General features: G+C 46.2%; 5 protein-coding genes across 9 annotated transcripts in view; 2 read left to right on the top strand and 3 right to left on the bottom strand.

The window, feature by feature from the left end:
• Positions 1-677: 677 nt before the first annotated feature.
• On the bottom strand, positions 678-83,392 carry LOC135400637 (proto-oncogene tyrosine-protein kinase ROS-like). 2 transcript variants are annotated; one of them, XM_064632466.1, is made up of 45 exons: positions 83,205-83,392; positions 52,825-52,881; positions 39,138-39,197; positions 38,379-38,405; positions 35,652-35,712; positions 33,371-33,591; positions 33,177-33,261; positions 32,920-33,071; positions 32,690-32,843; positions 31,938-32,063; positions 30,811-30,992; positions 30,640-30,734; positions 29,598-30,028; positions 27,110-27,202; positions 26,196-26,405; positions 25,384-25,509; positions 25,131-25,303; positions 24,176-24,365; positions 23,570-23,726; positions 22,957-23,123; positions 22,616-22,794; positions 22,360-22,498; positions 21,447-21,703; positions 19,653-19,922; positions 18,640-18,833; positions 17,361-17,692; positions 16,664-16,888; positions 16,123-16,337; positions 15,900-16,038; positions 14,559-14,794; positions 14,299-14,475; positions 12,917-13,227; positions 10,112-10,332; positions 9,574-9,675; positions 8,656-8,797; positions 8,401-8,563; positions 8,217-8,281; positions 7,967-8,096; positions 7,707-7,804; positions 7,430-7,627; positions 7,212-7,346; positions 6,331-6,491; positions 6,113-6,178; positions 2,198-2,301; positions 678-1,642 (listed from the first exon to the last, which is right to left on the bottom strand). In XM_064632466.1, the coding sequence occupies exons 1-45, from the start codon at positions 83,349-83,351 to the stop codon at positions 1,013-1,015; spliced, it is 7,803 nt and encodes a 2,600-aa protein (XP_064488536.1). In that variant the 5' UTR covers positions 83,352-83,392; the 3' UTR covers positions 678-1,012. The 2 variants fall into 2 exon arrangements, with proteins under 2 accessions (XP_064488536.1, XP_064488538.1); XM_064632468.1 differs by lacking the exon at positions 6,113-6,178.
• Positions 83,393-97,888: 14,496 nt separating this feature from the next.
• LOC135399707 (uncharacterized) lies at positions 97,889-104,415 on the bottom strand. 3 transcript variants are annotated; one of them, XM_064631445.1, is made up of 7 exons: positions 103,758-104,415; positions 101,817-101,912; positions 101,658-101,744; positions 101,491-101,587; positions 101,189-101,414; positions 99,664-99,727; positions 97,889-99,601 (listed from the first exon to the last, which is right to left on the bottom strand). In XM_064631445.1, the coding sequence occupies exons 1-5, from the start codon at positions 104,106-104,108 to the stop codon at positions 101,314-101,316; spliced, it is 732 nt and encodes a 243-aa protein (XP_064487515.1). In that variant the 5' UTR covers positions 104,109-104,415; the 3' UTR covers positions 97,889-99,601; positions 99,664-99,727; positions 101,189-101,313. The 3 variants fall into 3 exon arrangements, with proteins under 3 accessions (XP_064487515.1, XP_064487514.1, XP_064487513.1); XM_064631444.1 differs by lacking the exon at positions 99,664-99,727; XM_064631443.1 differs by having other exon boundaries at positions 97,889-99,727.
• Positions 104,416-107,336: 2,921 nt separating this feature from the next.
• Positions 107,337-122,844, bottom strand: LOC135400673 (procathepsin L-like). The gene is made up of 8 exons (XM_064632505.1): positions 122,703-122,844; positions 118,533-118,650; positions 116,543-116,685; positions 114,282-114,479; positions 113,243-113,434; positions 112,178-112,343; positions 110,605-110,710; positions 107,337-108,275 (listed from the first exon to the last, which is right to left on the bottom strand). The coding sequence occupies exons 2-8, from the start codon at positions 118,633-118,635 to the stop codon at positions 108,176-108,178; spliced, it is 1,008 nt and encodes a 335-aa protein (XP_064488575.1). The 5' UTR covers positions 118,636-118,650; positions 122,703-122,844; the 3' UTR covers positions 107,337-108,175.
• A 1,041-nt stretch (positions 122,845-123,885) lies between these two features.
• Positions 123,886-129,749, top strand: LOC135400672 (uncharacterized). 2 transcript variants are annotated; one of them, XM_064632501.1, is made up of 2 exons: positions 123,886-124,162; positions 127,277-129,749. In XM_064632501.1, exons 1-2 carry the CDS (start codon positions 124,004-124,006, stop codon positions 129,245-129,247), a joined length of 2,130 nt encoding a protein of 709 aa, XP_064488571.1. In that variant the 5' UTR covers positions 123,886-124,003; the 3' UTR covers positions 129,248-129,749. The 2 variants fall into 2 exon arrangements, with proteins under 2 accessions (XP_064488571.1, XP_064488572.1); XM_064632502.1 differs by lacking the exon at positions 123,886-124,162 and adding an exon at positions 124,306-124,630.
• An 8,396-nt stretch (positions 129,750-138,145) lies between these two features.
• The window catches only part of LOC135399709 (neprilysin-like), an 11,148-nt gene continuing 5,114 nt past the window's right edge, over positions 138,146-144,179 (top strand). The window contains exons 1-2 of the mRNA XM_064631447.1: positions 138,146-138,342; positions 141,154-142,234. Coding sequence (XP_064487517.1) covers positions 138,222-138,342; positions 141,154-142,234 — 1,202 coding nt within the window. The 5' untranslated portion in view covers positions 138,146-138,221. The remainder of the gene's footprint in view (positions 138,343-141,153; positions 142,235-144,179) is intronic.

Here is a 144,179-nt window from a genome sequence, read left to right on the forward strand (position 1 = left end):
CAACGCGTATGCGGGGCAGCAAATTATTGCCGCGGTGCGGGAGAAGACGCCTCCGCCTTCCGCTTTTCCTTGATCGCGACCAACCAGGCCGCTGCTGCAATTCGCGTCGGCCAATCAGGTGGTCAACAGAGATTGCGTCACACGCTTGCTTTCGTCCGGCCTCCCACGCAGTTTGGTGCACGTCGTCAGCGTCGATATTAGTGAGTTTTAGTATAACGCCTTTGCGTACGTGAGGGATAGCACAGAACCGACACGAACCGACGCGCAGAAGGCGACATGTCGCGCACCGTCGGTCAACTTCGGTCAACGTCGGTCCACTCTTATTTTCTTCTGGCTTCGCACGCAGGAATATAGCGTGGTTGTTCGGCGCAATGAGCAAAGCTCTGCTTGTGCGCGTGCGCAGAACTACCTACACTGTCCCTTACGTACGCAAAGGCGATAGCGTACGATATACTAAAACTGACTAGCGTCGTCAGCGTCGACATCTTTAGTGAGCAGAACTCGCCATACATGCCGCGCATACTCGACCAATCAGGATGTACTTCGCGGCAAGAGCCCACCGCGCCGCGTTCGTGTTTCCGCGCACGCTCTCCCCATGCGGGTACGCGACCCAATTCTGCCAAGCATGGGCAAGCAGACGACTTGTCCTCTGAAAGCTTGTGTGCTGAAACCCTCAGTAAGTTTTAAAAAAAATTCTATAGATTTTATTATTTCTTAACACAATACGATAAAAAATATTTACCATAAATACAGCTCAAAGGCACCTTGGCAAGTTCATCAGGCAAGATATCTCTCCTATACAGTGCACACTGTATTCTGTGCTTGTACACTGCCGTTTAAGGCACGCGCGGTACCACCATTTCAGAATGATGGCACACAAGTTTTGGCATTGTGCAACGCTCACTCAACTTTCCAAGAGTCCCGCACACTTTCTAGAACTGTCAGAGACAATTTACATTTCACACACACACACACTCCTGTACACTTTTGCGCAATAAGCGTTCCGCTCCTCTCAACACCACGACACCTTGGGCGCACAATCCAAGTCCGTCCCCGACACGGCAGAAAGCGAGGAAATCCCGCTATTTCGATGACTGCTCGGGTCTGAGTCTTCGCCACTGGTACACGGCGTACAGGGAGCTGTGGATGAGGTAGACATAGACCACCCGTCCACGGGTTTACCCTTGTGGCCACCGCGAGAAAATATCTCCTTTAGAGTCTGTATGGGATCGTACTTGTCCACTATCTCAAGCACAGGCTGTGACTTGAGCAACGCGGACGTCACCGTAGGAGACAGCCTCCCGTCGTTCGCCGCGTCCAGCTTGGCAGACCCGATCAAGTCCGAGCGGCGATCCGCGCCGTCGGAGTCAGGGTGATAGGTCTCTCTCGAGGATTCGTTTGTTGGTTCGGGGTAAAGTAAGGAATGTTGCTGTTGAATGTGAGGTGGTGGAAGAGGTAGTGGCACTTCGTAGCCGTCGGCGTCGACTGCTGCCTCGCCGTCGCACAAGAGTTGGAGGTATCTGGATGAGTTGTTGGTGTTCTGAGGGCTCCTGGTATTACGGCCCTGATAAGACGGTAAGAGAGGTCGCTGGATTATGGCGGATAAGGCTTGGTTTCGCGTGTTGCGAAGCGGGTCACAAAGCTGTAACAAAGATAAGACATTGCGTGATGTATAAATGATTACCGAGGGCTAGATATTTCGAGAAACGTATGTCTGTGGAGAGTGGTACTTCTATGTACAGGCTGTGTGCATATAAAGCATACCCACAGAAGGACGGCACAGCCGTTTCTCTCAACTAACGCACCTCATTTCTAACACATTGTATCAATGCAGTTACAGGAATAGAAAAATTTTCGCGGCAAAGAAAAAACAAAAAAATGCGACCAAAAATTCATTTATAAGATACCAAATCTGGGACTCGTTGAATCACATGACATAATTTCAAAATATCCAGTGCAACTATCAGAAAAAGGCCAACATCCGGTGTCATCGATTGATTGTATGTGTGTGATTGTAAATATTCATTATTGATGACAATTGATCTTTTTTCGGATAGCTGCCATATCTGAAGTTATGCCATACATGTTCTTTACAAATCTCTGGGCGGCTTTACACGCGCTTTATATAGTGTGGGGAGGACATGACAAGCGCCAGGTTTATTATCTTATAAATGCATCTTTCGTTTGGGTTTCGTACCTGGTCCGCCGTAGTCGTAGAGCCGGTGCAGCTCCGTAAGCTATCGCCCTCTTGCGATGACAGCAAGGAGTTCTGTTCAGGTGCGTTGCAATCCTTGCTAGTGCCTGTAAGAGAAAACGCGCGCGTTACTTCTACATGCGCTGTACTTCAAAAATCTGCCAAGCAGAACCATCTGTCTGCTTTAATAAATATTTTATGCAACGACAGAGTTTTGACAATGATCCACGCGGACAGGCACACTGGCACAGAGCCTGGAACGCGCCTCGTTGGAGCTATATAGATGTCGCATCTGGGGAACTTGGACCACGTTGGACGCGTCCTCGGCCAGGTTCAGAGCCGGTGAAAGATCGGTTAGAAAATTAATATATGAATACGTTTCCCTAATTCTGCGCTGAGCCGACTACCCCAGGGCCCAGATCCTAAACTTGCCGTCATCCGCGCGCTAAATGCATCACTTCGCCCGTGATTCGCCACGAGTTGTCAACGTTTATTTGAAATACCGGCCTACAGAAACAGTTTTCGCGTGCTGCCTTGTGTCAACTTGTGTATGAACTTGTTGTTATCCCATAAGGTGCGTTAAAGGAGCATGGAAGTGACATTTAACGTGTCTCGAAACCTGGCTTCATCTGTGCATCTATCCACCAGGAGTTAGCATGCAAAATATTTTCGCTCTGCGGTGTATTGTCAGTGGGCAATAAAACTCACAAAAGACAGTCGGAGAAAGCAGTCGCGGACCAGAGACACGAGCCTCGCGTGACGTAGGAACTGCTCAGTGCCTTTTTCTTTGTTTTTGCTTCTCGGCTCACGAGCCGCTTCTACATGCTTGAGCTGTGCCGTTGGACGTGACTGGTTACGTGCCGGAGCCCGTGATACGTCACGACGTCTTCTCGTTCGTCGATGCGCTCTTTGCATGTGGGGAAGGTTTTTAAAGGTGTGCGGAACAGAGTCTTGCGCGTGCTCTCTAGGTCACGTGCGCTCATTGTTCTTTCGCAGGAGCTCAATTTATTCGTTGCAGAAGACGCCGCAGCGAAAAACAAAACATATTTTTGGGGTGACTTCCATGCTCCCTCCATGCATCACTTTAGGTCGTGATTCGCCACAAGCACTTCCGCGAGCCAACGAAGCGGCATGCATATTTCTTCCTAAAGCTTTTTGGACTTGCGCGGTCCTGGGAGCTTTTATATTTGCTGTCATGCAAAATACGAGAAACGAACAAAGACGATAAATAAAGAATGATGTGGTGGCCGAGGTTGAAAAAAAAAAAAAAAAAAATGTCAGAAAGAATATTGCCGACTTTTTGAGTTGCGGGCCACAGATTTGCAAAGTCATTTTGAGCAACCCCCATTCAGAGAAACTGCAATTTTACACTCAAACTGCCAAAATTCCATACCAATTTCAAAAACATAATATCTCCATAAAATATCAATGTGCGGTCCAAGGTGCGCCCCAGCGGATATAAATCGGACGCACCACGGAGCCACTTTCGAGTTCAATTTGGACTTCTTCCAATAAATTCTACGGATCAAAACCCTGTCCCTGGGATATCCTAATATCCATCTGTGGATATCCACTGTACATTACCTGGACCGCGATGTGTAGTTGGTGTAACGCGCGTTATGGGATGACGACAAGTTGAAGATCGGGCTCTAGGTCTTTTAGGGTGACAAGATGGCGCTGCTTGATTTCTAGAAAGTCGAGTGCTCCAGAAGAGTCTTGAGGAGTAGGAACACATCTTGCCAATAGATGGCTTGTAGGTTTTTGAGAACCCTCACAATATGGAGGGGCTGTCGTGGAACGTGCCCATGGCTTATCCGGAGCACTTCTCTACTTGCTCTGAAGCGGTCGAAGTTCAGCATTACATGTTGTATGTTCTCTGGCACCCTACATGGTGTGCAGCCTGGTGAGGGAGCTATCCTGATACGGTGCAGAAACACCTTGCCAGAAGGACAGTTCAGCAGGAACCGATGACGCTGTGGCTCCAGTGGTTCGGGTGTCCGCAAAGGCGAACTTCGTCTATCGAGTAACAGTCTACCATATACTAAGCAGCCACTTTACTAGGGACATTGTTTCTAATATCTAGCAGGGCATCCTGTTGCTGCCAGGAGCGTCTGGCATCGAGGCATAAACTCCACGAGATGTCTGCAGCGCACCCGATGTAGCGCCTTGCCGCACGTCCTTCTGGTTTGACACTAACGGACTCGAGGCACGAGCAGCATGCTGTGCTTCGTAAGGCGCTAATTGGTTTAAATTCCTGATAGCCTGGAAGTTATTTAATGTCACGCACATTGGCTTTGCCTATTGCGACCGATTTGTATGGTAGAACGTGTTGTGCACTCGCAGATTTCCTGGGGATAGCAAAATGACATCTGTAAATTTTTTCTCGCAGCCATGGGTGTAGGTAGCCATGGCACGCGTGGATCAAAAGTACACCGTTCCCCACAACTGCCATAGCTTCCCCAGTTCTATACGAGCCTGAAGATGCGCCATAGTGTAACACATTTTATTATCCTGTTTCACGAACAGCCAAACACAACAAATCAAACCGGCTCACCATCAACAGACCTGCAATCAAGCACACTTTACCGCCACCACCACTGTTCATCCACCTCTTCCATATGCAAGCAAGTTAAGTGCAGAAAGAACACAGGAGCAACAGACATGTAAAGCAGAGGGTAGTTGTCGAAAATTCGAGCTGGGCACGTCATTTTCTACATTGTGCATTGTACAACTTCACCCCTTTTGCATCCTCATCATCCTTTCATATTGCTATATATAACGCCAGATATAAGGAGTTTATGCGGAATAATTCGAAATTCTGGGGCTGAAAACGTTGAAACATACGGGCATTTGTGCAGGATCTTGTGCGAAAATTTTCTATGCGTTCAATGCGTTATCCTTGAACATTGCTACAGTACAGCAATCCGTACAATATCTGGTATTCCCACTATGATCACATCGGCCTCGGTATAGCTTAGTCGATAACGCGTAGGCTTTCTAAGCTCAAGATCGCTACTATACTAAAGCGGAGGCGACACCACACGTGCTGTCGCAGAAGCATCCGACATACCCTGTACTTCGATTGAATGATCATTCAATTGAAGTATGCAACTGGGCGTTATGAGAGTTGCGTTGTGTTTGTCCTTCTATGTTTAATTGCCTCATCCACTACAGCGTACCATGTACGTTTATCCTATATAGTACACGACGTGGTCGCGCTGCGCAAGCAGTCAACGACGCCGTCTGCACCAGGGGTAACTGAACGTCCTCCCCTGCAGTCAGCATGTTGACCAGACATCGACAGAGAAAAAACGTTCACTATGCTGAAGCTGGAGAGCTCTGCACAGAATGTGAAGGCTCATAAGAGGGCTCCCCACATGTCTTCCTTATCGAGGTAGTATTGGGGCGTCAAGTTAGGGTATTGCGGAACTAGCCCCACTGTCGGCATAGTATGTACTTAGATAATGGTCGCGAACTATAGGCACTGTGTGGTAACGTTGTTTGCAACGTGCAGTTGTTTCCTCTACTGTATCGGAACAGTCGGGGTATCAGTGCACCGTCATATGGCTCTGCTTCCATAAGGACTTGGATCCACTTAAAATTTTTATTATAAATCTATATACCAGGGCCCATTCATGAGGCTTCAGGCGACTAGGCCTTCTATAAGACCGTATAACCGGCAGAAAGTTCTTCGATGGGTGCTATATGGTGAACACCCTTAGTCGGCATTGAGAAATTGGAGGTAAAACCTGCGCAAGCATTGCAAGCCGTATTAGATGCAGTCTAAATACGTTATTTCATACATTGTAACACGCAGCGCCCAATGTTGTGTCATGACAGTGAAATGTGCAGGAAACAGAGGTTCAAGACCACGCATGCAGTGCAAAAGTGCAGGAGGTTTCGAAAGCAAGCAGCTACCTGGCCGTGGTGATGGCAAGGGTCGCGGATAATGCTCTCCTTGGTAACCTAAATTGTCAATTCCACCTAGACCGAAAGAAGCCACGAGGAAAAAGATACGTAACGTTGCATTATGAACACACACTAATTCCTAAAGCCATTCCCTGTCTAAGATATTGCAGCAACAGTTACTATTTTCTAGCAAATATTTCTCAAACCATCGCAGACCAGGTACTGACCTGTGAATGTGTGTCCGATGTAGTTGTGATTGTGAACAGCAGTCATGAGATTCGTGAGCGAAATATACTTCTGCCGCAAATTCTGCAGCGTATCTAAGCAGAAGGCGAAGTCTGGTCGCTCCTCTGGATTGTACGCCCAACATCTGAGCATGAGGTCGTGCCTGCAAGGCAGAAATAAATAGTGCCTTCAGAGTAATCGATGGCTTTCATTGACTAACGAGGTTTCACAATTTCGTTGTTGGAGATACATTTTTCTATGCATTACCGAAAGTCTTAAGCTTTCTGATGCATACATTCTACGACATGAAATACGAAAACTACACTACGAAATACGAAAACTACTCTAAATACGAAAATGCTTTTTGTTTATAGCCAGGGTGTGCAAAATTAAATTGTAGCAAACTGCAATCAGGTAAACAATCCCATAGGCTTAGACCACACATGTTTAATGCTGTAAACATTTAATTATGAATGATTAAAATGATATGTTATGTTATCAGTCAAGCATCAACGCGACATACTTCCCAAAGGTAAACTTTATTCTAGTGAGATAAGAATTCTTATGCTAGCATGTTGGTTATGGCTCTTATAACCCATAGCGTAAATTCGACAGTACCAGGTATACCAGCGTTTCGGTTAGTGTTTGCCCTGATGCCGTCCGATTTGTACCATGTATCAAATGGGTAGAGAAATAATATTTTATAACAATAAAATGACATAGATGTATATCTCAACAGCATAAATTGAGTAGGCATCTGAAGATACAACAGATAGTCCAGAGCTGGAAGCATTAGCGCGCTGCTCTGTACTGCTTCTCCTCCTTTGGTTTATTCGTACAGGAGTTCCAATTACCCAAAGACAACGGTATTAACGTAACTTACAGGTCATCTGGGCAGCACTCCGGGTTGTCCAAACGGCCACCCTCCCGCACGTAATGCAGGACTTCGAGGTTCGTTCTAGCAGGATACGGCTGCTGCCCTAAGGTCATCACTTCCCACAGCAGAACTCCAAACGCCCTGTACGATAATTATCGGCCTTCTTACAACTGATAATACGCACTATGGAAACATGTTTCGTAGAAAGGTGATTAGATCTCTACCAGACGTCGGAGTGATTTGTGAAGACACCGTCCACCAGGGACTCTGGAGCCATCCATCGCACTGGAAGCAGTCCTTCTCCTTCCTTGCGATAGTAATCGTGCTTATAAATGTCCCTAGCCAAACCGAAATCGCCGATCTTCACAATACGAGTTGCCGGATCGGTACTCGACACCAAACAGTTCCTGGCTGCCAGGTCTCTGCAGAACAGTAAGGGCCAGTGTGACACCAGCATACGTGTCTCTGTACATGTACAAACAAAATGCACTAAGGCATTACCTGTGTACAAAATGCATGTCCTCGAGATATCTGCATCCCGTTGCGACATCAACACAAATACTGAGTAGGTCGCCAAGTGTCAATGAGCTGGGTTCGGTCTACAGGGAGAAACAAGAGCAACATTGAACAGTCACACTAGGGCTGTGCTTTCAACAGAGGGCATTGATAAGGGCCCTTAGCATTCTTTCAGTTACAGCTCGCTTGACCAGCATACTTGATAGGTACCCTTATCGAGGGCTGCATCTGTGAAGCTAACTTACCATTGTAGGCCTGTTGTTGCGTAGATAGGACAATAGGTCACCACCTTCCATCAGCTCTAAGATGATAAAGTGAAGACTGGTGTCCAAGGAAATTCCGAGTAGTCTCAAGATGTGCTCGTGCTTGAAGTTACTGCAGTACGAAACATATACTATGCATCAGCTCAATAATGCAGCTTGAGACATGCTCAGACACGAAGGCAACCTTCACGTTACGGGGACCGTGCGGGGATAACCCAGAAACTCGGCTCACCTCATGAGTTTGGCTTCCTTAAGAAACTCTGCCTTCTCCTGGTCTGTCGCACCTTTACGAAGGGTCTGGCAAAGTTCCGTGAACAGTGTGAGTAAAGTACGGGAACAACGGTGGTGCGTTGCTCTGATGTTGAGCGGATGCGACTCCTTCTAGCAATAATAAATAAGTTCAAAGGGACACTTACCTTGACAGCCACTTTTGTTGGAGGTTGTCCCTCCCCTCCCAAGTCATGCGCGATTCCCTCAAACACTTCTCCAAACGCACCACTTCCGAGAAACTTCGTTAGAATAATCTGGTCCCTTTCGATCAACGGCAGCGACGCGAGGATCTCGTCGGAAGGTATGTCCCTGCATGACAGTGCAGCACTCGTTACGCATCTTGCAGGTAACGCAACTTCAATCCCCGGGTACTATCCCGAACGCTGTCCACTTAAACTTACCCAAGAGCATACAGAGCATTGTTCTGCTGTATGAAGTTTCCGTGGTGGGGTAGTTCACTCAACGTTGCTAGTTCCAGGTCGGCTCGGATGTCCTGGACGTTTGCCTGCAGGCTTTTCTTGTCGTTTTCTCTCCTCTTGTGAACTACGTGTTCATGAAATATGTCAAAAAGAGAGCAGCTTAAGGGGAAGCCATCATAAAAGCTTGAGATCCATCTTATTCTCGCAATGCTAAGCTAGAGTACCCACTGTACAGTGCCTGACTGTATGTAAGCGTTTAAAGCCTAATGGAATTAAAACATTCTACTGCAAGGCCGTGCTCCAACTTCTGTAACTAACGGAAAAAATGCGATGGGGGGGATACATGGTATTCAGTCGCGACCTCCGCGTAAAAGACAGCATGTGCAATATCTATACCGTTTATGTTTATAAGTCCCAAACGTCGCCACACCAGCATTGGACAGCTGTTTCGACCTTATTAGGCCTTCATCGGCAATGCGTAGGTGGGCGACGTTTAGAAAGTTACAGGCGCTCAAGACCAACTACTGCACAGAGTGATGACATTATCAATCCTACTTTGAGGAGAGAGCCGGGCGTACGCGTTTTCGTGACGGCGGTCTTCACCACCGTCACCACCACCACCATCGTGATGTAACCAATGCGAGGTATCCCAAAAAGGCGTACGTCTTCCATTTTCAACAAATCAGGAGAGAGAACGTCATTCTGATTGACGGTTAGCAAGGATTATTTTATATGGTCAACTTTTTCAATACGCCTAGAATGCAAGCATAACGCGAAAGTCATATTTTTTCAATGCAGACATGTACAGTGAAAAGAATCTGGCACATCCTGTTCTTAATCTGAATACTGAATTGTCCATAGAGTACGGTACTCAAAAACATGTCCACAAGCTGCTCTTACCCAAGTAAAGTGAAATCAGGGCTACGCTGACAAAGAGCAGGATGCCAAGTACAATGAACATGATCACGCCACGCACTGGATCGCGCTCGGCATCTATGATAGCTGGAAATAAATTTTAAAAAATATGGTTAAAGGGGCAGTTAAAGTGCAAAAATTTCTAGTCGCGGAATGAAAGGTGAAGTTACCTTGACACTAACACAAAAGGAACGGGCTTCCGCGGAGAGACCGCAATTTGCGCTTTCCCTTTCCTTCTCAAGAAGCGCGGCAATGCGGAGAGACCTCGGATTGGTTTGAGGAGACCAATGAGAGCCCGCTCCGCATCGTCGGCCTCCTCTGGAAGGAGAGGGAAGGGGAAAGCGCAAATTGCGGTCTCTTTCGGTTGTAGATCACGAACGACGCAACCGGTGAATTCAGTTTCTTTTGAGTTACTGTTAAGGTACCAGCATCTTTCATTTCGCAAGGACAAACTTTCAGATTTTAGTGTGCCTTTAACAACAATGCAGCTGGAGACATGTAAAATCTTCTGATTGTCACATACCTCCTGGATCGGGAAGTACAAAGAGTTCACTAGGGTCGCTGAAGTTTCCTGCACCGTACTCATTCATGGCTTGCACCCGAAAGATATACTGGCTATGAGGCTCCAGGTTGCGGATGATCCAGTAGTTGTTGGTGCTGTTGTACGCTGTGAGCCAATCTGACTCTTTCCGCACGCTTTGAGCCTTGCCGTCCTCTGAGTTGTCGGATACGGTGTTGACCGTTCTTGAAGAAAAAGGAGAAATGAGTGTCTCGTTGAAACGAATTATTGTGGTGTCGTCGCCGAATGTTAGTAATGCACACGTCAGTTTGTCTCTGCGCAGAGAAAATATAGAGCAGGTCCGCCCACAAGGCAGCAACAAGGGGGCTTTCGTATAGATCGGTGGGGGTCCACCATAGAAATCATAAGGCTAGAAGAAAAGCTGGGAGAGGGAGTAAAAGAGGGAAAGCAAAGGACTTGTATGGAGGCGATACTTCTTCCCAGCGCCGAAGCCTGGGAGCCGCCATGATCTATATGGACACGGCCTTTCAACGCATGAACGCCAGTCCGCTTCGGCATCCCTGTTATCCAATCCAGTATCCAATCAAGGTCGTGTTTTTTTCGTTTACGAAATGTGTTTCTTTGTCTGCTTTCACCATGTGTGCTCTCTATTCCGTAAGGAACGGGTATTGCACTACTTAAACCTTATGCTGCGACATGCGAGAACGGCGCACGGGGCTTGTAGGGGATACCGTTCGTAACATGTTAGGCCTTTTCTACCATGGCGGCTCGCTTGTTGAGAATCTAGTTGGATTCCAGTTACTATGAGAGTTCTATGGCGTCCACAGAGGAAACGAACGTGCGCTTCAACCTTGAAACGTTACCCCCTTATTGGGAGGAGGTACCAATCAGGTCGCTCATTGGGCAATAGGAAAGAGGGGGAAATCGGGGAGCTGCGCAGCCTGCTGCCCTACTTGTATAGCGCATTGCCATCACAGCATGAGTACCATGCTGTGAAGGCATACCAGCACCGGCTAGAGGGCTGCAGATTTGCCCCAGATCCTCCGTTTTCCATAGCTGACACGATGTTAGATTCAGGATTACTTTGTGTATTTTGTGTTGGTATGCTGTGTACATTACACAGGGTTTTACAGTATATCGTTGTAGGTGTTGCATGGCCCGAGCGCGTTATGCGATGAAGTTCTGTTTTTGCAGCATACGATCAACTGGATCTGATTAAAATATAATATGGAGACCGAATATGCTCTGGTTTGCTACACTTTCAATGCGCACACCTGCACAGGCATCACTATCGAACGTATCGTAACGCACGTTAAATGCGTCACCGCTCGTGATTCGCCACGAGCTCTCGTGCGCGTGCCAATCACAACGCTCATTTTCGCCACTCCAGCTGACTGCTCGCCACCTAGCGCGCCCCAGCACAAGCACTCAGTGAATGATAGTAACAGCAAACGACAGGTATATTTCGCGCTACACTCTTAAAAATGAACTTCACCACATAGCACGCTCCTAGCCAACAATAATCCCGAATGACAACGTTCTCGATCCTGATTTGTTGAAAACGGGAGGCGCCAAAATGACGGTGTGCTAACGCATTGTCACTCTTATCAGCCGAAATGGAATATCTTGGAACGTGCCCGGATCGCAACCATCATGTGTTGAGAAGCTAGTTTGCTGTTTCTGCTATTGTGATAAGGTGTTGTCACATTCCTTGTGTCTTGTGTTTTTGTATTTAAATGTGTGTTGCAAGTAAACTTCTGTTAGTTGGAGTCAGCAGTTCGTTTGTGCACTTCCTCGTCCGTGTCCCTGGCTGCGTTCTGTTTATCATTATGTACATTTACCAACTACTCCGCATTTCTACGCTCGTTCTTATGTCACTGTAAAATAAAAAAAAACACGACAAATTTCTGTATATAACAAAATTCTGTAGTCGAGCCCGTTTATTACGATATTCGATATAACGATAACTCCGATATTACAATCACATTGCTGGTTCCCGTCAACTCACCCACTGAAGTACATGTGAACAAGACATCGATATAACGATCGCCGCGAAAGCGCTTGCTCGCGTACTCCGGGCGGCCAGTAACACGCGTGAAAATCGAAAAGCAAGATTCCACCTTTTAATTGAAAACAAATTACGGTGGCATTCTCAAGAGTATTAGCCTCCATAAGCATTAAAGTGAGAAGGCCGTGCCTTTATCCGCGCATGACTGCTGGGGACTAGATTTGACGAGGAAAGTCACGAGGCTCGACCCGAAGTTGCACGTGCTCGACGGATTTTGTAGTGGTGCAAAACTTTCTTGCAAGGTACCGTGGCTTCCAAAATGTGAGTTGGCAGACAGTCGCCTGTCGCCACCCAAACACGCGTCGACGAATCATCCGTGGGCGATGCGCGTTCCGATGGACAATACACATCCGATAATGAGAATGATGATGACCTCGGCCCTACATGAAGCAATGGACGAACTCGTCGATCTCAAAAGGTACGGACCCTCACGTGGTATCGGCGGGGATGTTGTCATTGGAAAAGCTTTCGACACACATCTGTGTCAATTTAGAGCTAGATAAAAGCTTTTGCGCCCGCATCAAACGCGCGCATGTTCAACGGCGTTGTACTTGTGCCGTTCTACTTCGTTGATGTGATCCCGACCGACGATTTCGCAAAATCTCGTTTTTAACGATACTCTGATATAACGATCGGATTTTGCGTTCCCGTCAATATCGTTTTAAACGGGCTAGACTGCATCTACACGCATATCACAACGCAAATTCTAATCTCGAAACCAGTCGGCGGGCTCCACCTACTTCACTTGTAGCATGTAGACCAAGTACTCGCCGCCATTTCGTTGTACTTCTTCCCACTCCACTTGGTAGATATCCCGCCCTAGGTTGATGATACTCGGACTTTTCGTTTTGTCTGGCCTGTCTCCCAGCGTATGAAACGTGAAGTGTCCCACTTGCGGCCAAGCGAAGGTCTTGTTGACGGAACTTCTGTACGTAAGCCTCATCCGTAAGTTGTAGTCGGTCTTGGGAAGGAGCTTGCGAAGAGGAAATATGTAGGTCCGGTTGGGGACCGTGGGCTCGGTGGTCAGCTGTTGCCACAAGGAATCTCCAGCCTGAGAGGTAAAATTTCGTGTCATTTTTACTGTCCCTTTCCCGCAGAGTACTCAGAATTCGGGAAAATCATTTCATGATTCCTTTAATTGAATTTAACAGTTTCATTGCTCCAAATGAAAGCAACTATCGTTTAGTTACTGCACTCTGATAGAAAAAAAAAAAGAGTAAATTCCAGATGCTATGTAGTAGGTCGAGTCTCTTTTCCCGCGTGCTAGGGGACTGGCCTCTGGCCCTTCTTCAAAGTAACGGGAGACTCACAGTAACTGAGACTCACATGTGTCTGAAAGCGTCTGAAAGTGTCTGAAAGCACAGTTCCCTTAGAAGCATCTGAAAGCGGCTAAATCTGAGACTCACATATGTCTGAAAGCGTCTGAAAGTGTCTGAAAGCACAGTTCCCTTAGAAGTCGGCCCAGGACGTGCATTCTCCCAGGGCGTCAGTCGTGACGTTGCCCACCTCTGTGAGGACGACAACGGCGAGCCCTTTCATTCACCACCACCACCACTACCACCATCTGAGTCCCACGCAGCCTTTCCTGTGAAGGACCTCTTAGAGGCATGCAAGCACCTCCTTATTGCTGCCCGGTGAGCGGGCAGAAGCCTTGTCACAAAAGGGGACACGCTTTGTCTTTTGTCACGTGGTTTCTCCACGCTCTACCTCCTCTCATGCGAAGAGACACACTGTCATAGCGTATTGCCGTTTATCTAGTCGCCCAGACTGAAATTACTTCGACGTTTTAGTCCTCTGAACTTGAGATGTACTCCTCGGCAAGAGCAATAGTCCCTAAGTTTGGAATAAGGTGTGCGCACTCAGTCTCCAAATTAACTAATCGAGAACTAAAATTCCTGCTGTTTTTACAATGTAGGGGAAGCAAGTATATGCCAAGCTGGTTTAGGAGACACTTTCACACAAAATATTCGGATTGAAGATGTTACAGGTATCAAGAACCACAAATTGGACACATATTCTAATTTAATCTAGTCTAGAGACATATGAAACAAGAAAGGTGGTACCTGATAAAGGACACACGGTAAAAATGATTGCACTGTGGTTCCTATAAATGCCGACTCACTTTTTGATGCTCCAGGCAATGGCTTACAACGCTTGGAGTTCCTGGAGCAGTCCACGTGACGTCCATGTCGTGGGACGTAACCCTGGACATGGTCAAGTTTGCTGGCAGATTGTGCATGGCCACTGTCACGGGTTCACTGTCACTGTGCTTATCGCCGCCCTTGGAATATGCTCTCACCTGAAACGTGTCATTCATTGCTTTTAGGCAAACACCGATGGATAATCGAACAGTAACATAACGAGCCACCAAGGTTTCCTTACCAAGACCTGGTACTCTGTGCCTGGTGTCATGTGTCGGAGAGACAAAAGGTATTCATCCGTGTGCTCCTCGCGTGGTGTGTGCGACATGGAATGCCAGCTGGTCCAGAAACCGTGTTGACACCAACGGACCTCGTAAGAAATAGGGTGTCCGTTTGGTGTTTCTGGAGGGCCCCATTGGACGTAAATCGTTGTCGGGGAGACCACCTCAACAGCGACGTTTGTCGGTTGACTTGGAACTATATGGCATGTAACAGAAGGGCCATAAGTTATTGAACTATGTAGGCATCTCTGCGTTATGCGTAGGTGTGGGTTCTACCAGAACACCATATTGCAGTCCAGTAGACGATACATATCCCAAGGACGTCCATGGAATATTGGAAAATGGATATTCCGATATTCCTGGGACCTTCTGAGAGAGCCAAGGAATAACCATGGGACGTCCGGGTGATTATGCTTTTACCCAACAACGATGTCCCACGAACATCCATGGAACATCAATGGTAAGATTTGGGACATAAATAGGACATTGCCTAAACCATGCATATTTTACTTTAACATAAGCAAAATTTTCTTACATAAAAAAAAAAGCACGACAAATATTGAGCCTGAGACATGTTTATATGTTGTACTACTATGCTACCCAGTGGGATACCCACATTCGATGCCAGCAGGTACAGATAATGCAGATAATTCGATGCCAGCAGGTACAGAAGCAGATACAGATTGGGATGCCAGCAGGTACAGATATGAAAAGTAGCACGTTCTAGAATATGCTACTTCTCTTATCTGTACCTGCTGGTTCCGTTACAAGAAGTGATCTCAACTGAACTGAAGTTGTGAACTATTATCCAGGCTTACATACACTACAGGTCACATACATATGCGTAAATCGAACGACGATATACAGTAAATTCTCGATATATGAGCGGACAAAATCTCGTCTCGTCTTGAAGTCGTTCAGAAATCCAGATATTCACAAATCGAGAGTTTGAGTGACTATATGGACTAAAGTGATACAACGACAGAGCCGGCACTGCGAACCGTTGTAGCGCAGACGAAACACGTTGAACACAGTATTTGTTTTTGAAAATACTCAGTAATAATGCTTTACCTCATCGGTATCGTGCTTGCTCAGAAAAGACATTGACATGTTAACGTATCACTCGTAACTTTTTTTAATTTTGACCCAGCGGCCGTTGTGGCACACGGTCCTTGGTTTACGGTACGTTTGAGCAGAATACAGCGGCGTTCGGTAGTGTAATCACGGTAGCCGGTAAAACATTATTCTCATAATACATTGTGTGAGCCAGCATTCTAGATACGAGAGCTTAAACCTCGTACCTCCTTCGTGGGTCATGAAGACAGCAGGCTGTCCAGGTGGAGACATTCCAATACTGTAGAAATTGCTCATGGCGACCATCACGCTGTAGTTGGTAAACGGCTGAAGGTTCCGAAGTGCTACCGTCGTGTTGTAAGTTACCTAAGCACAAGAAGACACGCCGTGCATTCTACATATAGCTGACATTTCGATATAATTCCAAAGCTTATTGGCGCTGATGCTCACCAGAGTACTGCAGCCGCTCATATCCACTTTGCACTGCCACGTGTTTCCTGGGGAGATCGGTCCGTAGAAAAGGGTATACCTAATCGAAGCCCTGGATATTTTGCTGCAGACTGCAGGCCGTTTCGGTTCCGCAAGTTGTATGACAAGTTCTCGGGAAGAAGCACGTTTTAAACTTGGCAGTTCCACCGCCTCTGGTGGTAGTAGGCAAACAGCATCTGCAGGTTGAAAGACAGTTCGTCGAAAGTCGTCCCAGTGTACATCCGCGTTTGAGTTCATTTGTATCGGAAATTTTCAAGATACAATATTTGCAGCAGGGCCGCAGCGAAGGCCTGTGAAGAGCTTGTGGTATATGCAACCAGCGAGGACACAAGACCTTGGCACACAAAACGCGGGTAAAGTCTTCAGCCGTGACTTCAGCATAGAGTGGGACATGTGAGGCACACAGCATGTGTACCTCTACTGACAAATATAGCTTGTTTATGCTTTACCGCAAAAATGGTATAGAACTCCTGAAAACGCTGAAAGACTTCGAAATACTGACCGGGGTATGGCTGCAGATGTTCTCCGATGGCCCGTATGCCTCGTATGCCATGGACATCTTCCGACGTTACCCGACGTTTGTGGTGGGCCGCTACGAGAGGTCTCCCAGAGGAAACGTCCGTTATAATCCCGTACGTAGCCTTGTCTACGCTGTAAATCTTTCCAGTGGAAAAGTTGGACCAGTAGACGTGGGAAGTGTCGGCTGTTAACGATGCCGGAGGGAGCCCTGGAGATTGGAGAGTAATGCAGTATGCAGCTATAGAACTGAGACTAAAGGACCCGTCTGTTTCCTGTCATGTGGCATTTGTTTCACAATGCCTATTGCTTATTATCAGCAAATAAGTTTTGATGTCGACTGCAATTAGCTTGCATTTAACCAACACACAGATATACATTAGATGATGATGAGGTGGGCGATTCCCCGCAAGAGCACATAGATGTCACCACGTCTTCAAATTTTCGCCATCATTTCGAATGCTTCCATTATCCCTCCTGTTTTGTTGAACATGGGACGCCTACGTTTTTCATGGCACTTTGCATTTACGTGAATGGTCGGAAGGGCGTACGCCCTGCTCTCCCCTTCAAATCAGAAGTATTAACTGTATCATCCTGTGCTGTGGTACGCGGCGAAGTTCTGATGTTAAAGTGCAGTGATGTCTTCAAGGCACGTTTTCGAGAAAACCGCGTAATATACGCACCTGCATTTTGCGTATCTGTCGCGTTGACGATGAGCGAGCAGTAACAGCCGTCCAAGTCCGCTGACCAGATGTGACCGAACTCCCCGTCCACCCACAACACACGGGGACGGGCCTTATCGGAGCGATCCAAAGTGACCGTATTACCGACAGTTGCGTGTGGATCGCAGTCACACGGTTGACTTCGTTGATGGTCCCTTCTGTTGCGTCTGTGGTACGACACCCCACCAGAAGGTGAGCGGCGAGCGAAGAACGCCCTGGGGTAGGACCCGTCCGTGCCGGAAGTCATCAACGTCACGAAGCCGTGGGACGTCGTGTACGTGTACAGAAGTGAGCTGCGACGTGGAGAAGTAGCTTTGTTAAAACAACTAGAAAATGTAGAACAAATGTCCTTGCACATATATCCTTTAGACCAGTGGGTTTCAATATTTTTTGTTCTCTGCACCCGTTTTGCCCTTCATTAAAGCGTCATCTCCCCCAAAATGAACTCAAAAGTAACACTACGTATGCAAATGTAAAGTATTTTATCGCTTCATCCGAGTGTTTGAAGTGAATAATAACGTAATGATAAGACATCGACACTGAAAACATAGATCAGGTCCCAAGGGTTACTAGATTTATAGGAGAAACATGAATCCTGTAGCACTGAATTCAACAGGAATTCAACAAATTAATAGCTGACAAACAAACCGGACGCCTGGTTTGGGCACTGTATAAGGGTCCAGTGGTATAAAGTCTCTATTGCACCATACAAAATACATTTGTTGTGCGGTGTATTGTCGCTGCGCAAAAGAATTTACAAAACAGAAATTCTCAGAAACTAGATTCAGCCGACCGGCACGGTCCCCATGCCCGTTTCTTCTTTCGTCCTTCTCAGCTCGCGCGCTTATACCCGCTTTCACTGCGCCGGCCTCCGTCATGAGTCACGTGGTCACTCTGCCAGGGGTAATGTTGACGTCACGAAATACCCTCCTCCTCCTCCCGTTCTCTTACACGTTCTTTCAAGGCGTAGATGATTTTTGAAAGGCGTGCACAACAGCGGCCTCTCTCTCGTGCGCTGAAGGTCACTTACACTCGTCGCTTTCTCGCAAGAGAACATTTTATTTGTTGCAGAACACGTCGCTGCCCGAAAGAATAGAATTATGGGGGCACGTCAGTGCACCTTCTATATAACCACAGTGGAAGTGAAAGAGACACATTTGTGTGCTAACTATATCACTCAGGAAACAATGGCGATCTCCGGGACACAAATGGTGCGGAGACATTAAAGAGGCATACGTACCTAGAAAACGGATCCACCTCCACTGACGTAATGGGAGAGCTACTGTTGAGTACGCTGCTCAATCTGTAGCCTTGATTAAGGTCCATCCTTACGATGGAGCTTTGCTTTGTTGACCGGTCAGTTTCCGTCCAATAGAGGTATCGACCGACCCAATCGACTGAGAGACTGGTTCCACTAAACGGGAGGCTGTGAATCTAGATGGTTGGGTTAAGAAGGTTCTGTTTTTTTAAATCAGATTTACTTATTTCGTTTCAATGTTCATATAAAGCAAAATACAGAGAACGCAGTCAGAATGAACAGCTCAAGTTCACTAAGCTTCAGTATTAAGTATACTGACAGATCCCAACAGAACGTAGAATATGACTTTTTCTGTAGGCTTGTTCTGCATTGCGTTAAAGACTTGCTTTATACTGCGTTAACGTTGCTCGCCGTTTGCGAAGAATATAGTAGTTGAGAAATCGTTATGTAGCAGACCTAGAAGAACTACTAGAAATTGACTGCTAAGATGCGCTCTGCACTGCGATCACCCACGTCAAACCAAATGCGGTGTACACGGCAGATATACGTATATGCGCCGTTTGGACAAGCGGAATGCAGCATTGCGAGATAATATACAGTAGAACTCATGTGCATGCGCCGTCGCACGCGAGTTGTCCAGTCACAAAGCATGACAACATCGCCAACAGGAACGAGCAGGTTATGCTGCACACTCTGCAATCGTTGAAGGGACATACGTACAACCTCTTTCCGTAACTGCGTGTAACGTGGACGATGAAAACTGGTATTGCGGGCCCGAGAAAACACTGTCCGTCAAAATTATGCCCCCCAGGGGCAGGAGAATCCAGGGCCGAGCAAGCACATGCCCGAGGATACGCCAGCATTTTACCGTGTACGCATACACAAAAGAAAAGCAAGATCGAGGAGGGGCTAGACGTTGACTGTTTCGCGAATTGCTTGAATGTCTTGTATGCTACCTTAACAACGGGAAAGACAGTATAAAACCCAGTTCGTACCACGGTGATGTTGGAGCCGTCCAGTCCAGAGGAAACGAGCAGACCTTTTTCTTCGAGCCAGAAAACACGCTCGTCTTGTGCCAGGTATGCGACCGCTACGGGATGACTGGCCTTGCTGGAAAGCAACATCTCCTCGTGGCAGTCAACGTCCGAAAGTTTCACGGCGTCCGTCTTGGCGAGAAGCAGTCGTGGGACCGGACGCTCTTCCGAAGTGCTCAAGTGGACCACGTCGCTCATTGGTCCTTCTCCCGTTTCAGTTGCAGCACCGACCTGTGAGGGAAACCACATGTATCAAAAGTAAAACGTGCATAATTCATTTCGAGCATGAGGCCTGTATCCCTTAAAACATACTAAGGAACGTTATGTCTGTGTTTCGTGTCTGCTATCTCGTGTCTTCAGAGTCATACAGAATTCATGTTATTGCACACTACTTGTTTCACATTGTATTCCCATACATTTTACAGCGATAATCTTAACGGCTCAATTTCCTGAAGATCCTGCCCTATACGTACGTCGCATCGCCGAAAACCCAGCGCGCGCCGCAGGTTTCTCTTTTGGCGCGAGACGAAGCGAAGAAAAGTGATACGTGAAAAAGGCGCGAAGTGCAGATTGGTCATTTCGTAGAGTCACGTTGAACGTGACGTTGGCGTCACGTCCCTCAAAGGAACAGTGAACACTGAACAGTGGCAGCGGCGGCGCGGCGGTAGACGGTTTACATGCTTCACATGTCAGGCAGGGCGGCAGGGCATGGGAGGAGTTGCACAGCGCGCGTGCAGGCTCCTCGTCGCCAGCAGCAGAGACGGTATTGCGCGTGTGCGGGGTATTGCGCGTCCTAGGAAATGTCGTACGGAAGATCTTGCTGCGGACCACAATCGACAGAGCGAACCATGTAGCGACAGGCGAGATAAAGAGACAAATAAACAGCTCTGTCGCTGTCCTGTCGTTGATTTGACGCCATTGTAACTTGCATCATACCTGACAGTTTTTCTTTTACTTCTTTATGCGACGCAGACATATCATGAAATAAATTATAGTTCAGGGGCGTATGATGTCACAGAGTGCGCAAGCTACCACCCGTCTGGCAAGATTGCTCCTCAGGGGTGGCGCATTCCGTCGTCCAACTTGGGACACGGACCGAGGAGGTGCCTTGGCTGTTGCTGGGAGATAAACGCTAGAGCACGTCATGACGTCACCTATTCTTGGAGAAACCAAAGCTATCAAGTTTTGCGGGTTCTTGCGAACATTAATAGAAATGCGTAATGTTCACTGACGGCATTGATATTTAGCGTGCTGTGTCTTTGAACGAGGTTGATTTATGATACGAAGTAAAATAAACGTGTAGTCCGTTATGACACTTTAATACGTCTTCAATGATCATTGAAACCAATGGATATTTGAACACGCGCGTAGCGCCACCAAGCGTGTAATGCGTCAACCTGTCACGGAGCATTGGATCCAATGCCCTTTGCGAAGTCGACACGTTATAAGCTAGGTGGCGCTACAGGCATGGTTCAATGTCCATTGGTTTCAATCATCATTGATAACTATCCGTGCAACAGGGGTATAAATGCATAGAACAAGGGCGACATCGTGTCACTGACAGGACTGACAGGAGCGGCCTACACACCTCGAGGCACAGGCCATCCTGTATCAAATTGTGCAGAAGAATTGAAATAAATTATCATTGCTGTGTGAAATCAATGGGTTTCCGATGTGCTTCAGAAGGATGCTATGAACTGTTCTCGGAACTACTTTGGTTTGGCAACAAGCATTCCGCATGACATCAGTTCTCACTTGGAAGTAGTATGTTGTATTCGGGAGAAGCTCCTTGAAGTGGTACGACAGGCTGCTTCCTCCAACTTTGACGTTCCTGTAAGGCACGACCTTCTGTTGTCCCCTGAAGTACCAGCAGTCGATGCGATAGCCACTTATGATTCCGTTGGGGTGCTTTGGTGGAGCCCATCGGAACTCGGCTCTCACAACTATCTCTGACTCGAAAGGCGATGTTCTGTGGCTTGAGAACACTCTGGGCTGGAGTGGAGCTGTGGGAACTGAAAGCGAGGCAAGAAAACGCGATAACTGTATAGGCATCAGGATGTGAATGCCTGCACTATATCAATCCACTGAAGATCGGACTATAGATCTATACATCTATTACAAATAAATGTACAAGGTAATGTACCTTTAAATGTTTGCGGCTTATAGTGTTTACAGTACAGCACGACGGGTCTTCGGGGACCCAATCCAGTATCGATATACAAGTCCGTTACAGCTTCCTTGGGCATGGCATGTAATTACCTACTGCGTCTAAGCTTACGCTGCTCGATGATTCATGGATTACCGAACCATCGGTATAGTTGTAGTGCCATAACTCCGATACGTAATAACGTGGTGGTGGTGGTGGTGGTGATAGGGCTTGCCGTTGTCGGCCTCACGTATGTGGGCAACGTCACGACTGACGCCCTGGGGGAATGTGCGTCCTGGGCCGACTTCTAAGGGAACTGTGCCGACATAACGTCGCTTTTGAGAGCCAACAGCCAACCAGGCCAACAGGTAACCCGCTTGTGGCGCGCGCCTCTTTTTCGTCTATGTTATTCTGTATGTTCTGCATTTCTCTTTCTGCTGGTTTCATGTTGCGTCCTTTCAGAAAGGACACGCGTAAAAGAGGTATCTTATCTTGGGAAACAGCAGGGTCCCAGGCTCTTACCGGACATTGGCGAGAAGATTATCGCTGTGGTCGGCCGCGAAGATGCCCAGTATGTGTAGGCGCGTACGGCCACTTCCAGTAGAGTGTATGGTTGTAAATGATGAGTCAGTGGGTAAACGAATACATTCTCATTCGTCACCTGCACATAGAACATGTATCCGTTGTCCATGGAACCATCGTGTGCTAACTAAAGCAACGACCATTTCCAACTTCACACAACGCAAAGTTCGAGTACAAAAGAAATGTTATAGCTTGCCTTTGTGTATGTTCCTCCTTTGCCGTCGGTGATCTTCAGTTCGTAAAACACTTTTCCGTAATTGACCTGGCTCTCCATCGGCCACGTTATGTTGAAATTCTCCCATGTGCCGAGGACTTTTATTCCACCAGCAGGAATCAAGCCTGGTACGACATTTATGGAGGACGGTTCCAATCCACCTGCTCGTGACAGAAAAGTATATTATGCAGACGACTCCGCCACCATTATACATACTTTTATTACCATCACCAGACAACCATCATCATCGTCACTCATATCGCAACGTTGCTAATTCTGTGTACTGAGCTACAGTTACAAGAGGACACTAATAAAAGACCGACCTGGATAGGGATGCAAAGAAGGATCCACAATAGCTAGTGCTCTGAGGCCGTGTAACCCACTGCCTTTCAACGTGGCTACATTTTGTCCCAACATGTTAGAGATGCTGGCTTCTTTCTGCTGATGAATCCAGTACAGTCGGTTGCTGAAGTACCATATAGGACCCTTCCTGAAAATTTCGGTATATAAGCATATGCAGAGATTCCATTCCAATGTGAAAAGGTGTCATTGTTTCGTGTGTTCGAACAGGACGAAGAAAAAACAAATCGTTGACAAGCTAGTGGTACCTGAAGAAGGTAAAACCCTGAGGCACAGAAACGGAGGCAAGAGGTTGCTGATTGTGTTTCATGACATTAAGAGAGGAGAGACCCTTCCATTCCTGTCACCTCCTCGCTCTCTCTTAATGGTTTAAGCACTTAAAACTAGAACCTTAAAACGTCCTGGATGGGAAGGAACTTTAGGTGCTTCTGAGGTTTTGCTGGTCTTAGTTTCTCTGTCTCGGGTTTCCTTCCTACCGCAGGTCTGTGTTCCTGCCTACTGCGAGTCAGGTCATCGATGCCTACTAGCCGGATACCTCTTACGAACTGCTGTTATATCAAGTGCTAAGCGACGTACATATCTGATTCCGGAAGAGGCCCGATGAGCTCCTCGGTAGGACTGTTGATATAGTTTCCATGGGTTCTTAGTGAAGCTTTGAAAAGGTTGGACCCTTGGTAACTTCGCACCATCCAGTAGACCTTCTTGTGCGTCAGATCCAGTGTTAGTCCCATCACTGTCAGATTGGTAAAACAGAAGCAAATGTCATGTTTTCTTGCATGCACTCGTAGACACACTGCCAGCACTGTTATCGTTACGAAAACCAGGTTGTGTACGGTCTCTGGAGCCTTCAGTTCCGCTTTGCTTACCTATTGCTGCCTAAAAAATAGGGATGGCGCGACAGGGCTGCTAGCCGAGGGAACATAAAATTATTCTGGGGCATGTATTCAAAATAATATGCGACCGCTGGAACCAGACGCGCAACCATAGAAACAGGGACTCGATATAGCCCTACAAAGATAGCACCGACACCAGCGTACAGGAAGCTTACCATTGAGGCATGCTGGCGTCTGAAATGCGTGTACCAAAAAGAAAGGAAAAATCAATCCAAGTCAGCTCTTTACTTTCGTTGTACTTGTTACACTGGGGTTTACTTCTGCATAAGAGATGTGTATGCAACTGTACCTTGCTTTCCAGAGAAGAGTCCAGCTTGGAAAAATGCCTGCCTATCTTCGCCGTTTAGTCTGGCGCACTCCACGCTGTGAGTGGTTGCCCAATACAGGAATCCTGCTGGGGCGTCGACAGCGATCTCTTGCGCCAGCGTCAGCAAAGGTAGTGATTCAGGATACGTTCCGTTCAGGTTGGAACGCAAGATCTACACGTAAAATATGCTGCGATGATGGATCAACAGAAACACAAACGCTGATATCTCGTTTTGTGATTGTGATAAGCGTCTATGCTCTCGTAAAGAGGGTTTACATAGCGATAGATTGATAGGGTCAACCACCGTTCGCAGTAGTATAGGTCCGTCCGTGGCAGAGAGAGTGTGCGTGGAGATAGAGCGCGGGAGGAGAGGGAGGCGTGTGAAGGGCACGGAAAGTGTAGACGGGAGGAGCGGAAGAGCAGATGCGTGTCAGCTGTGCCACGAGATGCGCCGCCAGCAGATATTTGCGCAGCGGCGTCGGAGAGGGAGTGCGTGATGTCAGATGCTTACATTGAAAAGCGCATATAAACTTTCCGCGTGCGTCCGTATGTAGTACTGAGCCTTTACAATGCCACCAAAACGAGTGCGGGCGCCCGAATGATCAGGCTGTCGCCAAGCACGAGTAACAGTGGCGCAGAGAAGCACGTAAACGACGTACTCGTCTGGGTGATTCGGGTCGTGCGGCAATGGCAGAGGCCAAGCGACAGCACCTTGCCCGACGGCTACAGGAAGCGCGTCGAGCTCGAGAACCATGCTCGATTTATTTTCACACAATGAGTGTGGGAGAGGCTTGAGGCAAACCAATAACGCAATATCGCAAAGGCACCCTGCAGGTTCCTGACCTTGATCCAACCGCAACCTCTAGGTCAATGACAGGGACCAGAAGGGTGTCTTTCCACGACTATTCTAACATATCGTCCTGATCGGCATACCTACCATTTGTCTGATGGGACTTGACCAATATAGCTTAGGAGCTAACCAGTCGACAGCAACGGCTGTAGCATGACTGACGTTATGCAAGCACTGTGAGGTACGAGAAGATACGTTGTAGGTATACACTACGGAAATGTTCGTGTTTAGGAACAGTTGCCCTTGGTACCACGTGATGTCTGAAACAGAAACAAACACTTAGGATAAGTATGCGTCGTCGGTCGCTTGTTGTCGAAGAAAAACAAAGCGGGATCCGTACCTGTGACGTGGGCATTCTCAAAAGTGCTCCAGTGAATAAGAGGCTGCACGTTGTCTCCAACAATGTCTGACCTTAGAAGAGCTTCATTGGCGCTCCAGAGCATGTAAGGATAACCGGGCGTTTTCGCTGCAATTTAGAGGAAAATACAAAGCATACTTCAAACGACGACCGACCACACGAAGAAACATTGGGCGCGTTAAGTAGCGGCTCCAGAGCGCAGGAGCGATCTCCTTTTTACTGAACGGTGTCACTCCTTTTCCGGAACGTGGCGCTCTTGATGAACTCTCACGCTTCAACTTACAGGTCGGAGCGAGTAAGTGCTGCTCTTGCTGCGTGACAATCGAGGAAGGGGAGGCCGGAAAAACCAATGAGCCGCCTTGGAAACTTCGCCTGCGCGCGTATCGTGCTCCTCATGTCTCTGCAAGACCGTTTAGTAGAGGTACCGGAGTACGAGGGACAGAGTACACCGAGCGCGTTGGATAGAGCCGCTGTTTAGCGCGCCCTGGACAGCAAGGTAGCACTCACGTCACGCACAGCTATCGCGGCGAGGAACACGGAACGTAACGGCACGCCGAATACGTTCTCGGGCTCATGACGTCATTTTCGGTTACAGAAGTATAAGAGAACGGGAAAACGAGGGAACTTGATAGGTATTCCTGAGCCTATAAGGTTCTCGCTATGTGAGCTTTCTGTATAGGTCAACACGGAAAAACATATATGACAGAGATACGCGTAAATGGTATAAGACAGCGTGCCGTGTTGCTAATGCTTTTAACGAAGCGGTTAAGGTAAAAGTCGGAGATCCGTCATACTTGTTTGGAGAGTTCTCCCGATGAAGTCTGAAGACCATGGTCCTTTTCCGCCGCGGCTGTAAGCACGGACTTTGACAGAGTACACCGTATTTGGTCGCAGGTTGCCGACAGTGGCGGAAGTCTCCGTGATATTCAAGCGGAAAATGATGTTTCTCGTGGAATGGTCTTGAACTTGCAACTCGTACAGCCATTTTTGCCAGGCTCCTTTCCCTGATAAAGGCAAAAGGGGACGTAGAGTTACATCGCGTACGCTGCTGCTCGGACAACACGTCCGCCACACATATATGTATGTTCCACAAAATGCACTTGTAGACCTTCTCCCAAATTGCCTATGTGGGACGCCTGCGCGGAGGTACGTTCCTGTGCTGTTAAAAAAGAACTGCACCACACAACACGCGGGAACCATCTCTCCCATTGACGTCGTCCGCTCTTGAGAGACTGGGATGCATACGGCTTTCTGGGACACTATTTGTATTTTCCATTGACTGTCAAGAAAAAAGAAAAGCGAGAGAGAAATGTGCATTTCCATTTGGTTCTTATTGCGAATCACCCTAAAGTGTTGCCGAAGAGGACCAAGAACGGTAGAGGATGCAGGGATGTTCTCAGGACTTTAATCTCACGCGTGTGTGTGTGTGAGGTCCCGTAGAGGGGTGTGTGACGTTCATATCTGCTGCTTTCGTGGCGTTTTTGGCGTTTCTGGTCAGGATTTAGGGTGGGTGGGAGTGTAACAAGATTTTTAGGCGGCGTTATGGGGTGGGGGGTTCTGGGAACATCTCTGAGAGGATCAACTATCGGTCCATTGTCGCCATCATCCCGTCATCTTAGAAAAGTAATGTGCGCTGTACCGTTCATCGTTAGCCTTGTCCTCATCACTGTCGTTCGTGTCTACCAACAAATAATCTACAAAAACTCACCAAGGCCTCCAAGTAGTCTTGGACTCTTCCACGCAATTTTCGCCAGGTCATCCTTGAATATCGCTTCAACTGCACGCACAGGATTTACAGGTACTGCAACCCCACCAAGAACAACCAGTCAGCATTAAAGACTACAAGAACGTTAACGGGTAAACAAGCGCGTGTCTTAGCGTGCGATGTTCACATGAGGATGGATTTCGATTACTACGCATGGCACTTCAGTATGTAAACCGATTGCTCATCGACATGCTTCTCCGTATAGCCTCGTCTGAGAAGGTTGTGGCTTTACTAGTTCAGTTGCGGAAGTTTGCCTGTGCAGGGATGCTCTGTCTAGAGAGTCACTTTTCTTTATCACAACCAAAAGCCCTGCTTCATTCATATAGAAGAATTTTCTCTTTATCTAGCTTGTCATATGAGGCATCCTTTATCGTGACTTCTCCGGTCCAGTGGCAGTTGCCTGTCTGCAAGGAAGATATATATATATATCTTTCTCTGTTCAGGCATTCATCCATACGCTGTCCTCGCTTTTTGGGGTTTATGGTTTCGATTGCGAAGGTCGTCTTTCCTCCACAGCCCAAAATATTTTTCTTTTAGAGAAGCGTAAAAGAAGTGATGGAAAATGATGTTCTGAGGCTGGAAAACGGGAACTTTTATCTCAAAAGAAGTGTTTCGTGTCTCAAGCCCCATGGCGACATAGTGGACGTTGTTGCTGTCAACGCAGTTTATGCCAAGCTATGTATCTCTTACCAGTTTTTTTACTCAACAACCATGGCCCGTTGGAGCGGGAGAATTCACGCTGCTGCATTATTTATTTATTTATTTATCAACGGAGGAAAATTTAATGGTACGCGTTCTGAGTACGTTACACTATACGAAACCGTCAGTAGAATGAAAGACACTTGGAACTCTTTTATTTTATTTTTTTATTTTTTACTGCGTCATAAGAGCATTCTACCTTCAGGAACCGTCACGCAAAATACTTTCTTTGGGAAGTGCGAATTTACGGAGACAGTTGCTTTGGAAGAGATCGCCCAGCCGCTCACCGCGTCTCGTGACGTCAAGTGGCAGAGGATTCTTAATTGGCCAACGAGAATCATCTGCTAGCGAGAGCGACCAGTCAAGACGCGGGAAGGGCGGGGCGAAATGCGACTGTGGAAAGAAAGAAAGAAAAAAAAAGAAGGCACTCCCATCAGTAATGGCGAGGCACATGACGTTACAGGATGGCAGCCGAGGGAAGCGCGTTTTCTGACCCTCGAGATTGAAAGCTATCTTGCTCTCCAGGACGACGCGCTGCACTCGTAGTTTGTGTGCGAATGTGTGTTGCAGGGCTTGTTATCCTAATTTCTAGTTATCCCGACATATTTGTTCTCGAGTCCTTTCATGCTCCTTTAACGTACCGTATTTTCCGGTGTATAACGGGCACTCGTGTATAACGCGCACCCCTAAAAACGGGCCGGATATGAAAAAAAAAAAAAGTTCGATGTATAACGCGCACCGCAATGGTGCTACAAGCTTCTGTACTGCTACCAGTATACACAATAAACCAAAGCGGTGCATCATGTGTGCATATGCTATATTTGAAAGACATTTAGTCAAATCCATAAAACTCCGATGCAGCAGCGTCGCTGTCGTAGTATAGTACGTCAGTGTCATCTCTGCTTTCCGTTTCGCGTCCATTCTCAATCACGCCATTCTTCTGAAATGAATTCAAGATTATTGACCGTTTATGAAGTCCAGTGTCCTTTCGCGGTTTTTCCAACTGACCCTAAGAGATATGGGAGAAAGCCACAGCACACCCTGAAAGTGGCTAGAATTTGTACGTCACTGGCCTGAAAAGGAACTCCGCGGGAAAATATTTCCGTGTATAACGCGCAGGACCTCTTCAGAGCACTTTTTTACTGAATAACGCGCTCGTCATACACCGGAAACTACTGTACACGAAATTAAATGGAACTAAATGAAATTCAAGATCACGTAACCTGCGGTTACCTTCGGTAGTTAAAGGGTACTTACAGGTTAATTGAAAGTATTGTTGTTGTTGAAAGTATTGTTATATCGCGTTATTGTATAACGCGCGCGTTATACACCGAAAAATATGGTGATACCAACCGCATAGTCAATTTCTACCAAAAAATGTTCTATTTATCCACGGGGCCGAAAGGCCACGACACCGATACCGACTTAATTCTGTTGCAACAACAAATAAATCGTGACTATGACATGGGGTGATTCACTGCTGGAGAGCAGTACACTATACCTCATTAGACGCGAAACATTAGATGTGAGATATGAAAAATGAAGTTAAAGTTACGTACAAGCACAACAATTAAATTATCCTCCACTGGCTGCGCTATGCCACAAAAAGGAAGATGAAGAAGAGAAGAAAAAAAACTGATGAAAGAAGCACCAATGGTCATTGTAACCGCGTGCAGTGCAGTGCATTCACTGGCTTCTGCAGCTTCCCAAAAAAAATGAAAGAAAGGCTTACCAGGACAAAGCTGCGACGAGGCGTGAAATACCCCGATGTAAGTGCACCGTTCTTCGTTGGGGTAAGCAGTGTGGTAGAACTTGTCACCTTCTCTGTGATACTCTTCTCGGACGACCTCAGAGGAAGTAGTCCAGAAGAGACTGTTCATGTAGTAAGCCATCCTCCTAACGTCTGTAAACTTCCGATTCTGCGAATTGCTCCGTATGTCACTTTCGTCGGTACCGGACAGGGACACCGACACTATCGTGTTCAGCTTCTTTCTTGGTAGTAGTAACCGGTAGTTTCTGTAGTCGACCGTAAACGCGTGAAGGTCCTCGTCCTTCACAATCAACTGAGCTTCATGCCGGGCTACCGTCTCTTTTCCGAACTTGCCGAGGTCGATACGATACAGTCCTCCACCTGTAGCATTTTGCAGCACCCAGTATATGTACCTGAAAGAGATGTGAGATCCATGAAGCCGAAGCTTCGTTTCACGAACGTGCAAGTGTCGTGCGGGGCATGCCCCTTTACCCCTGGGGCCATACTCCCGTCAAAGTAATCGACGTTGTATTGCAATTGTACTGCACCAGTGTACTCTGACTCATTAAATATCCTGAACAGTAATCGACATCGATTACTTTGTGTCTCTCCAGTCACTGGTCGTTACGTGAAGGTGGCGTGAAGAACAGAAATGAATGTCACGCGCCCTTAACCAATAGTCGAGCTCCTGAGTGCAGGATCAAGTGCTCGACTATTGGTTGAGGGCGCGTGACATGCATCGCTGTTCTTCACGCCTTCTTCACGTAACGACCAATGGCAGGGGAGGCACAAACTAATCAAGGTCGATTACTTTGACGAGAATAGGGCCCTAGGTGATCCTCATCGGTTGAACTTCTCTCCTTTCCATTCCTTTTCATCTTTTTTCCCATTGGCTACCTCTAGATTAGCATCTAGAGGTAGCCATACAGCCCGGCACTCTGGCGACCTGCGTCCCTTTCTTCTTCTCTCTTTGTTCCCGTCGACATCGGCTTCGTCGCGGACAATGGAGAGTGGAGACACTTACCCGTTATACGGATCGACTTGCATGTCGGTGGGTCTCTCCTCAAAACCCGAAACGACGACTTCGTAGTTCTTTCCGGAAAAGTCGCATAAACTTATCTGAAACAGCAAAAAGGGATATCGGTTATCTTGTGCCGAACTTGATCCTTGCATTCATGGAAGGAATGTCTCTCACCTGATTGTCCTCCACCATGTACAGCTTTTGATTCAGCCAGTCTGCGGAGAGAAGGCCAGGTCGGTGGGGACTGCCGTCGATAAGAGTTGTCATGTTTCTCGTATTTCGGAACTGGATGCTCCGGACTGATCCTTTGGAGTCCGCTATGAAGATCATGCCTTCAGAAATGTGCATCGCCACGCCTGCGCAAGATGGACAATGATTAGAACAGGACACAGCAAAACATAAAGCGTCTTGAGACTCTTCTCATGTCACTGTTAGGACTTGCATAATGATGAAGCGGTTGATGGTGTAAGGCTAACTTTCCTTGGTGAAAGATGAAAGTCACTGAAAAGGTTAGCCAGCTGTAGGGATCGAACCCACATCTTCTGGATTGCCGGTCCAGGGCTCTACCATTTGGCTAACCTTTTCAGTGACTTTCATCTTTCATCGTTGATTTCTTAGGCAATTTGAGGCTTTGTGTGTATCTGTCCCCTCTATGTTGTTCCAGCCTCAGAACATCAGTTTATCTCTTGTTAACTTTCCTTGTTACTTTCAGTTGCCAAAAGAGTCAAGATCTAGTTCGCATATGGGACAGCAATGAGCAGCTCAACAAGTTGTTTGTTACATTTCCTTGAGTCTGGAGAGATTTGGGCGAAGAACAGACACAAACGGACAAGACGAGACTCGTATCGTCTGTTTCTGTCTGTCTTTCGTGCATATCTGCCTTGGCTCAGGGAAACGTTAGTAACAACTCGAGTTCAGTTAATCGATGTTTATAAGGGAACTGGTGTTCGCTTCGTATTTCATTCGAAACGAAGGTCCACTGTTCGCACATATCTATACTCAGTTTGCTCCGTAACAACGACAACAAAAAATAAAAATACTAAATAAATAAGTGAAGATGATGTAGTGGGACGTTTTGCACTGTAACTGAACGTTTCATGTGCCTGAATGCAGCTGCTGCACGTGTAATCACATTGTAACATTGTACCTCATCATAAGTGTGAAATACAGAAGAAATCATTCAATATTTTCGCACACGTATGAACATACCGGATGTGTGCAGATAAACTCCAGTGGCTCCCAGGTGCTTGTGCAAATGCCACTGGAGTTTATCTGCACCCTGTATATTAGAGGTGCTGTACCTGTTATCTCCGTTGAATCCGGTACAGTGCTGAATATCACAGCCGGGACATCCATGATGCTGATGTCTTGCTTCAATACCTGAGATTTTGTGGCGATAATCAAGCTGGGCTCTGGAGTTGGCGACACTGCAAACGTAAAGATCAGGAAACGTGTAAGACACAGGGGAGCTTTTTTTTTTTACTCTAACAAATTGAAGGGAAAAGGCTCGTCAGCTGATTGTGTCACGGTGGTGCGGACGTCATGACGGCCTGAAGCTTTAAAAGAACAGGTCAGGAGGAGTAGGAAGTAGGATTACAAGCCTTGGAGTACATATTCGTACAAAGGGTACAAGTGCAGCACGCAATCCAGGTGCTCAAGAGAACTCTCAATCTCACGGGTCAGGAAAGCTCCTTGCCTTGGATGAAAATCTGCGACGTCACGTCACCCACCCAATAGTAACGCGCGCGACCTCTTTTCTCTTTCTTTCTTTTTGCGGTTGTGTTTGGCGCTGCCAGTCACGCGTCCGATACAGTTGACCGGTAGCCTTGCTCCCTTGCTGTAGCAGACGACGGACAATAAGCCAATAAAAGCGCTCGTATGATCTGACGTCACAACACGCCTGGAGGAGCTGGGAGACATCGCCGCTTGTGCGCGCAAGTCTTGTTCGAGGTGCGTTTCATGCTCCTTTTAAAGAACCTTAACACGTACAATGGTCAAGGTCAATGTAGAGACCCTGGATGGGGACAGCAAACAGAAAGACACTATCGTTCACCTGTACTGTTGACATCAGCGGGTGTGGTGACGTTCCTCGTAGTGTTCGGTCCAAGACCCATGTTGTTGTTCGTCGCCAAAGAAACCGTATAGAGTGTGTCAGCACGAAGACCGCTGAACATGAAGTACAAGCCCATAGACACATCAGAGATATCCTAGAAACAGAACAAAGCATGAAAGGGTTAACGGTTTCAGAGTACTTCATTCCGAGCTGTACAGTAGTCGTCCTACCTTAACCATAGTGAAGCCACTGGGATGCTCGACGAGGTACAAAAGATAGGACGAAATGGGTCCGTTTGGGAAGGACGGCGGATCCCAACTAACAGCGATACTGTTAGGGCTAATGGCCGTCAAGCTTGTGATGCGAGGTGCAGTGGAGGGCACTGCAAAGATCGTAACATTTTACCGCTTGATCAGCACATTGAGCTAACCATTTCCAAACTCAAACAAGACTTGTAGCACGAGGGATAATAACACATTTCACTCACCACCATGAGGAAGAGTAGAAATCACAACGCTTGGCTTGGAGAAGAGAGGACTATGGTTCGGCAAGAGTATCCAAGCTATTCTGAACTGTTCAAAGCACCAGAGAATGGAATCAGTCATGACACCGATGGTGTGGCCTCGGGGAACATTGCCCAAAGACCATGGCTTTGTCGTAGCCATTCAGGATGGCACTTACCCTGTACTTTGTGTAAGGATGCAGTCCGTCTACCCGTACTGTATTTGTTTGAAGAGGTAATTGAGGCTTGTAGTATTCCCAATCCCCAGGTAATGAGTCGTACCTCCATTGGACTAGATATGAAACATTCCTCCACGGCGACGGTACCCAGCGGATCGTCACCGTGTGGTAAGTAGCCGAGTCGGCCACAAGGGACGGTTCCGTTGGCTCACCAACTTGTGCTGCAGATTGACACGAGCAAGTTAGGAAAGCAGCCAGTCTTCTCATTCAATAATGGGTAGAGGAGCTCTATAGGAGAACATCACTCGACAGGATGGAATGTCGTGGAGGACACGAAAAAAAAAATGGAACGGTGTAACGGTTTTTCTTTTACCGTAGAATACGTATTTGTGGCGTTCGTCCCGCGAGCTCCTAAGCGTTACCACACCGTTACCGCCACTGCTATCCTCCTCACGAACATCTCCTTGTACAGACAAACCGCGGGAATACCCCCTCCTGGGCGAACATGTGATGCTCAGACGCTCAGATCTCTTCGTAATGGGCGAGGTGGTGGTGGTGCTGGTGAAAGGTCTCGCCGTTGCCAACCTCACAGAGGTGGGCAACGTCACGACTGACGCCCTGGGGAATGTGCGTCCTGAGCCGACTTCTAAAGGAACCGTGTGCTGAGGAAAACCCAGGAAAAACCCCAGACAGCACAGCCGGCACCGGGATTCGAGCCCGGGTACCTCCGAGTCTCGACGTGACATGGCCAGCACGCTAACCATTGAGCCACGCATCCCGAATGGCATTGTTCTGCCACCTAATTGGTCAAAAACCGTACGCCTTTTTGGAATACTTATGCAGCTCCAGAGAAGGGGTATACGCCTCGCGCTTTCCACAAATCGGGAGTGATAAAGGTATCATTCTGTGCAATTGTTGGCCTTCACCGTGCACGGTAAGGCGCACTCGAGCCCGCAGTGCACACTAAAACTGCGGGGTCGAGTGCGCTATCCAATTTCCGGCTGAAGGTCAACCATTGCACAAAATTATACTTGCATCACTCCTGCATTGTCGAAGACGTGGGGCGCACGCATTTTTGTGGTGTCATTCCTTCACTCCTTTCTGGCGTGACGATGCCCACTGGAGGCGTGTGGCCAACAACGGCGTAACCCCCCTCCCTCCCTCACGCTTCAACTGCACAACAATTCTAATTTATTTATTTCTTATAATACTTTTTTTAGTTTGAAGCATGGTGATATGAACACGGGGATGTACACCTCGATACAAACTCTGCTGATCGGTGACCTGCATTCGGAAAATTCAGAAAGTGTTCTTGTGCCAGAAGCGTGTCGAATTCAGTACCCTTCCAAACAAAAACGCCATGCTTTTTGCTTTCACTTGGCATGTCACACGGGCATTCTCGAGAAACCAATGGCTATTGAAGTAAAAAATTTATATTGAAGATGCGTGTAGCGCCAGCTAGTGTGTAACGTGTCAACTTGTCAAAGAGCATTGGATCTAATGCTCTTTGAGAAGTTGACACGTTACACTCTAGGTGACGCTACGCGAGTGTTCAGCGGCCATTGGCACAATGCTACATCAGAATATGTAGGTAATTAAAAGGAACAAGGGAAATAACACTTAACATTCCTCGAAAACCGTTAGTTCAAACCCTGCTATCAGGAGCCACCATGCACAATGCTTCCATGCGATGTTTTGCGTCAGATCGTCATGTCGCGTCATGTAAAATTTGATTTACAAAAAAAATAAAAAGAGAAGAAAGTTCCGAAAAAGCAGTGGTGCAGCGTGACCTTGAAGGCCCGGCCCGATCTCTTGGCGTGGTGTAATCAGTTCCATGTGACGTAGCGTCGCCGCAGCTAGCAGCCGCGAGGGCCATTTCCCATCGGAAATTGTGTGCTTGCGCAATGCCACCTAGATAACAGAAGGCCTGTCCACTCTTTCAATTGACGTCACGCACCTTTCCCCGCTGTCGCTGTTGGTGATAGATAGATGTGACGTCACCGAAAGAGCGAAGAAGAGAAAAGCTGCCCGATTGAAAATGTAATGCAGCCAGTTCGAGGACATTATCGAAAGAGCGCTCATGCCTTCTGTTGTCTAGGTGGCATTGGCTTGCGACGGACTCTCCACGTCACCGAGTGACGACAGCGTACTTGTCACGAGTTATCTAGAGGACGAGAGAAGTTTCCAGTGTGCGCAGATACTCGTTCTTGCGCAAGAGCGCATGGTACTTGTTACACAATACGCCTTAGCCAAATATCACTGGTCCCTCTTTTGCACTCACCTTTAATACTTTCGAGGTAGGCACTGATCGCGAGGTTGCAACCCATGAGACAGAAGACGTCCTGCAGATGAACAAAATAGAGAGCCGTATACAACATCTGCAACACTCCTTCGGAATATTTCGATGTCTTCTTCTCTATCGTGTGAGGCACAAATATCGCATGCTCGAAAAGCCGCTATCTTACAGTTTATTCAACTTTTACGCACGGAGCAAAGGACTTATACGACGAAATGAAAGAGAAAAAAGAAAGACCAGTACGGTTTCTGCTTTCGTGCATGATGCCGAGTCCTAACTGCATGTGAGTGACGCAAAAGTGACACGGGGTTAAATTTCTCCCCGCTTATACGTATCAAGTTTAACGCCTCTTTATAACCAACATGACTGCCCTCTTCTGTCGTCACATATCGCTAAAGATAGTGCGGTCTATCGAAAACGCGTCCCTTCCATCCTAGACGTTGGGGGAAGAGGCGAGAGTTTTCGTATAGCCTTGCGCCCCTCCGTGGACGTTCGTTTTTTGTAAGCGTGGCCGTTATTACGTGATCATTGCGGAACTCCGCAGTGCATTTCTCTTCTAATGTCCTACGGAGTCTTCCTCGTCGAACACAGGACACGGATACAGGTTGAAAGCCATCAGCCGATGACAAGCAAAATAGCGACAGCCTTGCAAAAGGAAAATGAAAAGCTTACACTCTTAAAAATGAACTTCACCGCATAGCACGGTCTTATCCAACCATCATCACTAATGATATCGTTATCTGCAATGATTCGTTGAAAACGGGAGGCCTACGCCTTTTTTGTGACACTTATGCTGTTCATAATTGTCACAAAAAAGGCGTACGCCTCCCGTTTTCAACAAATCAGGGCAGATAACGATATCATTTGAGATTATGGTTGGCTAGGAGCGTGCTATGCGGTGAAGTTCATTTCTAAGAGTGTAGGGCTGAGTGGAGGCTCGGAACTTTCGATATATACCAAATATATTCGAATATAGTTCCAAAGCTGCACGCGTATGGCCCGTATCCGGAAAACGCCACACGGTACGCAACAAAGTGAAACAGATAAAGTCGCGCAGATACAGGTAAACTGGGGAACAAGAGGAACTCCCGTAGTGAGTGATACAAAGAGCAGTTACAACGCGTATATCACGTATGTACATACTACATACGTACACATGTATGCAGTTCGGCTACATCGCCGTTTGTTTCTTATTCCCCACATGCCATAGGGGTATTCCCATCATGTCATGTATACAGGGCATTTTCTATATCCGCGACAGATTAACAAAAAGCTACAACAATAACACCAACTTTATTTAGTGATGGTGAATAGGGCGCTCCATCGCGAGGGGCAATACTCTACCCCATTGCTGGCCATGATGTGGGGAAAAAAATCAATGAGAGCAGCATGCATGCGGTTTTGCAGTGTGTCACACGGCCAGCTGGACATCCTCTCGAGGAGAGTCTACTAGATGAATAATTCCTTAATTAACTCTTTAATTAGGGGTTTTTGGGCACAAGTGAGATAACAGAACGAGAGACAATCATCGTTGTAAGTCATCCTATTTCTTAATAACTCCTGAAATGAGCACGTACGTTGCAATATCCATCGCCGAACGAGCCAAAATTAACTCAAATGAGTGACACGGCGTGGCGCCACATGTAGGCGCTGGCGCAGGAAACCCTAGACAACTTCCGGTTGTGCCTGCTGTTTGTAAACAGTGAAAGGGTGATATTCACGCTATTCCAATGTGCACCTACTCCAATCATCTCCATCGCTCCAAAGCACGTGACCCTCCGACGTCGAATGAGCGCTGTCCTCCCTGCGCTCCCTGGTTTCGGTTTCGGCTCATACGCGTAGCAAAATTAGAAAAATTGGGCGGTGGACATCTTCAACGCACGTGGTCGTATCACGTTTTTTTTTTCCTTTCAAATAGAATAGCTTACAACAGGCACTGCCGCCCATTCTGCCACCCCACTTCTGCTCGAAAGCCCCCTACATAAAAGGTTCATTAATTAATTTTAGGTAATTAGTCATCTAGAGTATATAGTTACATGCTCTCTTCCAGCGGATGTCCGCCTGGCCGTATAACTCAACTGGAAAAATGGAGGATGATGGAAAAATGGCATCCATGCTGCTCTCATAGCCTTTTTAAACAAAATCGCCTGCGGATTAAAAAAAAACACCCTGTATACTGTAGTTGTTGCTTCGTACTCGCTTTGGTTACTCTACTATTCGCTTCGTGTTTGCTTCCGTTTTACACGTATTCCTTTCCGGGTTCAAAATAACCTTTCGCACAGCCTCGGAAAAAGGGAGACTTGCAAAAGAAAACAGCCAAGAAGCTAGTTGACCTCTTCCAACTTTTAAGAACTGGCGCTCTTTATACATTGCTTTACAATTGTACTTATTTACAACTATTATAGATGCACACAGGCGAAATTACTCTGCGGGATATCACAGTTTGCTGTTGCCTGTGTGGTCCAAATATTCTGGGGTAAAAAAGAACGGCACGAGACATAGCATAATGTGATTGATTTGATTTGATTTTAAGAACAAATAAAATAGCGATTTTGGCTTCACTAGTGTGAGGCACGTAACTCCACATCACTTGCACCAGCTACCCCTTATACACTTTTTAGACTTTTTACCCTGGGAAAATGATGCCTCAGCAGGTTGGAACTGAGACTGATCAAGAAAACTTTACGCAAAACGTAATGAGAGATCACTCACCTTCCCTTGGAAAGAAACTGTCCCGTTCTGGAACACAAATATTGGGAAATACATGTTTACCTAAAGTTGATAATGGCTTGAGGATAATGCCCCCCCCCCCCCCCCCACGCTGTACCGACCAAATACAGGATCGCCTGTTACACATTGATTTTATACATTACACATTTTTTTTCTTTTTAGGTGTACTGGGGTGGCCAGTCCGATTCCGTCGCGGTTCACCTCCCCCCCCCCCCCCCCCCGCCATTTCTTCCTTCTGTCCGTTATCATACTCATCATGCTAAATGCCTCCAATTTACGACAAATCAGGAGTGAACAGAGACAATATTCAGAGTGATGGTTCCACACTGTCCACAAGTCAGGACCGCTAACGCGGTATATCATTCTGTGCGGTGATTGGCCTTCAGCGTGTTGTTATTGATTGATTGAGAAATAAAAATTATGTGCAACCCGACAAAATCGTGTCAGGCTATGCTTTAGAACTCGTGAATAGGAAATAAAGTAGGAACGCCAACCTCAAGATGACCAAGAGGAATTTAAAAAGAGGAAGATGAATAAAAAAGAGCAAATGTTGTTATCATTCCCATGAATGATGTTTGCCTAAATTTCGATTGTTAGCTTCCACCATGTTGCATCTTGTTTAAATAGTTCATCAACAAATAAATGGTTCTTTAGTGGTGTTTTCTGCTACTTCTGTTCGTACCCGACTTATTTCGTAAATGCATCAGATTCCTTGGAATTGCCACATCATTGCACACTTACGCATATTTCTTGACACGAAGAAGACATGGAGGCGTGCCACCTGTCACAACCATCACGACACTGAAAAGAGAAACAAAAATCAAAATCAAACTTCGACATAAACAGATAATGCAGAGCACAGAGCCATAACACTGATAATACGAGTACGTGAGCTTCCATACGTTATTTTAACGCATACATTAATACAGGCAACAACGACATTCAGTTCTGCCACTCCTACATTTCCTTACGAATGCCGTTTGTTTGTTTTTATTCCGTGTTAGCGCCGCGAAGTAACTGTGGCTATGAGCGGAGACGTGGACAGATGGAGAGAGGACAGCGGGAAGAAGTAGGGGTTAGTGTGCGTCCTGGTGCTCACATTTGTCTGGAAATTATGCCATAAAACCAAGAGAAAACCTCAGACAGGAGACAGGTACACTCTTAAAAATGAACTTCACCGCATAGCACGCTCCTAGCCAACCATAATCTCGAATGATATTGTTATCTGCCCTGATTTGTTGAAAACGGGAGGCGTACGCCTTTTCTGTGATACTTATGCTGTTCATAATTGTCACAAAAAAGGCGTACGCCTACCGTTTTTCAACAAATCAGGGCAGATAACGATATCATTCGAGATTATGGTTGGCTAGGAGCGTGCTATGCGGTAAAGTTCATTTTTAAGAGTGTAGGATTCGAACCCATTACCTCCCAGCCTTCAGCACGACCTTGCTGGCCCGACCCACATCAACAACAACAACAACAACAAAAATAAATCGTGACTATAACCTGGGGTGATTTTCCGACCCACATCGGCAATGCTGCCAGTGCAGGTTACCGTACCAACGGCACACTCTTAAAAATGAACTTCACCGCATAGCACGCTCCTAGCCAACCATCATCTTGAATGATATCGCTATCTGCCCTGATTCGTTGAAAACGGGAGGCGTACGCCATTTCTGTGACACTTATGCTGTTCATAATTGTCACAGAAAAGGCGTACGCCCCCCGTTTTCAACAAATCAGGGCAGATAACAATATCATTCGAGATAATGGTTGGCTAGGAGCGTGCTATGCGGTGAAGTTCATTTTTAAGAGTGCAGGTACCGTTTTTGATAACAGGAAGCTCAGAATAGGTATAGTTTTAGTACATCTGAAGCGCACCATACCATACCATACCATACCATACCATAGGACTTCGATCCTAATTGTGAAGGGGCTCATTATTTGTTTCTCCGCATCACCACCAGCGCAATGAGGTAGATGGGGACCCTGGCGATGAAACTCCCCATTCACCATCTCACAATATAGTTGTTATTGTTGTTGAAACGCACGAAGAAAACGAACGATACGGTAGAGGCTGTCCAATCCAAGATCAGCAACGTGATGACAGGTAGTCGAAAGAAATAACACGATTGGCTCATCGCGTTGTCTGAACACCTGTCCTGAACAGCTTCCGAACTCCTTAAACTCGTAACAGTCTGAATGATCTGTAACAGCGCGAAAGCACCTCTTAGTTGACATGCACTCTTAAAATTGAACTTCACCACATAGCGCGCTCCTAGCCAACCATCATCTCGAATGATATCGTTATCTGCCCTGATTTGTCGAGAACTGGAGGCGTACGCCTTTTTTGTGACACCTATGCTGTTCTTAATTGTCACAAAAAAAAGCGTACGCCTCCCGGTTTCAACAAATCGGGCCAGATAACGATATCATTCCAAATGATGGTTGGCTGGGAGCATGCTATGCGGTGAAGTTCATTTTTAAGAGAGTGGAATCACCCGAAATGCGGAAGTACATAAGCGCGCGACGATCAGCGACATGGCTTCATGTTACCACATATACCTCATGTTTTCGCGACTGCATTACTCCGCCGCGAGTTACATGTAGGAGATTACTGAAAAACGATAGCACGTCCTTTCGGTACGTGGAGGATCACTTCTCCCATCAGCAATACATCCATTGCAAAACACACCTCCACTTCTGTAGCAGCGCCTGGCGTTTTCATTGGTCGACCACGGAACAGGCGAGGTCTTGTTATGACTACGCCCGCCGCACAGTCTCCTCTTACAATGCACTAGCGGCGTCGAATAAAAGAATCGCTATTGCTTTGAGATTCCAATCATTACGTCAGTCTCTGCAGTTTAGCTGTTTATAACGTTCGGTTCCATTGTATGGACCCATACACTGTAAAAACGTAACTTCATCACATATAGCATGCAGCCATCTCTTGCGCAGCGATAATTCCGAATGATATCTATTTATCTCCCGATCTCATCGAAAATTAGATGTAGACATGGGTTGAGACTTGTTCCTTGGATAGCGATGCACTCTTAAACCAGAACTTCATCATCACGTTCCTATAGCCAAACAGAATTCCAAATAAAACAGAGAAAAAAAAACAGCCAATCCCGAATGACACAGCACTCTCTCTTGATCTGTTGGAAACGGGAGGCGTACGCCCTTTTGTGACACTCATGCAGTTGCGTTAATTGCGCTTTCCACAAACCAGGAGTGATAATGTGTCAGGTGTCACTCGGTGCAATGGTTGGCCTTCCGCGTGTTTTGTGGTGAAGTTCTGCTTTAAAAAGAGTGATGGTCACAAAAGGGCGTACGCCCGTCTTTCTTCCAAATCAGAGATGAGGAGGCTTTCATCCTGTGCATCAGCCTTGACCCTGTTCATTGACGTTACTCATTCAGCAGTCTGCCGTTTGTGTATATTATATGTGTATCGTACGTTCATCACAATTGTGTATTGTGGGCTTTATCTTCCCAATATCAAATCATATCATCGTCCCATATATGGACATAGCCTCCTCGAGCGTGGTCATTCACACAATGACCACGGTCGTGCATCGTCATGTACATGTAGATTATTCGTCACTGGATGACTGTCAGGCCTTTTACCTGCCGTGGCCACTCAACCGTTCCATTTGGTGGAACGCCATTTTTGGTGAATTTTCTTGTTTGTTTCCGGCGTTCCAAAAGCATCCGGCCGCTCTGATGGCCGGACGTACCTATCATATACAGACGTTCCCAATAAATTCTTGCCTTTGAGAAGGAAAAATGCGGAATGTCAAACGCAAGCGCGTGTAGTTATCATTATCTGTTCATTGCATCGGTATTTTAAAGGTCCGGAGGGGCCGGCTTCGGTAAAAAAAAGGTATTGGTGGCAGATGTTAATAGAACATCACGCGCATTGAAGGTGAACACTTGCAACAACAGACATCGTTTTTTGGGAGAACAGCATGTTAGCTCTTATATTTACACCAACAAACGCTGGTGTTTTAAATTGTTTTGCACATATCAAACTATGGCTTTCAGCAAAACATTGTGAAGGAACGCCGCCAGGCCGGCGCGAAAGTGATTTATTCTTCATTCCTTCAATCTTGCAAAAGGTATATTCACTTGGCGAAAGCCGTGCTACACTAATATTTACAGACGTTGTATTTTATTTTCATGTTCATTACTAAGCGTTCTCACTTGAGCTAAATATTTCTCTTTCTATGTGTTTCGTATGAGTGTTAGATGAAAGGGAAGAGGGACATGGCTCTCACCTGTCCTCCCAGACCCTTTGATGGACTAGGCACGTCGCTCACCTTCAACACGTTAGCTAGCGGTTGCAGCACAACCTTGATGTCTTTCAGTGTCAGACAAGAACGAACACGAAAGCTTGCCCGAACGCTGAGAAAATTCCTCAGTGGTATCCTCAGTAGCTTCTGTGGCGCCTCGAGCGCACTCTCCAGTCCTCAACGAGGCCTCGCTGCTATACGCTACTGAGAAAGGCACTGAGGAATTTCTTCAACGTTCGTGCGAGCGAGCCGTGGCTCTCACCGGAGCTGGTGGCCCTATGACACTCAGAAAGGCTATGGCAAGTCAGTTAACCTCAACTGAAACACTACGCGTCGCCTATACACTATCCTCCTCGTTTGGTATTTGTCTTCTTTTCTTTCCTTTTATTTTTTTCTTAGAAGTCCCTATGCACTTGAAACGTTCCGAGAAGCTGGTATGGCGGAGAGAAGCTATCCCAACCAGTGGAGGGTCTGGGCCGAAGCCTTCAAGGATCCCGAAATCCTTATGTCCACAGTTCTATAGCAATGGAACATAATAGTGCGCTCCTTTTAAAAAAAATGTATTAGCGCCGCGAAGCAACTGTGACTATGGGCGGTGTACAGACGGAGACAGATGGAGAATTGACAGCATGAACGAGTCGGAGTTGTTAGTATGCATCCTGGGACTAGTTCAGGAGGAACTGCGCCGAAATCTGCATGAATTTTCCGCCGGAAAACACAGGGGAAACCTCACGCAGCCGGTAGAAGGTTTCCAACCCGCTATACACCTGAGTCTTCAGCATGGCCTTGCACTATCAAAAGAGAACTTCACCGCATAACACGCTATCTGTTACGTCGTCGACGACGACTGGGACGACGGACAGCCACGCTATACAGCTGCACTCTTAAAAATGAACTTCACCGCACAGCACGCTCCTAGCCAACTATCATCCCGAATGACTACGTTCTCGCCCCTGATTTGTTGAAAACGAGAGGCGGAGCCTATTTTGTGCCGTACATAATGGCCACAAGATAGGCTCAGCCTCTCGTTTTCAACAAATCGGGGGCGAAAACGTTGTCGTTCGGGATGATGGTTGGCTAGGAGCGTGCTGTGCGGTGAAGTTCATTTTTAAGAGTGTGGAGCTCGAAGGAGCATCATTAAAGAATTACTGAATTTTCCTGGTTGTTCCGCCTCTGATTGTCTGCAGGGCAAACTTGACTGTATCCAACCATCACCCAGAACGACATCGTCTCTTCCCTGATTTGATGGAAATGGGCGGCGTACGCCTTTTAATGACGCATGTGCAGTTATTTTACTTGTCACAAAAGGAGCGTACACTCTAAAAACAGAACTTCACCGCACAGCACGCTGAAGGCCAACCATTGCACAATTACTAATACCTTTATCACTTTTGATTTGTGGAAAGCGCGGGGCCTACGCCTTTTAGTGACACTTAACATGACTACGCAAGTGTCCCCCACAAAAGTATACGTCTCCCGTTTTCAACAAATCGACAGTGATAAAGGTATCATTCTTTACAGTGGTTGGCCTTCAGCATGCTATCTGGTGAAATGAGTGTCCACTTTTCCATGCAGTAAGTACACTCTTAAAAATGAACTTCACAGCATAGCACGCTCCTAGCCAACCATCATCGCGAATGATATCGTTATCTGCCCTGATCTGTTGAAAACAGGGGGCGTACGCCTTTTTTGTGACAATTATGAACAGCATAAGTGTCACAAAAAAGGCGTACGCATCCCGTTTTCAACAAATCAGGGCAGATAACAATATCATTCGAGATTATGGTTGGCTAGGAGCGTGCTATGCGGTGAAGTTCATTTTTAAGAGTGTATACGCTCCTATAGCCAACCATCATCCCAAGTGCCGTCGTTCTTTCCCCGATTTGCTGAAAACGGAAGACGTACGCCACTTTTGTGGCATCATGCAGTTCACAATTCCCACAAAAATGGCGTTCGCCCCCTTTTTAATCGAATCAAGCGAGATAACGTTGTGATTCGGAATGATGCATGGTTGGCTATAGGCGCGTGCTATGCGGTGAAGCTCTGTTTTTCGCGTGTAGGGAGCACACAAATGAGAGCGGTCATAATCTCCACCATTGCTGCAATAATGCATGCCTCGTTGCCCCAAGGCAGCAACAATTCCACTCGGAGCCTGACGTTTCAAACCACACCTAAGAAATATATTTTTCTAGAGACACTCCATTTCCTAAAACATTTGTTTGTGCAGTACACAACTATTTTCATTTATAGTGTTGTTCCAAAAAGGCTCGGAATGTGGCTCGACTGTGCAAGACTTGTGCTATAAGCAGAAGAGTGCTGACGGCTCCCCGGACGGCCTTGCACAGGCCTCGTCCGATTACCACTTTATCAGCGCTGTCTGCCCGGGGTCCAGCTATCCGAACACGCATCACTTTCTTATAGGCGAGGCCCGGGAGAACGCTTTCATATTTCTTAGTGTTCTTCTACATACCACGGTCTTGTATCATGCGCTCGGGAGATATGTGCTATGGTCTATAATGGGGTGCATAGATTGCGAAGCTCCACGCACACGTACATAATGTGAGAACGAGTTAAAGGTCTCTGGCACGTGTTTGAGGATTTCTTTCTTTTCTGCTCCCTCTCTTGCTTACAATGCAAACTAGGCAACGCCTTATCCCCAGTATACTATCTGTAACGTTACTAGCGTTACTGTTGAGAAAAGATGCAGCCAGCGACTTTGGACACACTCTTAGAACTGAACTTTACCGCATAGCACGCTCGTAGCCAACCATCATCTCGAATGATATCGTTATCTCCCCTGGTTTGTTGTAAACGGGAGGCGTACGCCTTTTTTGTAACAATTATGAACAGCATAAGTGTCACAACGTTTTCAACAAATCAGGGCAGATAACGATATCATTAGAGGTGATGGTTGGCTAGGAGCGTCGTTTTCTTCTTCTTCTTCTTCGCCCAATCAAAAGACGGTCGTAACCCCTGTTTTTATTCACACTCAACGTCGTTATCGTCGTCTTTGCGACACTATCGAGAGTCTTGTACCAAATGACTGGAAACTGAAGAAAAGCAAACGTGCCTCAGAAAAACACGCCAAATGGAAACAACGCGATGAGGTATATCTGTACATCTGCGAGATAGCAAAAAAAAAAAAAAAAAAAAAAAAAAAGCTTATGTCATAATTACTTCATTTGTAACTAGATTGCAATGTGTTGTATTTACTGTGCTGGGAAGAATAAAGAAGGCGTACACTAGGCTAGAGTGCTATTAAACAACGTCTGGTATAATCCTTCTTGTACATGTTAGTGTCTTTATTCTTTTCCCTTGAATTAACTTGGCTCTAGCTTGCGCTCACTTCCTTTCTACACTCTTAAAAAATATGTGTACAGTAACTCTTTTTTGGGGAGTACACCCTTGCCACATATATCACAGTGTACAATTACTCTCCAGTAGGGAGTTAAAGGGTCTCCTCACTCCCTGAAGGGAGTGAGGACACCCCTTTTTGAGACCAATTGTACTCTCCAAAAGGCAGTGATATATGTGGCAAGGAAAATGAGTTAAAGTACACCTTTTTTTCTAAAGAGTGCAGTAGCGCACATACGTTGCTCCGATGCACGTCGGACAACCTAATCTTCACGTCTTTGTCTCGCTTTATTTTTACGCTCCTTGCCCCGTTGCCGTCGCCGCACAACAACCACACACACACACACACACAAGTGCAGGGGCCACCAAACTACACCGTTATCCCAACTATTTTGCCCACATGTACCACTCCCAATCTCGAGACCACGTGTCGCCTCGCACTTCATCGGCCTCCGATCACTCCCAGATGCAGCCTCATTCCCCATCGGATAGCCACCCGGCGACCAGCGCACGCGACCCACCAAGATGCATCTCGTAACGAAGGCTGAGGTGAAAGGCCTCGTTAGATTCCCCCCATATTCCTTCACTCAACGACTAACACGGTCCAACAAGAGACTCCGTTATGTGAGTCCTTCGCACAAACACGTGATCTGCACGACGAGGCGCGAATCCTCGATCAACGGAACGGCGTCTGCATCAACGGCACTGAGTCGTCCGCGCGATCCATCACGTGAGAACCATTCACGTGCATCTATGATATAGTGCGTGGTATATGGTAGTGGATGAGAATGAAAATAGATGCACGCTGAGGACTCGTTGCTCCGCGTGGATTCCCGTCGTATATTGTTGACGTAGAGGGGGAACCCTCGAGTGTTTCATGCAGTCATGGCCGTGAACGCGACTGAATGATGTCTTCTGCGGGACGATGTGATCATTGATCTCGTATATAGTGCAGGATGATACAGGAAACACACTGAGGCTTCTATTTTTGGGACGTGTTTCGGTAGTGACGTAATCCGATGTCACCATATTCGGGAGAAATACGGGACGTTCGCTCATAGCTCCGCATAGCACGCTCTTAGCCAATCACCATCCCGAACGACATATCGTAATAACATATGGTTAATAACCAGAACACTCATGCAGTTCAAAAAAAGAGGCGTAAGTCCCGCGCTTTCCCCAAATTCGGAGTGATAAAGGTATCATTCTGTGCAGTGGCTGGCCTTCACCGTGCTATGTGGTGTGGCATGTATCCGTATATGTGAGAGCTCAAGTTTGCGGGCCGGTCGAGTGCGTTAAGCTACTTGCTCACCTCAATACGTAGTCGCCTCTCTAACTCCATGGCTACGCGACGTCATGCAGCACTCGCTCCCCACGCGAACGCTGCAAGCTCGACCACAACTGCACCCACTGCCTCCCATCTAAGATGCAACGGTCGTTGGAGTCTATTACCAGCGACTCAACGTCCCGTTTACAGTGGCATTCCTTCATAAGGTAGGTGTCGTTAGCTCGCTGAACTGCTCAACTTGCGGAACCCCAAGAGGACACGAAGCACGTGCTCGTCACCTGCCGTCGTCGCTTCGACTCTTGTCGGCAAACACTGAAGAACGCCCTCGATAAATTAGATCATCGACCTTTTGGCGTTGAGAAGGTGCTGGGGAGCTGGCTAAAGCAGCACCGACAACCCGCGCTACGTGCCCTGGCGAAATACCTCAAGACTATAGACAGCCATGACGATGCACACTCGCATGTGCGCAACAACGGCGTGCAAATATCGCAATCGCCCCACACTCCTCTGTGTTTAGGGGACCTCGACATAAAATCCGAATATTTCACCCTTGTATCGACCTATATGCAAGGTCAAAGTGCGGTACGGTTGATGCCCCGGGACGCCTCCGTAACAGGGAAGAAGATTAAGCGGGCCCCGTTGACGGCTGTATTGATAATCTGGGCGAATCTCAAACCGCCCCAGTAAGCGAGCTCCGAGACGGTATCACAGAGGGTATCCTCTTGATATCTCGCCTAGCCAGATTAGGCGTTGGGGGGCTCAAATTACTCGAGGTCCCACGGTTGGATGCCGACGAGACAAATCTGAGTGCCCTCGCGCCCTGCGCGGCACGGGCGGGTGACGGGACAGTACAATCGTGCTGTTCTTGCTCAGAGGCCTGAAGTCACGCAGAGTCGACCTTTGATTACACGTTACACGTGCTGCAGAGTTGCATGTCATTAACGTTCGACACACACGGCGATGGCGCTATTTTTTTTTTTTTTTGGCTCCCAAAACGCTGAAGCCCTGTTCCAGAGCTTTCTTGTTGAAGGAAACCATGACAACGAAATACCGATCTGTGTCTTCTCTTCCAAGAGACTGCACTAGACCTTTTTGTGTAATATATTTAGCGGTATGATGTAAGTTTAATAGCATCGTTATTTTTCTGTTAGCACAGACGCTTTCGTCGCCGCAACTTGGCCCGTGCCCAAGCGATACAGACAGGCATTTTACATGTTCTTCAGGCGCAAATAGGAAGAATTAAATCTCGGGGAGTTGACAACGAGTTTTGTGGACTGCACTAACGTTTACCAGGAAACGTTGCGCAACAAACAGATACAGTCACGATAGGGTTCTTGACTCGAGACTGATGACCGAAGGATAGAGTTGCACGGCTGTAATTACTCAACAGAGATCCTGATGATTTCGAGCGAATCAAGGACCTCTATTGTTAGATGTACTACGTGGAAGCAGCGGAGGTCTGCGACCCAATTGCACCTAATGAGGAAGTGCCCATTAACGAAAGCCAGGAGCCTGGGACGGCTGATGACGTTGACGCAGTCTATATTTTGTGACGTAGCCACGGTGACGTATAATTCTGTTATGTACACTGTGCAGAGCTCTCTCTCTCTCTCTCTCTCTCGATGTCAATGCACGTTCTAAATCAAGACCACTTCATTATCAAATCGTCTGTGCGTTCTTTCAGCGATTACGTTGTGCTCCTCTTGCGGCCGATAACAGAAACGAGGCAATACCAAGCAACATCGTATACAGGGTGTTTCAGTTAAATCCCCTGGCTAAATGATTCGCGAACGGGTGCACCAATCGAAGAACTTTCTTTTTTACGCGTATCTGTCCGATAAGCTGCGCACCGTGTGAATGAGTGGAGTGCTGAAGTGAACGGGTATAGTGCTGAAGAAAAAGTGGAAAGCATGTGATATCAAGGTATACTACGTGACATACCTGGGTAGTAATGCCATTACTGTAATGAATTACTTTTGATATTATGTAATTTGTAATGTAATTTAATTACATTTTGGCAGTAATTTTAATGACATTACCACGGTCCCTTGACATTACTCATTACTTTTTTACAAAAGAATCGACTGTGTCTTCTGTGTTGGCACTTGGCAGAAAGAGTGTAAGAACGGTGACCCACGCTACCGGCACAGAATAAAATGTGTCGTTTTTACAACGTAGTGTTGTCTGGCAATGAATTTCCACATCCACAATATCATTACGATTAAACTCGCAGTAATGACTTTGTTACTTTTTCGTAGTAATTGTAATGTAATTTAATTACATTTCAATCGCAGTAATGAGTAATCTAATTTAATTAAATTCTAACTGGAGTAATGAGTAATGTAATTTAATTACATTTTAGAAGTAATTTACCCAGGTATGCTACGTGATGAATAGAGAGCGAATTTTTAGGCACTATACACTCTACAAGTAGAACTTCACCGCATGGCACGCCTGTGCGTCAACCATTGCCACGAGTGATAGGGTTATCGATTCTGATTCCGATTCGATCGCTCCCTTTTTGTGTCAATTTGAATGTATGATAATTAACACAAAAAGGCGTACGCCATCCTCTCTCTTCGAATCAGAAGCGATAGCACTATCATTCATGGCAATGGTTGGCGCACAGCGTGCTATGCGGTGAAGTTATGTTTTTAGAGTGTAACAGAGGGCGCTCTTGACCGCATAGCACGCAATATGCCAGTCATAATCGCGGATGATATCGCTCTCTCTCCTGATAAGCTGAGAAAGGGGGTGCACACCTTTTTATGTATCAGCTCTCTTTCCAATCAGAAGATAAAACGATACAACTCTGGAGGTTGGTTGGCCTACAGTCTAAAAACAGAGCTTCACCGCATAGCGCGCTGTGCTCCAACCATTGCCAAGAATGATAGGGTTATCGCTTCCGATTGGAAGAGAGAGGGGGGCGTACGCCTTTTTGTCGCAATTTTCATATATCCAAATTTCCACAAAAAGGCGTACGCCCCCATCTCTCTTCGAATCAGAAGCGATAACCATATCATTCGCGACAATGGTTGGCGCACAGCGTGCTATGCCGTGAAGTTCTGTTTTTAGAGTGTAGAACGACTTATGCCACGAAGAGCGCTAAAGACCCGTTCTCTAGACTGATTAAATGTGTTTCGTCCGTGCGATCCTAATAGAGAGATGGCGCATATCAGTCAGACAAGCGGGGTGGGGGACTTGCGAAGCCTGTCTGACGCCGTTTTTCTTCGGCACTCCCCGTTGCGAAGTAAGCTCAAGAACGCGTAATTCATTGGTCGATAAGGGGGTGGAAGAGCGTCCTTTTGCGCTTCACCGCGACCAGCCGCGAAAACAAAATATGTAAACCGAAACCAATTAATTACTGCAACAAACGACCCGCTTCGGCGGCAGATTTTCCTCTAAAAGGTGTCCGAAGGCTTTAGAAGCTATGTTTTTCATTGGAATTTTTATTTAAATAATGAGAGCCTCCTACTGATTCACATGGTGCGCAGCTTGTAAGTGGTATCGGGCAGATACTTGTAAAAAAGAAAGTTCTTCGATTGGTGCACCCGTTCGCGAATTATTTAGCTCAGGGATTTAGCTGAAACACACTGTATGCACTCTAAAAACAGAACTTCACCGCATAGAACACTGTGCGCCAACCATTGCTACGAGTGATAGGGTTATCGTCTGTGATTGGAAGACAGAGGGAGGCGTACGCCTTTTTGTGTCAATTTTCATATATCCAAAATGCCACAAAAAGGCGCACGCCCCTCTCTCTCTTCGAATCAAAAGCGATAACCCTATCATTCATGGCAACGGTTACGCACAGCGTGCTATGCGGTGAAGTTCTGTTTTTAGAGTGTAACGGTTACGTTAATTGTCACAAAAAGGCGTATACGCCCCGCGCTTTCCAGAAATTATAAGCACGTTAACTAACAGTACCATTCTTTGCAATGTTTGGCTTTCGGCGTACTCTGTGGTGAAGTTCTGTTTTAAGAGTTCACGTGAGGCGTACAACGGAAGCATACATCACCAAACGAGCATGAAAGCAAATGAGCTCCTGGCAAGTCGGTGGCATATGATGATGGAACCGCTTGCCGTATATAGAGTCGGCCATGCTCAGGCGAGCAACATCACGACTATCGCGGGGACGGATCGTGCGTCCAGGGCTGACTTCACAGGGAACCGTGCCGACATTTCCCTCACGGGCTCACAGTGCCTGAGGAGAACCCCCAATCACATCTTGGCCCAATATTGTACCAAGATTGGGCCAATATCGCCAAGATTGGGCCAATATTGGGACAATATATTGTGCTGCTGCCAGGGGAAACACCCAGATAGCACATCCGCTGGCCGTATTCGAACACGAATAACCTGCCAGTCTCAGCATGACATGCCATTATCGTAGCCCAGTTTGCCACGGGAACTGGTGGGGGATGCCACGATATTCCACCGTTAAGAATCCACAATTTAAAATCCCAGATGTTCAAAATCCCTGATTTAAAGCTTTAATATGAAGAATGGCTGAATGATAGTGTTGAATAATACATATTACTGACACACCTCGCAGTATTGCGTCATTTTGACGCCAGTTGAAGTGATTGTCGTTAATAAAAACCAGGTTTTTGGCGACCGCAAGGCTTAGCAAGGCGGTCACATCGGAGCAGCAAAAATTATTAGAATGTGGTTAGGTTAGGTTAGTTTTCAGAGGTTAAGTTAGCTTAGGTGTTTTTTGACAGCTCGCCACGCTGTTTGGGGGGGGAGGGGGCTCCCCAAAGTTGGGCACGCACGCAACGCTACGATAGCGCCGTTTGGGATTTTGAGCATATGGGATTCTAAACGGTTGATTCTTAACAGTGGCATTTCGGGATACCCCCAACTGGTGTGGCAAACCGGAGGCATGCGATGCAAAATGCATCTCATACCTATTTGCATGCGGGGCGGGCTTTCATTGGTCCGCACAAACAATTTGTCCAATTATCATGGGAGAGCGTGTGAGGGGATCAATGAGAAGCCTCTTCCCTTTTGAGAAGGAAGGAAAGGGAAAGCGTATATTGCGGCTTTTCAATTAAATCACCAACCAGTCAACCGATGAATGTCGTTCTTTTTGCGTTGGTCAAGTTAAGTGCATCTTTCATTCGGAGGGGAGGAATTTCTGTACTTTAGTGCCCTTTTAATTTCACAATTTTCGATTAATTGCTATCGAATTCCAAATATGTTGCATTCAAATGCATTTCTTGTGACCGCTGTCCCGTCGCTTCGTAAGAATCAATGTTATGTAAACTGCGACAAGTACTATATCCTGACAGCAAATGTGAACGGATGTTTGCTCGTGGCTGAATAGCTGAGTCTAAAGACGCCATGGGATATTCTTGCGCGGCATCACACCCATATTTGACGTGGGGGCGTGACAGTAGTTCGCTGGCGGTTGTTTTTCCGCATTTTGCGACGCCTTTCGTTCTATGAAAAACCTCGGGTGAATGTCATTTGTAAAAAAGGAGGAGCCTACCTTTTCTAGCCTGCAATCCTCGCTGCAAATAATGTTGAAATCCTCTTGCTCCAGAACCTGCAACAATAAACGAAAATGTGTAAGTGTTTACATTCTGCAATATATTATAAGAATAAAGACGGGGCATTATGGGAGCGACCACGAAAAACACGCTCCACAACTGCGCACATTTCGAAGGTATGACGTGCGACGGTGGCAGCTTCGTTGATTTTTGCGAAATTGTATCATGATATGATGAAGCTACCATGCAGAGTTGTGCCTAACTCGTTGCAAGTAACTGGTTACTTGGTAACGGTTACTTTTTTTGGTAACGAAGTAACGATTCAGTTACTTTTTAAAAAATGGTAATAGTAACGGAATCAGTTACAAAAATTGGTAACTCGTTACTGACGTTACTCGTTCCTTTTGTTCAGCGCGGGGGAGCACATTTCGGCACTCCATGTGGCGCAATGCGTGGACCTGCGTGACACCCACGACCACGTGTGACTCAAAGTATTATTGCAGTCCCTCGTTGGATGTGTTGACGTGCTGAATCGTCTTAAACGAAGGCCCTTGTCTTTTCTCTTGTTTCCGTAATCTCCGACCATCACTCCTTCCCAAGGATGGGTACCAATTGTGCTATGGCTACAAAAAACGCGTTTCGACTTCTAGCCTTTTCTTGTCTTTGCTAAGCTTCTGAGAGCCCTAAATTATGACGCAGCCCCTCGTCTGTTTTTGGGAACCGTTGGTGATCGGTGGCACGAAAGCCGGTGTCTTTTCTTGTGTTTTCATAAACCTCCGATCACCCCCACTTCGGCAGCAGACGTCATCACACGAAAGAGAACGAAGATCACTTATGTAAATTTCGAGTATCAGGTTCTTGTGAAGTGCAATTTCTCATTAATAATGAGTTGAAGGCAAGTGACGGCATGTTTGTTGGCTCCTTTAACTATGCGGCGGTAACGAAAAAGTAACTCATTACTTTTGTATGTTGGTAACGAGTAACGTATTTAGTTACTTTTTTCTGAAGTAACGGGTAACGGTATTTAGTTCCTATTTTTTGGTAACGGGCACAAGTCTGCTACCATGTGGCATGAATTAGCTCTCAATCGCTCTCGCTTCTCCATTTTTTTATTTCTCAACTCAACTCAACTCAACTCTCAATCGCAAAACCGCGGTCGCCACACACAACGCCAACGTTACAAGTTCCAATGATTGTACAACATGCGTGGTCGTGGACACTGCAGCGACTCAAGCTACAAGTTGAGGGGGGAGGGGCATATGTTTAATGCTGTTTGAAAAGAAGGGAAGGGAATATTACAAAAAGCATGCCAAAGGAGCACACGTGATAGTGACCCGACCTAACCTAAACTAATCACAAACATGACTTCGTCGTATTACGCTATCAGAACCAACCTCCATTCAGAATGATAGTTTGTTGGAAGTGGTAGGCGTAAGCCTTTTTGTGACAGGGGAGGAGGGTTGCAAGAAATTGGGAGAAAGATCGCTATTACAGTTACGTTAAAGTTGTAGCTGCCTTACGTATCATCACGGATATGTGTCTATAAGGCTGTAATGAGGGAGTCCCTCGTATAGGAGATGCACCGGAAAGAAAGGGGGGTCTCAAGACATTTAAAGGGTGTAGTGGGGTCTTCATAAATCATTGTGTAACACTCGCGTGTACTATACGAGATATTCATATTTTATACGGCCCCCTGCACACGAAATGCGAGGAGCCTAAGAGTAGCATTTCATTGGCCATTATAACACGCTTCAAATCAGGCGCCAGAGAAAGGACCACCTTCAATGCCAACACAGAACAGAGACATAACACAACAACGAAGAAAACGAGGAAACAAAAGCGAAAAGCGCAACGGAGAAAAAGAAAATGCGAGTGGGGGAAAATTCCCAACGAGTCCGACAAAGTAAATAAGGGCGCCTGGTACCCCGCACAAAAAACAAGGGTCGCTTGTTTCTGGTCTAACCATTTCTTTGGGGCACTCGAGGGGGGAACTCGACACTGATGTTTCCAATGAGCCGAGACACAGACATGCGCCAGTCACTTGCGCATGAACTGGAGGGGGGAGGAGACAAAGCAATAAAAATAAAAATAAAAACGAGAATAACGGCCTTTGCTGCATCGTTGCCACCGAGAAGTTAAAACAGAAACGTAAGAAATATGAAACTTAAGAAACGGGTTTCTTCTCCGAATGTGAGAGGATTCTATTTTCGCGTACGTCCACGAGGAAGTATCACTGCACACAAGACACTGTCGTGGTAAACAAGCCCGAGCTGGGGCGAAGCTCCTGTTTGTTTACCACCGTCCCCGCCCCCTCCCCCGTGTTTGTTTACTGCGAAGTTTGTCTACCAGTTGCCTCCATTTACGCCGTTTTATCTGTCGTGGTTTTGCTCATTTTCTCTGCAGTGTGCACATTCTTAAAACACAACTTCACCACGTAACGGGCTCCAAGGCCAACCATTATACGGAAAGCGCCGAGCGGCATACGCCTTTTTATGACAAGTAACTCAACTGCATAAGCCAACCATTGCCACAAATGTTGCTTAAATCCGAAGAGATAAGAGGCGTACGCCTTTTGTGGCTGTGAGGCACAAACGACAGGACGTTACTATCACCACCGTGGCAATTTATACGTATATACGACAATTGCCACAAAGAGGCGTACGCCCCCTCTCGCTTCGATTCGGAAGCGATAAGTAGAGAGCGGATTTTTAGGCACTGACAGGTAGCGCTGTTCGTCGCGTAGATCATTCTGGGCCAACCAAGCTTCAGAATTGTATCACTTTATCTTCCCATTGGAAGGAAAGTTTATATATAAAAGGACGCGCCCCCACCCCCCTTCTCAGCTTATCGAGAGACAGGGCGATATCATCAGTGATGATGATTGGCATACACGACGTGGTCAAGAGCGTCCCATGTTACTGCCTAAAAAACCGCCCTCTAGCGGCGGCCCATAAATGGTTGGCGCACAGCGTGGTGTATGCTGTGAAAGTCCGTTTTTAGAGTTTTTATTTTTTATTCTGTGTTAGCGCCGCGAAGCAACTGTGCTTATGAGCGGCGTACACCTGGACAGATGGAGAGAGGACAGCAGGAAAGAGTGGGGCACAGGGGGGTTAGTATGCGTCCTGGGCCGACTTCACGGGGAACTGTGCCGACATTCATCTGGAAAGACTTCGGAAAACCCAAGGACAAACACAAACCTCAGACAAACCTCAGACGGCATAGCCGGTGACAGGATTCGGACCCATGCCACCTCGCAGTCTCGGCGTGGAAAAGCGGTCATCCTAACCACTATGCCACGGGAGCTGTTTTCTTTTTTTTTTTTTCCTTCTTCTTCTTTTTTAATTGTGTAGTGGTTCGTGAAACAAATGCAGAGTTCATTTACATCTAATGCAAGTCCCTGGATACGTTGTGTACCGCCATAGTATACGCTGGCAGAGGCACTTAGCGAATAACAACCTCTGGGGGTCATGGACATCAGGACATCCCGGGAGATCGCGTTGCGGTCGGCGCGAGCAGTCAAACAGGCGTCGGCCAAGGAGGAGACTCCACTGGCCGACGCCGACACTGCTCTGGAGATCATCTCTCCACCCTGCCCTCCCCCACCTGTTCTTCGTCTAAAGCGCCCATGTACACTACGTAGCTAACGTCTCGGCCTCTGGTCGTCTGAGGAGGAGGAGGGGAGGGGGGATATCTGTTTATTTACAAAAAATTGAGCTCGGGGCGACATCGTTTTCTGAAACGTCGTAGATTCACTGAATCGGTAGGACTCTGTGTGTAGGCTACAGGAAAGCTACAATTCTGTAGAATACATGAAACAGACTCTAGCGGCACTGGACAACAGGCCTTTCTCCTTTTGCAAGATTACCGGAAGATGGCCCACAAGGCACCAACAATCCAAAGCACTGAAAGCGCTCTGCGTTTTCTTAAAAGACAGCGGTATAAAAGACCGCTTCTAAATTCCATCACTCCCAATTATTATATTTTAACGCGTAAGAACTGGAGCTGCAGGCGCCCTTACGGCAGCCACCTAGCTCCAATACACCACAATCCAGTTAAACTTATCTATCTATCTACATGAAACCACAATTCTGACTATGCGAAAGCTACAGTTCTGTAGACTACAAGAACAACAATAACTTCAATGATGACCAGTGGGTATTTTCATCGCCAGGGGGCGACACTCTGCCCCACTGCAGGCGGTATTGTGGTGAAATGGAATAACGAGTCGTCTGACAGTGAGGACCGAAGTCGTACGATGCCACAAAAAAGGGTTAGAAGCGGTTTTAGGGCAGAGCATTGGTGGGCTGGATTTTGTAGTGGACCAAGTAATTCTGACATAAAGTGAGAGGGCGAGAGTCCAGTTGATCGAGAGACACTGTAGCCTACAAGAAAGCAACAATTGGGGCTACAAGAAAGTTACAGTTCTGACTACAAGAAAGCGAAACAAAGACGAGGTAAGCCACAGAAGGTTGAGCCACCTCTAGTAGGATTTAATAAACGAAATTTAGAAGTACTTATCAACTCTTGGAGCTCTATAGCTCTGCTTTTGTGTTTTTACGCATCGAGACAACTGTGACTATATGAGCGACGTCTGCGATCCTGTGAGGATTAATTTTTGCACTCCCGAGAATTCTTTAACGTGCGTCCAAGTCCCAGCAGCATACGGCACACCGTATTTAACGTCATTTAACGTCAAAAACAAATACATATGGAGGAGATAGAGGGTGAACGGTGGAAATGCGTAGAGGGTGCGTGGGTTCGTCGAGGAGTGCAAAGTGTTAGAGGGGCCATTGAGCAAGACCCTCCTCCTGCAAGGAACTTGAGAATGATCTTCACAGCATAGCACTCTCCTAGACAACCATCATCCCGAATGGCATCGTTCTGTCCCGGAATTTGTAGAAAACGAGAGGCGTACGCCTTTTTGTGTGACTGTTATGCACTGCATAAGTGTCACAAAAAAGGGTGCGCCTCCCGTTTTCAACAAATAAGGGGCGAGAACGATGTCATTCGAGATAATGGTTACCTATGGAGGTGCTAGCCGGTGAAGTGAAGAGTGTGGTTGATGCACGCAGCGTGCATGCGGTGAAGTTCTGCTGTTAGAGTGCATCATCCCGAATAAAAAGGTTATAGACAGGCCGATTTATTGAAAGCGTACGCCAACCATTGCCACGAATGATAGCGTTATCGCTTCTGATTCGAAGAGAGAGGGGGCGTACGCCTTTTTGTGGCAATTTGGATATATGAAAATTGCCACAAAAAGGCGTACACCCCCCCCCCCCCACTTTCTTCGAATCAGAAGCGATAACGCTATCATTCGTGGCAATGTTTGGCTCACAGCGTGCTATGCTGCGAAGTTCTGTTTTTAGAGTGTGTATCATTCGTGGGAATGGTTGGCGCACAGCGTGATTTGCAGCGAAGCTCTGCTTTTAGAGTGTTCTGTGCAGTAGCTGACCTTCGGCGCGTTATGTGGTGAAGTTCGTTTTCAAGGAGTGTAGAGTGTAGTTTACGAGAACACGCCAGTACTCGGAAGTGACGCCGTAGCAACAAAGTTTCTCGAAGGGTTCGCTATATACGCTGAACGGAGTAAATATTGCTGATATATACGACCTTTTTTTAGCTCCGTCTTTCGAAGAGACACAACCATAATGGGCATAACTCCCATCTGGCTTGCCGACGGGGAGATGAAGGTCATCGGAAAAAGCAACAATTCATTGAGGCCCGCTCAAAAGCAAGCCTGCGCTTTAGCGCAATTACGTTCAATTGAAAGACCGCGTTGCTTCGCACAACGGTCGCTACGGACTATAGATGTGCCAACTGAAGATGCACCACCCCTGCGGGAGTCCGCAGCGTGGCGCTGTGTTTCTTTTTGTCAAACCTTAGTTGATGTGAGCTGCTCTTGTGAGCTCGTATCAGTTCGCTACGCATGTTATACCGTCGTCGCGCACGGGAAATTGGATGTCTTTTCGGGCAACATTCATTCTCTGCCATATAGAAGGCACTTACACAATAAAAATACAGAACTTCACCACATAGCACGCACGGGCGAAGGCCTGCCATATTGCACAGAACGATACCGTTATCATTTACGATTTGTGGAAAGTGTGGGGCGTACGCCTTTTTGTGTCAATTGACATAACGGCATAAGCGTAGTGAGCCAACATGTGTTTGGTGAACTCATTATATTCACTATATTATTCATTCACTTATTATATTCACTATAGCAAAAAAAAAGAAAAGAAAGAAAACAAAAGACGGATGGAGGATGAAGGGTGGAGGTGCGTAGAGGGTGCGTGAGTTAAAAATGAACTTCACCACATAGCACGCTCCTAGCCAACCGTCATCCCGGATGGCATTGTTCTCGCCCCTGATTTGTTGAAAACTGTAGGCATACGCCTTTTATTTTTATTTTTTTTGTAGAACTTATACATGCAGCACATAATTGGAACAAAAAAGGCGTACGCCTGCAGCCGTTTTAACAAACCAGGGGGCGAGAATCTTGTAATTCGGGATTATGGTTGGCTGGAACGTGCTATGCGGTGAAGTTCATTTTTGAGCAAGTTACGGCAAGCTATTGCGGCATCACCCCCCCCCCCCCCCCCCTCAACAACAACAATAGATGATGACTATGAGACGGGGTGTTAAAAACAGCAACGTCAAATGATAATAAGCAAAAAGGGTAAGTTAAAAGTTGTTAACCGATATATTTTTCGCAAGTTTTATTTTCACATTGAAGAAAAAAAAGATGACTACCCCGGACAATTTACGAATCATAACTACCCTCGTTCCCCGTCAACCTAAGGGCACGAGTTTCATGCCGGCCATACTTATTTGTTGAGTGTGCTTTTAACCTGTTTTGCCCATAGATATGGTTCATGTTCGGTGAGGCTTGGCCATGTTATGAACATTTCGTTAACAATTGAAATATTCTATTCATAGAATCACAAGCAGTTATGACTGAAAATTCGGATGCGGGGATGTTTTTAAAAAAGCCAGCAAAAAAAGGCAAAACAATAATAAGTCGACGCACCTAGCCTAGAATAATGGTGTCGTAACACTTTATTGATGTTCAATGTATTTTGTATACTGATACGCCGTCTTGGGAAGAAATATCGTTACAAGTAATCACTTGCTGAGCGAATAACCTGTAACCGGTAACTGGAATTAACTGCACCGTAACTGTAACCAGTAACTGTAATTTCTCAGTGAGCGACTTTCGTGATGAATACCAGTCGGTGACAGGTATAGTGGACACAAATACGACAACTCCGCAAAACTAGAGAGATAAGCACTAAATTATAAAGTAACTGTAACTATGTTGCTGTCTAGTTACAGTTACATTGAGTTAACTGGTCAAGTTCTTGGTTATGTTCTGGCGATACCTTAGATCCGTCCTGCCTAAAGCGGATTAGATTTCCAATCGCAATCATTGAAACGAACTCGCACCAGTAGTTACGTATAAATATAATAAATGCAAAATAACGCTAAGACGGGATGCTTCGAGCCTGTCGATTTTGCAGACACACTATTCTAAAAAATACAACCACGCGCGTGAAATTATTTCCTTCACTGGGTCCAATTTCTCGTTGTGCAGCTGCAGCCCAAGGGTCAATCGCTAAAAGTTCTCAGGCCTTTCAGCGTTCAATGAGGATGAGTTTCTCCTCCTCCCCCCCCCCCCCTCCTCTCCCTACTTCCCGCAGCATTGCTCCATCGTGGTTAATGGCTTGCGAGTCAATAAGGGCGTCCTTTGCCGGAGGAAGTCCGTTGATGCGGGGGCGCTGCGGACACTTAGTTAGAAGCTATATGGCCCAAGGTGGTCCAAACCGGATGGACAGCGGGGAATAATGAAGAAATTCCCAGGCCTGTCCGATGACGGCCGTCGTTTTCGTCCCCAAGTAACTTCACAATGATTGAGTCCCGGGGTTTCCGCCCTGGAGTTTCCGCTCGTTACGAGTATAGGTTCTCCGCGTGCGACAGATTGTCTTGATGTTGAAAGATGAAAGTCACTGAAAAGGTTAGCTAGCTGTAGGGCTCGAACCCACATCCCTGGACTGGCAATCCAGAAGATGTGGGTTCGAGTCCTACAGCTATAGCTAACCTTTTCAGTGGCTTTCATCTTTCATCGTTAATTTCTTAGGCAAATTGAGGCGTTGTATGTATTTGTCCCTTCTGTGTTGTTCCAGCCTCAGAACATCAGTTCTTTCATGTCTTTATGTTCCCAGACTTGACGTGCTCGGCCGGAGCAGCCTTCTCGGGCGCGAGTGGCATTCAGTTGAGGTATATGTGTATGCCTGCGCTCTTAAAAATGAACTTCACAGCATAGCACGCTCCTGGCCAACTGTCATCTCGAACGATATCGTTATTTGCCCTGATTTGTTGAAAACTGGAGCCGTATGTTTTTTTTTTTGTGACACTTAGCCGGCATCAGCCCCATCTCATCATCGTATCTCTATTTGTGTGTGTGTGTGTGTGTGTGTGTGTGTGTGTGACACTTATGATGTTCGTAACTGTCGCAAAAAAGGCGTACGCCTCCCGTTTTCAACAAATATATCATTTTCAACCAACAAATTTATATCGTTTTCAACAAACAAACGATATCATTCGAGATGATGGTTGGCTAGGAGCGTGCTATGCGGTGAAGTTCATTTCTAAGAGTGTGCCTTACGCGCTTCGGGTGTCGAACATTGAAGCCAGAGATTGCCTCAATGTGTTAAGCATGCGCGAAAATGGCACGACATGAATAGTTTAGTAGCTTACTATTTTCGTGACAGTAAGCGTTTCATCCATCATGAGAGAATATATTTGTGAAACCATTATGTACCAGAGCATACGCTGCACACACTCTCAAAACAGAGCTTCATGACATAACACGCTGGAGGCCAACGATTGCACATAATGATACCGTTATCACTCCTGATTTGTGAAAAGAGAGGAGCGTATGCCTTTTTGTGACAATTAACCTCTTCAAAAACCATTGGGTTAAGCGTTAGATCCCCCATCCCCAAGCGCATCCGCCTATTTGTGTTCTTTTGGGTTCGTTGAGGTAACAATAGTTATGTATAGGGTTCGTGTTATTCGGCATTTTCCGAAAAATGCCGGAAAACACCCCCCGAATGATTTTTTCAGATTCGGAATATTCCGAAAAAATACGAATTTCTCGTATCCTGACATGCTGCCATCCCTGGAACCGCAAAGGGAAATCCCCTTGGAATCTCCCTTTGTCGACTGGAGCGTGGCATTATCTTCGGGCTGTGCCCTTGTTTCGTTGTGCGTAAGCACTTATAGGAGGATGACCTCAGCTCTGTTGATGAATCTCGTATGGATGATATAAAGCGCGAGTTTTTCGAATATGCTGCATGCCCTGCCCCTCAGGTGGATATATCTCCTATTCAGTTTTGGACGACCCGTTCGAGCACATGGCCTTTGTTATCGCAATGCGCCTTAAGCATACTGGCTATTCCTGTTTCTAGCGCTAATGTTGAGCGCGCGTTCTCTTAACTGCGTGTTATTAATCGCAAGGAGCGAGCCGCTATGACAGAGCGAGCATGATGATGCACGCTTGCATCTATTACAACAAGAGGTAGTCTCATTGTTTGCTGGTTTGGCACAGGCAATAAAAGACATGTTTATGAAACCATGAATCAATTCACTTCTTTTCGGTTCGTTGTTACTTCGCCCGCAAAACAGGCTCTCCTTCATGCGAAATAAATAGATGCCCGTATTCGGGCATTTATTTTTTGGGCGGAATATAGATGCCGAAAAAATCCCATTTATAGTCCCCAATATAAATGCCGATAAACACCTCCCGAATTGGGTTGAAAATAAATGCCGAAAACCACAAACCCTAGTTATGTAGAAGATGCTACGCACTGGACACTATAATGGCATGGAATACAAAGCTCTGGATAAGCTTGCATGTGTAAAGCTGAACGCAGTTGTGAACGACGTTGCGTTAGTGAAATCTTTACCTGTGCTTGCTTCTCTGTTCTGTTTCTGCCGTGAAACACCTCATCCCATCGTCATACATGTAGTAGTGTTGTTGTTGTTGTTATTCTGCTCTGAGGAAATCATTTCTGCTAACGTACCAAAGCTACTGTGCATGCTCAGCAGGCCTGCTGCTATGGGCCAACCTCTCCTCAATCCCCTAAACAAACAAGCAAACAAACGTCACTCGAACGAGATTTTTTCCCCTTTTTTCTTCTGATTTGTGAAAAATAGCAAGTGCACGCCTTTTGGTATCAGTTTCGATGGATCTTAAGTGATACAAAAAAGATATACCGATTTTCAACAAAACGGGGAAGATAACGATATCATTCTGAACGGATTATGCAGCGCATAAAGCTCTAGCAATAGATGACCCTCCGTTTACAAACATGTGAGGTCACGAGAGGACTGGTTCCATGTTATGTTTTGCTGTGGCGGGCAAGAAGCGCGAAGAACGCGTTGCCTGATAGGCTGATAAAGTTGATAGTGTCTAATGCACCAGCATGCTTTGCGCGGCGGCGTTACGTAATCGATGACGTAGGGGCGTCTATATCAAATCGGACGAAAGACAAAACTGAGTGCTTCCTAACGCGATTCAAATTTTCGCAAAACGAAAAAAAAAAAAAATGCCGGGAAGTGGTTCAGCCTTATCTGTTACGATTAACGGATGAGCGTGTAAAGCGGATTAAATAACAAACACTTTTTTTTCCCTTTCACTTCCGCTGAGCATGCTTTCCATCCCATGCAGGTAATACGGGGATGCGGTGTACTATTAGCCCATTGTAGTGGTCACGTGGACGGAAGTAGAGGCTGTACGCACTTCCTCCCTCGTCGACCGGATGTTGCTGCATAAAACCGCGTGCGCGTTACGGCCACAGAGGCCTGCGGAACCGTTTCCGCTGGCCGCTTTGTTCCTAATTCTAAAGGAAGAAGTGTACGCACGGGAATTGCTGTCAAAACTACGCATCGCTCATTGGGTACAAGGGGTCGGCCACAGGGGTTCGCTTTTACTGGCATGGGTATGTAGCGTCCACAAATACTATTTTATCTATTTATTTATTTATTAGTGCCCACCAACGGAAATAATCCTTATGAGTGGTGCACTTTAAACGAGAGAAAGAAAGAAAATAAACGTAATAAGTAAAGACAGATAGCACCCTGAGTCAAAAAACCGATGCTAAGCATCGGATAAGCACCTAAGTACATCTCCTTTCAACATCAGCGTCACGAGCAAAATCATTGAGCTCACGTTGTACACTACTCAATGGACAATGTCGGTACAATGTGTACTATATATATGTGGTGCGAATATTCGAATTTTTCGAATACTGAAGCAAATAATTCTGTTCTTCGATTCGATTCATTTCCGACGGGATTATCCATTCGAATTTCGAATCGAATCGGTGTTACTTCCAAAACGAATAAATACGAACGATTTCGAAACTGCACACGTAAGGCCGAAAAGGGCACAAGAGAGGGTATGAAACAAAGTAAGCGCTACTTCATCTTCTGATCCGTATGAAAAAAAAAACGTGTATACGTGCTGTATACATGTTTATATCCGTACATGTGTTGCATGTGTTTTGAAACGGTTTGAAAATAATTATTCGCAACGCCTAACTAATACTAAGGACGTTTTACCCTCTCCGGGATCATCAATTAAGCAATGTAGGTAGTTACTCCCATAAGGTCCTGGTAAGGGCGTCACTTCACATGCGCAAATGGTGCCTTCAGTTTTCCTCTATTGTCGTGAGTCCGTCAACTATATACGCCATAGGAGGTAAGGAGGCACAATAGCGCGTCAGGAAAAATACTGCAGCGCCACCATGCGCCATCAGTAGGGGAGCGCACTTTCTCTCGCAGCGTAGTGTCGTGCCGCTAGTAGCGAAGCACAGCGAGTGTGATGGGTTACATTATCTCGTGTAGGAGGGAGCGTGACCTCTCTGTGTCCATTCCACCTATCTGCGGCGCAGTAATACTTTGAGAGCTGACGGTCTATTGCGTGATTCTAAAAATATCGTTCCTCGATATGTGACGGGAAAGCATCATAAAATCAATTTTGTCTCGTCCCTTTGTGTCTACCCTTCGTGCATCTGACCCCAGATTCAGGGAAATGTTGCCAACAATTAATGAATTATGGGAGCGTAATTCTACGCGTCAGGCGACATTGTACCTCCAAGGTTCAATTTCCATTTCCTCACCACAGCTGCTGGCAATCTTCCAACGTGAGGTGGACAGCACTGTTGCTAGGAGACAGACGAAAGAGGTCCCGATGACGTCACCTACTTTTGGAGAATCCGAATCTATAAAGTTTCGCGGGTCCTTTCAAAAACAGACCTCTACCCGAGAAACGTCATCATGACGTTGGTAGGCAGACTGAAACCGAAACAAATCGAAAGGGGAGGGATGGGTTCCACGAATAGGCACTTGTTCGGCGCCTCCTATTGAAAGAAAAGTAGGACCGAAAGTCGCGTCCCTTTCAGGAACCATCGTAATCCCCTCAAGACCGTGACTTTCGGGCCCGACATTGTTCGTCCATAGCTTCGAGCGTAGTTCAACTCTACCAAATTGGTGGCGCTGTCGAACACTATGACGTCATTTGTTTACAAACAGGGAGAGGTGTATTCGTTGAAGTTCGTTTAGTTGGGGGGGGGGGTATGTTTATTAGGACAAAAAGAAAGGAAAGGTTAGCCAGGCAAAAAGCCGGCTTGCTATTCCAAAAAAAGGGAAAAGAAAAAACAACGGAAAATAAAAGAAGAAAAACACGGCGTTCATGAGATACGTACTGACTATTTGAGTGAGGTTGATTTCTGATACGAAATGAAATAAATACCATTTTTAGTAATATCACTTTAAACTGCGCATTCGCGTAATCACTTCGTACGCTTTCGATTAATGTTTTCAGGTCCCGAAGAAGATGGCGCTTTCAGCGAAACATCGCCTATGTTCCATGTATTGCTTTTTGTCAGTAGTGGGCAAAGTACCTGGAGATACCTGATAACTTAAAGTAAGTACTTGTCACCTGACATCACTGATACAGTGCAAAGCGCAGTACAAAGTACAACACTGCGAATGAACATCAAGCCATGCAGTTAAAAGCACTTGGCAAAGTAATTCAAAGTACGCTTCAAGTACGTTGCAGATTTGTTGGTATCACAGCACGTTTCACAGTTTGCTCGTGACCAGCAGTGTGAAAATAATTATGTTTTGATTGAGATTCACGCACAATTTTTAGCAAACATTCTTCACTCGTGCTATAGCTACGACGTTCTAGTTATGCTAATTTACTGCTTCATGAGTAGGTACCGAAACGGATGCCTTTAATTTACATACAATCAGCTATATGTTTGTGTAAAGTTATGGTTGAGCCAAGAAGCCGTACTTGCACACAAAAAGAAACGACAGAAAACGAAAGAAACTATGGACATCAGTACTCGCAGCTGCATAATGACATAAGTCACACACAAATTATCATTATAAATATTACTTACAAAATAATAAGAAGCATAGTGAAAAACCTCCAGCGAGCCGGTAAGGACGACCCCGTGACGAGAACAGTCCATATTTCGAACGGAGACTGTTCTCCTCTGTTCGAAGTATCGGCAGCTCCCGTTAACATATCCTTTTCCTACAGATATGTAGAAACATAAACAAAGCATTGCGATACAACAACAACAACAACAAATAAGTTAATGATAATGAATGGGGAATTCGCCACGTAAGGTGCGGCCCACTATAGTAGGCCGCACCTTATCCTGCCCCATTGTGCCTGCCGCTCATCCTGCCCCATTGTGCCTTGGGGTATACCCCAAGGCACAATGGGATGTCTTACTGAGATGTCTTACTGACTCCACTGATTATCGACCCTCTAGCCTCGTTCATCACCTCATCTTCAGGACACGTTGCGATAGACAGAAATCAGTATGATTATTGCATATAACGACTGGTAATGGACGAACAATGTGTTTAATCGTTTATTGATATTTTTTTAATTCTGTGTTCTCATGACCAGTTGGATAGTTGAGTACTAGATCTCAGATTACTTACAGTACAAGGTATAGACAATCTGAAAGGCGCCGTAAAGTTCAGTACAAGTTCTGAGAAACGTACCTAACGTATACGTATTTGGTACCTCAAATACTCTATATCACTACTTTGTCGCGCCCTTAGAATTATGCACTTCCCATTAAGTTATTTCCACAAGTTTATAGCGCACACAACATTCCTCCGAGCATCCGCCATGTGTCCCATTCGATCATCTGTTTCTGTTACTTCGTGGCCGTCTCATCTCCTTTTCTTTGTTTCCCTTCTAACTCAGTATAAATAGCCATCGAATGCCAACGCATGGATGGGAGACAGGGCGGATACTTCGCTCCCAATACAACCTATATTCGTACTGATTCGCACAATGTACTGATTCGTACGACCAGTACATTGTGTACTGGTCGCACAAAAATGTACTCGACCGAGTCTTCCAAACGCGCGACACCCGCATAGCATATACGGTAGCGTGGTCCATACTTTCCAAAGCTCCGGAAACACCTTAACGTACGCGGTCACGAGTAAAGTGATGCTGAAGGAAAGATGACTGAGCGCAAATGTGGATACGGCCCCTCCATGACGACACTCCTGTCATCAATGAAAGAAAACTTTTTTTTTTTCAATTTTACTTTCTTCCTTCGTTCAGTGACGCAATCCCATTGAGTAGTGTTATCCATTTATATTTTTCCCCCGCTCCAAAGAAACTGCGTACACGCTACGTTTCTTGCGTGTACGCTCGTAGTGCCACTTCCCTCCTTTCCTTCTCGCATTACGCACCAAGGTCGTACGTACCGTACCTCTATTTACCTTCTATGTCCGCCAGGTGAAGGGGAGAGTTCGTTTTTCTTTTCTTTTTTCGTCAAGGAAGGGAGCGCCCAGCTCTTTGGAGTGGGGAGATGTTCGCATGCGAGCGCCAGCTGGTGCACTTGCTTCCGCATGGTGTGTGCATATACGGAGTGTTGTACGTCGGTCGTTTGCAGTGATTTAAAGGGACGGTTGGCAATATCGCGTTTTCACGCGTAACTGAAAACGAATTTGGAAAGTCCAATTTTTATATATATATATATATATATACTTTTTTTTTTTTTTTCTGGGTACGTGTGACGTCGTATTTTCCGACTGCGACGCACCGCGTAGCAGGAGTCAATGAGGATCGGCCGGGGAGAATCAGCGTGACCCGGAACTGCCGAAAACATTGACAACAACAACAACAAAATTGCTCTGTCTTGCAATACAAATTATTTTTTCTACTTCCGACGCAATGTTTACAAACGGCGAGTTCTTTTTTTTTGTTTTTTTTTGTTGATGTTGTCGAAAAAATAATAGTCTTTTTTTGCGGTTTCTTTGTCTTTTGTAAGTCTTTGATTAGTCGTAGCTGCGCTATTAGCGAGGAACGCAACAACAACAATAGATGATGACGATGAGATGGGGTGTTTCACCGCGGTGGTGCGGTACCCTACCCCATTGCACGAGGAACGCAAGCGCACTGCTTTGCGTTGTGAAAAACCGTATTTCAAAAGCCTGCACGAGGAGAGGCTGCCGCGTGCACCGTAGCGCTCGCGTTTGGGGCCTCTACTCTCACGCACCCTATATGCTCAAAAACTCTAGAATGCCAGGAACTGCCCCGCCGGAGAAATAGAGGCTGCAGCGAAAACACGCCATCGTTCCCTTTAGTTCCTCGCTTTTTTGCATGCGTCTTTCTCGCCCACTATACACGATAGCTCACGTCGAACAATTCTATCATTTCTCAGGCGAAAACAATTCAATGTCTACGAAGCATATCCGCGAAGTATCTTCGTATTGCTTCTATATACTTTCATAACTCCACGAATTATCCGATACACGCTGTTCCAGCATCCCGTTCGGCCAGTTTTGTGTTCAAAATAAGTTTCCGGTAACAGAGGTCAAAAGAGGAAGACCAGCGATGCCGTAAATTTGGAGGTCTGTGGTTCATAAAGTATACGTCGCACACCTGGCGTCATTCATGGCTTGCACACTACCAGAACAGAGCCGCGTCTACATAAATAAGATGAGAAATACATTGTTGTTATATCTATCAGAAACGGAAATAAGATATCTGGAATGAGAAGGGGGACAAGCACCACGATATAGCCAGCCTTCTATTCTGTAACCACTTTCCGCAATATTCGGCAAGTCAAGATTTAGAGTAATGGGACGAGGATGTCTAATTGATATATTGACAGGAAACGCGAGGGTAAATGTATAAGGCACCGCACCTGTGCGAGTGTTTTATTAAATTAATTATCCGTTTATTCCTCGATGGCACACTTTATAAAAACCCTATAAAAACACGCAGTTTTTCCGGTTAACTTTTTTTCTTTTTTTGCTGTGTATTTCTTTAACTTCTACAAGCACTGAGGGTACTGTGGTCCAAACGATGACACCCCATGTAAGGAAAATGGGAAATAAATGTGTTGCCACAAAAAGTAAGGAGCACAGCAATTACAGAGCGCCCATGGAACCCTGGCTGTATAAGTAACATGACGGAGTGTAGACTGGCATGTTAAACTACGTACGTTGTGGCCTATTTCGGACAAGTATGCCCACTGGGCTACGTTGGATTTTTTTAAAATTCTCGAAATATTAATTTCTCCCACGAGCCGCGTCAGGAGTTATTTGTTCGAGCTTATGGATCAGCCTAGCTTGATACTGATTGATTGATTGATTGAGATATAAAAAATACTGAGACCTGGCTTGCCACTATTCCGCTTATGTCCAAAGGTTCCGTGCCGGAGCTTCACACGGCGCTTGTAGCTGACATCAAACAACCACGTTTGGCTACGGTGCCTCCCCCTCCTCCTACTGGAACGCTGTGACAACGACCAGCAGAAACGACAGCACTATCTTTTCAACGAAATAAAAATAATGGATGTAATCTTGCAGATAGCTCAGCTTATCTGGACAGATACCTTCTCACGCAATTCAATTACACGACTGCCGTGTGCACGCTGACACACAGGACCCAGGACTCCGCCAACGTCATCAATCAACGCCCCCTATAAAGCGGAGAATAAATAAAAAGCGATCGCGCTAAACTGCGTAAACTTAACCACAAAACCAGTCTCTCTCATTTCGCCCCTCGACGCAGGCTAATGAACGCTCCCATGTCTCAAACACTGAGCCAGCACAGAAATCATGTTTGCGTCATGTGTCCGATGACAGCAGACCATGTGCTCAGATGAGCGCACACTGTTAGGGCGGAGTAATCTGTTACTGGATCGGCATAATATTTACTGTACCACTCGACGCAACGACGGCGATGATGGCTTGCTTCCAAACAATGTTTCCTTCGGGTACGACCACTTCAAATTACCGTTCTCATGGAGCTCACGAAGGGTTCTTCCCCATTAGAGACAGTTGCAAGGTCTGGCACGGTCGTGCCGCGTTGTGTAAACTGTGCATAATGAGTAGAGAATATCGAGGGGGGAATATGTTTATTAAGGGGAAAAAAAGAAAGGAAAGGTTAGCCTTGCAAAGAGCCGGCTTGCTATTCCCAAAACAACGAAAGAGAGAAAAGAAAACAGAAAAGGGAAGAAGGAAAAGAAGGAAAGAGACACTACAGCAACGCCACGTGCAGTTCACGAGTCGTGAGACTCGGAGAAAACTGAGGATATCTAGGATATGCAATATTAAGTATTGTTAGGCAGAAACGGGTTGACAGCGCAGTTTATTAAGTATTGTTAGGCAAAAACAGGTTGACAGTGCAGTTTATTAAGTATTGTTAGGCAGAAACGGGTTGGCAGTGCAGTTTATTGGCTACAGGACGAAGGTCGCAGAGCATGAGCTCGCGAGCGAATGTGATCCAGCATATCCAGCAGCTCAACCTGATGACGATGATGCGCAGGACCACTGAGCTCGTTTGTGTCTCACAGTATATGTAATATTGACAGTCGGCTCTCGAACAATTTCGCACCTCTTTCACGCTGGTATACCGTGGTAAGTTAAGGACAATGAGAAGCCTGTGAGTCACGTTGCCCGACATCTGGTAGCAAACGTAAAAGTTTTATTAACGAGGTATTAGCTAAGATGAGTACTTAGAGCAAATATTTAAATAGGTAAAATGACCTGTTGGCAAAAGCGCGATGCTGGAAGAAGGCTTGTCATAAAACAGGAAGATAGAATGGAAGAGTTCAACATGTGGGATCCGAGCAGCATGCATAGTCCATACAGCGCTACCTGTCTCATAATATTCCTTGACCGGCATTGATGACTCATTTCATTTAACAGTCCGGAGGATAACGGCACTGATATCACCGTTATCTGTGTCTCGTTGTTCTTTCTTCCCCAGAATATATTTAATGGATAGCTCAAAGCGTTGTCTTCTGCTACTTTTCTTTTTTTCGTCTGGGTCTAAAAGTTATTCCATCCAGTCCGACAATGTGCAGATTGTGTTGGTTAAGACTGAACCTGATGCGAACGCAATGAAACCAGGAACAGTCCATCGCTTGTTTACCGTGGCGAATTTCCCCATTCATCATCATTAATTTGTCTGTTGTTGTTGTTTACCGTAATGCCAGTACCGTATAAAAATAGACCGTTGATAACGTCACCTGAAGCTACCCCATTCATCATCATCAATTTATCTGTTGTTGTTGAAGCTACCGTACCCATCTGAACCAATGGCAACGTTTATCCAGAACCGCATGCTCGGGGGCATCAACTGACGTTTGTAAAAGAAGAATTGAGTGTTAACTTCTGATTTTAGCAACCCTTGATGTCGGTTCAAAGTTAACCAGCGTCGGTGAAGCCGTGCCTGATCAGAATATCTTATCAGTTGATTCGGTGCGATATTGACACGGTAACTATACGACTACGGTCTACTAGCACTCACTAGTATAAATATCGTGCGCACGACCATGATAACAAACACCCGCAACGCCTGCCCCGTCTTACTGACGCCTCGACTTACGGAGGCAGTTCCTGTAAAGTGCTCTTCTCCGTATCACTTCCGGAGCTTCGGCCCGTGCAACGGAGTATCTTGGAAGGGCAACAGCTGCCAGGAAAGGCGGTCAGGAGGGGAACAAGAAGCACGATTCCGGGTCCTGTCCCACTGTCCAGCTGTTGCTTCCTCCTTCCCACAGGGCATGTACAATGCTGGCGCGCGTCCGCCTTCTTTCTTACCTGCCCTTTTCCCGAGACCGTGGGAAAGTTCGCAGTGCACACTCCTTATACCCAGAGGGGGCATTAGGGAGTGCCAAGAAAGGGAAGCGCTATGGTGGGAAGATGGGTTTAAGACGGGATAATATGGGAGGCTGGAGTTATGGTCGTCGGGCCATATATCCTCGAGTGTACGGCATCGATACGTCGTTGCGTCATTTCCAACAGGCATGATAGCTGTCTAAGAATGAGTGAATGAATTGGAATGAGCTGAGGAAGCTACGTTATCTATATATCTCGTTATCTCGAATACGTTATCTACACTGTTAAATCAGAACTTCACCACATAGCGCGCTCACAGCCAACCACCATTCCGAATGATACCATTCTGTGTCATGATTTGTTCAAAACAGGGGGGAGGCGCCTATCTGGGACAAGATAATCTGTCCAAGATAGGCGCCTCCCCCCTGTTTTGAACAAATCATGACACAGAATGATATCATTCGGAATGGTGGTTGGCTATGAGCGTGCGATGTGGTGAAGTTCTGTTTTAACAGTGTACCATGCCCAAACGTGGGGCGTACGACTTTTTGTGACAATTAACATACCTGCATAAATGTCACAAAAAGGCTCCCTCCCATTTTTAACCAATCAGAGGAGACAACGATATCATTCGGCGTGATAACGCTGCGAAGCCGTATTGGAAGAACTTTGCTGATAAGACATTAGAGCGAGTTCTAGTGCAGCGTACGCTATCCTCTTTGCGCACGTAAGGAATAGCGTGGTGGTTCTGCGCAATGCGCGAGGCTCTCGTTTTGTTTTGCGCATGCGCAGAGCCACCAACGCTACCCCTTACGTACGGAAAGGTGATAGCGTACGTAAGGGATAGGTTTGGTGGTCCTATATTATCCCTTACGCACGCCAAGGCGACAGCGTACGATGCACTAGAACTCGCTCTAATGTCTTATCAGCAAAGTTCTTCCAATAGAGCTTCGCAGCGTTATCACCCCGAATGATATCGTTGTCTCCTCTGATTGGTTAAAAATGGGAGGCGTACGCCTTTTTGTGACACTTATGCAGGTACGTTAATTGTCACAAAAAGTCGTACGCCCCACGTTTGGGCATGGTAGATAACGTATTTGATTCTAGTTCCGAATTGAATTGCAGAATTCTGCATTCAATTTTTGAATGGAAAGGGTGTCTCTTTGGCACCGAATGTACCCGAATATCTCCGAAGTTGCACCCGTAAACCCGAAAACCCGACAAGAATGGTAAAAAAAAAACAAAATGAATGCCGTTTCACACGAAGATCGGTATGCACATATCACATACCCGTGAGCTGCATTATTATGCAACACGTTCGACCACGTTACTACTCACTTCGCCTACATAATATTCGCTTCCGTTTTAAAATAACTTTCCGTGCAGCCCTTGAGACAGCGGGTTTTGTATTCGTCTTGGGCCGACTTCAGGAGAAACTGCGCCGGCATTCTCCTGGAAAGTCTGCCGTAAAACCCAAGTAAAACAGCTAACGTCACAGCCTACGGTAAGATTCGAACCAACCGCCTATACCAGACTCTAGGATAACCTCACCAATGAGAAGGAAACTTGAAAATATCTAATCACTACATGTCTAACTTGATCTGAATCACGCAACATCACGACTGCAATAACAAAGGAATAAACCATCTCGGTGGATATCCTACCGGACGATTGCAGAGAACAGGACGTGCTGAATCACGTACCCTTCGCTCACTATAGGCGGTGATCGTCCGAGTTGCGCGATGTTACAGTAAGAGCGTGAAACAACTCGACATTGAAGACGGTTTTTCCCACGATGCCTTCTTGGTATCCCGTGAAGCCCGTGAATGAAAGGAGCGCAGCGGTGACGCTGTTTAGACACGGTCAGTTGAGCAGCGAAGCCCGGCGAATAACAGGTGCTGCCGAATTACGAAGCCAGAACGAACGGCAGCCTGCTGGAATGCAGCGGATCGCTGGCCACGTATGTACAGCGTGGGAAAACATACGCGTCGAAGTATACATTCAGACAGGCAATGCGTGTTGTTCGTTTCTCTATCGGAACTACATAATACAGGCGTATATATACATCATACCGTGAAGTGGTGTGATAGAAAAAAGAAAAGGGGGGTATTTAAGACATCATCATATCGTTATAGGTGAGCGTGCTTTTTAATATATCCGTATACTTATATTGAAAACGTAAACATGCGCTTCCAAATCAGGGGTAATTTTATCCGTTTTATCTTCTCGCGCAATTGCTAAAATATCTTGTACTATCCCTTCGTTAAGAAACGTCCATTCTACACCGACTACGCCTTAATGCCGCCAGGACACCTCTACTCCTCTGTAAAATGGGTCTCCTCCAGTCGCCCAAATGCCCCACTTGCGCTGTTGTAGCTGATGTGCCACACCTTCTTCTCGACTGTCACAGATTCGACACCCCTCGAGCCACGTTGAGACGACGCCTACTCGAGCTGCGGTGCACGGACTTTTCTCTGGCCACTCTGCTCGGCCCAGTACGAGATCACACACAGCGGTCTGTGACCAAAGCAGTTCTCACTTTCTTGAGAGATTCAGGTCTGATGAACAGCCTGTGAACTCAGTCGTGAAATCTCATTCTTCTTCTGTGATTCATCTCATCATTCCTTCACCGTTTATTAGTCATCTTTTTTTTGTCATCTTTGTCATTAATCTACCTCATCCTTCTTTGATCATCTGTTAGTTTTTCGTTATTTCCAAATTTCTTTTCTTTATTTCTTATTTCTTAATTTTCTTCCTTTAATTCTTTCTTATTCCTTCCTATTTCTTTCTTTCTTTAATTCTTATCTTTTCTTTTTATTTATTTATTATTATTTCTTATTTCTGGAATAGCAAGCCGACGTCCCGTTTGGCTGACCTTTCCCCGTTTTTTTTTCCTTTTCGTCTAATAAATATATCCCCCCCCCCCCTTCGTTATGGGTTATTTTTGGGTACTCAGCTCAACACTGCACTGTATAAAACCTGTAGGCCACTATACGATTCAGAAGTCGAGACAACGTGCATATAATCGAAATACGTGACGATTAGCTTAGGTTATAAATGAAGCTAGGTTATGTTAGGATAGGATATGATATGATAGATATAGTAGGAAAGATTTGGTGCTGTTGCTCCCACAACCAAAAGACCTTGCTGCTTCAAATCACTTATGTAAGAAGAGAAAAAGCTAACTATTAATAATTTCGATTAAATGTTTGTATTTGAACTATTAACCATTTAACGTAACTGTTAAAATGTGGAAGGAGCTGTAATGTCCACAAGAAATTTGACAAGGGGGGATTTATTGGCAAAAAAAAGAAAAGATAAAAGGGGAAAGGTCAGCTATACACAAGGGCTCCCAAACGCTACACAGTGATTAGCCCCGTCAAGCTATCGCTTTGTAGCTAGTACGGTCAGCTACACTATTACATCAAGTACATACTATACCACGTAGCCAACAACAACACGAGCACACTGCCATACAATAACAAGTTTCTAAATTTCGTCTCCAATGCAAGATAGATCAGCGAGCATTCTTGCTATGACACTTCAAGTGCTACGCAAGGCTAATAGTATAAGAAACGCTTCAGACATAACGACAGAAATCAGACGTGTCACAATCAGTGAGGCAGTGCATCTCTTCGCACCACAAGGACACGTCCCAAGCGTGGTTCTGCCTTGTGTAGCCTTCGCTTCTGTAACAAAGACAGACTACCGGTACTACACATCTTCAAGGGTTCGCTCGAGCGCAGTCAAGCGACTCCCAAGAGCTTCGCACGAATTCTACGGCGTCATTCTTCAGAGACTAATAATGGGTTGTTGATGACGCATAATGTACAGTTGTACTGCACAATGGTGGACTCGAAACAAAGCTAATCGGCATAAGTATGACGTAATTGAGCCCGGGTGGAACAAAACCGTAATTTGTATGCTGCCCGCCAGAATGGATTTTGGAGTGTAACTTTTAATGACAGTTCTGTATCTTCCGAGAAATATAGCTGAGATTAATTTCGTGCTGGAGAAGATGTAATCCTTTTGTAGGGTCGTAGCTCTCGCGAACTTCGCGATGATCGTTTCTTTTTTCTTTTTCTTCTTTTTTTCTTCGGGAAGATCCCGAGAACTATTGGCAGTGAAGGGGAAAAAGCGTTAACTTTTGAGTTACTTGCAACGAATACGCTTCACAATGTCCAAATGTCAAATTTATTTTGACATCAAAGGTATTCCCTTAACGAGCTCGACTCCCGCTCCCCCCACTCCCCCTCTCTCACAAAATTGCTCGGTCCCTGGCCACATGCAGCCCACCAACGCTCTGTCCTCAAAGCTCTTTTGGCCTTTCTGGATACCGTGATCCTTATTGTAACTGGGCTCATTATTTCATTCCCCGCATCACCACCAGCAATGGGGTAGAGCATCGCCCCTTGCGATGAAGCTCCCCATTCATCATCTCGCAATAAAGTTGTTGTTGTTGTTGTTACTTGCTGAGCGCGCTGAGCGTATTGTGGCATTATTTTGGAACAACTTTGTTACTGTTTTTGCACACCTGGTAACATTTTTAGCCTCATGAACGTCGATGTCAAGATATCATTGGAAGATAAATTCGTCATCGTACACTAGTTCTCAACTCCCTAGTGCAGGCCGGCACTCGTGTTGTTGTCGAGATCCACGGGGATGTCGCGGAAACATCGGCAGTTCCCGGTGTACTTGCTAGAGACATAAACGCCAAAGGAAAGAAAAGAGAGAGAGAGAGAAACAAAGAGAAACGAGTGAGAGAGAAACTGAATGTTTGCTCTTTCATGCGACTGAAAGTGGACAGAAACCTACAAAATTTTCTATCGGAACTTCTGTTAGGATATTCTCTCGTTGTGCGCTGTTAGTTTCGTTTTCGTTTTCAAAAGGCAATAAATGTGATTTAGTGCAATGCAGCGAAAGAATGCGATCGTCATTTTCTGATGGCACATACACGTTTCTGGGCATTTTCTCTGTGAGCTTTTCATCTTTACAGTTTTCTTTTTCTTTTCTGTGTGTTTCATCTATTTAGTGGTTCTTTATAGGAGTATCAGAATTCGTCAGGTGACGAATTGAATTTCCTCTCTGTTTTTCTTTTTTTTTTTTTTACATTCAAATTTAATCTCAACTTTCTGTGAGCCAGTGACGTAGCCAGAAAAATATTTCGGGACGGGTTCTATGGGGACTTTATACGGGGAAGGGGGATTTCCCCCTCGTTTCCCTCTCCCAAGTGCACTACCTGGGGGCATCGGAAACGTTCGTTCGTGGCACACCGCTGACCAGGTACGAATCAACAGCTCTGCAAGGCCGTAAGTCTAAAATAGTGTCAAGTGTAATTCCTAACATCTTACGAGGTGTAACCTAACATCTTACATCAAGCGCTGGAAGGCACCTGCGTCACGCGACGAATGTCGTCTCAGTTTGGAAATGTTCATTCCAAACTAAATTCAGAAATGCATTCTAAATTCTGAAATCATTAAAATCGGGAAGTTAACCACTAAAAACTGTTTTGGAAACGTGACACACATCTCTGTACACCACCAAATCTTTTCTTCGCACTTGAGCACGAGAAATCACCATGCATATAGGCTAAGGGACAGACATGGCAACGAAGCAGCAGGTTGTTGCCACTCGGGTGCGCCAGGCACAGCCTGAACCAATGGGAAAAGGGAAGGAGGGTTCGTGTGGATGGCCGACATAACACAGACCCACTTCGTGCGCCGTCATTCCGGCGTGCTCCACATGAGAAGGGCGCCGCTTTGCAAACGGCCCCAAATTGCCTGGAAAGCCTCGACTGCTCTTCGTAAGGAGCGCTTCTACGGAGCCTCGCTGGGGGCAATGGATGTCCCTGCCAACGAACCCTAATTGGACGAGAAGTATACGAACTGAGAGAGAAAGTCGATCAACTCGGGGCGCAAACGTTTCCGGAATGCATACATAGAAGCCGTGTGGCATAGCTGCGCTACACGACACAAGAAAAAAAAAAAAAAAAAAAGCGTGTGTTTATCGTTGCGTTTCAAATTTAAATTATGCGAACGAGGCGTTCGAAATATTGTCGACCCATGGCAATAAAAACCGATATTACTTCTTTGCCCCACATTCTACTTGCTTTATTTATTGCTTGGTTTTCAGATCTCGTCAGATACGAATTGCCTTTGATGTGAATTGCCGTTCAGATCTCAGTTTGAGATCTCGTCATTGCTGTCTTTTTACCGCACCACCACGGTGAAACACCCCATCTCATCGTCATCAAAAATTGTTGTTGTTGTTGTGCTGTCTTGTTATATGTTTACTGGCCAAGTTCAGGCAATTTTCTTTATGGATCACAATCACCAGCTTGCCTGCGTCTGCGCCATGTTATTTATTTCCCGCGTTATCGCGATTTTTTTCTCATCACTGCACATGCTCCGTTGAACTACGCACGCAATGCAAGCTGAATGTTAACTCACAAATTTTTCAAAATTTCACATTTTTTTCACTTATGTCAAATTTTCAAATCTGTTAACGCCCGAAACGTATTCCGCAGAAGACGTTAGACTTCAATGCGAAGTCTGCGGTTTCTAGATTTCAAAGTTTGTGACACGCACGACGCTGGTTCCATGGTGTCATTTAACTGCGCATGCGTGTACATCGCGGTCAACAACGAAGCCGTCGCGTCGTTCGTGCGTCGAAAAGCCGTCATGACGCGGGCGTTCCTTCAAACGGAAGTTGACAACGGACAGTTTTCCATCGCAACAACCGCCTTGCGCGCCAGTCACTGACGTGTGACGGCCACAATGCTCCCCTCGGTTTCCGACTGGGAGTTTCACCTTGTCGGGGAACTGCGCTACAATGATTTTTAGCTCGCAAGCTCACTCCATAGATGTCCTTTCATATATAAAAAAGAAAAGAAACGTAAACAAAGAAACAAAACTTAAAATAGAAGTCCCAACAACGAGCTGGAAGGTAGGGTTGAAACCGAACATGGCGACAAGGTCGAACTAAACTGCATTCCACGACACGTTCGTGGTCGACGATCATTCCCCTGATTTGTTGAAAACGGGGCGTACGCCCTTTTGCAATGCGCCTACGCAATTATGCAATTACGTTAAGTGTTACGGACCATTGTTAAGTGCTGCGCTTTTCATAAATCAGCAGTGGTATAGCGGTGCAATCCTCTGTAACGGCTGGCCTTCGGGGTGCATGTCACGTGATGGAGTTCTGTTTTGGCTTTCTCCGTGAAGATGTTTGTGCTTTGCTCCGTACATAAACATTCAGGCGGACGACCGGGAACAATCTGTTAAGCAACCAAAATGTTTGATTGCTACGTGTATCTGGTGATTATACATATTGTCAACTATATCGTGTCCAGAACTTCACCAGCCATTCACAATGATATTGTCCTCTTTATTCGTTGAAAATAAGAAGCGTACGTTTTTTTCTTTTCTATATATATAGTGTATATGTCCAAATTGGTTGATTAATGGTAGCACACCCTCCCCGCGTAAAACGACAACAGCTGGATCTTGACCAGCATATTTCGCAATTTGGCCCATTTCATCCGAATATGCTCCGAACGATGAACCGCTTTATGGTTTCGGAACAGAATTCTTCCCCCATTTTTTCTTTGAGTCATCATCATCATCATCATCATCAGAATTCTTTTCACTGTATACACACAGACTACATGCACACACACAAACGAATTGTGTTGCTGTGCTCCACGAATGTCGTATTCAGATGTTCATAGATTCGAATGCTCCGTGGATCTAATCACATGGGTCGTATACAGCATTCCCAGAAAATGGTGCAGATACTAATATCAGCGAAGGCCGACAAAGGGTCTTCTTGTCTCGATTGATCGCGCCCACTGAGTAAGAGGGTGAAAGACTGCATACATGCAGTTCTCCCAGAAGGTGACATTGCCAGTTCTTATACTGTGACGTCAAAGTTGAAATCTCGTGTGAATCAAGATATACTTCCGAGAAACACGGTGACGGTTAAGTGAAATATGCACGAGCAAGAAAAAAAAAAAAGAAAATTAAAAAAGAAGGAGTAATTGCGGTCGTTGGGGACTGGATGCTTGGAAGTTTTATGGGAAGCATATAGGGACCATTCACAGTGATAGGAATAAATTTCAGGGTCAGAGGAGTAAATTGAGGAGTGACTACAATCTCGGCGGCTATACAAGCTGTTACTACCCCAATATACTGTTGTTGTTGTTTGTTTCTCTCTCTTAGAGCGTACGAGAAGGAATATTTCGAATTTAGGCTATATACTGATCGCACCGCAGCGGGCAGGACTGCACTAAAGCGTCATTGCGTCAGGCACAACTCGTTGTGGCTTTCCAGCAATTACAGGACACCGTGGAGGCATGTCGCAAAGTTTTCTGCGTATTTCGCAAGTTTCTGATCATTAAATACACACATAAGCACAAAAATGTCTCCGCGCGTAATGAAAGATGCCGCTAGTTTGACTACCAACACGAAAGGAACGGCATTCATCGGTTACGTCGTTCGTGATTTTTGGGCAAAACCGCAATTTACTCTTTCCCGCTCCCTCTCAAGAAGCGTGAGAATGCAGGGAGGTATCGGATTGGTCTGCTCAAGCGATCTCCCACGATGATTGGACAATTCGTCTAAGAAGACCAATGAAAGACAGCTCCGCATTGTCGGCTTTCTTGAGAGTGAGAGAGACGGAAAGGGTAAATTGCGTTTTTTTTTTTTTTTCGATCATAAATCACGAACGACCCAACCGATGCATCGCGCTCCTTTTGTATTGGCGTCAAGGTAACGCCGCCTTTCATTCAGCGAGGATAAAGTTTCTCACTTACACCAGCCATTGAATTTACATAGGTGCGAAGCGTGCGTCCTCTCCATTGTATGTAAATGTCAAGGAATGTAGGATGAAGCAAAAAGTCTATATACGACTATGTAGTTTGAGATACTAACTTTGCGAAGAGCAGAATGGACTGTGGTGTTTTTTTGTTTTTTTTTTTTTTGGGGGGGGGGGAGTTAGGGACAACAAATAAAGTGTACGCAACTCATTTATAGCATTGAGCTAACAATGGACTCATTGTAATTTCTTAAAACATTTCGCTCGCGATGAAATAAGTGGAGAATGAAATAAATAGCGAAGTGAATCTTCGATCTATACATTGAAAAGAGCGCGGGTGCTTGCATGTTGGTTATTATCGTGGGACGACACGACACAGTTGCATGTGTTGTGTCGTGTTGCCGGCGTGCTGCGCCATGTCGTCCCACGATCTGTACAGCATTGCTATTTATTTACTTTTATTCATTTATTATAAGCGAAGGATCCTTCCTAGGGAAGCTGCAAAACGGAGAGCAAGCAATAAAACAGCGCGGTGACATAAAAACCATGGAAGAATAAATAAAGGTAATACGTCAACAGCAGCACGAAATAGTCAATGAACGATTACTTAAAATCGGGAGATTTTCCGAAGGCTCTCTAGCCTGTGAGTGTTTATCAGTTATTTGAGTCAACCCCTGTTGTAATTACTTCATTTTCATGGTAATGACCGGAGTATTTCATGCTCAAGAGAGTTTCGAATAAAAATGTCTGTAAGGAGTCCTTGTTGCATGCTGGCTCGTGTCCTACTTTCTTTTTGACTCACTGTTAGCGCCGCGAAGCAACTGTGGCTATGAGCGGCGTACAGATGCGGACAGATGGAGAGAGGACAGCCGGAAGAAGTGGGAGACAGGAGGTTAGTATGCGTCCTGGGCCGGCTTCACTTTTCCTACTTTAGTCTCAAGAAGCAAATGGTCATAGTGGTCAGCATGGTCATCATTATAGCGGCTGCTCATAAAAGCCATGCAACAAAAAAAAACTTTATAGAAAGATACTCGCGAAAAATGTCTCGACTTCGGAGGTTAAATACGGCCCAATATTTTCGAAAGTACAAAAAAGGTCGCAGGTTTTAGCTTTTTCTTTTTTATTATTATTATTTGTGTGTGTGTATGTGTTTGTGCTCATTTCCCTTGCAAACTGAAGAGACTGCACGCGTTGTCAAGCGGGTGGGAGCGACGTCGTTCAACACTTGTCAAGCGACAGGAAGACAAACGCATTCTTTTGAAAGAGTCACAAAGAATATTGTGGAAGCCAAGAGAAGGCATGAGAGCGGCTAAGAAACACGCTAGCATGAAGAGTTCACCCGGGACGCAGAGAAAGACCCACTGAACACGGCGCTGTCCTCTGTTTGTTTGTAACAAAAATTTAATACATACGCATATTGTATACGCAAGAACAAGCTTCTTGCCTTCGACACATTACGAAGTGTTTGGGAATTATATAAGGCTCGATGTATTTCAGGGCAGATTGATTATACTGCAGAATATTCGTTGATCACTATATAGATGAAGTACAATTCCACCAGGCTCCAATGTTTGTAAATAAACAGATATTTCCCCCTCCTCCTCTGCTTTTTACCCTTGCATTGAGGTGGTTGCCTATATTCTGTGCACGTGATTTAGTTAGTACAGTTAGTATTAGTATAGTTTGTAATTCTTCCGCTTATCGGGGAAAGGTTTCGCGTCTTGATCTTTTTCATTTATTACTTTTATACACGTTCAGTGCTTGCACCGCGAAACAACTATGTCTATAGGCTCTGTTAGACCGCCTCTGTAAATCCGTAAGTATACCGTAGAAATTTTCCCAGCGTATCCTATAGCGAAGAAAATTAACCTTGTCTGGTGTGTCTTTTAGTAACGACACAGTTTAGTATTTATGCCTGTTCAATTTATACGCAATTATGCTCCTTCGGTTAGCATATATGCCTGTCTGGATTCGTTGCTAAACAACGTGTTATTAATCAACGGTGGCTTTTGTATGAAAACACTCTCGCGCAGACCGTCCAGGTGTGCTGTCGCTTTTGCAGCTCCACCTGAGCACTGACATACTTTATCTAATCCATCGCAATTACACCATCGCGATCAAACTTACCTGAGCTCACAAAACCTAACCTAACCTAACCCAACCAAACTTTTGTTTGTTATTTGCTTACCCATAGTGCGCTTTTACCCTTACTTCGCATATCCACAAACAACTATCTATTTTCCTATACTGAGATACAAATCGTCAAGAAAATGCCATGCCCTTTCGTGAGAACAACCGCTGCAAATAGCACGAACGTCATGCTTCATGTTTTCGCCGAGGCTTCGACGAACAGCTGACTCTGCAAGCAGAACTGACAACTCACCAGTCGGGAACCACAGGCGTCGTAACACTTGGAAGTGACGTCCACTGCTGTTGCACGTCCAGTACATCCACACAAGAACCACAACACAGCCAGCAATCGCAGCACCGTGGTGTATGCGCGCCAGTTATCCGTCGGCGAGAGGTTCATCGTGCAACTTCTTCAGCGGACCGCGCCATGTTCGCCAACGAGAGGACAGACCTCAACTACGGTCCGGGACGTCCCGTTGGGGAGAGCCCCATCGTGGAGGGAGAGGAGCGCGGCGCTCCGTGCGGACGGGATCGGAACTGTCAGCCAGTGTCTCTCAGTGGTTGGCGGGGTGCATGGGCCGGGATGAAGTCGGGGATTTTCGTGGGATTTTAACCTCGAGGGGGATGTTGGTATCCCGTAGAGGTGGGGGGGGGGATGGCAGCCAGATCTGCAGGCATTTCTCGAGCAGGATATCTCTGCAGGCTCTCGAATCGGTGTTCACAAATATTCATTTATACCTATAGGACAATATCTGACTGGAATAATCTCCCGAACTTCCTAGCTACCTCTATAGTAATTTCTCGTCAGAAACTGAGAAATAGAGTGGTATGATGTAATGTCCTTGAGTGGTTGATTGTATTGCATTACTATGCATAGTGATTGTACAAGGATATTTCTCTGAGTATCGTGTTTTCCTCGTGCACTTTATTTTTGTCATATCAGTGTGCTCGGATCGTTTGTTTACATTTTTGGCATTTGTGTATTTTCACCTCCCTCATGCTTTGGCTGCCAAAGGGCGGCAAGCATTATGGATAAATAAAATAAAATAAAATAAATAAATAAACTACGGGTTTGTTGGTCTTTCTGGCAGTTTCTTTTTCTTTCTTTTCTTTTTTATTGAGGGAAAGGGGCGTTGTGATATCTTTCAGGAGTGTCCGCCCTATTGAAAAATCCCGTATAAGACGCATATGGTTCCTATATCAGTTTGTACACGATTCCACGTCAAGAGATCCAACGGGTCAAGAGATCCATCGAGTCAAGAGATCCATCGGTGGACCTCTTGACTCGGTGGATCTCTTGACCCGGTTGGATCTCTTGACTCGTCTGCAGTGTTGTACGTAGCGCCGCTACTAGTAACGGCTTTTAGGTACGTGTAACGATATCGGGATTTCGCTACTTTTTGCTCAGGTAGCGCGTATCGGTATTGCGCTACCTTTTTCGGGTAGCGGGTACAACACTGCTCGTCTGAGGGTTCGCAAGACTTGGATCTTTTGACCCCTTTGTGTTACGGCGTTAACTCTAACATCGCTAAGCAGAAATTACTCGTATCGAAATACGAGGGACTCGTTTTACGTCCGGTATAAATAGAATACAAATGCAGGTGGCAAATCAATATCTCATTTTATTGACTTAGTTACTTACTTTACGTCCCCATATCATCGTCATCATGTATCTCTCTCTCTCTACTTACTTTGTAACGCATAGCGCAGTCAAAGAAAAGCCGACAGTTGTGGAAGGCAGTTGTGGCCGTTCATTTGTGTTAAAAACAGGTGGTTGCATTTGTAAGATCAACCTGTAAAAACGTAAATGTAATGCCAGAGTAATGCCATTACTTCGTTAATATGTATATATGTTAATATATTACTTCGTAATGGCATTACTAATACATTACTAATATTCAAAAAGTAATGAGTAATGTAATGCATTAGTTTTTTATACAAGTAATGAATAACGGTAATGCATTACAAAATAAAAGTAATTTCCCCACCTCTGGCTAGGGGCAATGGGCATAAACGTGCAACTGGAAAAGGGGGACTCGCCGCCATAACCTACAGCACAACCTCAGGATTTTCTCACTTACTTTTTTTTTCTTTTGTGCGTGTGCATGTGTGGTAAGAAGAGAGAAAACACCGAAAAGTCTTCACTGTTACCGGGCATATTACTTCCTAATTGTACGTACAGCGCAATCGTTTTGCAATGAACAAGGTAAGGGATAGACTTTCTTTTCTGTCGGGAATCCTGACCAGTATGACGCTTTGATGGTTGGATCTCTTGACTCGCCTGTCACGTGTCCGGTTGGGTCTCCTGACTCGATGGATCTCTTGACTCGTTGGATCTCTTGATCGCGTTGGAACTCTTGACGCTTTGGATCTTTTGACTCGCCTGTCACGTGACCTGTTGGATCTCCTGACTCGATGGATCCCTTAACTCGTTGGATCTCTTGACCGGAAGCGGTTCCCGTACGGATTCGTATGGGTCCTATATTATTACATATGGGCCGCGTATGAAGTCATATGTAGGCAATATGGCATTCTTACGGGTGCCGTACGGAGCCATATGGAGTCAATATGATACTTATGTGGGCGTCGTATGTAGTGATATGGGACCGTGTACCACATATCTTTCACCCGTATGAATTGATGTGGCAGCAATATGGGTTCCATACGTCTTCGTATGGGACAGCAATAGTACACATGTGGGGCCGTTGATGCACATTAGGATAGTATGGGGGATAGGAATCACACATGACACATAATTCGAAACGTTGATTCTGCCACATAGTTATGATTACAATCATGCCAAACTCGTTTTTGAAATGGGCCACTTAATTGCGTCACGCAGTTTCCTTATAAAAATGGATTGTGCGAACCAAATTTGTGTCCCTGTCCTGGAGGAATGCGCAGATAAATAAACTCACTGCTACGTTCCTGTGTTAGGGACTAAATAGTAATGGACGAACGGAAACAATGCAGAAATAGGATACACGCACGAACGACACGTGAGGTGACACACATGACTAGGTTAGGTCAGGTTGGATGAGATTAGTTATACCCTAGCATGGATTTGTCCTGCTTTCTAACCTGTCCCCGTACTCAAAGTATCGATGCTTCAGGTATTTATCTGGAGTACACGGATAGCCTGCTCAAGACGCTTGGGGACCCTAGTGGTTCATGGCAGTAGTGAGTCTCTTTCGACTGACGGTGGTCTCGCTTGATGGGGTTGTGCGTCTAATATAGAGGCCTAAAATGGTCCTATCAAGACGCTATTTGTTGTGACGGGTTCCGCATTCCTCCCCCTTCACGAGCACGGGCGAAGTTTGTGAGAAATCCTGACGGTAGCCGACAAATGCGGAAATTTTTGGCTTCCATCAGCACATATACGACACGTTCGGAGCGCCGTCACTCCCGCAGTGTTTGTCGGATTCACGCCAAAATTTGCGTCCAAATAGGTCTCGAATAGTTCTATGACCAGCCAAATCAAACCGCGGTCCGATCTTTAGCGGTTCGGAAATTGCGGGTGAAGACGCGTTCGCGACGCTGTTTTTGCAAACTTTGGGGTCATTTTTCGGAAGGAAGCTCGCGTCCAACGATGTTCATTTTTTTAGAACCTACTGTACGTGACGTACCAAACGTGACAAAATTGATCGCAGCTCTGTAACTTTAGCAGTTCTCCAGTTACCGGTTTCCGTGTTTTCACTCCTCACAATGCATGGGATGGGCGGCTGCATTTTCCTAAAACCGCCCCAGTTGCAGCTACATAGTCGTGCGTAACATAGTTTTGAAGGTCTCGACGTGCTCTTTTCAATCCAGTGTGTCCTGTAGGCCCGCCAAGTTTCATTCTCCAAGATAAGATATTGGCTTTGCAGTTTTTCGACGCCGGCGTGTCTGGGTAAAGACCACCGGAAACGCTTCCCGCTGTTCAGTGTTGTAACTTGCTTACCTAACGCCCGATTTACCCGAAATTTTGTGTGTGCATGCACCATACCCTGCACTACAACTTTTCTATTCGGACCACCCGTCAATTTCCAGCTGTCGGGCCCGAGCCCGACTCCGCCGGCCCGCCCGTACCCGACTGTTTTCTGCTCAGGTACGGTCCCAGCCCGCCTCTCCTTTGTCTGTTCTCGAGGTTCCGAGGTGTATTTAGATTTACTAAAGAGCGCAGCGCAGCAAGGAAAAGGACGCAGCTAATTGGTGGAGAGTCAGGAGGTATACGCGAACGGAGCAGCGGCTGTGTTTCTCTGCCGGCATGCCGTTCTATGCTTGGTGCTTGCTTGCTTGCTTGGGAACGCAGCGCGCAGCGGCGTATGACTCGCTAAACACGCAGCGCGCAGCGGCGTATGTAGATTGCGGTTCAAGAGAGACTTATCACCGCTCTATTGCACATGCTCCGGTGTTAGTTTCTCTTTCTTGGACTCTCACGCGAACGAAATATATGTCAGAACGCCCAACCTAACCGACCCTCTGGCGGACTCTCATAAAGACGAAATATGTCAGAACCCTCGGGCCGGGCCCTCACGAGAACGAAATATGTCCCAACACATAACCTCACTGACGCTCGTGCAGGACCCTCAGCGCTCCCGCCACACCAATCGTCCCCAAACGTGTGTGAGTGCACGCGTGAAATCCAGACCCATTCACGAAATATGCATGATCACATGTAAAAAAGTGATAGTTCTCATATGAGAATACCTTATATTCCATACAATGCGAAAAAAAAAAAAAGTAACATGAAAATTCAGCTGTCCGGTCTCCTGAAATATGTTCGCGTACATGCCCGACCATATCTGGTGTTGCCAAGCCCGTACCCGACCCGGGCCCCGTGGCTGAAATCCGAGCCCGGCCCAGGCCCGCCTAAAAACCGCTCCCACTGTTTGCGCAGGATAACAATTATACTTTTGCATAAAACCACTTTGCACCGTGCAGAATCAAAATTATTTCATAATTTGAGGTAACACGAGTATTCTCAAATGATAGAAAAGCTGGAATTGATTGGCCAGCAAAATCAAAAGACCGCGTGGCAGCGCCAAGGGGATGGCATCGACATCATGGCGTTTAATATCGTTACAAACTCACGTGTGGCACGACCTTCGTGGGTAACGCCACGGTAATGTCATTCGGGATCCTAATGGCATTAGACGATAATGTCATTTCGTATGCCTGCGTGGAACAGGTACAACAGGATTTACGAAAATACCTGAGTACGTTGGACACTGCAACCAAGCCGCGGTAAATAATTCAGTCATCACGTGTCCCTGGAACGCATTCCACGAAAGCAAAAATCGCGAAAAAAAAAACGGCTGTGTTTGCCAGGAAATGAACGCGAGACAAATATCTCAAGTGTAGGCGAAAAGCAGCCAGGCGACTTTTCGGTTATTTTTTTCTACCGCATGTTTGTTTTCAAACATGAGTCACGGTCGAGGTACATAACTTCATAATTTTCTCGCCCTTATCATGGCATTCACGACATGTAAAATGATATGTTAAGTCCTCTCTAGGTACCCTGCTAATCTATGGAAAACAACGAAAAGAAAAGGAAAATCGCAAAAAGCATACATTGCAAAGCTTTAGCAGACACTGAGTGTATTTTTTGTGCGTACTCAGATATCTTCTGGTTCCTCTCGAACATGTGATGTTTCCTCAGGACAAAATTGAGATTGCTTCAGTTCCTTAAAAATTTCAATCTAAGAAAAAAGGGTGTGAAAAGGTGGTAACTTCTATAGTTACCACCTACACTCTTAAAAATGAACTTCACCGCATTGCACGCTTCTAGCCAACCACCATCTGCCCTGATTTGTTGAAAACGAGAGGCGTACGCCTTTTTGTGACAATTATGAACAGCATATAAAAATTCTCGGCTTCCAGTTTCAGTAAAGCAGTAAACCACACTTTTCCATGCGGTGGCAATAACCTATTCATTCTTCAAGTTCTACAAGGCACATCTATTCAGATTTTATTTCATGAGTGCTGTACGAGCTAAACCTACCCAAATAAGCCGACGAAAAATTAAACTACCTAGGACCCTGCAATGCTAAATGCACTGCAAGGAAAGAGCTTACCAAGAAGCTCAAATAGTAACCAAATGTGGATGCGCGCGTTGCTTTTTGCAACACGCACACTCGCGTCGTACATTCCATAAACGATGCAGTTCAAAGATTATTCGCACGTGATCTTCACAGACCAGTCTCCAGCGTGACGATGGCTTGCCTGCCGGTATCCAGGCAGGAGTCGGACCTTTGAAAGGGGGCCAGCTTGGGCCGCGGTGGCACCGACGTGTAGCCACCGGCTCTCGTGAAGTTGTCTTCATCTATGTCCTCTTCTTCCTGGCACTGCCAGTTGCGTAGTGCCAGCGTTGTCAGTACCGTGACCACAAGCAGGGCCAGGAATGCGGCGGACGCGAACGTCCCTCTGACAGGAGGCACGATATCCGGCTTAGCTGGCACGCATCTCTTGTCCACCCGCAGGAAGCCTCGCATGCAGGTACAGCGAAGGCGGTAGCAACGGACGCCAAGGCCCCTGCAATGGACGCCGGGGCCGCACTGTTGATCCAGCTCGACCACGTGTCCGCAGCGAGTTGCCCCCGTTTGGCTCGCGCACTGGCAGAAGCCGTCCCGGCACTCGGAGTTCGGGACACTGGCCGAGCACTCGTGATTGTACTGGCACGTTTCCCTCAGAGCGCGCCCTCGGTAACAGACTCCGTGCCAGGGGTCCAAGTGAGGAAAGGGGGCTCTGCAGGCACAGCTGCTACCGGACGGGAGGACGACGCAGGAAGATCGGTTACGATTGCACGGTGGATGGCACGCACCGGTCGGAAGAGAAGGTTCCACGCTGAACGAGAAGTTATAGGTAACGTGGGAAGAGCGAAGGAATACTGTAGCCATCACAGTCCCCGTGACGGGGTTTGTGGCGCGTAGACTCATCAGGGAGTCTTGGTTCACGTACCCTTGTCCCGGGTCGCTGACTCGGCTTGCAATGGTCATGGTGCAGCAGTTGTCCGGAATCACTCGCCACAGGAAGCTGAAGGCAACAAGGTGGTAAGTGCCACATGTGAAAAGCAGTGTCCCGTCCACAGCGTTGCGACTGCGAATCGCACGGCACGCGGTACTATTCCCAGCGTGCGGAGGACCGTCGCCGCTGTACCAACGCTCAAAGCCTTTCACCGGCAAAGCAAATAAAGCCATTGAAATGGTTCCAATAGGTCTCATGCTCGACGCGCCGTTGATATTCCGTACGATGCAGCCACGTGAGGATCCTTCTTCTTCTTCAAGGGATATTTCAGAGTATATACAGGGTGTCCCTGCTAAATGTGAACATTTTTTTAAATATACGTATCACTTTTTCCGTGATGAAATAAATTGCAATATAGCAAATGCTGAAGGGCACTCCTTAGGAGGGCATTAGCAAACTCCTAAGGCAATGACAACTTTCAGTAATTAACTTTTGAATTATAAAAGCTACGAAGTTGTCCCAATGAGAACATCTGGTCCCGTCGGTCACCTGATACCGGAGCCGTTTTCAGAACGAAAATCTGTTCGATAGAGTATCCGCAAAAAAATTCGTGAAGGAACACCATTTTTTTCTTTATTTTGTTCATTGCGCATATTCGGAGACGCGTCTTTCCTTTACCACCAATGTGAGAGAGTGAAGGAGCACAGCGCCGCCTCATGCGTCGAAGATGAGCTTTAACGTGCGCAAAGAAAACAAAAACAAGTGTATCGGGTGACTCTATCCGAACTGCCCTTATCTTGGGTTGCATTTTCTGTTTTCTTTTAATCTTTTTCCAGGACGCAAGAGGCGATAGTGTGCTCTTTCACCCTCTCACATTAGGGGTGAAGGAACGACGCGTCTCCGACGATGCGCAATAAGCAAAAAAAAAAAAGATGTTCCTTCACTATTTTTTCTTTTTTTTTTGCGGACGATCTATCGACCAGATTTTTGTTCTGAAAACGGCTCCAGTCTCAGGTGACTGAAGGGACAAGATGTTCTCATTGGGACAACTTCGTAGCTTTTGTAATTAAAAAGTTAATTATTGAAAGTTAATTGAGAGATTGCCTTAGGAGTTTACTAATGCCCTCCTAAGGAGTGCCCTTCAACGTATGCTATATTGCAATTGTTTTCATCTCGGAAAACGTGATACATATATATATTTTTAAATATGTTCGCACTTAGCTGGGACACCCTCTATATTACCATGATACTATCACCGTGAACGCTGCCTACCAGATGACGGTCACTGCTGAAGTCACCAAGACATTGAAAAAGATCGAAACGCTTGTTAAACAAAGGTCTCTAAACACGGTAAGTTTTATTTTCTGGACCGTAACTTTCTTTGTGGACGATCTTGCACGATGTTTCCACGATTCTAGTTCCCTCGATGAATGTATATGGCCACCAGCGGCATGGCCGAGCGGGTGAAGGCGTCCCGCTCGTTGGTAATAGCCGAGGTCGTGCTGAAGACTGGGGAGGTGGAGGGTTCGAATCCTGCTACCGGCTGTGCTGTCTGGGGTTTTTCCTGGGTTTTCAGAAGGCTTTCCAAACGAATGTCGGCACAGTTCCTCCTGAAGTCTGCTCAGGACGCATGCTAACCCCCCCTGTCCCCCACTCCTTCCTGCTGTCCTCTCTCCACCTGTCCACATCTGTACGCCGCTCATAGCCAGTTGCTTCGCGGCGAATAAAAAAATGTATGGCTATACAGGGCGTCTTTTTTGAATCCTTTAACTACCTTGATGCCGTTTTCGCAGATGGGTTATGAGGCCAGGTGGACGTCCTGTCCCTAGCCGTATGTAACTATTGATCGATTAGTTACCTAAAATCCACTAATTAACATATTAATGAGATGTTTTCGAGGCAATGCGAAATAGCAGAATTGCAGCCAGTCATTTCTTTTCATCAACACTCTTTGTAAAATATCCTGAAGCGAGCGCATACCTTGCGTATACAATGGTATGCAAATGAGCCGAAACTGAAAACACGCACTTCTCGAGCGCAAGAAGAGCGACGGGCGATCGGGTCGGGCGCTAAAATCAATGGACCTTTTTCACAACGCTTCTGCGCTTGCTCTATGATTCTGACGGCGCCGAAGAAGGTTCCCTATATATTCGATAGATGGCGCCAATATGGCGCCGGCTATGCTTTGGCGCGCGCCGATCGTGCTTCGGTGGACAGCCGTTAGGACACGACACGAGTGTGAAAAACGTCCATTAAAAACCCCAGTGCGGCAGGTGATGACGAAAAGGTGAATGGTGTCGGATGGCCACGCGTTTTGTAGCCATGAAGCTGAATGGAGTAAACGCTGATCTGTTGGGCAGATAAACCGCTTTCCGGCACCGGTCGGTAACGTGTTGGTTTGCTGAGATCAAGTGAGAACAGTGCAGGGGGAAGTAAACATTGCTTCCTGCACCGTGTTAACCGTGTGTCAGAGATTTCTGGCCACAGGGGTGACATGCAATGTATTGCTCCGTAGACGAAAGCGTGCTGGGCGAACGCAATGCATCCTGGACAGGTCCTGGTCGCACGTCACAGCAAACGTCAAGGCACACGTGACCTTAAAGATGGCGGCGCCCGTGAACGGCGGCCAAACCGTTTGTAAACAATGTGGTTGTTGTTTCTGCGCGACGTTTTGGATGTCTTTCGACCACGGTGATTATTTTTATCCGATAATCTCGCAGTAAAACGCGCAGGTTTGCACATGGGGCCTCGTTCTGTTGACGACTTTCAAATATGTGATGACGACCGCGCGTTAAGACTCAATGGGCCGATGCAATGCAAATAAAAAGAAATGGGCTACCATGTTGCGGAAGAAGCACCGCATAGTTTACGCTGGCAAAATACGTTCATCTCTTGGCTTTATGACAACGGAAAGATGTCCGTAAGCGGCAGAACGACATGTAAACAAAGTCACGTGACCTCAAAATGACGTTTTCTGTGACGTGCGACCAGGACAAGATGGCAGTTTTGCCAAAAGCACCCGCTTCAGGGTAGATACAACAATGGCAGGTTGGTGTCACCCCTGTGTTTCGGGCGCAATTTATCCGCAGTCCTACCCTGCAGCATGTCGCCACACTAGACTGACACACCTATCTGCTCCAATTATTTATCGCTTTCCGGCATAGATAACTCGAAGGTCACGTGGTTTCTGAGCTCGAGAAGAGCGCAGTGCTGGTTTCGACTCGTTTGCATATCAAAATTTGGCGATTTGTGTCTCAAATTACACGCTCGTCTCGGGATTTTTCAAAAAACAAAAAAGAGGGCGGATCCAAATAACGATTGTCTCCAGTTCTGCTGTCTCGCATCTTCCGGAAAATACCCAAAACAACAACTTTATTTTCGACCTTGGAGAGTGGGGAGTTTCATCGCCACAGGCGATACTCTACCCCATTGCTGGATGGAATGGGGGGAATAAAGTAACGAGCCCCTTCACAATAACGATCGAAGTCCGATGGTGTCCAGAAATGTCAGAAGAGCTTTGAGCGCAGAGCGTTGCTGGGCTGGATTGGGCCAGGGACCAAGCAATTTCGATAGGGAGAAAGGGCGAGAGTCCAGCTGACGAAGAGACTCGGAGAGTGTGGTTCGGGAAGGTTCGTAGTGAGGGCAATGAAGAAGAATGTGCTCCAGATCCTCAAGAGCACCACAGTGGCAGCAGGTGGGGGAGTCAACTTGTCTCAAGCGGTAACGCCACTGAGCTGTAAAGGCCACATCGAGGCGCATTCGGTGGATTAATGCAGCATCTTGACGAGAGGTGTTTCGTGGCATGCGGAAAGCGAGCGTGGGATCAACTCTGTTCAACATAGAGGGGGGAAGAATGTCGGTTGTCCGTTGGCGGGAAGCCAGGGGTGTCACTAGGCGTCGCAGAATTGAACGGCGGTCTCCTCTCAGCAGAACAATACGGGTCCGTTGCCGATACGAGAGTGCTGCTTCTGCGGCGCTGTCGGCCTGCTCGTTCCCCACGACACCACAATGGGCTGGAACCCACTGGAGAACTAGCCTGTGGCCTGCGGCGTAGATAGTGTGGTAAGCCATTAACACGTCTGTGACTAGGGGTGCGGATGGGCCTCGTATGCCGGAATTTTCAATTGCTTGAAGTGCAGATTTGGAGTCTGTAAAGACTGCCCATTCCCGGGGTGGAAAATCAGCGATGTGTTGTAGAAAGAAAAGGATGGCATAGAGTTCCGCAGCTGTGGAGGAGGTTGGATGTGAAAGGCGGCTTCGGTGCACGACGCCTTCGGATGGAATGACGAAGGCTGAGGCGGACTTGTTGTTTCGGGATGCGCCATCAGTATATGCTGTCGTAAACGTAGAAAACTTCTCGTCTACCAGAGCATGAAAATGGGCTCGGAGGACTTGAGGGGGGACCTGATCTCTTCTTTCCAGAAGGTTTGGAAGGCGTACAAAAGTGGGCGGTACCGGTAGAGACCAGGGGGCTTCCGGCGGTATAGTGTCCTTAGTTATGAAACCAGTGAGAGTCTGGCGTGTCCTCTGCGCTACTCGACAGAAGTCGCTTTCAGGGCGGTATCGAATTTTCCTGAGTAGCGGGTGGCGGGGAATGTGAGCACGCAAACGGAGGTAGTGCCGAGCCGTTTCCCGTTCACGGAGAACCTCAATCGGGAGCTCACCAGCTTCAGCCAGTGCTCGCCGTGTTTCAGCCATTCTTGGAACTCCGAGGCATCGACGAAGGCTTCGAGCAAACAGGGACCGAAGCGTATTTAATGAAGTTGTTGATATCCTGTGCAGAATAGGAAGGCTGTAAAGCACAGTTGCCCTCACCAATGTCGCGTGAACCGCGAGCAGGGAACGCTGATCACAGCCCCATCCTGAGCCAGAAAGATGTTGAATTGCGGGGAGCCATCGATGCACTTTAGTTTCAAGGTGTTTAATGTGCCGAGCCCTGCGCAAGTCCGAGTCGATTACCACGCCAAGGAAGCGGTGAAAGCGTACCGGTTCAAGCTTCTTTAAACCAAGCCAAAGAGGGAAATTGGCCATAGCTTTACGCGTGAAAGGGAGCTCGACACACCTTTCGGGTGAAAGGTCCATCCCGAGGTGCGTGAGGTACGTATGGATATTGTTTAAAGCGAGCTGCAGGCGGCGCTGGAGAGCCGGGCGTGATTTTCCTACTGTCCAAAGGACGACGTCTTCTGCATACACGGAGAACGACACTTTGCGAGGAATTAGTATGGGGTAACTTCGCCAATAATCCTGGCGGTAACCGTGGTACAGGGAGCATCCCAATGAAGACTACTGAGGGATGCTCACATGTTTTCTGTGGTGGGTAGTCCCCTTGGACTACACTAATCTCAGAGCAAGAGGGTTAGCACACACCTCCCTCTCCTGTGCCACCATCATCTTTCCCCTCCCTCTTTCACCCTCCCCACTTCTCCCTCCCCTGGGTGCACCGAGCCGCCACTTTCGAGCAGGCTGACCGCACCTTCCCCCTACATCACCCCCCCCCCCCCTTACTGATTGTAGGCCGGCCATCACCACGTTAAAGAGTGTCGGGCTGAGAATGCTTCCTTGGGGGACTCCTTGAGGAACAGGATGCTGAGGGCCTTGGCCTTGGGACGTACGGACAGCGACAGTTCGGTCCGTAAGGAAGTCTTGGAGCCAGATGAAGAGCCGACCGGATACTCCAAACGAGCGCAAGGCGTGCAGCACACAAATGTGCGAGACGGTATCATATGCGCGCTTGATGTCGAGGAAGACCGATCGGACGATCCGTCGATGGGCTCGAGCATGTTGAACTGTAGAGACTAGGTCGAGAACTGGATCCATGGAGCTTCGGTGGCGACGAAATCCAGCCATTTCGTGAGGGAACGCACGTTGTTTTTCAAGCCACCAGTCGAGGCGATGCAAAACCATTCTCTCCATCAGTTTCCCCATACAGCTTGTGTGGCTCACCGGGCGAAAGGAGGATAGGGCATTTGGGGGCTTGCCTGGTTTCAGGATGGGAACAACCAATGCCTCCTTCCATGTATGTGGTAAAGATCCTTGTTGCCAAGACGTATTATAGACATGAAGGAGAGCTTGGAGTGACCGGCCGTCAAGGTTTCGTAGGGCGGCATAGGTGATTTTATCGGGCCCAGGAGACGAGGCGGCGTTCACAAGCTTCAACGCTGCCTTTAGCTCGATTAGTGTGAAGGCGCGGTCCATAACTTCCAGGGGACGGGGCCAGTCGTGGTGAAGTTCAGCCGTCAAACTGTGGACAAAACTGCGGTGTAGGGGCGTGGTCGAGGCAGCCGCCGGAGTCGTTAGTACCACATAGTACTAGTTAGTAGGGGCGAGGCAAACTGCCAAAGCCGCACTCACCTAACCTAAATTTTCAGTAAACTAAGCTAAAACATAATACATACGTTAAACTAACTTCACTAAATATCACTAATCTAACCTAAAATATCATAAACTAACCGTCATCTCCGGGGCAAAAGAGGGGACAGGTGAATGCATAGGACTATCCTTGCATTTGCTGACCAAGAGCGAGGGAGACACCGCTTCCTGGATGCCTGCCAGTAGGAGGACGCGATGGCCAGCACTTCCTAAGCCTCTGCTCTCGCCTAAGGAGATGGCGCAGCGTTACCGTTATTTCTAGAGTCACTGTACCCGGGGGAACAGTGACTCTAGTTATTTCGCCTGCCGCAAGGCTTCTGCCATGGCGCACCAATCTAACCAACTGCTTCGCCCTCCGTCAACATGGCAACGAGGCCAAGCGGAAGTCGCGCATACGCCGGTTAACGGACGGCGAAGCCCTTGGTTAGATTGGAGCACCATGGCAGTCAACTACAATCTGTCTGTGTTTGTCCTAAAGCTTGGACAATTTCGTATATCAGGCATCAATTTTGTAGTGCTGACTTTCCCTCATGCAAGGAAGCATCAGGTGAAGCCCACTTTCGGGAGGTGTCCTTCCTATTCGACAAATAGCCGAATATTGGTTATTTGATTCGCGAATCGAATACTTCGAGTGATTGATATTCGATTCAAATTCGAGAACTCTGATATCTGCACATCCCTAAAAACAAGGGATTCCGAGAAATTCTGTGCCAAACGAAGGATTCCGCTATTAATTCCAAATTCCGCAAACTTTCGCGGAATCGCGGTAAACCGGGGGCCTTAACTGACACTAATGAGCTCTACAAAATCAAGCTGTTTAGCAATGTGCCTTTGTATAAGAGTGACAAGTTGTTTTTGTTGTTGTGTGTTTGTTTTTCTCTGCCAAGCGGCAACACGTTCATCATGCCTGTGGTCGACGGTTGTAAACGGTCAGGGTAATCGTCTGAGTCTTCAGAGGCGAAAGCGCCCAAACCAGGGTTCAATCTATATCAGAGGGCCACGTGCTCTGGAGATCATTGGAACAGGCGCTAATCTGCTGGCGAGATCCACCGCTTTGCGACCCAGATAGGGCTGCGAGGGCCAAGGACACGCACTTCTCGGGTGATCAGTTTCGTTTTCGCCATCATTTGCATAGCAGTGTTTGGCGATGGATATATTAACGCACGCGGTCACTTCGGGGGATTTAGAAGGTGGAATGGCTTTCGTCGAGGATTGTCACACTGAACACTCGCTTTTATCCTAAGTCCCCTCATTAGTGAGTTAATGATATTTAGGTATTGAGTCATCTAGAAGTTACATACTGTCTGCAGGAGGACGTCTGCCTGGCCATATGACTCAACTGTAAAAACAGGATCGCTGTTGATCTGTTTTTATTAAAAAGTGTGTAATTAATAAAAAAACTGCATGTTGTTTTACTACACTGGCAATATTGAGTAACTGCTCTGCATTTCATATAGTACTGTGACTGCAGCTGCAGTTCTCTTTTACGAGGTTCGGTGTTACGGTGTTCAAGTCAAACAGGGACTTTTCATTTTTTGCAACAGTAAAATGAACTTACAGGCGAGAAATTTTATTTTTCAACGTAATCTCTAGCTGCACTAACGCACTTGTCCCAGCGTTTCACGACGGCTTGGATTCCAGCAGCGTAGAAATCCTTACCGGCGCGTAGCAGCCATGATCGGACCGCATTCTTGACCTCGTCGTTGCAGCTTAGGTGGCGGCCCCCAAGGAACGCCTTCAGTGGCCTGAAGAGATGGAAATCCCTGGGGGCGAGGTCTGGACTGTAAGGGGGATGTGGCAGCAACTCCCAGCCAAGTTCCTGTAAGGTGCGTGTCGTGAGATGCGCGGTATGTGGACATGCGTTGTCCTGCAGGAAGAGGACTCCTTTGGTGATGAGGCCCGGCCACTTTGGCTTCAGCACCTCATGCACATCCCTGAGAACCTGGCAGTAATATGCACAATAGATGGTGGTACCACCGGGCAGAAAATCAACAAGAACAACGCCAGCCTTGTCCCAGAAAACCGTCGCCATGACCTTAACCGCAGACGGGGTGCTTCGGAACTTTCTGGGAGCTGGCGAGCCCGGATGCTTCCACTGTTTTGATGCGCGTTTAGACTCAGGAGTGAAATGGTGCACCCACGTTTCATCGCACGTGATGATCCGATCAAAGAACGGCTGTCCTTCAGTATCGAAACAGTACCTTAGCTCTTGGGAGATTTCCAGTCTTCTCTGCCGGTCAAACACGGAGAGCTCCCTCGGGACCCAACGGGCACTAACTTTCCGAAACTGGAGGTGTTCATGAATGATAGTGTTCAACGTTCCCACAGAAAGGTCCCTCTTTCGAGCCAGTTCAAGACTTGTAATCCGTCGGTCCTTGAGGATCAGGCGCTCCACAAGTTGGATGTTCTCAGGAACTCACTGAGCTCTGAGCTGCCCCGGCCGGTGTCGTCCTGCACTGATGTATGGCCATCTCGGAACCATTTGCACCACTCAAACGCTTTGCTGCGGCTAAGTGTATCGTGGCCATAGCGAGCCTGAAGTCTTCCGTGAATTTCAGATGACTTTACGCCTTCATTCACGAGAAACTTCATGACAATTTGCTGTTCGATGTGGGCGCTCACCTTGTTGTCGGCCATCTTGTCCAGCATGTGTCTTGTGTTTTGCACAAACTTTGGACCACCATGTGGTGAACGCGGAGGCCTGTCGCGTGCGAAAAAGTCGAAAAAGAAGTAGCACGAGCCATTTGTACACTGAGGACACAGAAAGTCCCGGTTTGACTTGAACGCTCCTTGTACGCTTCAGTGCCTCTGCTCAGTCCTCTAATTGCTTTCAGTTGTGGGTGGTAGCTTGTGCGGTATTTACGGTATTATTTTGGTTCACACTGACTTTCTGCAAAGAAGGTGTACATTTTGTGACGTGCCACACATCGAACTGGTGACAAATGTTTCGATGTGCGGTACGCATGTATTTGATCACTCCGGGGTGGCGATTCGTGGCGAAAGGTTTTACCAGCACGTTGTAGTCTGCCAGCTCCTCCAGGCCCCTTTTGTAATGCTTCCAGCTCCATGTGAGAACTTGAGGCTACTTCCTTTGACTGTCAAGGAAAGCCATGGATAAACATAGTTCCATCGTAGCTCCAGATTAAATAAGAGGGCTAAGATTGAGGATAAGGATTTCTCTCACCTGAACCTGTACACAATTTTATTCGGGTGTTCGTCATGGAAGCTGTGGTACCTTGAGCTACGGCCGGGGGAGTTGCAGCGACCATCTCCAGCGAAGTGCGACTCTTTCCCTTGTATTTCTGCCAGCACTTGTGTCTGATGTCTTGTCCACACCTGCACGAAAAGAAGTTCAGCAAACAAAACTAACGAGGTGGGAGTCAATTCACAAATCTTACTTGCTTTATGGCTGGAAGCAGATATGATCGTTGGTAGAGAAAGAAAGTATGAACACAGAAGGACCTGGGGAGGACAAATAGCAACTCAGCCTCTCAATAAATCTGCATGTTTCTCATTTACATTTTATGTTAACTGTACTGTTATTTATTTATTTGCAATTCCTATATATATATATATATATATTAAATTTAAGTATTACATTAAAGGGACCATGAAATAATTTTCGCAAATTCCAAGCAGTCTGCCGGAAATCGTTCTCTCACCATCATACACACATCGGCTTTTAACTGTATTCAGTGCACCGGGGGTGCAGTTACCATGCAAAAATAGCGGGGCGTGACCTCCGGATACATCTCTTTGAGGAGGGCTTACATCATCGACATCCAGTCCTCTCAGTCAATTGTGGATGACCAGGAGCACACCCCACGGGACCACGTGGGTGCATGGTTTCGGTTTGGACAACAACGTCGTCGTATATCTGCCGTCAAAATAAGTAGAAATATGGCAAAATCAAATTGTCAGCAACAGAGGAAGAGATTATGCGACGCACGCAGCGTCTAGGAATCATTCTGCGCACAGCAGCTCCCAAAAGGCCACCGACAGAGGCATTTTCTGATGAAGCAGCAGCTCAGAGAGGAAAACGTGCTCCGGTAACCATGCTGACAATCAACGGCTACATTACACTTCTGGTAGGGTTCTGCGTCAACGATTACATACAATCTTAGCTCAAGGTCACATTAAAACATATTTCAATGCAAAGTTTGTAAGATTGCTTGCTCATTTTGCAATTTGCTCGCATGTTGTCGATTTGCGGATGGTTATACCCGCAAATTGGCAACATCCCCTGTGTATAATGTCATGGCCAGTTCACCTCGCAGGGGGGTCGTAGCAGCCGCCGTTCACGGCCATGGTCAATATTGAATATTTTTGCTGGTTGAACAATTTCAACTTCATATTTAGAAGCGTGAATGCTTTAGTACAGAGGAAGAAATTGAAAATGATTGTAGGATTGTCAAATATCCTTTCATGGTCCCTTTAAATCAAAACATCTTACTTTGTTGGTTACTTTTGTGTTCTATACAGATGTGATTCCTTGATAGACATGAACAACAATGGGCAAACAATCATTGTATGTCTTCACTTCACATTTAAGAGCTGCAGCATTCTCAGTATTGAAATTGGCCTTCCTTTACTAAAAAGGATGGCTGCAGAACAGTATAGGTTCCCAACAGGCTTGCTACATATATGTAAGGCTGGCTTTCCCAGATGAATGTGTGACCGTCCTTACAGCAACTTTCAGCCTTGACCAGGGTTCCCTCGAAGGAAAACTTTGTGTCACACCTTTGGAGGCATGTTGTGCAGTTGACAACAGCTCTCTGAGCTGACTCTCAAACACAATCCATTTAGTATTCTCCTCTTGAGGGAATGCAATAACTTCATCAGTTGCATCAAGATAGGTGTGTCAGAATACTCAGTATGGCTACCATAACATGGAAACATACGTAGCAAGCAAATAATTGTTACCTGAATGTGCTGTCGAGACTATGCATGCACGGTGAGCCATCATCTGAGACATCCAGTAGGGTGAGATCATGTACAGTGGTATCTGCGGCATCTTGTGTGATCTCACATTGCTGCAGTGTTGGTATTCAGCACCGGATTGGTGACGGTGGAGGATGTGGGTTATCCACGAGATTCACTTGCACGCCGGTCTCCCTCCGTGATTTCACGCAGAAGTCCACCTGCGTACCTGAGTTTGAAAGGCAAATTATACTGCTGCCCCGCATACTTCTGCAGAAAATAAGCAAGAAATTAGAGCAACATACCTTCCGTGTCGTACTTTATCGACATTGTCTGGATCGCTGCATCAGCCCTCATGGGGCATTCAGGTATCACAGACTTGTCAACAGTTTTGTCATGTGCCTGCGATGATACCTGTTGTTAGATCCATTTGCTACTTTCGTTTCTGTACTCTCTGAAGCAATATACACACCTCCTCATTTGAAGCTGGGATATCTTGGCGCATCAAGTGTTGCTCTTGCAAAGCTTGCGCACTTTGCTGCTTTGCAAATGTGGACATCTAATGTTCCGAGAGAATGTGCGTTGCTTTATATATAAAGCGCATTGTGGTACCAGCTAGGTAAAACTTTACCTCCATGCTGTGCACTGCTGGAACACTAGGTGTGTCATGCTCCACGGCTGTTTTGGGAACTGTCTGCAAAACTTCCTCGCTATACGGCTGAGTAACCTGCACAACAAATAATGTTCGTGGTTGAAGATTTATTTTACCTAAATTTTTTAATTCCCCAGAAATTATGTTCAAACATCTCCCTCGTTACCGCACAGATTGTGGTGTCTGCAAGGGAGGGCCTCAAGTTACATCCGCATCAGACAAATTTTGTAACACATACAAACATGTTTGGGGACAGCTTTGTTAGGCAAACTTACTACCATATCATCAGAATCACTGGTTCCCGTGCAGAGTTGAGAACGCGGTGGTGCAGCCTGCAGAGGGCAAACTGAGATTGATGATTACTACGAACAGTGGTGTTGAAAGACCCTCACGGCAGGGGAAACCCTAAGCTAACCCGACCAAACTTAAGAGGAGCCATTAATGTGCACATTAGAAATGACTCGTCCACGCGTCATCATTTCATTTCCCATCAGTCATTTCTGTGTCATACATGTCAACCTGTGGAGGTCATAACGTAATGGGAAGGCCACCTCGCGTTCTCGATTACGTTGAACCGAAAAAAAAAAAAGGAACTGTCATTTGAGCAGCACAAACTGAAATATTGGTTGATGGTTTCATTAAGTGTGATAAGACAAATAGAAGTATGTGAGCGGTGGCATGTTCTTTTATTTTTTTATTTTTGTTCTTGTCAAAAGCGCTGTGGTTTCATCTACAAAGGATGTCATAACTGTTGATCTAAAAAGGCTCTGCCGAGTGTTGTGGCCATGGCTCAGGCTTTTCTAACCTCGAATGTTTTACTGCGCTGATCAAAAAACAAGTTGACCTCCTTTGCTGGAGCTATATCTGCGTTTTTGTGTAAAGTAAAAGTAGGGTTCCGGGTTTTTCGGATTAATCCGAAAAACGTACACCGGTAAAAAATTTTGCCCATCGGATTCATCCGACACAGTCCTCTTTCGTAGGGTTAATAGCAAGTTATCTGAGTTATCAGCAAGAAAGTTGTGAACTAAAGACTTATTTACAGTATTTCATGTTCTGCCACGAGTTCCTGGAATCACGCACCATCTCAAAACTTCCACAATCACGTGGAATTTTCCTTGTATGGGGACACTTATCACTTTTCCTTTGCGTGTTCTTTCTCTGGGTGTCACATTACAGCAACAATTTCTTCCTCCAGATTTCAGGGACTAACCAAGGTAAAGAAACATAAAACGCGAAAAACTCTGATTCATCAAAAAATCGTAAACTCCGAAAAATACCCTCCGGTAATGACCAAACATAAACTCCGAAAACCCAGAACCCTACGTATAAGCAAGGTTACTGAATGGAGTGTCGCTACTCTTCATGCAGCAGGTTTACACACGCAGTATCACATACAGTAATTCGGTGTATAGTACCTATTCGGGAAAATTTAGTCATCTGCTTTTTAAAGGGGTGTTCATTTTCACTCTGTGAGATAACAGAGCTGAAGGTGTCTGTCCTCAATGACACCTCAGTGGCGTATCTAGAGCTACCTGCGCCCATGGCAACATGGTTAACATGATGTCCTTGGGGATGCGTTTTTGTGTGGTCCGCACTAGGTTTCACACTACAACCTCCCTAATGGCGGGTGCTTTAGATAATGTATGAATGTACCAGGTTGAGTGCCCGACCTGGCACATTCACACCCGACCACATAATGGCGCCCATGGCACCTGTCCACACCTGCCACACCCTAGATACGCCACTGCGACACCTACAGTGAAAAAATGGGATGGCGGGAACCTCAGAGCGAAAGTTCAGGGAGGGCAAGGCCCCCGAAGCGAAAAGTCGGGGGGGGGGGGGGGGGGGCAGCCCACTCCCTTCCGACGCCCCTGACTGCAATCCACTTGACCGCTGGTTTCCTTTTCAAGGTCGACCTACCCTTGGTTTCGAATCGGCGCTAGTAGAAGCAGCTGCACGCCGGTCTTCAGTCTTGCGCCGTTTGCTGGACTGACTTGTTGCGCCTGGTAGATTCAGCGACGGAGTAACCCCACGTTTCAAGACAGCGTCGAAGTTCACCCCTAACGAGCGCGCAAGGCTTATGTTCCTCACATAGTCGTCAGGAGTGAAATGGAGGTGACATATTTTTAATCCAACGCCAGGAGGAACATCATGCCGGCCAATCAGTTTGAGCCATGTGCCTCTTGCTGGCTCGTTCTTAGGTATCCTGTGCAAGAGACGGTTCGTGGATGTACTTCCTTTGTTTACGCAACCCGGAACGGCGCACGGCATCGCCTTTCAAATTCAGTGCGTGGTTATAAATCTTACGCTGGAACTCTATTACATATGCTAAACACACAGGCACAGTACGCTTCACTAAATCACGACACCTCAACACAATCGGTCGGACGACTGTCTCGGCAACACCTAGAAGCCCAGGCACACCTTTCACACTGCCCGCGGTCTTGCTTTATGCAGAATGAATGAGAAATCATACAAGACACAATCGAACGTCAAACGCAAATAAATAGCTGCAGCATCCAATGAACGCAGAGCAGTCGATTAATCGCCCTATCAAACGGATTGTGGCGGGCAGAGGACGGAGGACGCGTCTGGCAAGGTGACTGGACTGGCTACCTGACGTCAGCACACGAGAGAAGCGGCTTGGGCAAGACTGCTGCCGCCGAGCGCATTCCTGTAAACTAATTTTTTCAGGACATTGGCACTTCTCAAATGAAATATTTGGGTTACAGTTTTTGAAGGTAGTATGTTCATATCAAGATATAAAGCCGTAAAAAGATATATGTCCCAGATAGAGGTGTACGCCGAGTTGTTTTTGTCGGCGGCGCCGTTGGGATCATTCTATCTTGACCGGCGGCAGCGGCGTGAATCGGCGACGAGGCGTACTCATTATTGGCACTGCCGCGCTTTTCGAATGACTTTATTTCTTTTTTTTTGCAAAATACTTAATAGTATCTTCGATAAAACTGTTTCGAAGTTGCCCCGAAACCAGTAGGGTGTGTGGAGAGCTCCACAGTCCACACCGGTGGCATCCAGCAAGGACAATATCGACAATATCGAAGATGAACCTGAACCGGCGGTGCTCGTAGCGATGGCCACCTCATGTTTCGCGGAAAAAAAAACAAAAAAATAACAAAAAAAAACACTTATGCTTTTTGTTTATGGTGTTTCGATCAGATGTAGCGCGCCCCAGTTCTGCGTAGCAACACGTGGTGACAACGCAAATATGTACTCGGCGGACGTTATTGTAGACGGAAGAAAAGATCATGTGTTGATGTCATGGAGTTATGAGGACTAGGATGAGGTAAGCGGCAGATGCACCCTCGAGATGCAATATTGCGTCTGCTTTCCATGCTCTTGTAATTTATAGCATTACAGGGAATGGAGTCATCAAAGTACTACAAAACCAAAATATGAAACGTCACTCAAATGTCATCGCACTACAGGAATAGCCATTACCCGAATTCGATACCGGACGATAAATTCGTTTCAGTTTCCGCTAATGCAGGACCGTGGTATGCGTTTCCGTTACCATCTCCAATTTCGGTAACATACCATTTCTGTTTCCGTTACCATTACCGTTACCCTTCCCTGGTCGGAAGTCCTTCCGGCAGGGAGGAGGGCGAGCCCAAACCCATCCCAACCTATCATAACCTAGAGGAGAGCACTACGGTGCATGGAGTTCTAGACTGAGAAGTGCAGTAAATACAAAACTGGGAGCCATTGGTGTGCTCATTAGAAATGACTCATCTAAGCAATCCGATGGCGGTGGAGGGTGTAATGGAGATAGGGAAGACCATCTCGCATTTTTGATAACCTTGAGGCGAAAAACTTGGCATTAGAGTAGAAACTGAAATGGTTTCTATGAATGGAGCAGAACAAGGCCATACAACTAATAATAAGTAAATAATCACAAAATATCTTACAATATGAGAAGTCACATTTAAATGTGGCTTTCTTGTGACATTGATTTTTTGACAGTGTAGTTCCAGTCTACCAAGTTGTCAGCGCTGTTGCACAATCTGACGTCGTTTGTTTGTGAACAGGGATCGGTCTATAGTCTATCGCGGCGTGGTCAGTCTGTAGCCACTGCGAGGCGCGGTGAGTGGAGAGGGAAGGAGGGCCGCATGGAGAACGCGCGACGCTACGCAGCGGCCAGTGCAGCTGTGGTCGTGGTGGTCGTGGTGGTCGACAGGTTCAGTCTTATCAATGTGGTCGCGCCACGGGTTCTGAAAGCTGTGCGTAGGAGCACCGACGAAAGTAGTAGAGGTTGTGCCGCCAGCAGAGTCGAAGGAAGCCCTAAGGCTCGTTTGGCTGCGGTGCTGTCTTGCGATAGCGTTGTGCAGGGTCGTATGTCGGTTGTGAAGGGTCGTTGAAAGGATGTGTAGCGTTGTGAAGGGGAGTTCCAAAGGAGTTTTCAAGTTTTAATGCTAACGCATTTCCGTCGGATCCGCCACTGGATCGACCATGTTTTTGTAAGAAGTAGAATGGGGGAGGGCTTTCAACGAGAATTGTCTCGCATTCTGCTCCTGATTAGTTCAAGTTAATTGATGAATGCTAGGTAATTTGTAGGGCCCAGCAATTTAGGAACTAAGAACGATGAAAATATGCCCCCCCAAAATAGGCAATAAAAAGCAAAAATACGCTCGTCAATCTAGTACACTCTTTGGCTTTGTTGGTGCTTAATCAAGCAAAACTGGCCCGTTTAGAGGCTATGGTAGCTTTGACGTTTAGTACACGAATGCTGAGGTGGCCCCTAGAAGCACGCTAAACTGAACCTCTTTAAAATGAAACATTTGTTTCCATGGTCATAAATACTTAAAAGGCTCTCTTGACCTAACCTTGGCCAGTCTCGACAGGTGCCAAAAGTCAATTTTCTCCCTCAGCCCCATTGCAAGCCTCATCCTGATATTTTGACGAAATTACCTCAACCAACAGGCACAGTGGCTCCTGTTATGAGGAAGCAAGTATTTTAATTTTTAATGACTATTTTAGCAGCACAGCTGTGATGCAACCTGCACGTTTCGTCTTTATGTAGTGTCTGTAAAGGCATGTACAAAGATAGATGAAAACAGACCACTTGCAGGAAGTGCATGCTGTCAAATTCGAAGTTGTCGAACACTAGCAAACTACAGAAATCTAAAAATTAATCCTGTCGTAACAGCAAGACCCTTGTGAAAGAACGGATTATGTAGTGTATTTGAAGGCAGAGATGCAAAGAATGCAAAGTACTATTAAAGGACAATATACTCTCTTATCCAGGTTGCAAAATATTAGTCACGATTCTTTTGGCGATGTCACCGTTGTACCCAACTTTAATGTGGGACCATTAAGTAGTATTTAAATGTTTGTAGTTTGTTGTTTCAAAGTAACGAAAACAGCCATGTAGCGCTTCGTGTAAGTAGACTTCCACTGTGCCTTAAGTCAAGTAATATTCCACGTCTGCCCTTGCGAACAGCTGTTGCACTTTGTGGGACATCAAGATCACAATCTCTGTTCTACGACAGACAATGGGAATTCGTTTAATTGAAGGTCCCCTAAGTAAAACAAAATGATATTTCTGCTCTAAACATTGCATCATACAAAAGAGAAAGGCAAACAATTTTCTTAAGAAATGCATCCTGAGCTCCAAAGACACACCTAGCAAAAGTCGCTATGCATATCACATCTCCTTGCATATGGCAAGGCAAGAACAAAGTATTCTACGTACAGTACTGTCAGGGACCTACAAATACAAAGACTGCTTCTTACAAAATGCCACAGTACATTCCAACTGCCACATTGCATTTGTGATAGAAAAGATGCAAAAATACTAAAACATGGATAAGGACAATGAAACAATTATATGCTCAAACACTGTGGCATAACATTATGCGCACAATGACATACAATAAAGTTGTGACTACTAGTTCTAAAACTGGAGTTGGAGTTGTTCAATGCCACAGAGCTACTAAAACAGCAACTAAAGAATAAATGCCAGCGCCTCGGTCATCACATCTCATAGATAATATTGACATTATTTAATATCAGAATATGTAAATTGTGACCTAATAATGCAAACGAAATTGTGTCTGCTATAACACAAGCTAAAGAACACTCTAGCTAGCAAATCGAAACACACAAAACGTAAATCGAAGGTAATAAAAGTCGAGCTAATCATGACATCATGGAAGACAGTTAAAAGACCATTTCCTCAACAAACCTACTGTATGGCTGGTAGACTCACTCACTCTTTCTCTGTCTCTCAAGGATAAGAAATCTCAGAGTATTCGAACAAGCAAAAATTGTGGCATGAGTACATGATGTGATTGAGTAGAGCATGGCTGGGTGGCCCAAGTTCAGACGAGAGGGTAGCTAGCCTGGGTAGCAATGCCACACATGTTGTCATCATTCCTCTTCATGTACACATATCCTTCGTCACCCCACGTTGTGCCCCAGCTGAAAAATATAACGGAAAGTTAAGCCACATGTAATTTATTTGTGGCAGAGAGGATGTAAACACAAAACAAAAGAGCCACAAATGTGTGGATCATTTACAAATTTACAAACTTTCTGTTACAGGAGCAATTGATAAAAAGATAAAAACACACACAACACTTTATCAATGTCCGTATAACGTTTTTAACTTTTTATCACCTTGAGGCAACACGAAAGGAACGGGATTCATCTGTTGTATCGTTAGTTTTCCCAATCATAGCGGCAAATCATTTGACGAAACACAATCGGAGCGCTTTCCGCATTGTCGAGGTTCTTGTTGCACTCTCTCTTCATTGTCATGGAGAGCGAGAGCTTAAATTGTGGTTTCTTTCGTTCATAAATCACGAACGATGCAACTGATGAATCCAGTTCCTTTTCTGACCATGTCAAGGTCAGCATGTCAGCATCGTTCATTTGCAATCTAGTTCCCCTGTAGCAGTATGTTTGTAGACTTAAAAGTAATCTACTGTCACGTCTCGATGAGTCGTCCCTTTCCGTCCGGATAACGAATTTCTGGATGAGTGGACCAAACGAATTCCCGGGGGAAACCCGAAAAATTTGCACTAAATGCAGATAAATATGCACTAAAAACTCCCGAGATATGCATGCAACTATGCCTCGGAAATCTTTGAAATAGGCAGTAAGAATCCTCAATATATGCAATTTGTTTCAATGGTCTTCTATGTATGTAAGGAATGCATCAAATGCCTTTTTTTTTTTAAAAAGTAAGCATTTTATTAGGGATCACACAGTATTATAATAACACTGCCTCCGCTCTGCAGCACACAACAAATAACACTTTTGCCACAGATATAGATCATGAAGCTACAGTAGAATCTCGATGATACGATCACGGATGATACGAATTTCAAGATGATATGAATTCTTTTCTGTCCCAGCCGGAATGCCCATTCTTCTCATGTATTAGAGTTCGGTCTCCTCCTGATGATGCTCCAGCGGAGTGTTTGCCCGGTGACCCGGGATTCGTCACGCTGGACCAATCACGAACTCTACTACAGGAGAACACGCGCCATCTGATAGAGCGAATGCGAACGGGATTTTCCCGCTACAGCTATCTTAACGTTCCAGTCAAATACCTTCGACATTGGCAATTACAGAGACTGAGGCGCTAGTGACCGACTCGGTTGTCCATTTCGGGTCTCCCATGCAACTACACTCGGATCGGGGTCCTAACTTCGAGTCACAGGTCTTCCACGACATGTGCAGGTGTCTTGGTATTGTGACAACTCTCACTACGCCGTTACATCCACAGTCTGACTGTATAGTTGAACCTTTCAACGTTACAGTCAGATTGTGGATTTTGTGGCCGAGAACCAAAAGAACTCCGACGACCTCATTCCCCTGTTTCCTTTCTCCTACCCGACAGCACCCCATGAAGCCACCAGGACGCCACCGGCAATTATGCTTACTGGCTGCGTCTTGCACCTTCGAAGCGACTTAGCCCTTGCGTCAACTCCAGATACTGAGCATACCGCAACCAGCGCCTAAATCTACCTTCAGACATTGCGCACACGACTGGAGATTGTCCACGGGTTTGCCAGGCACCATGTGCAACAAGCCTTCACCCTTATGAAGACATGCTATGACTTGAGAGCGTCTGGCGGTGGATTCTGGGAAGGCCAGTCTGTCTGGTTATATAACCTAATGCGGAAACGTGGGCACTTGGAATGTGTTATTCATACTGTTAAAATGCCTCACTATTCCTATTCTGTTACCAGCTTACGTAATTTTCTACTTCTTGAAGCTTACGTAAACGGCATGGTATTTGTTCATATGCCAATACGGCAACGGCCGTGGTCACGTTAACTGGTTTCGACTGTATTCTGTTACCAAAAATAACGTGTCAGTAATGTCTGCGTAGACGAGTGGCATAGCCAGAAAAATATTTTGGGAGGTGTCCCATGACAACTTTACATGGGGAGTGGAACTTCGTCCCCATTACCCCTTTCCCCAATACGCTGCTCCCCGGGCTTTGATCAATGTGGAATGGCACCGAAAACAAAATTGAACACAATGACACTGCGTTGTAAGCTGGCCTCCTCCATACTATAAAGTTCTGCAGTAGTAAACTTCATTAATATGGGCAGTGATGTATACCACCTAAAGCACATACAGCTACTGGAGGCATAATTTTCTTAGGGTACAGCACTAATCCCATACTCTAAACAGATAATGCACTATCACTGCGCATAGAGAGGTCATCACGAGTTCTAAATTCAGCTTTATAAGAGGGGGAAAAGAATTGTGCACTTTATGTCATGCCTCTTACCTGTTCTTGACCAACCAGTAAGGTATGCCATCCAATGTTCCATAGCCTACCACAAGCACTCCATGGTCAAGCTCCTCAGAGTCACAGTCAGGTTCATCATACACACCTGCAGATTATAGGCTCGCTATATGAGGAAATGGCATCCGAAGCAGTGCTTGCATAATCTGTTTTGAAAACAAAATATGGGGCACGTTCTCTCTCCCTCTCAGAGCATTAGACCCGCATATTTTTGGGTCTTATACTTTTTCAAAACTGGGAGTAAAACTGTGTAAATTTAGATGATTTAGTTGAAAGAGCAGATTTTTGAGTGGAAGTTGCTAAGGCTTTAAAAAATCATCCTGAAATCTGTATTACTGAGATTCCAATGAAATATATGTGGGGCCAGTTGCTACATGGCTGATAAATGCGACAATGACACACACGGACAGGAACAGAATGGAGTAAGCTCCGGGGACACCTCTGCATCACGCATGCCGACGCATGCAGTGTCCAGCGGTTGTACGCCAGACTTTGCAGCCTCTCAGGTTATCTTTAACTCTAAGAATGTCCACATCAGGCAAGTGGTTGAGACCTCCCATATAAACAAACAAGAGGAACGATGTATCAGCTCACCTAGTGCTGTATTACAGAGAACACACACACACAGGAAGCTCTTATCAACAAAGATGTTTGGTCTAGTTGATTGTGGGTTGTGTTACAACGAAAAATTGTTCGTGTCCGCCGCGAGGGTTCAGCTCGGGTGTCTAGTTTACAATTTCATTTGTGTTGCACCCTTTTTGTAGTAAAGGTTGAAAGAGCGAATCGTTTTGTTTATGCCCGTGTGTGTCAATTTGCCCCACTTGTCCCAATCGAAGCGCATTTCCTTGCATCCGTAAGGGCCCATGGAGAACGACAAAGTTGCCAAGCTACATACACATGGCACCAGAAGAAGCTCGAGTTGTATTGGAAATGTCCTGGAGTGAAGACAGAGGTAAAGAAGCTCCCCAGTACACCCAGCCCTCTGGGACATTCCATCATCGCCGTTCAGGGGTCACATAGAGGGTCAATGTACAGGTCACATCAGAGTTAACTTGAACGCCATCCCGGCCTGCCGACCCTGGTTGCGCTTAGTACAAATAATGGCTGAGGGTGTTTTGGTTATGTATTAATCGGAAGTGGAATTAAAACTGAGGACCTTAGTTTTGGTTATGTATTTATATTTGGAGAGGTGACCCTCGTTATGAAGGCGTTTTCTGCTAGGCACTGCCAGGGTGGATCTCTTCCCGCTTCGCAGGCTGGAGTGATGTTAAAGTTAACTTTGACACAAGTCGTACATGCAGATTTTTACCGTGCATCAATATTTTGTTCCAGCTTTTCAAGCTATCATGCTCCTTATCTTCGCATGGTACAATCCTACCCCATTTGGGGTCATGATGTCAAAACAGCAAAGTTGTACAGTGTGAAGCAGAAATAAATAATTAATATCTGATGTCTAATATTAATCATCATCTAGAATAATCCTATTTAAATTTTGTAATATTATATTACTAAAAGCATAATACCTAATATTAATGTTCAATTATGAGCTGCATACCTTCAGAATAAAACTGGAAGGACTCGTGGCTGGCATCGATAGCCACAGAGACGGGTCCAACGGTGGCCACTGCTCGCTTCAGCTTCAGCTCACTGCCACTCTCAATGTCCACAAACCCAGAGTCAGTTGCTCCAACTCGGCTCTTGCGGAACTCGCACGTGCCCTCCTGAATGAATAAATGACCAGAGAGAAGTTGGGGGAAAAACAAAAAGGTATTGTTGGATGTGTCACACTTGTTGGTCCAGACAAGACAGACCCACTTTCAGTCATACCCTGCTTATTCAAATGCAGTGAAACTCTTGTTAACATGACAATCCGCTTTATGACCAAAATCTGCGGGAACCGCAGTGGTCATATTAACGAGGGTTCACTGTACCGCGAAACCCTTTAAATTAATGACCCCACTTTCTCGTGAGTCTGGGTACACATTTTTTGCAGACACTAAATTTTGCAAAATCTAGATGCTAAAGTGCGTGGCTTGATTGCTTCACTATGTGATATGCCTTGCATTGCTCTTACTATGTTTTATTAGAGCAGTACTGAACAGACTTTTGCTGTGACTAAGCTCAGATGGTTACTAGCGACGAAGTGCAAAAATAAACTGAGATTGTATCATTTTCTTTTGAAGTTCTTGCTCTAAATTTTTGCGTGCCCTTAAAATCCGTAAATTTTTCAATTCACAGTATTCATGGAATTCACAGAACATTCACAGTACATTTGATGCTTTTTATAACCACCATCTTATAACAAATAGTTTTAACTATATTAACTATATTTTTCAATATATGCCCAGTAACTATTACTTTGCAAAGTATAATAATAAACAAATGTCCAATTTCTATGTGAACAGCCAATTTCAGGATAAGCAAATTAAGTGCAAAGAAGTATCCTGTTTCATGAAAGCCATTCTGAATTCGTCAGAACGCGGACCGTCTAAAGACCTGCTGCCATTAGATTTCTTATGAGGCCTAGAATAGTACACCTGGTTTTAATGATAATTCGGATAATTCATGATCATTCAACTACTGCTCTGTCTGTTGCTGCATGCAGAATAAGTTGCCATACCGTGCCATTATACGGGTAGCTCTTCTCTGTGTCAATACCGCCATTTTCCTTGATGTAACGGAATGCGTTGTCCATCAGTCCTCCATTGCAACCGTTGTTGCCAAACGATTTTGAACAGTCAACCAAGTTTTGCTCACTCAGGGACACTAACACGTGGGTCTTGCGAAAATGTTGTCCTTCAAGTGATCCGGTCTGTGATGAGAAAGTCAAGAAGCAGGCGTACAAAGGGCATTACAAATAAGGAGTGTATATCTGATAAGGAATAAAAGGCAGGTAACTGGTTTGAACAGAAATATAATGAACTGCAGCGAAGCAGGACATGCATAGCACACTGATTACACCAACTGACTAGATATTACCAACACTGCATGGTTCCCTTGCCCTTAAGTGTGAGGGAGAACCAGCAGCAACTGTCAATCTCCATCGCGTTTATGGGCAACGGAAAATCACAGTTCTGGGGGAGGGACGACAACTCCCTCAAAATTATTATGTATTTTTTCCTCAGAGTCGTTTCCTCGCCTATATAGGCTCCTATATAGGCCTATATAGCCTATATAGGCGAGGAAACGACTTGAAACGAGGAAACGAGGGAGTTGCGCACCTGATAGAATGGTAGAAAATAACTTCGGCGAATGGCTGCACAGGGCTGTCGATACGATAACTCACATTTTCAAAACTTTTCCTGATAAGATTTTGAGACATCCGAACATACGATGCATGTGTGTTTGGTTCTGTTTTCATAACTATTTGCTTAGATCCAAAATCCCAATTTGCAGAGGCCCGGCTGTTGGCTACAGAATTTTCTGTGTTCATAAATCAAATAGGTCGATAGCCCTTTTCCCGAAAACTTATAGCATTTGATAGAGAATCAATTTAGCCACATTTTCACATACAGCAACATGTGCTGAAATTGCACTGTCATTCACAAAACCAAACAAGGGACCCAGAACAACCCAAAAATGGCTATCTTTCCTCCAGTACTGTTGGACTAAGCACAGGCCTCAACAGTCATCACACAGTAGCAGACCATAATACTTACAGTACTGAAAGCCCAGCAAGATCCACACTGTCCCTGGTTCTTCACTGGCGTTACTGCTCCCTCTTTCCTCCAATCTACAGTGTGTGGCAAGTGGGTGTCGTTCACATTGGCTGGCTCCAGGTAGGTGCTTCCACTGTTCCCAAATTCACGATAGTTACGTTTGAAGCCGTTGCGCGTACTCACAAACTCCTGATGCAACTGGAAAGAGGGACATTCTCCATTAGCAAGGTAAGGAGGGTGTGCACAGAGCAGTCAAGAACCAATATCCTGCTTGTTGCGCCATCTGCCAGCGTAACCAATGATTAAGGCCCCGGGTTTTTCGCGATTCCGCAAAATCTGGAAGTTATTTCAGCAGGTACAAAATGATAGCAGGCAACAGACCGTATCAGAGGAGAACACAAGATATCATGTATGTAATGCTGAGCCACAAAAGTGCTCTGAACCTGTAATTTTATAAAATATTTTATCGTTCCCACATTATCCAAGAAAATGAAGTGTTTCCCATTCCAACCGGTCGCTGACTCCTTGCCGCGGAAAAGCACGGAATTTACAAGTTAGTGCCGCAGAATTTTTGAATTTGCAGCAGCGGAAAACCAGGGGCCTTATCAATGTTTACCAAGGTCAAGTTCATTTTCAGGTAATAGCCTAGAGAGAGAGATAAAAAAAAAATAAAAATAGCACGGTTTCTTACTATGCTCAGAGTAACGCGACAAAAAAAAAAAAAAATTAAAGCAGCAATGAGGTGACATTTAACGTCGCTCAAAATCCTGTCTCATCCGTCAAGCTGCCCACCAGGAGTCACCATGCAAAATATTTTAGCTCTGCGCTGCGTTATCCGTGTATTCACATCAGCGACATCCTCACAGAAGATTCTAGTGGAAGCAAAAACACTGCTTACAGAGATGAATTTCCATCCTGGGTTATGTGAACATTCACACGGTGCGGAATATCAGGAATGGCGTACTGCGCACTTAGCAGACGACACTGTCGGCGTCTTTCCTGTCGTCTGCTACAGAATATCTTGTGGCTGTGTCGCAGGATGTCGCAGCTGTGTCCCCATGGTTAGCAGTGTATGTGAACACTGGACGTTGAGCGCTCGCGCTCAGAAAGCTATGACGTTTTCTGCGCCTTCCGCTTCTGCGGGGAATGTCGCTCGTGTGAATACACGGTATAGCTGTGCAATCGAATTTACAAGAAACAGTCGGAGGAAGCAGTCGCAGACGGCCGATGCGATTCTCGCGATGACATATTGAAGGCGCCGTGCCTAGTTTCCTTGCTTTTTTTTTTCTTCGCAGCTCACGCAACGTCCATACGTGCTTGAGCAGTGCCGCCGTACATCACTGATCACGCGAGGGGAGTAGCGTATGTTACGACGTCCTCTCGTTCTGTGATGCGCTCTTTTTGAAGGTGTGTGGAACAGAGCCCTTGTGCTCGCCCTCTAAGTTGCGCTCGTCGTTCTTTAGCAGGAACCCATTTTATTCGAAAAAATACAAAACAAAAATTATTGGGGTCACCTCAGTGACTAGAGTAGCTTGATGGGCTTGTTGGTACATGACTCAGAGAACAAGGAGCAGTCAAAAACAGGGACAACGACACAAGAAGACACCTCACACACAAGAAGGAGCCTCTGTTTGTGTGTCTTCTTGTGTCGTTGTCCCTGTTTTTGACTGCTCCTTGTTCTCTGAGTCACCTCAGTGCTTCTTACATTTGCAACAAATAATTTATGAGAGAATTTCACAAACTTTTTTGCACAACCGTGACACTGCTGTAATTGGCTTCCCATTCCTGACCTACCAAGCAATCAAGCCGCAGATACGAGACAAAGCTTTCCAATTATGGTTAATCGCTAGAGCCTGAAGTTTTAGGGTTTAACCCGATTCCTCCCCGAATTTGCACCCCGAATTGAAAGTTGCCTCTTTAGTGTGAAACCAGATTTTTACTTGGCAAATTGCCCTCACTGAGACGTCTGCAGAAGTGCAGGCTAATTTGTTTGGCAGCAAACGCAGTTACACCACCATTCGTACCGAACCAGCTCAGCTAGTTTGAGTAACTGAGCAGGATGTCTCCCATAATTTAGCGTACTGGAAGTTTTTCCACCCGACTTTGCATGAATTTAGAGCACATGTTTATTTACCCGATTTTTACTCTCCGATTTAAAAAAAACATTTCCCGAAAACTTCAGGCTCTATTTATCGTGTACTGAAACAGTCCTTATTATTGGCTCTCAATATTCTGTTCTAGCAGAGCTCTAGAGTACCTACCAAGTCACCGAACTCATTCATGGCCAACTTGTACGACACTTCATTTCGTGCAAACTTTGCATTATGACGTGCAACCTTGTGACTGTTCTCCATGAATATCTTCTTCCTGAAGTGTTCTTCGGTCTTAGATTCATATTCTTTGCCTGTAAATAAATAGCACACTTACAACTGCGCTTAAAAAGATGCGTATTTCATATCGGTATTCTTATCACCAGCAGAAACATGGCAGATTAGAAGATAGAGATGCACATGTCCAGATCCCAGTGAAAAGCATTTGCATTGGATGACAAAAGCATGGTTTAAGGCTCAGTCCTCATTTTGTCTGGGATGTAAAACAGTCTGTGACCAGGGCGGCATTATTTCACAAACACATTTATAAGCTACAAGTATCACATGGAGTATGTGGGGACTGCACAATAGTGATCTGTTCACAAATGTGACTGACGGCTCTTGGATGAAGATCATAGGACCGAAAGAGAAACTGATTAATTTAATGGAGGGCTACGCTAATTTATCGCTGCTGATACCTAATAGAAAGAGTGCTAAAACTTGTGGTTTCAAAGCTATTGTTCTGATTCCAGATAAGCAAAATTTGCACAGCAGCTCCATCAGAACAAGCAAAAGGTGCAAAATCTAGGGTTTTCAATGAGTGTGAAAATTTCCTGGGTATTCAATGATTTCAAGGACCAGTGGGGACCATGCAAAATGCAAGAGCTCACAAGGGGTGCACGTAAAATATTGATGATTTTGAAATATCTGCAAGACAAGAAAAGAGAAACACAAATTCCATAGCTTCTATGTTCATGAGCAAGTGAAGTATATGTGCAATGTAATATTATTTAGTGTTCCCGGATGAATCAGATTAATGTCCACTAAACCTATTGCAGGAATATCTTGTGGACATACCAACTCAAAGGAACAACCTGGTACTCAATCATTACATCAGTAGTCCAAACATTCCATCTAAATGCTATCCTTTCTCCCAGAACAGCAACAGCAATGGTGTCAGCACACAAAAAGGAACAGATGATATCATTGCACAAAACTTGTATCTCTCATAATAAAAAAGTTAATTGGTCAAAATTATTGAGTACAATGTCCCTGGAAGTTAGTGTGGCCACAATATGGACAGCTCAACTTAGAATATATCATCATTTGTTGCAATTAAAAAAATCAAAATTCTTCGTGTTACAAAATTCTGTCAACAACGTTAAAGTGGACACCTTGTATGCACAGATAGAAAACATGCACAGTGTAAGTTAGAAATAGATTAAAACTACTTCAGTTTCATATCTCTTGAAAAAGAAGACTCTTTAGAATATCACTTTCTTAATAGCAGCATATTTTTCTGTAAGGCCTGCTTGTTTATGACAGTTTTTAACATCCTGTATGAGCTTCAGGTTCAGGTTGAACAAAATTCAGCAAATGTACAGACCCCAGTACCGGTAAAGAAAACATAACTCCTTAAAAATCAACAGTGCAAGCACTTCAGAACCAACAGCAGACGCCAGCCAAGGACACTAAAAGGAAAGCCCTCATTAACTGGTTCTAAATTGATTGGTGCAAGCACAGCAAAAAAGTAAGACATTTTCTTCATACTATCGCAATTTTACATTAGTGTGCTTTTCTGCTAGAGCCATGCGACAGCTCGAATGAGATGGCGCAAAACATGTCAAGATATTAAGAAAATTATGAAAGATGATTTCCCCATACTAGGCAGCAGGCCTAGTATATGAGAGGTGATCAACAGAAAACACTTTCACAAGCCAGAAGCCATCAAAAGGAACTCTTTCCTAATCTTGACACAGCCCTGCAGCACTTCAGTCATGCGCCAAGACAAACCCACGTGATGAGTCAGAAGGTCCATTGACTTTTGCAATAGATTACGAAGACTAAGTGGTTTATAACTTGCAGCCCTGTGCATGTGGCACAAGATAAATGGTCGTCTAGCGTGATTTACACAATGGAATGCACCAGGAACGTCACTAACCATGAGTTGCCTTGAAGGCTTCCCACTGTGCTCCAACAAGCTCATGGTAGTCCACAGCGCAAGCAATGGCGAAGAGGGTCAGGAACACCACACACCACCTCATGTTGCTCTATGTCCTCTGCAAAGTAGCAAAGAAAAGATGCAACAAATTTTAATATGACCACAACCGCTTCCGCAGATACTGATCATAAAGCAGACTGTCATACTAATGAAAAGCAAACGGATATGAACTTAAAAAACATTGAGAGATACGAAACAGTCACATTTTGATCTGTAGCCTTTCTAATGACACTATACTTCATGGTCAATTGCACAAGTCTAGAAAAGATCTGATTGAGTGCATCCCTTTTTGTTTTCCCCAACTAGCAGGTTTTTTTGTCACGGACATCCTGCTTGTCTTTCTTTTGCTCCACGTCTTTCTGCTGCTTCCGTATGGCTGCAGCAGCACATGAGTCAGCAGTTGAACAAGAGAAGAATTTCCAGGCTGTCTAATAGCTGAGTGTGCCTACTCGCAAAATCAGTTGGCACTAGTGTTGCTTCACCAGCAAGAGCACTTTGGCATCCTCACTTTTGCCAGGGAAGGCCCTCAAGCACATCAACTCCCTTTTTGCAGTAGGCTCTGGCTGCAGCGTCTAGCACTGAGTATCACTTCTGGGTTTGTTAACGCCTGCTCTTTACAAGTATATACAATATTGGTTTCCATAGGTGTGGAAAGATTTTGTAACCAGAGTAAAAGTAATCATGTCCTAAAGCATACAATTTCCTCTAGCAACGCAAGTATAAGCAAGCCCTCTAAGTATAACGTGGTGGCGAGCAAATTCAAATTTTTTAAACCTGCCAATGTAACTCTATCGAGACAGCATGTCCAAACTCACATGTCATGTCCACAGACCCCTAAAAGAGCTGCGACCAAGCGCTCCCTTCATGACAAAACATGCGTGTTTTCAAGCAAGTTATTCCCCAGTTTAATGAGAACACACATAAGAGTTAGGCTACAGAAAAGAATGTTCTAATGGCCGAAGAGCACAGAGAAATCTGCCTTGGCCAAACAAGTATGATGCGAAGATGGGAACATGACCCTGGGTCAGAGGACGGCAATTAGGAGCAACATAGACACGGAAGGCTTAAAAGTATAATGCATGACACCGGTACGAAAGTTGAAGAAACATCTGAAACAGGCAGAGCCTCTTCAGAAAAGACGTCCTTCAAGAAGCCAGGCACCTTGCTTGATAGCGAGATAATATATCACCTCCAGACTTGGGCTCTTGGCAGCTTTTTTTGTGTGTGCATGTTTGCAAAGGTTGCTTAGTGGCAGTCACATAGTTGTGACAAGGACTGCTGAGGAGAAGAGCACATGCAGTTTGGTGTTATCGGCTTGTCAAGGACTGATAGGAGCGAGCGGCATGGACAGAAAGTTATCTTCAGGGTGTGGTCACGCTGATCCCGTAGTTGCATAAGTTAACAGCTTTCCAGTAGGGGATGCAATTATGGGTAACGGTTCTTGAACTTTAGATTTAGAAATTATATGCCATTTTACGCTAGACCAGCAGAATGAGTCATGCCAACAGAGCTGCCTTGTCATCAGACTCCATTTTGGCAGCTCTTATCCACGGTACCTACAAAGTACCTTACAAACTATGTCCTTGTGTACCTGATTGAGAATGAAGGGCTGCCACACTCCTTGTAGTATTCCTCAGTATAATGTACTGCTCTGTTCACCCACTTTTAAAGAAGCTTTGCAAAAAATTTAGGATGTCATAGACAAATAGTCGAACTTAAGGTAGTCGATTTTGTGATGTAGAAAGAGTATGTGGAATAAACTTCATGTCACGTAATGACAGTCTGACAAAAAAAGATATGTGCAGTGCACTCGTCATGTGATATTCAGAAACCACCTTTCTAATTATCACCGAATTTCATTTTTCATTCAGCATTTGAACCATGGGTCTCAAGCAAGACCCAAACTGACACATCCATAAAAGACCCAGAAAAGAAAAGAGCAAAAGATACACTGAACAACAAGCGAATTTAACCTCTACAGTATCTGCAATTTTCGAAGTGTTCCAGAAACGAAACAAGAATGACGTAACCGCTCGGGCGTCTTTCGAATTACTAAACAACAACAACTTTTTAAATGGTCAGTTTCATCGCACCGAGTTACCAAGAGTGGTTTGTGCTTCAAACATACTCTAAATAATGTCTTCACAAGCAACACAACAATATGTGGCACAATATTGGCTGGGTACTGGCAATACTGTTCAATATTGGTCTAGTATTGGACCAGTGTTGCCAATATTGGGGCAAGATATTGTGCAACTTCAGAAATTGATGCCGCATGCATTACCGATGACTGGATGTTATCATGATGACATGGAGCCAATCTGCACCCTTTCACTGTTATTGATGTTATCACATCACATTGGTACACATTATTTGCCCCCTGTTACAATGCAATTTCTTATATGTGAGAAATTCCCACTCAATGAAGCGGTGAGGAACTAGCAATAATCGATAGCTGATCTTTTTCCAATCCTTTGCCCGGTTATCTAAATTTGCTCCGCCAAAAACTTGACAGTGCAGACAGACTTAGCAGCAGCTTCCGTACACACAATTATTATGAATTGGCATGACCCTATTTCGACATGTTCTCAGGAATGGTTTACACTGTACCTTCACATACATATCCATTTATTGCTAACCATAATGACAAGATTGTGAGGTTGGTACAATGTTTACATTGGACAAACCCGGCACCTATATTCCTAGCTTTTTCATTATGTACCCCTCTTTGCAGTACATGCTACCGTCCAAATCATACAAACTCAAAGAAGCACAAACATTCGCCCTGGTAGACTCGTCCCCGTTATCCAAACAACTTCGTAGTCCCTGCCTCGAGTGCAAGCATAATCACAAGCTCGAGAAACAAGACCGGTGCCATAATTGCACGCTTAATGTGGTTGCTTGAGGGGTTTCTTCACAGATTTACAGATAGGTGGGTAACTGAACTGATTATGAATGAAATGGGAGCACAAAGGATTCCTGCGTGGAGTTCCACCGGCCACAACGTTTGCAAGCTTTTACATCATCATAGTGTGGCACCCAGTATAGAGTTCTGAGAGATACCTTGACAAATTAGCACAATCCTGAGTTCAGCGGGAAACAACTCAAGAACGAACAAAACAACCAGATTTATAAACCAAAGCATAAAGCCTAACCGGATACAGAGTCTAAAAATGAAGGCTCATAAGACGATGAAAGAAGCTAGGAAATCATGAGAACTTCCAATGTCAAGTTCATGTGTGCTTGCCACATGGATTACAAAGAAAAAAATTGTGTGATGTCCAACACAACGTACTTGACAAAATATGGATGCATTGTGCATCACTTAATAAATCACAAGCGAAAATTAGCAGAATGGCAAGAAAGTCTGTTTCGCATTACTGTGATTCATATCTACAGTACAGCTACATTTCTTTTATGTATTTATTTTTCTTTTTGCGAGGCGTTCTCGTTGCGAATTATTTTGACGTCAACGCTCTTGCTGAGGCTTACGAAATTCTGCCAAGCAAACACTCAAAGCAGTAGATGTTTCCTTTGTGAGAAAAGGGTACAACACCGAAAGGTTTCATATAGAGCACTGATGAAACGTGGCACAAGAAATTCTACTGCTGGACCAATTAATGATGGTGATATCGTCATCTTGCCTTCCTGTTTTCATAACAGGAACACGGTCGGAAGTGTCATGCTGTGTCATAGTAGGAGTTGTTGACCGGCCGTGAGACAGGCAGGATGACGCAATGAACGTGACAAACGCTTTCTCTCAAATTTCGTGAGATGATACTTCTCCAGGCATTCATTAAGTTTCCAAACAAAAGGGAGGGCGCAATGAATGAGATAGTATGTTTTCTCTTTGGCGTTATTGACGCTTCGTTTTGAACAGATCAACACGGGTGCTCAAAGCAAAGAAAGACTAAACTGAATGCTACCCTGCACTCCCATACAATTTGTCCCACACAAAGACTGTTGTTACATGCGTTCTCCTAGGCCTTAGCGCTTTTACGAAGTAAGATAATAATTGCATATCGAAACTATGAGTTCTCACCTAGATCTTACTCCAAAAGCCAAAACGAGGACGAAAGGATGCCGGTGACGAATTCAGACAATACGTACCGAGTACAAAAGTAGGCCAAATAGGTTGCACGAGTCCCCTTCTGCAAAGAACAAACTTTTTCAGCGGACTGTTCACTGTTCTTCGGGACTCCTCTGCCACCTCCACTCTGACTCCAGCCGCTTTCCCCTCTGCGTTCGTCACGCCCGTGCCTCACGTGCTTCGCTCGGGCAAAATAGAATCACATGATCCACATATCTTCCTCCTCGCATTTCGGTTCGAGAGAACCGAGAGAACATATCTTGTCTTCTACTGGCTTTATAGCCTGGTTTGCATAGCCAATTGAAGGTTAGTTCCGAATTCATGTCTAATTATGCGCATCGCACGCATGTGCGCGTAGCTGCGGTCGGGGGGGGGGGGGGGGGGGGGGGGGGGTTCTAAGGGGGTGCAGTCGGGAGGGGGATATTTCGGGAGGGGTTCTGAGGGAACGGCGTAGGGCTAGTTCGTGACGTATGCGCCGACTGCGTGGTGGCCTGAGCCCATTGATTTATCCAGATCCCACCTACACCGCCCCCGTAACACGCCCTAAAATTTGGGGAGACCCCCTACAATTTTGTCAGACTGCGCAATGTTTTGTGAAGATCATGTAAATACAACCCCTTGCAGAGCCCAACATCCCCCAAGAACGAAATTCTGGGTAAACCGCCTGAGCCCCCTCCCTATCCCTGCACCGCCCGGAGCTTTTCAGGCCTCTCCGAGAAGTCTACCCAGCTGACACTCAAAATGGACGTTTCGATGGATATTCTAAGAATCGCGTGTTTCGTGAACATGACCCTTTGAAAATTTGCCTCACATCGTTACAACAACACCGAATATCCTCTGGATGTACGAATAATGTCCTAACGGATTCGTACGTCCCACGGATATCTGAGGGACATCCATAGGATGTATGAATTCGTCAGGACATTATTCGTACATCCAGAGGATATTCAATGTTGTTGGGGACGGAATCCCCGACATACACTGCCCGACTATTGCAAGTGGAGGCACCGGTGCGATAATATTAAGATTTAGGGCTTCTTCAACCAAGTTATTTTACGCAAATTTGAGTTTTTCGTTGACATTTTAAATTTTTGCAGCAAACGATGCCACGAGGTTTCGGTAGCTCATCATGTTTTTGGGCCTTGCTGTCTAGATGGCGCTGGTACATTTCCTGCCTTCCTTCGCGATTCTCCATTGTTTCGCCCTCTCCATCCCACTCCGCGTGCGTTGCGCGTACTTTCGTTGCGCGTTTCGTCCCGCATGACGTCGTCTGTCACCGATTTGAGTGCATTTCTCTGCGTTCCCGGGTTCCACAAGAAACATGCCATACAAATGTTGCGTAAGCAGATGCAAAGGAAATTACGAGAAGGGGCAGAAGGTTACGGTGTTCTCATTTCCCAAGGACCCAGTACTACGAGAGAAGTGGATTAGCGTGGTGCCAAGAAAGAGCAAGAACACTAAAATAACCAACTCAACAAAGGTGGTATATTTGTTCGTGATTGCTCGCGATGCATGAATTACAATTTCCACCAGAATACTTATAAGATCAGTGAGGGCACATGCCTGATCATGGACGTTTTGAAGGTGCAGAGCAGACGACGATAGCAACGGCAGTACCGGCAGTACGCAGCGCCTTGTTGCGGCGACGGCTGCTTTTACATACAACATAGGCGTGTTTATCGGCAACGTCACGTCACTTTGTTCATGCTGCATCCAAATTTTCATTCCCTGAGAATGTTCCTCTTCCGAACATAAAGAAAGATACAGTGCTTAAGCATCATTGAACGGGGCAACGATGCCTACCCGCTGTTGCGTTCCACGATGTCGTGGAAATTTCACTGGCGGTCCCAGAGTTCGTGTGTTTTCTTTCCCGGTCGACGAACCGCGCCGAGGGGAATGGATACGACAAATAAGACGAAAGGATTTTACCCCGATCAAGTCGTCAAAAGTGAGCACACTGTTCCAAGTATCTTTACTCGTGGGAATATTCACCGCAAACAAGGACTGGTGGAGTAAAAAAGTGAAATAAACAAAGAAAACAAAGTAGGAATGTTTGCCGCCAAATGCCGTGCATTGTCAGTGCGGGAGCTGGTTTATGGCACGTCTTCGCCTTTATTTATGGTCCGATGTATTTCTGTGCCGTCTTGTCGCAATTTTTTTTTTTACATCTTCGACGTAATGTGACATAACGTGCCGTGTTCAAGACCACAGGAATCGTTATAGAAACACGGCATCATCAAAAGCTTTGCGAGCAAGCGTAATGGAATGGAAACAAAAAATGGTCAGGTGGTGTTGAAAATGGGTAATCTTTCGTTTGGCATCGCATGCACAGAATGTATCTCATATAGAAGACAAAAAAAGAAAAAAAAAGTGGAAGTCAAAGCAATCATACAAACATATTTTGGTCCTTGGTAACCCTGCCCTCTACTTTTCCTTTCTGCCCAGATTTACAAAAGTTTGCACGGGAAGACAACAGCATGAAAATGTAAGGGGATGTGTTACTCACACATTACAGTGTCAACAGCATCAGCCACTCGCAGTGCTCTAAATTGGCATTCGCAAAGGAAAGAGCTAGTGATAATAACTCTAACATAACTAAGTTGCATAATGACTAACTAATAATTAGTGAAGCTCCCTCAGCAGGTGAAAACATAATACGACACAGTCAAACGTCAGGATGCATGACTTGGACATGCTATTACGTTTTGCCAGCATTCAACATATAAAGGAGGTCCGAATGAAGCCATAACCAATTTTTTTCTGCTCTACTATCCATTGGTTGTGGCTTCTACCTGCAGTTGGTACTTCAGCGTCCAGCGGGAACTCTTAAAATCGTGTCTGGGTTATGCGACGGCATGTGGTTGTTGGACAGCGTTGCTCAGAGAAATAACGGTAACAAAGAAATTAACCTAGTCCTGGCTGCTTTATGAGATAAGGAAGGCTTACCAGACTTTTTTACCACTCGAATTAAAAGAAAACGTGTCGTGACGAGTTTGATAGCCAAAACATAAGTAAACATTGCTTGAGGCGAAGAAGTAACTGTGTGGTTATTAGACATTTACAGTATTTTAGAGCGACAGACTGGACACAAACCAAAGCTAAACAAAGTGCTTTCTGATGCCCAGCGTCACTCTGCAAAATGTTTCAATCAAATTCCCTGGCAATTATAACTGAATTTTATGGCCAATGGTTTTGCTTCCTTGACAACACTGTTAGTAACTTTCTTTTTCTGTTCTGCTGAGTGTTCAAGTCACTAATTCAGAATGAAACTTACTGATTACACATTATCATATTTAAAAAGAGTCTTCAATGCTCACTTGTGACGTGCGTTAGCTCATGTTGGTGTTACCTCGAAAGCGAAAGTGGATTTGATGAAATTTTCACCTGGTATCCATACATAACTTGCAGTTGAATGCAACTCTAACAACAAAATCAATACTACAGCACGACAGAGAGCGCGATTAAAATGCCACTTTGGAGTAAACAAAATATATATCTATTTGATTTTGTATTATAGATCGACCTCACTGAAAGACTCAATACGCAAAACATAAACACTATAAGTGAAAATTACGAGCTCACACAATTTTTTTAAAGAAGCTTCAAAACTCCATAGACTCGGATTTTCCAAGAGTAGGTGATTTCATGGAGAGTTGGTGTCCCTCTCCAAGCATCAGTACAAGTGTCTCCGCCCTCACTCAACGTTGGAAGTCTGCCAGCAGCTGTGGTGGGGCTCGGATGTCGACCTTCTGGGGAGCAAAGTTGCCAGATGCATTTCAGATTGCACACTCTATAACGTCGTACTTCTCAAAACACGAAATTATTTTTATATTTCTGCGTCACATAGAGGAACAATATTTTGGGAGGATACCGGGTGGGACACGACAATTTTGCAGGATTCACAAGATTTTGTATGTACGTATTGGCACCTTAAATAACCAAGTTTATCTTTACCCATTCTGTACATGTATACTCTCGTTAGTATGGAGTCTCGCTGTCATAGTATCGAGGCACAAGCAGAAATGAAAGTGGCGTGAATAAACCGATGGCAATGTGTGCACAAAACTTGTAGCTTCACTATGGGTGGAACGCTCAACATTTCGAAGGTGCATTTCAAACTGCCATGATGTTGTGTCCGAAAGCATATCACTCTGTATGTGGACTGAGTGGTGTGCAGAGAACAAATTTCCATTACTGAAGCTTTTATCTTTGGATTTTAGATAAACTTTGTGGAAGATTTACATACATCCCATCCCTCAATCATTGGTCCATTACGTGCACTAATTTCTCCTGCTATCTGTTCGTACTTTGAATACAATGTGAATTGCTTTGGTAATGCTTAGTAGAAATATTTAAATGTTTAGGTATGAAGCTCAGCAGTTGGCTTTTGACTGCCACAGACCGCCTGACTCACTCACAGGCCATTCAGGGACCTCCGACTACAATTGATGCATTGTGATTCAAAAGCAAAAAAAGTCTTTACTGCTTTATTGTAATGCAAAATTTTTGCATCGTATGTCATGCTTATTGGAGTGTTTCGTATTTCTTGCTTTACAACGTTTATAATCTCTCACCTGTGCTTGTATCTTTCCAGGTTTGCGAGCGCCACTTTGAAAAACGCTACTTGCTGACGACGTCTCGCTACGAAGACAAGCGGACCGGTAGGGTCCTCGAGGCGCCCCTCAGCAATGCACGACTTGCACCAGACGCAGTTCCAACAATATTTCCCGAACGATCTGCTCTATGTAACCGCACTCTACGTCTGCCAGCGGCCCAGAACGTCACAGTGCAAAAACTCATTCTAGTCCCAGCCGCTATTCAGCCCCGCCTGACTGTGGTGCAAGCTCCTCAGCAAGAGGCCAAAGCCAGCCCTGTCGTCGATGCATTCGGTGCCATCCAAAAACTGAAGACCTCCAACTTCTGGACTGTGATTTCTACGGATGCGCGTGTCATGTTCCTTCACGTCGTACTTGATGGCTGCCCGACAATCAAGTATTCCGTAGTTGTTGAGAAGCACCTCACAGTCAAGTTCTTCATGGCGCATGCTCAGATGTTCAAGGTCGGGGATTACATTGTTCCCAGTCTCATTAAGGATCACGTGGACGTCACTTTCCTTCTGGACAAGGTGGAAAAGTTTGACGAAACCGCCAAGAGCTTTTCATACCAGGACAAGGTAAACATGGCCGTGCCGTTCGTGTTGTCCACGTTCAATATGGTGAAGAGGGAGGCACCGGAAGAGCAGGCCGACACCCTGGACTTTCTGTGCGAACAGATTCGTATATTTCAGACGCAGTCACCTAAATATTCATCCACGCTCCTCGTATTTGCATGCCTGCTGTACACGCTATCATCTCAAGCGTACAACTTTCTCAGGAACTCTTCGGGTTTAACTTTGCCGCACCCGACCACAGTGAGGCGAATCTGCCCGGGACCTCGCAAGGACAGCAAAGACCTCGGCAGCAAGAAGAGTGAAACTCATCTCCTGTCCTACATACGTGAGCGCGTTAAGCACCTGGCAGAACACCAGAGGGTGGTGACCTTGCAGATGGATGAAATAGAACTGAAGGAATACTGCACCTCTAAGGCCAAGAGTGGGTCACCCGAGCCCATCACGTCTGTGCATGTGTTTATGCTTCAAAGTGTGCTGACCGACAACAGGGAAGTTGTACACGTCCTCCCCGTGACGAAGCAGACGGGCGTTGATGAGTTGCACTCTGTTGTTAAGAAACTCATCCTCGGTCTGGAGAAGCAAGGACTTACTGTGATCGCAGTGATCGCGGACAATAATCCGACCTATAAATTGGTGATGTCAAATTTTGCGACGCCATCTCCGAAGCTCGACATCGTTTATCCGCATCCCACAAACTGCAGCCGCCCGCTGTTCTTCATCATCGACCCCGTGCACCTCTTGAAGTGCGTGCGGAACAACTGGATCTGCAACCAGAACCTCGGCCGGCACTTGACCTTCCCAGACTTCGGTACCACTATCTCTGCGTTCAAAGCGCGGGATGCCTTGACAGCATCCTACGAAGCTGTTCAAAAGTTTCAGAACCACCAGGACCCAAATATGTACAAGCCTCGAAATGCTGCCATGGACAGAACGTTCAACCCTACCCGGTTGGAGCGTCAGAGTGCAGAAAAGCTTTTCGCTACTGCCACGGCTCATGCACTGAGAGCAGAGATGAAAAATCTTAGCTTGGAATATGCAGCCGGGACGGCTACCTTTGTGGAAATAATTGCAAAGTGGTGGTCCGTGGTGAACGTCAGAACTGTCAATGACACACGGACGTCGCAGAACGAGCTGCAGTCGCCCATAACATCGATGGAGGGACCGCAGATTGAGTTCTTGAGCGAGTTCATAGACTGGCTCGATGCATGGGAGGAAATAGACGGGGTCGCTGGAAGGCTGGAACGCGACACGTGCAGTGCGTTGCATCTAACCTGTTACTCTTTGATCGAACTAACGAGGTACTGTCTGGAAGAACTTAGGTTGGGAACCGTCCTGTTGGGGAAATTTCAGACGGACCGGCTGCAGGACAGATTTGGATCTCATAAAGTCGTGTGATTAGGACAGTGTGGACCCCGTACGAGTGCGGTTTGTCGTGCGTGTAGGATCGGTTGTATGATAAGATCTTTCAAAGAACTTTCACTATCTTTGCGTTTGCTGACCAAGTGCGAGGGAGGCTCCGCCTCCTGGATGCGGGCCAATAGGAGGACGCGGAGGGCAGGCACTTCCCAAGCCTCTCCTCTCGCCTAAGAGATGGCGCAGCGTTACCGTTGTTTCGCGTGTCCCAGGGCTTCTGCCATGGCGCACCAATCGAACCCACGGCTTTGCCATCCTTTAGCTGGTTTCAACCGGCGTACGCGCGACTCCTGCTTGGTCTCGTTCCCATGTTGACGGACGGTGAAGCCGTTGGTTGGATTGGTGTGCCATGGCGGAGGCATTGCGGCAGGCGAAATAACGGTAGCTCCCCTCCTGTCTAAGCCTCATTCAGCCGTTAGTTAGATTGGTGTGCCCTGGCAGAAGCCTTGCGACACACGAAACAACGGTAACGATGCGCCATCTTCTAGGTGAGAGCAGAGGCTTGGGAAGTGCCTGCCCTTCGCGTCCTCCTATTGGCCCACATCCAGGAGGTGGAGCCTTTTTCGTTCTTGGTCAGCAAACGCAAGGATAGTCAAAACTCTTGCTTCAATTTGTGTCTGTAGAACCTCTTTATAGTGAAGTTGGTCGTACTGCTAAAGAACTTCACTGTATCAGTATCTTCACTGTAGCAGCAGGCCATGGTTGGGGTTTCAACACATGGGGCAGAAGGTTTGCTTCTCTAATTGTTATCTTCACTATGTGTAGGTTCACCATGCAGAGGTTCTATTATGACGGCTAGCTTTCTGTGCAGCATAACGTGAGATTAAAAGAAAAAAAATGGAAACATAATTATTGCACTGCATGAACCACTGGGCAGGTGCTCATTTATACTTTCAACTAATAGTACAAAGAAAAGGTTTGTTGGCAGGGTTGCAGTTCTGTGGTAGGGGAAGTGCGTAAATGCTACAGCAAGCAGGAAGTTGCACATTGTGGTTCTTGGTGTTCTACCTGGAATCTGAGAGAGACTTATACTGAATCAGTCACTCCGTGTATGCCATGCTCTTTCGGCACGGCGGTCTGCATGGTTTCTAGTGCAACTGTAAGTGTTCCTAAAGTGGGTGGACTCGAATTTTTCATGTAGGTTCCTCAGCATGGTATGACTGTCTCAAAAGAAAAGAAAAAATCTTTTTAATCTCTGCACAATGAGTCACTTCTTTTTCACTTGCATCCTATGACTTGTCTTGACAATCAGAGTTGAGTGCAGACTTTCACACTTTTGAAATATGCTTTCCTTAACTTCACAAGTACCCTCCTCGAGCAATTAATATGTAGAAGGCGTTTGGCGTTAAGCTGTTGCATGAGTACTGTGGGGAGTACTATAAGGAGGGTACAAGAAGGTGGTGCACCAACATGCATGCATATATGGACGCAGGCTGTAGGTGGCGCTGCTGGGCGTATGGATGTCCAAACATCCTCCCCTTTGGTGAGGTTTGCACATACATATTAGTGTTCATGATGCAAATGTCCTTAAAATGGTGGGGCAGCCTTTTGTCTTTCTGCAGATGTCAGTGGCCCTCTTTTTGTACTGCAGGCGATGGTTGTCACTATCATCTCCTGCAGCTTCTGTGATCTGCAGGTCACTGCGATATGGGAAGGGTTGGCTAGGTCGGCCTGCCTGCTAATTCAATGCCTCATCGTATTTCACTGTTGGGTGATAGGGCCTTGGCTTCTTCGTACTTGTTTTCCCCGTGACATGTCCGAGGGACTTCACTTGCATCAACTGGTCTTTCCACCATTATGGATTTCACATGAACACGGTCCACATTTTCGTTTTCACTGTTTCATGTTTCCACTTGGATGCGGCTGCTGGAATGGGCTGTATTGAAACAGCTTGTTCCGATAATAAGCCACAGAGCTCTGTTGTTGTACTGAGCACCCTTTTTGCCCGTTGAAGTTACTTTGTAGTATCTTTCATGGGTATCCAAGGGATCTCCAGGCTTTTCCTCCATTCAAAATGTCCAAAGCGTGATATCCTGCAGACGTACCTAGGACATCTGTGATTTACTCGATAAAATAGAAACGCGAATTCGTTCTGGGACATACCACAGATATTGCATGGATGTCCAGATATTCAGGACGTTCACGACCTTGTAAGGATGTCCTAGGGATATTAGTGGTTTACTGGGCAAGTTCCCCGACAACTGCGCACTGCGTTGTGTCACAATGACTGTTTCGGTATCTTGTATGATCACCAGTGGGCGGTTACATGAGTCGCGTATCTGTCGTCGATGTAGATATCCTTGCTGTATATTTGTCTTACAAATACAGCGGTACACTTACACAGCTTACAGAACGGTATGGATGACGTTCTGCTAGGCCCTTGCAGAACGCATATATATGTGGGGCATCGAGGGTATGGCCAAGACTTGTTAAACGTACGTGTTGACACACAGAAGGCTCCAAGAAAATTAGCACTTCATGTCGAATGGGAACACCCCAAGTGGAAATTGCCGACTACCAACCATCAGCCAGTGGTTGGTTTTTGGTCGGCAAGCGACTTAGTCGGCCACTGCACATTGGACCAACGTTGGTCTGATGTCGCTCACAGCGGTGGTTGGCGAACGACGTTGGGCCGAGAACATTGTGCAACGTGTTGCGGGCGTGCTGTTGAGAGATTGACGTAATAAAGACGGACCAATGCCGGCCTGCACTGCAAACAAGCTCGAAAAGAATGCAGCTGAAGAAAAGACACTTGGACGGTTGGCAAAACGTCGGATGACAGTTGGCCAACGACTCTTTCGGCCAGCGAACGTTGGCGCAATGTTGCATAGTGATAGGCAGAGAGAGGTTTGGCAAGCCGTCGGCCAGGCGGCAGTTCTATTTTTCTTAGAAAGGGGCGTCCCTTTCCTACATTAAAAGGTTCTGCGTTAGTTTGCGTGAATATGTACGATATAATTGAGCATCGCAAAGCACGGAAATACAGGCGATTTGAAATTCCCGCGCAGATGAGACGTACACGCCACGTTATGTAACAACAACACAGGCGCACCGAGGGCGTTACCATGCCACTCATCGCCAGTACGTAAGGCCATGCATCGGCCTCGCGCCTTCTTGTTGGCCGTCAGCTTCGCTCCCACTTGACCACCGCAGTGTCAACGTCACGCAACGTCATGCGAGCGGATGAGAGGCTTTCTACTTTTCTCCTCTCTGTGGTTCTGCCGGTGCTGGAAGCTCTCTCGACCCAAAATTCTTTGAAGTATAGTTGCGCCCCATAACATCTCAAGACATTAGCTTGTGCCTCGACCGTGCGTGTCCGCAAGGTTCGGTGTTCCAATCACCATTCGAACTGATACGTAATGGACCCCAGTACACGGGAACCGAGAAAGGAACTTCGTCAGAAGCTAAACACATCAATGATAATCACATCCAGCCCTTGCGACCCCCGGCGAATATGTGGAAGCCGAGTAAACTGCTCAAAAACGACTCTTTGTTCTAAAGGCAACTGAAGTGAAATGAAAGATGCCGTTACCTTTACACCAACACAAAAGGAACGAAGTTAATCCGTTGCGCCGTTCGTGACTTATGAGCGAAAGAACCTGCAACCTCTAGTTTACGCTTTCACACTTTCCCTCTCCCTTTCCTTCTCAAGAAAGATGGCGATGCGGAGCGCGCTCTCATTGGTCTCCGCAAACGATTTGCCCAATCATAGTGGGAGACCGTTTGATGAGATCAACAAGGCGTTCCATTTCATGGCTCCTCAAAGGAAACGAACGCGAGCGAATCCACCGCTTAAATGAGCCTCAGCCAATCATGATCGAGAAAGATCACGTGGGGGACCGGAGCCAATGAAAAGTATAGAGCTGGGATTTTGGCGGGAAATGCCAGCGACACTATTTTCGCAGCGGCGAAACCCGCTCACTGTGCCTCCCCTGCCGTTGCCAGAGACACCGCCCTTTCCACAACATGACATCAGTGTTTCTCGAGATGACGCAAACAGCCTCTGCGCCATCGAAACTAGAGAAGAGTCTCCGGACCTTAGTAAAGTTCGGAAAACTACAAAAATTTCGGAAAACCTTCATTCTTCGCGTTTTGCATCTTTGAAGCGTGTGTTTTCAGTTCGTAAAATAAAACAACCATACGCTTTTCGAATATAGTGGCACTTTAAATAGTGCGTGTTTTTTAATACAACTCACTGATTGTTGTTCCCATTCCTCTTCCTGAATGCCCATTACAATATGGCACCCAGCGCTCCAAACTTCAATGACCGCCATCTTGCTCCAACCGTTCCAAAAATCCGGTCGAACGTGGCTGCTCTGGGATCGCGTGACGCTACGTGATACCCAACTCGCGGGTTACTCGATTTGAATAAAAAAAAGAATAAAGAAAGAAAAAGACACGTCCTGCACGAGTGTACCTGCGCGCTCTGAACCACAATGATCCACACTGTGATCAGCAGCACGGCCGATCTTTAGATGCCTGACACTCCTAACGCTCCAGGCTCAACGTAAGAAACCGTCGTGGCTTCCCTGATACAATTCATGGGCCAGCCACTAAACGAAAGTGGTTCGGACGCATGATGGAGTTAAAGGTGGACACAGCTGTCCCGTCTGGGGGAAACCAGGAACATTCGCCGCAAATGGAACGCCCACTGGCACTGACGTCCTGCTTTCGGGCAGCCACGGTGAAGAATTGTCTACACACGGAGATCGTCGCCTACTCTGTGCTTGGGTTCATCTTCTTCGGATGTCTTCTCTATTTTCCGTACAATTTTCTACAGGCAGCGGTGAAGGCTTGGAGAGAAAGTGCATGATGTACTCATGGCTGGGACTATGCGCCGGCCTATCCTGACAACGACCTTACAATGCTTTCCAAGGCACTTCGTGCAACGTGATATGGAGTTCAATAAACCAAAATTCCAGATGTGGCTTGGGTGACGTCACTGTTGCCTGGCGAAAGGGATAGAGAGCGTTTCAGTTCGAGACCCACTAAGATAGACGATTTGAAAAGATGCGCGCGCCACCAAGCGCGCGGCGCAAAGCAGCATGGGAACTTTGAGGGACACTGCTCTCTCGTCTGCTTCGGTTATGGCTTACCCTGGCTGACTATGCTACTGTGCACGCCTGGAATGTTGTTGTTTTTCTTCTACGTCCGCCTCTGGCCGTCTCGTAACGCTGTAAGACGCTCCAAGTTCCCATGAGTCCTTGCGTGCCACAGGTGGCGCTTGCTTTTCTAAAAAGGTGTATTGAGACACTTTCAATGTTGTGCACTACCAGTTTGAGAGATAGCAGGGTCTCCTGTGGCGGTAGTAGATAGCGGGACGTAACCTTGCAGATAGGTATATACGAGTAGGTTTAGGAACATACCTCGACGAAGCTTACTCCCGAGCATGCTCATTCATGCTGAATGCGTCGATGAGCTGATCATGGAGTTGCGGGCGTGTACCACTAGGTAGATCCCTCTCCCATTATCACCCAGTGTCATGTATTGAAAGGGAGTCTGGTCATTAGGGGGAGCCTAAAAAGGAGGCTCGACTTGCCAACCTATCTTGGGCATACTTCATTGGTTGCCGTTTTCCATGGAAGCCGCCATGTCACTAAAATTTCTTCAAAATGGAGAATCGTGCTTGGAGCGGCGAAGCGGAGATTTCGTGACAATTTTTTTTCCATAAACTACTCCAATTTTATTGTGTGAGTATACATCCTCTTATAACTAGCTGCAAAATCGGTTTAAACTTTCGCACCGTCATCATTATTTAGGCGAAAGTGAGATGTTTCGTCGCTATCGTTATATATATACATACATCTTTGGACATTTTTGATTCCATCTACTTAAGCTACGTGATTAAAAGTTCATACCGACAGCCGTCTGTTACAGAAAAGTGGCTCTGTCAGCAACCATTTCTGCAGTTCTGAGTCTTCCCAACATTCCTCTCTCCATGCAGGTCGCGTTGATAAACTTGGGCGCAAAATCCGACGTTTTGATCTGTCACCAGTGATATCCGTTTCAATCCAAATCAGTCTAGTTTCTCCAAAATGATGGCACCCAGTAAATAAGGGTGAGGAATAAGTACTGGATGGCCTGTAATAATAGGGAACTGTATTTCGAAATTTGATTTTCAAGATACCTCAAAATGTCGGTGGAGCCTGCGGTTTTCCCAGTCTCGGGTTTTCGTCATGTATCTTAGCCACCAGCTCGCTTGCTTTTTAACCATTTTATCGGTATATGCAGGTCCCACTAATGGCCAGACTCCCTTCTAATAAACAGGACTGCTGCCACCTTAATCAGCATAATACCCATTAAGTCCTCGATGTTCTGAACAGTTGCAATGGTAGCATAAGACCACGGGTGAATGACAGTCTCATGGTCAAAGCGCCTGCTGGTGCTACATGGAGGAATGTATACGTGGTATTCCTGACAAAAATAACAGTCGTGAGCATGCTCACTTATGTTTCAATGTGGCGAATGAGCTGAGCATGAGTAAGTGTAAACGGAGAGCTGAGCTTAGAGTGAGCAAACATGAAGCTGGGCGGGTGATGAGTGAGCAGGGGCTAGCAAGTGCCGACCTCTGGTTAGGGGTAAGCCTGACACTGCATGACAGTCGCTCCTCTGGACCAGAGAAAAACTTCTGACCTCCACTATATTCGACTATGACGCCGTCTCTTACTACGACTTTGGAGGCCAACAGCGGAATGGGGAACATCAATGCCTGTCCTGTCTGTTAGCATGGAGACTTTCATCGGTGCACGTTATTTAAATTCAGGAAATGTACCTGGCAACTCATCGGTCGAGCCTAGAAGGTCAGATGTCGCGCAAGCTCTCCGCGCATGTTTATACACAGTCGACCCGCGTTTATCCGGACGGCTTCGTTTCCTGTGAAAATGTCCAGAGTGATCCTAAAAGGACATCTTTATTAACCATTACACAGAAAACTATCCATTGTCATCTGTTTCATTCTAATACACGCATCCAGTTCTTACAAACCTTTGCGACTGGCATTATCTTGCGAAACATTGTTCTGTTGCTCGAAAAATAATAGCGCTGTTCTCAATGCCGCCCGCGCATTTTCTACAGTCACCGCTGGTGCCATCCACGCTTTCATCATCAGACTCTTCTTGAACACTGTCGGAAGCGACGACACTGACGATGTCGTCATCTATGATTGCAGCGCAGGAGTCCTCGTTGCGGACCTTCTCAGTCTGAAATGACCAGACTGCTCAGTGGATTACTTTTGTGTAACGTGCAAAGTCGGAAAGGGAGAAAATTCTTCCCAGGAAAACCGTCTTTGTGTCAGTAAAAAGGAGGTCACGCAAAGGGTTCTCGACCTTGCTTGACTAGGTGTGGTGGGCCAAGTGTCAATCCTGGATAATGGCCGGATAACTGAAGCCGATTGTTGGGTATTAGTCACTTCTGTTCCCTGGAACTCTCGTCCGAGTCCGGAAGCTGAAGTCCGGATAAACGAGGGCGAAATACATGGGGGAGAAATCCGTCCCCATGCCTTTTTGTCCGGATAGCGCAGGATCCGGATAAATGAAGTCCGGATAAACGCGGGTCGACTGTAATACGTCTTGGCGACAGGGATCCCTACATATACCTGGAAGGAGGCATTAGTTGTTCCCATTCCGCAACCAGGCAAACGCCCAAATGCCATATCCTCTTTTCGCCCTGTGAGCCTGGTTGGCATCACATCACATTCACAAACATCTGGGAAAACTGATGGAGAGGACGGTTTTGTATCGCCTCGACTGGTGGCTCGAAAAGCAAGGTGTGTTCCCTCAAGAAATGGCTGGATTTCATCCCCACCAAAGCTCCATGGATCCTCTCGACCTAGTCTCTACAGTCCAACATGCTCGTGCTCATCGGCGGATCGTCGTATCGGTTTTCCTGGACATCAAGCGCGCATATGATACTGTCTCGCACATTTGCGTGCTGCATGCCTTACGCTTTTTTTTTTTTTAGTATCTGGTCGACTCTTCAGCTGGCTCCACGATTTCCTTACGGACCGAACCGTCGCTGTTAGCAGGAATCAGCTGTGCACCAACCATAGCCTCCTATGCACCAACGATGTCATGTTTATCGGTATTATCTTTTGGAGCGATCCATAATGGAAGGTGGTGTAGCTCTGTTGCCACTGCCACTATTATTTTATTGTATCAATCACTCCGTTTTTGACTTTGTCCAAAGAGCAGAAGTGTGTGTTTTCCTATACTCAGAGCCCTAGTGTTTTTGTTCCTTGACGATAAAAACGCTGAAAGAGACGAACAGACGAACACAGAGGACACAACATAGAGCACTACTTTCAACAATATAATGGACTGTCAAAACATCTTCATTTCTGCAGCAGGAATTCCCTTTCCTTCTCCCATAGTCTGATACTCTCTGTGGTGGTGGTGGTGTTGGTGATGGTGAAAGGGCTCGCCGCTGTCGTCCTCACAGAGGTGGGCAACGTCACGACTGGCGCCTTGGGGGAATGTGCGTCCTGGGCCCACTTCTAAGGGAACTGTGTCGACATATGTCTGAAAGCGTCTGAGGAAAAACCAGGAAAAGTGATACTCTCTGTGCTAACACATGTGTCACCACCTTTACCAATCAGCAGGGCTTCCCAAATCTCTCTCTCCCTCCGACAGTCCATTAAATTGTTGAAAGCAGTGTGTCGTCTGTGTTCGTCTCTTTTAGCGCTTTTATCGTCAAGGAAATGCACTCGTACCAACAAGCCCAAATGGATGTAGTAGTGTTTTTGTATATCACGAGCCCTGGCCAATCTCCCATTGCGGATCAAGGCCAATGGACGAGGAAGAAGAAGAAGAAATGGAATGAAAACGTATCTGAACGGCCAGTATCTGTGAAGAAGAAGAAGTAGAATTGGAACGTGGTGGCTTGGAACATCGGTCATTTTGCGACTACATCCCGGTTGACGAGGACTTCCAGGAACCATTGTCTGCATTCCCACTGGATCTCAATGACCAAGAAGAAGACTGGGCGTTCCAAGGTGACGAGGAGCACGGTCAGCTCCAAGAGAGATGATGCAAAGAGTGACCACAGTCGGCAACTCCTGGAATTTGCTCCTTCATCTCATGTCGGTGAGTCACTCATTCATTCGTCCTCTTATGCAGGACCTGAAGTGCAGTGGGTACTTATATTTGTTACGCACACGCACTAACACAATTTCGCCGAACTCATCTTATCTGAAAAATAAAATTCCTTCGTTTCCGCATCGATGCCACTGCGAAGCCCGTGCGAAAGGTTCGCGCCATGCAGTAGGGCGTGGTTCTTCAAGGCACGCTGTTACTCATCAATTTGAATTCGATCCCTTTGTTGGTGTAGACGTGACCACAATTAGGCATTAGAACGCCCATAACGGTGTATTCACACGTGCTACATCCTCACGGAAGATTCTAGTGGAAGAAAAAGCGAAAACACTACTCACAGAGACGAAGTTCCGTCCTGTGTTATGTTGAGCATTCACACGGTGCGGAATATCGGGAGTGGCATACCGCGCACTTAGCAGACGACACCATCAGCGTCCTTCCTGTCGTCTGCTACGGAATATCTTGTGGCTGTGCCGCAGGATATTCCCCACGGTTAGCTATTGGGAAACATTCTTCAGGAACTGGCGACATTTATAGGCTGGTATATTATGCTGTGCTGGCTACTGGTATATTATGCTACAGGGTATACGAGGTGCAGCATTTTTTTTTTTTGTGTGTGTGCCTTGCTTTAGTGTCGACAGCGGAAGCTTTCGGAAAATTATTGGCGATGAAAGCACAGAATGCCTGCAAACAGAGAATATGCACTGCAGTCTCTCGGTCTCATGCTCCACCCTGTGATACCTTGCTGAACGTCATTTTGACGTTGCACGCGACATCAACCACTCACCATACGGGACGCTTATGCATTTATTTATTGCCGACACGAGAAATTAATTAAATTGGAAATGTCTTTGCACACGGAACCTGCGCAAGCCAGCATGTTCAAACCACACCGAATATCCTGACTCATTGCACGCGCGCAGCATATTTCTAGCGCCGTGTCGTTCTGCGAACAAGGATGAACACAGTCATGTGGGAGTGCAGTTTCTATACAGGGTGTTTCAGTTAAATCCCCGGGCTAAATAACTCGCGAACGGGTGCACCAATCGAATAGCTTTCTTTTTTACAAGTCCGATAGCACGTACAAGCTGCTCAGCGTGTGAATAAGTGGGAGGCGCTCATTTCAATAAAAATCAAATAAGTTTCGTGGAAAAAGTAACTCGAGCGGTGCGCCGTGGGCATTAAAATGGGTACTACCCCTTTTGGGACATTCAGTGGACACGTTTTAGAGAAAAACCTGCCACCGAAGCGGGTCATTTGTTGCAGTAATTAATTGGTTTCGATTTACACGTTTTTGTCGCGGCTGGTCTTCGATTGGTGCACCCGCTCGCAAATTATATAGCTCGGTGATTTAACTGGAACACTCTGTATAGTAGTACCCGGTGCGTTCTGGCGAAGTCACCCCGGTTCTTTACGATTCTTTAAAGGGGCTGTTGCATCCAACCTGGTCGATTTCGAGACCGTGGCCCTGTTGCTCTCCTCGTTCATTAACGACAAGAAAGCCGAAAATCCAAATTGACGTACTACGTTCTGTGCACTTTTATTGTAAAGGATATGGCAGGAGCAGATGCCGGCTGTTGAGAGTTTGCCGAATTTCGCTTTGTGGAAGTCATGAAAACGTCACATGGACAAGTCCAACCAGGGAGCGCCCTTTGGGGTCGCGAAGAGGGCCCGTGATAATGCCATGAGTGTCCCTTCTGGGACAGCGCCGGATGTGTTCGTAGGTACACATCCATAACATAACCACTGTGTTCCAGAACTCTCATGAGCGAAAGATGGCGTATTTACTGAGGACCTTCCACTGAGTTTATTGCGGTGCGAACGCGAAGCAGAGCAGCTCCGAGACAATCGGCTGCGCTGCGCTCCCATTCGTGTGCGTGACCCATACCTGGTCAACGTCACCATGATGTTACTATCGCTGGGGCTTCCTTAGCTTCAGAGGCTGTTTTCGTAACAGAAACTTTGCCAAGAAGTAATGCTGAACATAACTTATCGGTTTCTGCCTGCATAGTCCCTTTATTGGAACATGAGCGCTCTTGTGGTCTGAAGACATTCCAGGACTTCCATTCCTAAGGCAGTAAACTGCACAAGGGGCTGCCTGTCTGTGTGACGTGAAATTTAATTTGAAATTGATCCTGCATTGCACAAAACCCTTGGGGTTGATAGAATCGGGACTCTCGCTAGATATCAGCTTACGTTGTGTTTACGGATTATTTTACGGGTTTCACGAGGTTTTATGCCAATGCCATTATAGCTGCTGTTATGGTAGTCTTTAAAGGAGCAAAGAGGTGCTTAGTCTGTCAAGCTGTCCACCAGGAGTCACCGCGCAAAATATTTTCGCTCTGCGGTGCGTTATAGCTGCGCAGTCGAATTTACAAAAAAAAAAAAAAAAGAAGAGGAAGGAGAAAGTTAGCAGCCGCGGACGGCCGACACGATGCTCTCGCGACTTGGTGAAGGCTCCGTGCCTTGTTGTTTTTCCTTCGCAGCTCACACGCAGCTTATGCATGCTTGAGCCACGTGGCTTGAGTTGTGCCGCTGTACGTCACTGGCCACGTGGGAGGAGTAGCATACGTCACGGCGTCCTCTGGTTCTGCGATGCGCTCTGTTCACGAGGAGGAGGATTTTTCAAAGGTGTGCGGTACAGAGCCCTCGCGCGCGCTTTGTAGGTCACCTGCGCTCATCTTCACATGCGTTCTTTCATAGCGACTCATTTTATTCGTTGAACACTGTGCACCGAAAAAACTAAAGATAGAGGTATGGTCACCTGAAGTATGAGTCACTTTTCTCTCTTTCTATTTTCAGAGCATGAACCAGGTTTAGAACTAGCACTCGGCGCAAAGCGTATTCTAACTGGTCACCATGTGCCCTCTTCGACAACCCTCCTTATTGTCTTCTTCTCTACCGCACTTGCAATGATAGCCTTCGCTGTGATCGCCTACAAGTACATCTTGGACGTGGGCTCGTCTCAAGTCATCCAGTTCCCTTGCACGTCCACCGAATGCAAGGCAGCCAACGACTACCTACATGGAAAGCTCGCCAAACACATCGATCCTTGCACAGATTTCTACACCTTTGTGTGCCACTCTTGGATGGAACACAGCGGATCGTTTGTCGAAGACACGAGGAGGAATTTTGCGGAAGCGGTTCATAACGCCCTTCTTCGTCAACGGCGTCCGGAGGGCAACCAGTTCGGGATTCATCTCCTCTTCGATTTCTACAGGTCATGCTACGCATACATGGACGCGAGGCTTGGAGGAATTCCGAACAACACTCTCGCGTACCTCAAGGATTGGAATCCCGTCAAGACGCACAAGGGTGTCCTCTTAAGGCTCTACCAACTTTCCCTAGACAAAGGAATATCGACCATTTTCACCGTCAACTTCGCAAAGGTCGGGCAAGAAGAGCTGCTACGCGTCACTACTGGGCAGCCCCTTCTGTTGAAGACTGTGTATCGCCCCGTTGGGCAAACGTTCAAGGAATACATCGACCACATAATCCGAAGCCTTATTCACGAGCGTGATCGTCCTGAGATCCACCACGATGTACGCGACATCGATGTAACGGTGCACGCTCTGTACAAGAAAACGCCGCGTATACAACCGTACGTGTTCAGGCAACTATGCGATCTGATACCTAACACAGATGAACACGACTGGCTGGAGCATACCAACAAGAACCTCGGCTCCCTGCGACAAAAGCAAAGCACGACCAGCGACATCTTGATTGGTGGCAAGGAGCTCATAGTTGAAGTGGTGCAGGCCTTGGAAAACTACAGCATCGATAGTGTCCACATGTACTGCAGCCTCCAGCTGGCAATGGAGATATTGAGATACGATTATTTTCGCCGCTTCGAGATAGTAAACCCTTTCGACCGCGTCTGGATGTAAGTAATATTTCTCATGGAAGTGACCAGAGAGATAGGAAAGTTTATACCGTTGTGGTAATTTCGTAATTTTTGTAACTAATTACTGCTATCGGTGGTAACGAAGGATTTGTAGAGTCATGCGTGCCTCATGTTCTGTGTAAAGGTGGTATAGTGGAAACACCGGTTCCGTACAGAGAAATAATTGAAACTCACTAATTCACTTCGCAATCGCAAGCAAGTTTAACCAGAACATCGAACCTGACCTTTCCTTCACCGCAAGGGGCCTATGACCACGCTTGCCATCATTCCACGCTTGGCATGTTGATGGTACACCTCTGTTATGGAGTGACTTAGTCAACGGCTTCACTTTTCATGCGTCTTCGAAGTTGCGTGGCTCACACCAGTGCCTGCAGCGTGGGACTGAAACCAGTCTAGCTTCTCAGAGGCTATTTGGGGTTACTGTATACCTGCTAAAAATCAACTTAGCCTCAGGCTTCTCAGGAGAGACCATGGAGAATATTTTCGATGTCTTATCACTTCGCCGCGCTACACGCTCGAAGCCGGTTGTCACAGAAAGTGGTGTCTTTCTCTTTCCGGATTTGTTGCAAATGGGAGGCGTACGCAGCCTTATGGCAATTTAAATGCATATTAATTGCCACAGAAAGTCGTAAGCCCCGCAGAAGCAGTAACTACACCAACTGGCGTAGTGGTTCTCGCAGAGCTTGCAGTCAAGTTCATCGTTTTATATAGAGTGCATAAAACATCCTAAAAATCGAGGATGCCCGAAGCGACCCGATCCTTCACTGAACCATTGCTACGAATGATAGGGTTATCGCTTCTAATTCGGAGACTGAGGGGGCGTACGTCTTTTTGCGTCAATTTGGATATACGTATATAAATGACACAAAGGCGTACGCCTCGTTCTTTCCTCGAATAAGGAGCGATAACCCTATCATTCGTGGCAACTGTTGGCGCACAGCGTTCTAAACGAAGTTTTTTTAGAGTGTTTGCCGTGACATGGGTAGTAGATGAGCCTTTATTGGCCACTGAAGATGTTTCACGCGCCGCTGACCGACCCTTCTAGCCGGCGCGCGCGGCAAGCAACCTGCCTCCTCCCACTGAGTCATTCAGTGACGTCGGCCCCCCCCGCATAGCACGCTCCTACACTTTAAAAACAGAACTTCACCGCATAGCACAGCTGTGCTCCAAGCCTCCAACCATTGCCAAGAATGATAGGATTATCGCTTCTCATTCGAAGAGAGGGGGGCGTACGGCTTTTTGCGTCAATCTTCATATATCCAAATTTCCACAAAAAGGGGTACGTCCCCTCTCTCCTCGAATAAAAAGCGATAACCCTAGCATTCGCGGCAGTGGTTGGCGCACAGCGTGCTGTGCGGTGAAGTTCAGCCGTCATCCCGCATGACGTTTTGTCCCTTTATTTGATGAAAACGGGGGGCCGTACTCTATTTTCGTGTCAATTATGAACTGTACAATGCCACAGATGGCGTACGGCCCCCGTTTTCAGCAAATCGGGTGGGGGGTGGGAGGGGGGAGAACTGTGTCACTCGGGATTATGGTTGGCTGGGATCGCGCTACGTGGTGAACTTCATTTTTAGGACCGTACCGGGTCTCAGAACGAGGGAGAGATTGTAGAGCAGGTGAGGTGAACAGAAGAGGTCATGTGACTGGTCAAATGAGGGGAACCCTCAAATGGTCGTTGTCTTTGTCGCCGATACCTACACTAAAATGAACACTTGAACGTAATTGTTACAATAGGGCATACTCACCGCGCTTTCCACAAATCAAGGGTGATAGAGGTATCACCCTGTACAATGGTTGGCCTTCAGCGTGCTATGTGGTGAAGTTTTGTTTCACGAGTGCTGAACACGCACACAAATGTTTCTCCTTATATGAAGCTCAACCAGTGAGTGCAAGTCCTTCACAAACTGGGAAAGGAGGAAGC

This window comes from Ornithodoros turicata, chromosome 7 (genome assembly GCF_037126465.1).
Source record: "Ornithodoros turicata isolate Travis chromosome 7, ASM3712646v1, whole genome shotgun sequence".
Taxonomy (NCBI): Eukaryota; Metazoa; Arthropoda; class Arachnida; order Ixodida; family Argasidae; genus Ornithodoros; species Ornithodoros turicata.

Coding starts and splice junctions, on each gene's coding strand:
- LOC135399707 (XM_064631444.1), bottom strand. CDS start 104,108: ATGCCGTGCGCCGTTCCGGGTTGCGTAAACAAAGGAAGTACATCCACG. Junction 101,913..103,757: donor GCGCCGATTCGAAACCAAGG/GTAGGTCGACCT, acceptor TTTGTTGTGCAG/GTTACTCAGCCGTATAGCGA. Junction 101,745..101,816: donor CAGCAGTGCACAGCATGGAG/GTAAAGTTTTAC, acceptor TCGGAACATTAG/ATGTCCACATTTGCAAAGCA.
- LOC135400673 (XM_064632505.1), bottom strand. CDS start 118,635: ATGAGGTGGTGTGTGGTGTTCCTGACCCTCTTCGCCATTGCTTGCGCT. Junction 113,435..114,281: donor CTTGCTGGGCTTTCAGTACT/GTAAGTATTATG, acceptor TTCTCATCACAG/ACCGGATCACTTGAAGGACA. Junction 112,344..113,242: donor GCTACCCGTATAATGGCACG/GTATGGCAACTT, acceptor TTATTCATTCAG/GAGGGCACGTGCGAGTTCCG.
- LOC135400672 (XM_064632501.1), top strand. CDS start 124,004: ATGCCATACAAATGTTGCGTAAGCAGATGCAAAGGAAATTACGAGAAG. Junction 124,163..127,276: donor AAATAACCAACTCAACAAAG/GTGGTATATTTG, acceptor GTATCTTTCCAG/GTTTGCGAGCGCCACTTTGA.
- LOC135400637 (XM_064632466.1), bottom strand. CDS start 83,351: ATGAACCTCTCGCCGACGGATAACTGGCGCGCATACACCACGGTGCTG. Junction 33,072..33,176: donor TTCTACTCTTCCTCATGGTG/GTGAGTGAAATG, acceptor CGATCTTTGCAG/TGCCCTCCACTGCACCTCGC. Junction 30,993..31,937: donor GGATTCAACGGAGATAACAG/GTACAGCACCTC, acceptor CATCTTGCGCAG/GCGTGGCGATGCACATTTCT.